This window comes from Oenanthe melanoleuca, chromosome Z (genome assembly GCF_029582105.1).
Source record: "Oenanthe melanoleuca isolate GR-GAL-2019-014 chromosome Z, OMel1.0, whole genome shotgun sequence".
NCBI classification, from domain to species: domain Eukaryota; kingdom Metazoa; phylum Chordata; class Aves; order Passeriformes; family Muscicapidae; genus Oenanthe; species Oenanthe melanoleuca.
In genome coordinates this window covers 24,058,223-24,202,401 of record NC_079362.1, presented here as the reverse complement: position 1 = coordinate 24,202,401, position 144,179 = coordinate 24,058,223, and the positions used below count along the sequence as shown (strand labels likewise).

Below are 144,179 nucleotides of genomic sequence, written 5' to 3'. Positions count from 1 at the left end.
GGTTTAGACCTGAGATACAAACTGAGAAAGTGTGACAAAATACTGAAATGGGCACTGGCACTGTGTTGGGAAGAACTACATGTGACAGCTGAGGGTGTCATAGCTGAAGCATTGAAGTTTTCTGCTGTTCATGTATCTTCAGCAGAGCAATAAAGAAAGATTAACATCTAAAAGCAAGTGATCCTCTTTCCCTTTCCACATAGTCTCCTTTCAGTTGAATCTACTTTGATTCTGTAGTCCCATCATACTCTTATGGATGACTCTTATCTTCCTCAGCAGAACTCTATGAGATAAAATAAGATTTACCCTGTGATTGTGATCCACAAGCTGCTATTGGACTTACTGGGAAACAAACCTAGAAGGTCTTTTCTCATGTTCTCTGCATAAAGTTAGTTATGAAGATAGATACTAAACTGATGTCAACTGAAATTGATTTGCAGTTTATGATATTCATGATAGAAATTGTTTGGTTGACCTATGATATCATTACTTTAGAGAAAAAATATTTTTTTTTCAATTTTCAAATGCTCAGAAAACAGATTGCTTATTGACCTTCAAAAAGTTACATAATAAAAAAACTATTTAAAATCTTAAGTGTTTGTGTTATCAGAACTAATTTAAAATTCACTTCTAAGCCCTTTATCCATTTTGAAATTTTTAATCATTGTGCTTGCTTTAAGTTGATAAGGGACCTATATTTTTCTGTTTTAGGATTGTTTTGTTCTTGGAAAATTTCTCCATCATACTTCTCCTTCCTAATGGGAATAGAAATATAACTAGCACATTCCTGTATGGATTAAAGTTTCACTGATCAGCTTAACTAGTCCAGTGAGAATCAAGTAAACAGCAGGCAGAGGCTGAGTAGAAAAACTCTTAGGTACCCTGATCCATTCTGAAGTGACTGGCACCAATGGAGAGACTATTAGAAATACTTAGAGGGTCACAATTTATGTTAGGAATGGTTGTAAGGAGGAAATATGAATAGTGTTGACCTCCTTAAAGAGAAGTCTGGATATTTATGCAGTCTGGATATTAACTCCTCAAAGCTCAGCACAAAAAATTCACATTCAATCCTGAACAGCAACATGCAATTTCATTAACTGGCATCCCTGCCCATGGCAAGGGGGATTGCCACTAGATGATTTTTAAGGTTCCTTAAAACCCAAATCATTGTATGATTCTATGATTTATCGTGTCTGATTGTTTGGCTTGCAGCTGAACTTCATTAACTAAACTGAAGGTTGGTATTCATGGGAAGGAAACAGGTTTTCAGATTGCACTGACCATTTAATAGGGTGATTTGAGATACCAAAGATCTGTTTATTAATATTCTCTCTACTTTTATTTTTTTCTGCTGAACTTACACTCAGATTAGAAACAGAGTTGCATCAGGTGACTTAGGCTCTGTGTCTTTGCAAGATCCATAATACCTTTACATGGTGCAGGAGTATAAGCCTGGGGTTGTATTCTTGAATGTCCTTCTTCTAGTGAAAAAACTGCTCAAGGGCACAAAAATAATATCTGCTGTAGAAAAAGGAGACAAACACATTTTTTATGCTTCACGGATGGTAGAAATACCTTCTGCTTTTAGAGCTGTAATTGCCTCCTGAAAAATTCTTTCCTTCACTTTTTTTTTTTTTTTTTGATAGAACTCACCTTTACTTTGCTTTCCAGTGCTGGATCAGCTGATTATGCAGAGCAATTAAAACAATTACTAATGCAGGATGTATCACTCCAGAATTTGTTTTATTAAAAAAAAAAAAAATAATTTTACTATTTTTTGGCGGGGGGAGGGGAATCAGAGATATTTGGAAGTGTAAACAAGTACATTAAGTGAAGAAATAGTAAAGGAGGAAGGACTACAATGTTTCTGGTTGATGTGAGACCCTAACACAAACTAGAGACACATATAACACAGGTTATAAGGAAAGGCATTATTTTCCTGGTAGCTATTTCATTGATAAAAAGGCATATTTGGTAGTCTCAAATTTGTGATGGAATTCTAATGGGAATATCCTTAACTCTAGGAACAGCAGAGAAAACTTAAAGCTCAATTGATGGTAGTGGGGCTTGAGCTTGAGGTGATCTTTAAGGTCCCTCATAACCCAAACAATTCTACAATTCTGTGTACATTAGGATGGTGACTTTACAGACTCATGACATGCTTAGAACCTGGGCTGGACTGGCAGTAAATAACTCAAAGCATGGAAAATGCTCTCAAGAGGGTCTTGTAATTCAGTGAAACCAAAGTCACAGCAAAGGTTTCCTTCAGGTCATAAATTTGGACCAATATTCAGAGATACTTTTCTTGCACTGCTGTCTGTCTAGAACACACTCATCAGCTCAAGAGCTGCAGGGTTTTCAGTCTGATGTCACAGCAGGTATTGGCTACTTGCTTTTTCAGTGAAAAGTAATCCATGACCTCCTAAAGTTATTTTTTTTCCTGTAAAAAATATTATCCATGATGCTGTTTCTTCAAGAAAGCAATTTAGGATCTACAGTGAAGTTACCAGAAACTTCATCTCGTATCAGTTATCAGCTCTCAGCTGGGAAAAAAATACATCAGGATATGATACCTGGAGACATGCAGGTGAAGGATGGGGAGGGGAAGGTGATGGAGTGTTGCTGATATCCAGGTCTGTTCCTGTTTTCCTTGGTTAACCTCTGGGCAGCAAGTAACACAAAAAGTGTTTGCTAAATGAATGTGAAAAATCCTGCCTGGTCGGCTTCTTTCTTGGCACAGTGCTTCAAGGCAGCAGTGCCTCAGCAGGGAGAAAGCCTGGGCTTTAAAACAGCTGAGCTTTTCTGTGCTGCTCTCTCCACCCATCCAGTATTGCTGGGGTTGAGATGGGATTCTGGATAAGAGTCAGAACTTTTCAGGCTCCTAATCTGTCCCACCTCTTGACAGTTTTCTGGCACTGTGTCTGACTTGTACTTTTTCTGTCCCTCAAATAAATTTCAGAAGGAAGAGATTGGCTACAAATATTTTTCTTTGTTTTTTCTGTCCTCTTTACTGCAGTGCAAAGGGATTGCATCTATGGAAATCTATGGCAAGTACCATTCACATCAGGGGGTAAAAAAACCTTTTTGGTGGAAAAAATAAGGGAGTGCTAGATAGATGGTGAGCTTGGCCAGGATCTATGTTTTGGGAACCTATAAGAACATATGACAAAGAATCTATAGATATATAGTAACTGCTTTGGACCTAAGGAAGTCACCCTGTTCTGGTACACACTTTTTTTGCCAAGAGCCAGCAGGAAGCAACAGACAAGGAGATTAGGACTGAAGCTCCTTTTCACAAAGCACTGACTAGAACCAGAATGGATATAGTCACTTTTGATATTAATTATGGGGAATGAAACCATATGCTCACACTTCATCTCTGCAGTTAAACACATACATGCACAGAAATTCATCATTTTCCATGTATTTTTGGATTTCATAGAATCATATAATTGTTTGAGTTGGAAGGAGCCTTAAAGACCATTTGGTCCCAAACCCCTTGTCATGGGCAGACACCTACTAAAGACCAACACTCTTTCCAGTGCAGACAAGGCACATATCAGAGGTGCTGAAGACTTGCCATCCTGACCCACCTTACAAATGAAATATATATTGACACAGGGAAACACCTTCAAAAAGGAATATCAATGATTACCTAAGCCACAAAAGTCTAGTGGTGAAACTATTCCTCCTCCAGGACAGGGTGGGTCACTGCGCAATCAGATGAATCAATGTGAAGGAACATCTGGAGTTAGTGGTGAAACTCACCAACAATTGCATCCTCTGATCTAATTTATTCTATTTTTGTCTGTTTTTTGAATTTTTATTTTCAGTTTTCTTTGGTTTTATCTGAGAAAAAACACTTACAGGTCAGGAAAAAAATGCAGATGCAGAAGAGTTTTAAGTTTTTTGTGACCAGAAAGAAGAAATCTCATTCACCTGATGCTACAACATATATCCATATACAGGCTTTTTAAATTTGTGTCTCTGCTTTCATGTTCTTTGTTTTGTTTTGTTGTGTTTTTTAAATTGCCAGCTTTAGTATGTACTCGTTTTAAGCAGTTTACCAGCTCTTGGTTGTTTGAATTTTTTTTTAGTTTTATTTTGTTGGTGTTTTTTTTTTTTTTTGTTTGTTTGTTTTTTGTTTTGTTTTGTTTTGTTTTGTTTTGTTTTGTTTTATTTTGTTTTGGTTTTTTTTGGTTTTTTTTTGGAAGATGCCTCAATACTAAATGAATTAAAAACAAAAAGGAAGCAATAAAAAAAGAACATTTGAGAGTGGCGATGTGCAGAAAAAAGACTGGAGTAGCATGCAACAAACAGCAACACAAATGAGATTACTCTTACAGTGGAATGCAATTGCTGTTCTGGACTAGATGAATAACTTATCTGGTCTAGTCTTTTTTTATTATATCTATGATCTACTGTCAGTGTTTTAAGGAAAATTGCCAGAGATTATTCAATGGGTAATTACTGGAATAATCATTTTCCTTGAAAAATAGGAGGTCAAATCTGACCCCATTAACTCTATGGATGCTCTCATCAGCTACATTGTAAAGCCTTTTTGGGTGTCAATAAGTGTAGGGGGTTTGGTTTTGATTTTTTCTTCATTTCTTTGATGTTTGTGTCTGTTTTGTGGCTTCTTGTCCCAAATGTCCACCAAGTTGTAAAAAAAATTATTATCTGTTTTGTTATATGCATGGCTTTTTCTTGTCCCAGTAATTCACTGCCTTTACTTGCATTCTTGCACCTTTCTTTATTTAAAAGTCTAAATTTATTTCAGTTATTATCACTATGTCTGTCTCTCAGTATGTTTTTGCCCTCACTTGGATGAAGGTAGTTTTACCTCCTTTGACCTGCAGCTTAACTGTCCTTTTCTCTCTTTGTATCTCCTTGCAGAGGTGTTACTATATTTGGACAGTCACATTAGATTGCTTCTTATCTGACTTTACAGGATTATATTTTCAGAATTTTACTTTTTTTTTTGTGGAGGGGAGGGGGGGATGAACGAGAGGTTTTCTCCTTGGCTTCATTTTTTTTTCTTAACTGAACAGAGGTATTTTCATTTGTCAATAAACCTTCACTCTTTTCCCTCATATGTAAATTTTAAACAAAGCAATATATTGAGAACTTGTTATATTCATCTAAAATCAATTTATTTCTGCATTGTCATAATCTGCTTTCTTGGATTTACTACAGGGTAAGGTTTTGAGTAGGCTGCTGCTGGCTTACTGTTTCCAAGAGCTTCCTAACCAGCCTGCTGGCCTTTAACACATTGACAGCTGTGGTGTTCTCCTTGTCCTGGGTTGGATGCTGCAGCTGGTAAAGCCAGAGGTAAACAGAGCAGCAGCCCAGAGCAGCACAGGGTCAGAGGTGATGATCCTTCTGTAACACTTATGCAGAAGGCATGAGATTTGTGCACTGTAACTTGCTGAGTAGAAGGTTGAAAAACATGGTTCATCAGTCTGGTCTCTGCTGTTTAGTGTGCTGTGTGTTTGTGTAGTTAAACATAAATTATGATGAGCTTATTTCTTCTGTTTCAGAGTCAAATATTCTTTCTAAGGTTTAATTGCTATGATAACTCAGATGCACAAACAATTCCATTGTATAATCATATAAATATATTATCTATCAACAGTAAAATGCCTACCACCAACCAAAACTGCAATCCTCCAGCATTTTTTTTTTCTGCTTATTAATGGCAAAAGAAGACCACTACCTGTGGAAGATCTATTCTTTTCTGTCATTGATTAGGTAACAAAGGATTAGTTACCTGATCAGTTTAGTGGAAACCATGACACGGCATTTGTCTTTTATGAAAGATGAACTAGAAAAGTGCTGGTTGATCAACCTAACTCTGATCCTGGGAAAGATCTGATAATAAAGATAATGCAATTCAGATTTAAATACAGATTTAAAATCTGGAGTGGAAATCTTTTGATAAATGAATTCAGTCAGCCAATCAAAAAAGTTAACAAGAGAATGAAACCAGAAGGAATATTTTTTAAGATCTGGTGTCAGTTCAATATTTTCTTCTTTGTCAAAGCAGCTGGCTCTACTGAGGAAGAAGGTGAAGTAAGATTTGACTTATGTTGACTTCCATATCAAGACTTAGAGTACTCTACAAGACACTCTTTATAGTTACCTAAAACATAATGAGTTAGAAATCAGTTATTCTATGAGTGATTATCATGTCTTGTGGTGCTTTCAGTGATCTGTTCCAGACACTGTGTAAACAGATATTGCCGTTGGGGATTTCAGTCACTGATCAGAAAATGTTTAAAAGGCAATCAAGCATCAAAAAATACCATGATGATAGCCTCAAACAAACACTCAGGTTTGGTACTTCTCTGGTGGGGTTATAAGGAATTAGGGGAAATAACAGTGGTGTTTTTTGAGGGGCTACCCATTCAGCTGGAGGATGTGCTCCTTTTTGGAGAAATAACAGTGCAGAGAATTGCAAGGAGAGCAACAGGGAGAATGTATTTGGACAATGCTGTTCCAAGCACAAAATGTGCCTTGTGAGGGAACAGTGATGATTTCTTAAGTTCTCCCCAGAGAAGGATGGAACAAGATCAACACATTCTGCAATGAATTAATTATGTTTTATAGCAGGAGACACTTTATAATTTTAGGTGGTTTTGACTTTCTGTCAACCTGACAGGAATAGGTTAGACAAGCTGCTCTCTGAAACTATCTGATAGCATAGATTTTGTGTGGAAAACCAAGTTGTTCTTGAATCTGTCTTTCTCTACCCATTTCTCAGTCCCTTTATTAATTTCCCTTTAGTACAGTAGCTATTCCTGAGAATTTACAACGTTTTTCATTTTCTTTTCATTTCTTCTACTTCTTTTCATCACTCACCATATAAAAAGAATAAACAGAATGGTACTTAATAATTATTTCAAAATTAAACTCTTGCCTAAAAAGAATTGTGAACTGAGAAGCATTTACAAGCAATGTGGCACATTATTTGGCAACATAATTTCAAGTGAAAATTGCATGTATTGCATTCTCTTTAAAATTATTTAGGATTCTTCTTTAGGTGCTTGTTAACTATATTTCTTATGTGGGTGTCCTGGTTTCAGCTGGGATAGAGTTAATTTTCTTCTTAGTAGCTGGCATAGAGCAGTGTTTGGGATTTAGTACGAGAATAACATTGCTTGCACAGTGATGTTTCAGTGGTTGCTGAGCAGTGCTTACATCAGGGACTTTACAGCTCCTCCTGCTCTGCCAGCAGGGAGCCAAGTCGTGCCCAAGAATCTGTGAGAGGAGCACAGCTGTGACAGCTGACCCCAGCTGGCCAAAGGGATATTCCACACCATATGACATAATGCTGGACAGTTTTACTTCCCCCCCTGCAGCCAATTCTCCCCCTGTGAACAAGCATTTATGTGGTGATTATCTCCTTGCTGGGTTTCACCAAAGTTTTGACTAACATTTTTATATCATACTACCTTCAGTCCTGTCAGAACTACAGGTCCTGCACTAAAATACCAAGCTGTTCTTTGTTAATATTTGTACCTGAAGTACTCTGTGCTCCTGATGTCTTTTCCAAAGTATCTTTGCAAAGTAATACATAGTGCTTTAAACTACACTTTAAGGCACAAACCACAATATTCATTCCCAATTTGCATGTGCAGATTCCATGGCCATCTGTGATGTTCATCTGTGATGTTCATCTCCCTTCAAATTATGTTCAGCATAACAGTGGCAGGCCATTGTCCCTCTTGATAACAAAGATGTGTGCTGGGACATGAAACTGAGTGTGTTCTGAATAAACTGTACTCCTTCAAAAGACAGTAACACCAGGCAAAAAAAAGCAAAGCTACATGAAAAGTTAGAAGGGACCAATCTTATAACATTGGTAGTTGTTTCTCATGCTGGAAAAACTGTATCCATAGTGATGAAACAAAATCTGCTTTTCTAAAAAATTACAGAAAATTGTCTGAAGTCACGGAGAAATGTATTGTAAATTACTTTGGCAAGTACAACCTACGATCATTAAGGGTAGGGTAAAAAAGTCCTGCGTGACTTGTTGAAATAGAGTCTTTAAGCATTGTTAGGTCAACAGATTTTCCATCATGAAGTTATCTGTTGTCCCTTCTGAAAGGTAATGGTGCTCCTCCTTGCTCAATACTGACAGGATTTGACTTCATGCCAGGTACGTTTAAGTGAAGAGTGAAATCACAAAACTCAGTGAAATCCAGAATTATATGAACAAAAAAGTTTACTTGTTGAGATAGCCAAGAACAAACAGAATTTTTTGAGACAAGAAAGGTAATTTGTTTCACTTGTCAATCTTGATTACTTTTTTTTGCTAAAGCTGATTAAGTGTTTCTGCTTGATCCAGTGAATTTGTGATGAATGGCAGACTGGACCTCAAACCAGCATTTAGCTTTACATAACTACTCACTACCAGACTCTGCATAGCTCACACTACCCACTACATGAATTCCTGTTGATTAAGAAGCCACATTAAAATCATTGAGGACACTTAATGTAAGAAGGGTGACAAAGAAGGGCAAAAACTGCCTCATACTAAATAGTGTTGATATTCAGTGTCACAACGCCTTTCTGACTGACCTTTCTTCAGTGAAAGGGACAGAATGGGACAGAATTACCAAAGGGTGGGTTAAAGTTTTATCCCAGAGAAAAAGGAAAAGTTTTGTAGTTAAATAATCTGTTCATTTTTAATCCTGAGATTATTAAAAGCTTTGTATGCTTTTGACATGCAAAATACAAGACTAATCCACAAATACAGAAAAAGGGAGCATAAAAATTTATTCCTGAAGGGCTTCTCTGTTGTAGCTGCATTAAAAGGCAAATAGACATCATTGCTTGGGGACATGAAGACAACTAGCTGTTCATTATTTTTCTATCCAGGTGCACAGAAGAAATAAAAGGAATCAAAAGGGAAATGGCTCTCCAGGCTTTCTGTCATGCAAATGTTTCTATATAGAGTCTGCTCCTCAATAAGCTGTTTTCCTATCAGATATCCTTCCTGTAGGCACAAAAGTTCCTCTCTGGCTTTTTTTTCCCCAGTTCCTCTTAGTAGCAAGAGCTGACTGATTCTAAAAGTGGTTGGTTTATGTCTTGGAAGATTGTATTAATATTCCTTTAATGCCCTCAGCCTTGCACACAGATGATTATTTTCCCCTCCATCTGCTTTGCTGACTTTAGATCTGCACAACTGGAAGGGACAGGACAGTGACTCATCTGGAAGTGGAGAGGGAGCGAGTGAGAGTGAAATGAACTCACAGGTCCTGTGCCTCTCGCTCTCCCTCCCACTCTTGCAGTGACACAAGCGCAGGGAAGCAGGCTGTGAGTGTACACAAGGTCACAGTCTGTGGTCAGCCACCATATCCCAGGAGCAGGAACGACCCTTCCAGGGCAGCCTTGCTGATCCCAACAGCTGAAAGAGAAGGCTCTAAAAAAGGACTTTGTGAGCTGATAAAGCATCACACTGCAGGTAAGCTGCGGAGTTACTTTGTGCTTAGGGAACTAGAGTTTGCCACTTCGATGCACTCAACAGCTAGAATAATTTTTTGAGGCAAAAGCTTGGAACAAGAGAGAGCCAGATTGTATATAATATAATTTTGTCTATTTCTTTACCATTTTTTAATATTGATCAATTGATTTTTTTTCAAGCTTCTCTAAATCTTCAAATAGCTGATGTTAATTTCATTTGAGCATGCTTTCATTGAGGACTCAAGACTTTCCTTTTCCAAATATGTGTTTCTACTCTACATTGAGGTGAGCAGGGCTAACTGGATTGTGGGAAGCTTTTCAACACAAATAAAACCACTGCTCTGTAGCTTTACTTTTTTAGCTTTCATCTGCATCTCTCAAGCCCTAGATAATGCTTAACTTTCAAATAATTACCAGAGGGCATTTATATTATATTTGGGGGTAGAGTCACATCCAAATTCACAGCATAATTTGATAGAACACAAGTGGCAGACTGAAAACCTTATCCTTTATTTTGTGTTCTCCATGTAATTTTTATTTTATTCCAAAGAAGAAAGAAACTTTGAAAGCTTTTTCCCCACCTCTCTTTTTCACCTGTGAAGAGCAAGGTGAAACCTCAACTTGTAGTAACTTCTATGAATTAAAAGAGCAACTTTTTTTTTCTGTGCTGGAGGTGTTTGGGCAACTGGTATTATTTGGGTTAAATTCAAAATCAGATAACTTTATCATAACTGGAGTACTCACAGAGTTCATTTCTTATTGGAGTTAATGAGTCGGGGGACTCTGATTTTTTCAGGGAGAAATCAGAGTGCAGGGATTGAATTAAAACCTTTGGATGGACTGAAGTATATTAATCCACTCACACATAAAGTAGAAGTTCAAGTATAAGTTTAAGTATAAGTTTTATTATGTTTTAGTTTGTTTTTTTTAGTAAGTTTTAGGATAAGTAAGTCAGTAAGTAAGTTTTCGTATGAGTTCTACTGCTTTTAGTAAGTAAAAGGTTTAGATACCAAAGTAAAAGTGTGAACTTTAGTCAAGGTTGACAAACATACTAATGTTTTCAATGGAAGTTCTAGGAATGTAGTTTTAGACAGTGCTTAAACATAATAGAGCTATAGCAAAAATATTGTTTACATTTTTCAGATAGAACAAAATAGGTCGTACTCATAGTTTATACGTAACCTAGTGTGCTACGAAACTGGAATTCTAATAAGGAGTGGTGATCTGAGTTTGTGTTTTAGCTTGTTGGGAAGATTCTGTATAAGAGCATGCATTGAGAAGAGTGGGGGCCTTCCTGCCTCTTTTGCCTTTCTGCCATTGCTTTTTATTTTGCTCGCTGCCATCTTCACCACTCGAGAAGAAGATAGGAGCTGCCACAGCAACAGTGGCCCCACCGGGAGTTCTGGGAGCAGCTTTTGCTTCTATCCAGGACTTTGTGCCAAAACTTAGCATGGACTCTGATGTTTATGACTGTGACTTGTGAAACTGATGTGCTTCTGCAACAAATAACTTTTTGGCAACTATTAGCTGCTTCACTCATTTAAGAAAATAACTCGACAAAGTAGGTGCCTAGAGCACCAGAGGTCTTATCCTCACAAGTTCTGATGCCTTTCCTTACAGTTTTACTGCAAAAACTTAATCACTATTTAATTTAGACCTTTTTCAACAAATTAACATATACTCCAATATTATTCTCTTGTCTAAGTCTTGGCTATGCATTCTCTTCTGTAAACTCAGCACAAGCTCATCATGGCCAAATTTTTTTTATTTTATTGTGACTTTCTATGGCCTCTTTTAATTCATAGCTCTTATGCAGAGCTACAATATCAAAGATTTTCTATAGCCTGAGGATTCTAACAAGATCAAAGCCTTAAGATTACATTTATGGTTCTTAATCTGCTGAGAATGTGACTTAAAATATTTAAATTGTGAGAGAGATTATGTGTCCTGATTGCATATCCCAGTATACGCTCACAGAAATACTCTATTATTTTTTAAGTTTCTGTTGGTGCTCCCTCACAGTGTGAGGGAGACCATGGCACATTACTCTTGTAAGAGTTCTAACTCTTGGTTAGAACCTTTACCTGCAGGTGCCTGTTATATAAGTACCTCTGTAAAAAGCTATGTGGCCATTTTAAACGTGCAAAATTTCTATTTTCTTCTAAAGTGTTACTTCCATTGCAACCCATATTGTTTATTGTAAACTGCCTGGAAAACCTTGAAATACAGCCGAAGTTGATCACTCTGGTTTTTTCTCATAAATGTGTCATTTAAGTAGAAAATGATATGTTTTTTAATATTATTGTCTGCCATGTGAAAAGTTGCTACTACTTGTCACCTTGAAAAGATGGTCAAACATTTGTGTCCTAACAGTAGGGCATAACCTGTGCTAAAACAATCAAATTCTGAAATTACGTGGCATTATAATAGGTGCCTGACAACTTCCTTAGCAGAATAACTGGCTTTGTCTCAGAAATATGAAAAAAAATCAGACAATTTATGTGGTCATTGACCATTTTGCAGTTGAGTAGATCCATGCTTGTTTTGTCCTTTGTGTCACATTTAGAGACCAAAAAAGCCAAAAAATTACTTTAGATTGGAAGATCTGTCCATGCCATTGTGATGCTTACAAGCTCCTTTGGAAGCCTTGTGTGAGTTGATATCCACAAGAGAGTATTTTGTGGAGGTTGTTGTCAATGTATTGAATCAGAAGGGGCACAGTTAGTGTGGCTAATGGCTAGAGAGGAGGAAAAAAAAAAAGCCATGTTTTCTTCCAGTGTGAGTGCAACGTTTTCCAGTATAAGTTGGAATAGTTCCAAAATCCACTACAAATATGAAGATTTTTTCCATAGAAATACTTGCTGTAGGTTTATTGGTGAAATTCCACTAGGGAAACCCTAAATATATCTATATACCTCTATAAAAATTTGTTTGTAAACATACAAATATATTTTGTGGTTAATTTTCTGTCCCTTCTAATTCAGACTGAAAATGCTTTTCAGCTTTCTGTCATAAAAATTGTAAATTTCTGTATCTTAAGCCAGAGAACAATAGTTTAGAAGGCATGTGAAAATTGTAATAGAAAAAAAAATATTTTTTCCCTACTGTGTTTTGTAAGGCTTGCTTTCTGCAACAGCTGGGTGTTTACAGCAAACTGCAGACAACAAATCCAAGTGTAAAAATAATGTAATATGATACTGACGTGCTCTGACACTCTGCAGATGCTATTTGTGTGAGATGTTACTGATGTGCCAAAGTGCTTACTGACATACCTGCAAGCCCTGGGGTAGTGTGCCAAGGCAACGCTTCCTTTGAAGCCAGGGGTCAGCCACAGCCTCAGTGCTCCTCTGGCTGCTCACTGTGCACCTTGCTGCTGTCTCCTGTGGAGCTCAGTACGGACAGAGCTGTTCTCCTGCAGTGAGAGGAGGCTGCAGACCTGGCTGGCAGTGGCACAAACCAGAGAGACAGTTGTTGTCTTGGCTTTGCTGGTGTGGGCTGTTGTGTGACCTTCAGTGAGTCAGTGTGGTGGGCTGGCCCCGAGTGCAGCTCCCACCACTGCTCTCTCAGGGCTCCACTGCCAGAAAACTCGGGGCCAGGCTGAAGGCAGAGACATCACCTTCCAACTACTGCCTCCATCCAAACACTTCCAGCTTCTGTAAATTAATTTAATTCGTTGCCACTTAAAAGCAGGGTAGGATGGGAGATACAAAGACAAAAATTAAAATGTCTTTCCCCAATCTCTTCACCTGGCTCAGCTTCACTCCTCTGCATCTTTTCCCCAAATGACAGTGCAGGGGAATGGGAATTAGGGTTGCACTCTAACAGAGCCACTGCTCTCTTCTCACATCATTTCCCTGCTCCAGGATGGGTTCTTCACACAGAATTCAATCCTTCATGAGCTGCTACAGCATGGGATCATCTCAGTGAGTGTACACCTGCTCTGACACGGGACACATCCTCCTGCCCCTGCATCTCTGAGCTCAGGGTCCATGATCCTGCTTTACATATCTTCTTCTCTTCCTTTTTCTCTCCCTCACCCCTTTCTGGTGTTCTTACCCTTTCTTAAACACCCTAACTGAAAATATTGGACACCTGTACCTGATACAGTCTTTTCCTCTCTCACTTATGATTCAGTTCTTTTCTAAAATGTTTTGAAAGTAAAGAAAATTCTGTACCAGTGTTATTTTATTCCAAATCTATTACAACTAAAATTAAAGGGCATTATTTTATTATTTTAATTTTAATTTTAATTTTAATTTTTATATTTTTATTTTTATTTTTATTTTTATTTTTATTTTTATTTTTATTTTTATTTTTATTTTTATTTTTATATTATTTTTTATTATTTATATTTTTTTAAAAATTTTTATTCTATTCTATTCTATTCTATTCTATTCTATTCTATTCTATTCTATTCTATTCTATTCTGTAGACAGCCACTGGTACTTCCATCTCTCTAAAATCAAAATCTTCTTATTTTGGACAGAAGTTGTTGAAATTTATAAACTTTCCTTCAATTAAAAATATGTCAGAGCTGGAGACTTTCAAAAACAAATTTACTGCAGGCTAGGTAGGTCTAGTGTACCAAACTCCTAAGCAAGATAACCTGGTTTAAATCTTTAAACCTCTAAGAAGTCTTAGGCACAATGGCCTCTTGATGCTGCTTGAATTTAAGCCATGGATAGGATAGGGTTTTATCTTGATAGAAAACCTTAAAACTAAAATAATCTGAGATAATATGAGTATACAAATACAATGAATTTAAATCACTACAATTAATCCAGAATTTGCAAATCATTATTTATTATGGCAACAACTTGGATGTTTCTCCCCATGTGGGGCAATCAGAACGTTTTGCAGCAGAAAAGGGGTGAGCAGGAATCTAATGAGCTTCCTCCTACTGCAGTCCTTGACAGCTCATTGCAGTCTTGAAAATGTCCTAACTGGCCCCAAACATGATGTGTGGGCTCACTGCTGGATATGGATAGCCATTGTGTGCCATGGATGATGTAAATAAAAATTATGGTGCAGTAAAGAGTAAACAACTGCCACTTAAGTGGACTTTATATTACATGACAGTATTATATTCACTAAAGTACTATTTCACTTTCACAGAGATGTTCTTGCTTCTGCTGGCTCAGAAAAATGCAATAGTCTGATTTCTGCTCTAACAAGGTAACTTCATTACTGTAAAAAGAGGCACTCTTGAGAGGAACTCCAGTCCTCCAGGAACTTCATATCCTTCTGATCTCTGTGTCAAAACTTTCACTAACATCAAGAAATCCCAGATTCTTTGGAGGAATTATTCCCTGTTCTTCTTGTCCAGTGAGTGATCATCATGCTCTGTTTATTTCTTATTTCCCAGCTCTCACATCTGGCAGCTGAATTCCAAACCTCTTATATGTCCTTCTTTTCCTCTGTTTCAATCAGTTAATAATTTTCCAGATCTCCTTCTGACAAAAGATTCTGCTTCTATTGTAAGCATGATTTCCTCTAACAATTTTTTTTGGTCAGTGTTGACAAAGCTTTCCCATAGGCTCAGAGTGTTAAAGTTGAAAAATTGCATTTAAAGTTGAGGTGTAGGTGAGGTGCAGTTGGAAGGGAAATAATCTGAAGTAATGCAAAATACAACATAGGAGAAAGTAACAAACTTGACTGAGGTGTTTGGCAGATTTTTGACTTTAAGTCTTGGCATGTATAGAGGGCACCACTGTCACAGCTAAAAAGCCTCAGCTCTGATAAAATATTTGTATTATTTTATTCTGCCATCTTTGAAAGAAACCTAAATAAAATTGTTCATTGTTACACTGATTAACATTTCATGAAGAAATCATTAATGTAGCTGACAAGCGCTTTTCAGAAGGCAGTATCAACAGCAATTTTCTGACTTCCCTCTGCCTCTCTATGGGGAGTTTTTTTAATATCAATTTTATTGTTCATCAGATCAACAGGCTATTGGTTTCAGTCTTCTGCAGCAGCTTCCATAACTCCAGCACACTAAGCCTAATATTTGTCATAGTAACTGAGCTTATTTCATAAAAGTGTCTTTAGCAGAATTAGAGGAAGGACAAAATCTCTCCCTCTGTCCTTAAGCTTGAAGTTTTCTTTGAAAGAATCCTATTGGAGATCTAACTAGTAACTCTGAATGGTTAAATTAAAGGTAAGTCTGAAATTATTGTTTATAGTCTCCTTAACAGTGATGAATCTAACTATGAAGTCTTATCTCTCCCTAAAACTATGTTCCTCAAACACCTGATGCCAAAAATGAAATGAAGTGTTTATGTATAGATTTCTGTTTATTTTGGGTATTGAGGGGTCTTCTCTGGATAAAGCTTTGTCTCTGTGGCAACTCCAAACAATGTGAGCCCCTCACAATAGAATCTGAGAGCATCCTGAAACTGAAGTCACTTGGTATTCTTCTGGACTTGTACGGAGAGATAAGATAAAATTTCCATTGATTTTTGGTTTGCATCTTATCTTCCCAGTTTATTTCCAGATGCAAATGATGAATATGGTCCCAGTCTGTAAGCTGGCTTCAATTAAATGGATAGTGTCATTAGCAGAATAAAGTGTTGGATTTGCTAAAGTCTGAAGAGACATATTTTCTTCTTTCTAAGCCATTTCTTGTTTTGTTTCCATTTGCCATGACTGTGTACGTTTGTCAGTAAGAAAGTTTCTGTTAAAGTGCTTGGTGTCTATATATGACCTCTGATAAGCATTTCTACAAATGAGTTTTTACTTATCATCACATTCATATAGTGCTAACAGGTTTTTAATCTATTTTTTTAAGAGTACTTCCCTTCTTGAAAAAAGAAAAGAGACATGAGTTTGATGCATTTTAAATAAAAGAACCTTGCACTTCAGGATGAATCCTTGAGGTACAAGCCACTTTCATGACTAGAGTTTACAGAACAAAAATGACAGAATGTACAAGATGATCTCAAACATATTTTGTTCAGGAGCCTCTGTCCTGCTGTGTCAAACCTTTTCCCAGTGGTGATAAATTTGCAGCCTTCTGTTTTTTGTCACTTAAAGATGGTTCACCTGCACGACTTGTCCTGCTTGACATGACCCAGAACTATTTCCTGTGGAGCACCAGCCAAGCTGAATGCCTGACATTGCTAAAGAAAGCCTGTGATAAAGGTTTGGTGGTAAGTAATAGGAGAGAGTATTAGATTAACTAAGAAATAATCAACTGCAGGGAAGTAAAGTATGTGGAAAGCTGTCTACTTGAGGATGACAGTGAGGTTTCTGGTGTCATCAATTTGTTTTATGACTTTGGACAGGACAGTGCTGGGCCTGGCTGTACCCCAGGGAAACCATACTCTCATCTCCAGGGTAGGATACAATTAATTCTGCAATAAGAGTGAAGGAGCATGATCCTCTCATTTGTCTCTACATTTTAAATAAGAAAAGAGTCCAGACTTCCTCTTTTGTGAAACATCTTTCAGCCCTTTGAATAAGGTGGGAAATTGTGAATTTCAAACAACTCCATCTATCTTTGTAAGCCTTCACTATAAAGCAGATAAACACATTCCTGGCTGTGTGCACAGCAGTGTTGCTTGCCACATTAACTAGAAGAATTTTTATGTAAAAATTAATATCTTATTATATTAAGTTTGATAACCATATAATCTTCTGTATATATATTCTAAAATACCATGATTTTTGTTGCCAATCTTCCATAAAAACTAGAAATGCTTTTAACATAATCATCTCCTGATGTATTGGCAGGTGGTGAAAAGAGCTACATGAGAAACAGTGGGTACCTATCAGTTTGCTTAGACTATCTTGTCTTTACTTTCCAGGCCTCAGAAGAGTCCTTGATGAGAAGGAACTGTGCTGACCCTCACCTGCAGAGGCAGTGATAACACAGGATCTAGGTGGGAACAAACCTTCCTCCTTCATAATATTCACACTAACCCATAGTGCATCTCTCCCAGGGAAGCTTAGGAGAAAACAAGAGTCAAAGACACTTACTGGAACACATAGTCCAGTTATTTCTGTAATCCCTTTAAGAACATGATCAAGCCCCACATTCGAACTGGCTAGAAATTGTGATAAGAGCAACTTCTGAGACACTTTCCGTTTTTGACTCCTTTTTGAGTTCCATATATTTTTCTTATTTACAATCTAAATGTATTCACAGTCAATTTTTCCTGCTCTTCCTCCCTCTCTCCTTGCCTTGTGGTTTAGGCAAAAGTAGTGTTCTTGAGTTGTTCACCGGTAATTTCCTGTACTCTTTCCATCTTTCATTGTTATTGCTAACTGTGTAACTGCAAGGAGAACTATTCCTTCTGTAAGGAAGCTCTGTTAATGAATTGGGTTTTAAAAGTTCTGGGTACTGCCCAGAGGAATGGAAAAACCTGTTGAGGTCAAGGCAAACATCCTCAGTGCTGCAGTTTGGCTACCCGAGTTGCAGGTGTGTGGGGTGGTGTTACTCAGCTCAGTCTGTGCTCTGAGCAGCGTGACTGAGGAGCTAACAAGGTTGTTGCCATGGTAGGGGAGCTGGCACGCTGACACTTTTTGGAGGCAGTGGTGAAGCTGTCTCAGAGAAGTGCTAGTCATCCTCTGACCTGAATGTCTGCTAGAGGTTGGAATGGACCAGGCCAGTCTGTGGAAAGCATTTGGCTTCCCAGCATCATCCAGAAGGAATATAGCTGTTCTGGTCTGAGCCTGCTCCTTGGCACGAGCCATTGTGTGTGAGGGCAGTTGGTAAATTCTTTTCAAAACCACACTCCCCATCTGGCCTACAATGCTAATGTATCTGCTCTCATTCCTCCTCGCTGTGGAAGACTGGCAGGGATGTTCCTAAGGCTGGAACTCCTGTGCTACAGGTTCGAGGTGATGGCACTGAATTTCTGCGGGTGAAACACACAGGAATGCAAGGTTTAAATATAATAAGTCTAGGGAAATATTAGATTTCTCTCAGCTTAAAACGGAACTGTAAACCTGTGCCTGCTGGTTTTTCCCTCAGCCTTGAGTTTGCATTCTATATTTTTAATGGGACTATTGATAAAATTGGTTCTCTGTGGATTTTTCCTTATTCATTTTGATTTTGATTGGGTTTTTGTTTGGTTTTTTTTCTTTTTGGGGGGGACGTGGGGGGGACATCCCCCTTGGGCTGTGTTGTGACCTACTGAGTTTATAATTAGAGGCAAACTGAAATAGCACCACCAGAGAGTGCAGCAATGATCTCATTAAAAAATCAACATTTGTTAATAGAGGAAAACTGATGTTGAAAATGCCTTTAGGTGAAAAGTCTTAACAAGCTGGGTTCGTTATAATGATCACTTACATACCTAATAAGGTTGCATTTATTTTTGAAAATTCATCAGTTTATTGTAGAAATGCTGAATAAAGATGCCATTTCTTTTCTAATGTGCCATTTAAAAGTGGACTGTGATGTCATTCTGCCATGGAAGAGCAAAAGAAACTCTTTCTAATGCCACATTAGTACTGCTGCAGTTTAACCATCAACCAAGATGCCATAATTTGTTACTGAAACAGAAAAGTGAAGGGCTTGTAAGTCATGAACTTTTCTTCATATTTCAACTAGTATTGCTGCAGATTAGCTGTCTCATATCTCTTTTGGTTGGTTACTGGACATCCTGTTTTATAAGCAGAAAAAAATAACTTTAAACAGGAAAAATTAGCTACCTGGGAAGTGAGAAGCTTTAATGAAGACTTACTGTACTTTGAGTATTTACAAAAAAGGAGAAAAGAGTTTGTCTTGGCTTTATGTTGGGCTGCAGATTTCAAGGCACCTGAAAGCCTTTCTGTGAGATGAAAAGCTGTGATATCCTCATTCCTCAGATAGCTGGTGCAAGGCATTGTTCTTAGCTACATTCAGTAGTGAGCAGAACGGTTGATGAAGTAACTTTAAGACCAACTCAGAGTTTCAGATTAGGTTTATTGAAAGTGAAGGAACTCCTCTGAGCTTCATGGGACTGGCTGTGGCTTCCAAACCCAGCAAGGCTTTTCACTCAGAGCCTAAAAGCAGTGTACATATTCATAGAGGCTGAACTGCACAGTAATTATCATGCCCCAAGCTGGATATCTGAATTGAGCATCTTGTGGGACAGAGATTTAATGGATCAGGGGAGAAGTATGGCACGTGTTCAAGGTTACCAGGAAAAGGCAGTGAACTAAGGGCTGGAATGAAATATCAGTAAAAAGACAGGATTGCAGAAAAGAAATAATATCTGAGACAGCCTTGCAATAAAAGGTCTTTGGAGGTGACACAAAAGGACTGGAAGCACCAGGGGAGAGGAGGTATGGGTTGCAGAGCAAAAGAATATGGAATGAGATACACAAACCTGGCTCCTACCTCTTTGATTCCTCATGCAGAGTGGTCTGTGTAGGAAAATCAAATCCTAATGTATGATTTAAATGTATCAGGAAGTTATAGAACCACAGGACAGTTTGGCTTGGAAGGGACCTCTAAAGGTCATCTGATCCAAGGGTTTCTTTTCCATTGTGTGTTAATTTTTGTTGCTGTTGCTTTTTTTCTTCATTTTTTTGCTTACTGTGGGTGATATATTGGGAATTGGGAGGTTACTGCACTACTTCCATCTTGCTTCCTGTAATCACTGACTAGCAGTAGCACCTTCCTCTAAGCAGAATCCAGAAGAGGACTCTCTTACATGTTAAACACTTGGTTACATATTCTTTTTGATCAAAGGAACCTTGAAGTGAACGCACGATGTGTACCAGAATTCCCTCACTTTAGGATGAAAATGAATCTGTTTCATCTGCTTTCTATGGATTCAAACTAGAGAGCTCAGCATTAGAAATACTCAATACAGTAGTCTGGGTAAGAAAATAAGGATTTTTTAGGAGGGTACTGCTGTAAATGTTCATCATGTCCCTTATATCTGTTGAGGTTCTGGACCACAGCAGGTTTCATTGAGAAATTTCCAAGTTGCAGAGTCTTGCAGTAATATGGTTTTAGAGTGGTTGTTTTAGCAGGCCAATAGAAATCGCTGAAGAGGCTATTTCTGTGCAATTTTCTGTCACCAAGGATCCTGTGTCTGTTGCAGCCCAAAGCTAGGACAAGGTAGTTCCCCTCTGTGAACTTTTCCTTCTCAGCCCCCATATCACCCTAACCAGTCCCCTCTCCATACCTTGAGATCCAGCTCTGAGAGAGCTTCTCTTCTCAGTGTCAGCTCCAGGACCATGATATGGGAGCCTGCTGTGCAGCTGATTCTCTCAGACCTCCTTTCTCACTTTATCATTGTTACAGAGTGCCCAATCCAGCTATTCCTCTGTCTGCTATTACTCCCACCAGACCTGACAAAAGGAAGTAGCTGGGGTCTGTTTATCATGTGTAGGCTCTTTCCTAAGGTATTAAGTAAGAAAACTAGTGTCAGCTTCAATGCCTCTGAAAAGTCCAAGCAACGCTGACTCTCAGTATTGCAAACCTCCAGCTTGTGGTCACTGTGAAGGCACAGAGAGGGTGCAACCCCAGAAACTTGGCTGGAGGACAACTCAGTTAACACTTGCTCCATAGGTTATTGAAAGATTCCTCTTTTCCTGCCAGTATATATTTCCGAGATAAAGCTCCTCCAAAGAGTACTGCAAGTGCTGATGTGATGAGAGAAAGGGACATCACCTGTGTCTTGACATCACCATGAATGAGCTGGGGCTCTCTGCTGGAGCTATTGTGACACCCACAGGGTGTTTGTGATGAGAAGCTGTGCTGGCTTGAGATACAGCAGGACACCTGAGCACCCTGGCTGGGGCAGTGGGATGGTCCTGGGTGGTCCCCAGGGACCCCCAGCGCTCCCACCAACCCTTCAGCCTGCACTGAGCTGTGATGCTATTGCTCTCAAACAGATCTGATTTTGTTGTAGCACTATTATAGAATTGCTCTGGAGTATTTGGAAGAACGTATCAAAATTTTCTAGGCAAACACCAAAAATGAGCATAATCCCAAACACAGAATAACAATGTGTGACTGAGCAATGCATATAAATAAAATGACAAACATCTAAAATTTTCAATTAACCGGAAATCAATACTGACTTTTGTTATTAGGATTTCATCTCTTGTTATCATTGCAAGATACTTTAATAACAAAATCAGGTCATACTAGTAATATTTTATATGAATAATGGTGGTATTGCAAAGCCAGAAATTTATCTGAAAAAAAAAAACAAGCCATTTCTTACAAGCCATTTCTTCCTTAATTTCCCACTTAACCCACTTTAATTTATTTCTGAAAGCCTGCAGTGCTAGCATAATCTGAAATCTCCAAAAATTTAGAAGAACTTTAGAAAGCTTGTTTTACTGCTTGAAGTGTTTACAAATCAAAGTCCAGAGAACAATGTTAGGTTTTTTTACTGTTTACTGCAGAAGCCATGCCTATCATCTACAAATTCTTTCAAAGTTGTTAATCTTTCATACTGAATAAATTACAAATCTTTGCATGCATGGACCTACTTGAAAAGTGAAGGGAAGACAAAATCTGTTGGACATGCTATAGAAATTAAAACCTATTTTAGAGGCTTGTGTGCATCAGCATTTCAAAAACCATTTCTATGATGCACCATCACACACTACAAATCAACAGTTTTCACTGATAATCTTTTATTAGGCAATTTACATTTCAAAGACTTGGTGTTAATTATTCATCTTCCTCTTATCCCACCCTCATATCCTTCACAGAAAAAAATTAAAGGACACTTATTTTGAAACAAAAGATAAAGTGACCCAGTTCTACTTTGAATAAGGCACTTCCATATACAAGTAGTCAGATGGGTGAAAATTTACTCTACAAATGAATAAAAAAATCTCTTCATCTTTTTTAAAAAAGTAATTCTATTTTCATACTGTTTAGAATTCTGGAAGCAGTTGAATGTTTTGCTCCAATGTGTTACATAATATGTCAAAGAACATTCAATCTCCATGAGTATTTCTGGTTGTGGGGCAGATTTTAGTCTCATTTATTTTTACACTAGTGCATTCTGCTCTTTTTTGTGGAGTTTTCTCTGGCTTAGATTTTGTACTACATACCAGAAGTAAACTCTAAAACCTTCACAAAATCTGATTAGATCCTATAGTGATGCCTTTTCTTCACAAGGAGGGCTATGTTTAAAGAAGGATTTATGTGGTTAGCTTTCTTTAGAAGTCATTAAGCCCAAAATTAGATATTCAAAAGCTTTCTGCTCACTTTCATCTTAGTCTTCAGCCTATATCATTCTTCTGCCACTGAACTTCCCTGCAGAGAGCATTCAGCAGCATGTATCCCTCCTTTGCTTAAACAGCTTTGGATAATTCTTACATCAGTCTCTTCAAAAACAATCAATCTCTTCAAAAACAATCATAAAGGAAGCTAGTAACCTTCTCTCATCAAGCAGCTCAGTGTGAATAGTCTTTCCTTTACCCATGCAGTGATTTGACCCCACACCTCCTACCACACTGCTTTGCCTCCTAAATTACCATGTGCTCTCTGGTAGGACTGTTGTGGCTCACCCCTACAAAGCTGCTCCCCTCAATCCCCAGCCTACAGCAGATGCCCCATTTGCTTTAGAGTATCTTGGAGTAAGTGTTGTGACAGCAATTTTGTGTATGTGAGTGCACAAGCACAGACTCATTGGGCTTTGAGAGGTGTCTGAGATCCTTCCAAAGGATGTGTTCAAATTTCAAGAAATTGCTGGTATTCCTGCTTGTACTCTAGTTGATATTCCTTCTGTTTAGATCATGGTTATTTCAGCCTTCCTTGCCTGAAGCTTCATTAATAACTTGTTCTATTTTAGTTCTATCTATAGAACTGTTCTATAGTTCTATTATTGTTCCATCCATGCTCTAGTTTGCACTTAGCAGAGTTACTTAGCAGTAAGAAGGTCCTTTCTTACTCTTCTTGCTGTCAGACCTATCTGTGAGAAACTTAAGGCTTTGTTATGCTACCTCTGAACAATAAAGAGTCAAAATAAAATGCCCCAAAAAGAGTGGGAAGAGAGACAGCTCACAAGCAGAGTTTTTGTGTTGGCTGCTGACATCTCAGGTAACTTTTGCTGTGGTTTCTCTTGGCTGGATTTGCCATCTGGCCTGTCTCTCCATTTTTCATCCTCTGAAGCACTGTGGGTGCTTGTGCACTTGTGTCAGGTGGCACCATCTAATCTTGGCTCTGGCTGGGTGGGAGACCTGTGGTGACAGTATCTGGCATACAGCTGTGACTGTCTGCTCCTCACAGGGCAGCTGCTGCTGCTTTAGCTGCTCTTACCATTTCTCACCCACCAGACTGTTGTGCTGCCACTGCAAAACATGGTAGACATTTCTCCTTGAACTCGTTCCTCATGAAGGGGAAATGCAGAAACACACTGCCAGGCTGGATATGCAGATGTGACAATCTCCAAGCTGCAGTGCCAGGCAAAGGAAGTATTTTACAGTGGAGTAGTATTGCCACAGCAAGTACCTCAGCGGACACAGGACAGCTCATTTCATCCAGCTCATTTCATTCAGCAGTTTCCAAAAAAGTTTACATTTTAAATAACACCTCTGAAGGATTCAATTTCTTTATTTAGAATGAACAAACGGAACAGCTGATCCCTATGACAGCAACTATCATGATGGTGTGATGTAGTTGATACACACAAAATACAGCAGAAAATTAGGACCTACAGATTAAGGTGTCCAGTGGGAGGGTATAGTGCAAATGTTGATTGAAGCTGATTTGTTAGGGGGATTCATTTGTTTGTTTGCTTGTTTATGAGCAAATGAGTTGCATTAAGACTAATCAAAAGGAAGCAGCTGTTCTGTGTCTGTGTACCAATTTTTAAATGATATTGGAAAGTAACAGAAAAAGACAACTGAATGATAAAACAGGGACATTTTAAAAAGTCATTATTTGGTTTCTCAGAAAAAAATCACTTAGGAAAAACTGTTTAAACCAGAAATTATGTACTAGTTTCTACAATTTGGAAGCTGAACCGTGGTGCTTGTACTCTCCCCTTATTTTCTGTGAGTGAGCCAGTTAAAATCACAACAGTCTCTATAGTCAAAGGCTTGAATTGCACCAGCATAGGTAGCTGGGATGAGTTTCTTCGTTCATTTGAATCTATTTTCAGAGCAAGTCACAGCATTTTCACTAGAACAATAGAGAGGCTAGAGAACAATAAGGCAAGAGGGCTTCTATTGTCTATTGGTTTACAGAGAATCAAACACTGAAGCACATGTATGTGGCCCTTCAGTACCACTTCCTTCTTCTTGAACCATTGAGAGAATGGTCAACAGTTTTCCTTGCTTTGCCCACGTCCTTTCACTTTTTCTTTCACAAAGAATATGTGGATCATCTTCCAGTCTATTCCTGCTGCTCCTTAGGCACCTTCTCCTGAAATCCACCAAGTGAAACTGGGTGTCTTAACTGGAAAAATATTACAGTGGCTAAAAGACTTGAAGCTACATCTCAAGTGACTGAAAACAGCACATGGCACCAGAAGATTGTTTAGTGTCTAAGTTCTCCCTGCACTAGGGGTGCAGCCACCCAGTGCTCGGCACCATCCACACATAATACAGAAATTTTCTCTGCCCTGGAAAATTACTACAGAATAGCCTCAGGAAATGGGCAGATGCAACAAGCAGGAGAAAGGATATAAATCAGCAGTGAAATAAAATTGGCTGGTAAAATAAGCAATGGTCAAAGCACACCATCTTGCTTTTTTTTTTTTTTTTTTTTTTTTTTTTTCCAGAGTCTACAAATCACCAAACAATGCCTGGAGTGAGTTTAAAAGCATTTGAGGGGAAAAAAATTATGTTGCTGTGGTTTCTGAGCATATGTGAAAGAATGGATTCCAATTGTATCTACATTTTTTCCAATAATTCAACAATTCAAGACTATCTTATCCAAAAGTATTTCTATTTCTGAACCAAATTACTGATGGCCAAAGCAGCAGCTATGTTTACAATTCAGAGGCACAGCTCTGCTGTCAAAGCTCCAGGAAAAGCATCTGTATTGGAAAACTTTCTATGAGCCAATGGCAATTTCTTTCTTTTCTGAAGGAGCATAACTCAAAACTGCTGTGACTTGTGATTTTGCTGTGTTTTCTCAAAACACATGGAAAAATTGCTACCTTAAAAAAGTTGGTCATATCTTAAATTGAAATGTTTGCTTAGAGTTGCATCTTTGAAAATTATCCCCACAGGAGTAATGTGCCTCTTCTTCTTCTGGCTGTTCCTCTGCAAGTAGACTTTGGACTGCATAAAGAACCAGTACTTCTCTTTGCAAAAGAAATATTACATTTTTTTCCTATGGCAATTGATTTGATAATACAAGAGGCACTACGAAGCATATCCCAAATATACTAATGGCCCAGGACTTGGGTGCAGAATACAACTCTCAGGTTCCACATCACATACTTCAGTGAAATTGTAATTCTTTTTATTGAGACCTGCCATATTATCAAGAGGATACCAAAATCTACTGCATACTCTATTTTATGTAATCTGCTCTCTCTGAACTGTAAGCCTTGGGGCAGATACAATCCCTCCTCCCAAACTCCAACCTTGCCTTCAAGTTTTATTCCTTAAACATCAGAAAATTGTAATCCTGCCAAGTTGTTATTGTCATTAAGGGCAAAACAACAGTATTTGTCTTATATTTTAAATTATCACTGGCTTGGATTACTAGTAAACTTTTTTTTTTTTCATCTATTGCACTAAATTACAAACAATAGAAACTAGAACCCAAATTAAAAGCATGATTTACTGCTGTTTCCCTGCTGACACTACAGGCACCTCAAAGATTAAAGGATTCTGTTCTTTGTCTCCACCACTTGTCTCATACCCTCTTTTGGGTGTATTTCACCAGTTGTGTGGGAGGCAAAAACCCACCTCATTTACTTACTTTCTAGGCTTTTCTAAATGTCAGATTGCAGTAGTCAAAATACTCGAAAGCTACTATGTATGCCATGGACAGCACTGGAACAAAGGGAAGCAGAAATGTGCAGGACTGCTGAAGAGTTAAGGCTTTCAGCCCCGAAGGCCAAGGTGTGTTATCTGAGATTTCCAAGCCCCAAATCTTCAGTCCAGATTATATTACCTATTGCAGCTGATAACCATCAAGGGACCAGTTCACATTCTGCCCCACCTGCTTTAGCAGAGTATGAACATATATTTGGGCATTCAGCAATATCCTGTGGGGTTTTTTCTTGTTTGGTATGTTTCATTGTTGAATTAGGTCTCAAGGGATCATCTTATCAGTTTCCAAGCACCTAGCAGGTGTACTCTGTGGATGACCTGCTATTATGCCATGAAGAGCCCCTTATTTTGTTGTTTCTGATGTGGTCTAATGAGACACAAGAGTCTTACTTTTCTGTTACAACTAGTCATCATTCATCATAGAGTGTGCAGTTAAAATAAATACATATTTTCTTACACTTGCCTTTGTGTAAGAATAAGAAAGGGCCCTCACAAGGGCCACATTCCCACACTTTTCTACCATGATTTATTGCAGCATACCTCAGATAATGATTTGAGACTTTCAGGGGGGGTAAAATTATAAGCAGATATTACAAAACAATTTTGAGGCCATAAAAGGTGAATAAAATATCCAGCGATTTTTTTTTTTTTTTTTTTTTTTTTTTTTTACTCTATGATTCCTAAAATCTAGGACATATATGAACTGTAAACATAGAAGATTTTCTTTATTTTCTTGCAGGGAGTCTGAAACACTGATTTATGTGTGTGTGTGTATATTTTTATATATATTATGTATGTATATATATTTTTTAAAATATTTTATACATATGTGTTTACCATATATTTAATTTTGCTAATTTTATGAGAGAGGAGAAAATGTTTGTGAAGGGGAATGGCTTCTTTGCAATATCTTTCTAAATGAATTGGAAGAATCAAGGAAAAATATGCTTGAGCCCTGACTTTCTTTTTTCTCCTGAAAATACATGGGATAATTTACCCTCTGAGCTCTTTGGTGAAAAAAATTTATTTGTAAGGAGGTGTGCACTTGGACTGGGAAGAAATCACACTCCCTTGCTTCCACTAGAGTTGTCTAGTGGAACCAACAGGGTAGGTAATGTGAGAGAAAGAAATTCATAATAATTAAGCACAGCCCTGACTCAAGTGCAGTCTCTACCAGCTACCATTGAGTTCTGGACAGTTTCCAACATTACAGACAAACACAAGGACTTCTTCAGATGAATGGATATGTAATATAAAATTAATCCAGGATTTATAGCAGTCTTCACTGTTGTCTGATGTAATCTGTGATGGGATTTTAATTTAATTTACTTGGGAAAGGAAACTGAGAGTTCTTGGTCAGTAAGAAGAGAAAAACTTTGTTCTTTCCATACGAAATAATTGCCGCTGTAAATTTTCAACATGTTGGCTTGTAAGGCACCAGTCTAAGCACTGCAATTCCTGCAGCCTTGCAGGGGCTGTCACAATTTGCCAGTTTAATTGCTCTACTACTGTTTAGGGTTGCTGGACTTACAAGTGCATTCATTTTTCTTCAGAAAATACTGAAATGTGATTTATTGTGATGATGAGGAGAGGAGAGGAGAGGAGAGGAGAGGAGAGGAGAGGAGAGGAGAGGAGAGGAGAGGAGAGGAGAGGAGAGGAGAGGAGAGGAGAGGAGAGGAGAGGAGAGGAGAGGAGAGGAGAGGAGAGGAGAGGAGAGGAGAGGAGAGGAGAGGAGAGGAGAGGAGAGGAGAGGAGAGGAGAGGAGAGGAGAGGAGAGGAGAGGAGAGGAGAGGAGAGGAGAGGAGAGGAGAGGAGAGGAGAGGAGAGGAGAGGAGAGGAGATTCCCCTCTAACTTTTGATAATTTTCTCCTTGGGGTTTTCAATAGAAACGGCAAGGTTCTTTCCTAAGGACAGCATAACTCGGAATTTTTGGCTTTGATTAGATGTTCGATTTTGTCACCAGTATTGCTGCAAAAACTTCAAACAGACATTTTTGAGATTTTTTTTTTGTATGTGCATTTATTTTCAATCTGACTGTTAATAAAACACAAAGTAAATTGAGGATTTAATGTACTTTTCCACTTGTGTGGCTGGTTCAGTTTTTACCTGCAGCTTTAAAAAGCATAATGTATTTCTCTCACCATTAAGAATCACCTCCATTTTTTCATTACCTTTATGTGATTAAATGCTAGTATTTCTCTATTGCCAAGGATGCAGTTATTAAACAAACTTGGCGTTCAATGGCCACTACTTAAGTTAAATTAGCCATGGTTTAGAGCTGTGATGTGACAATACAACAGCAGACAAGTTCCTCCACTTCCAGCTGGACATTTAGGTGCAAAACATGCCCAAAAGTGCTTCAGCAGGTGGTTGCAGCTCTAGAAAGACACCTGGGAAACACTTTATTTGCAGGGCCCATGTACACTCAGACACTGATACTGTGGTGTGTGTACATAGCAATATGTTTTTTTCCCTTTTTCCCAGTTTTTGTCCTGTCCTGTTAGGATTTTTATTCATGCTCTGTTCAATTAAGTCAGACACTTAGCAGTAATTATAAAAAAATATATCTTAGCATTGGCGTCAAATTAGGATTTAAGATTTGGTTTTCCTGTATACAGTGTAGTCTCCACAAACATTTGGAACTCCACAGGGTGCTGCTCAGGGCACTAAAGGAATTTGATATTTGTACACTGTTCTGCCATCTCACATAAATGCCATAAGTAAAGGGGGTGAAATCTCCCTGCTCCCATTCTCTGCTATACTGATGGAGAGCAGCATCTGAGAGGTGGGCTTGGCTCCCTGACTCTCCCGTTTTGTCATGTAGAGAAGCACTAGGCTTCTGGGTACTAGCTTAGAGTAAAATAAGTAATGGGATACAAGCTGTGCAGCTCATAGCTTTGTGGCCCTAGGAAATTTGAAACATCCTCTTTCTTTTCAGAGGCAGGAGAGCAACAACCACTCTATGGTTTATTAGCTCCAGGCTGGCATGGACTGCTGCTACTTGTTCAATTGATGTTCAAGTCCAGACCTCTGGTTATCTCAAACCCACTGTTTCATGTTCACTAAAGAAAGGATGGTGCAAAGTTTGGACCAGTAAATCTCATTTGTTGTTAGTGCAACATCTTTCAGCATTTGTGCTAAGTTAAGCTTTGGATGTGTGACCAAAGATAAAAGGAAGCCACAACCCTGTGTGGACCTGCATGGCTTCACAGCCATCTGTGGGAAAAAAAGGAAAAGCTAAAGGATTAGTCTGCAATGTTTCACGAGTATGGTGTCAAACTTCCTCTAAGTTGTTGTGTTTTCATGATTAAGGTGGTAGAATTAAAATGGTTAAAAATTCATCAAGTCTCACTTAGATGTTCACCTCAAAAACAGGGCGGATTAAAAAGCTATTTTCCTTGGATTGTTTGCTACAACTCTTTGCCAGAACTTAATACAAAGGGATGGAGAGGATCTTTCCAGTGTTCATTATTACCCTCAGGGCAATGAGAACCATATTGGCATGACCATGTTGTAGAGGTCACTCTGGAAAAAAGGCTTAGCATGGTTCCCAGTGGTCTGGATTAGGAACTGGACTCTCACTTTGGGCAATAGGGTTTTAATCATTGTACCAATTGACAAAGCATCTGTATCTCTTTATCATCTTGCTTTGATAGAAACATGAGAAAAAGCTGAAGGATATTTTCAACTTGCTATTCAGATATCCTTTCTCATAAATTGGTAAATGGTTTTAAGGTCTACAAGCTTCACTTTCTCTCTGAATGCAATAAGAGCAAACATAGAAACAAAAAACTAAATTTATTTTGCTTACACTTGGGCTATGCTAGCACTCTTTAAAAATTTGAATATTTCCTGTATTTCACCTCTGAAGTTTTAGACGAAACTTCCTCTTTGAGAGAAAGATCCATATTTTGTGATCTAATTTGGAACAGAAAATAATTTGGAAATGACAGTAAAATAGGGTGATTTCTTCCTTCTTCTCTTGATTGTAGACACATTATGAAATCATAGAATGGTTTGCTTGGAAAGATCATCTCATTCCAACCCCCCTGCCAAGGGCAGGGGCACCTTTCACCTAGACCAGGTTGCTCAAAGCTCCATCCAACCTAGCCTTGAATATGCTCAGGGATGGGGCATCCACAGCTTCTCTGAGCAATCTGTTCCAGTGCCTTGCCACCTTCAGAGAAAATAAATTCTTCCTAATAACTAAACTTTCCCCTGATGTTTTCTTCTCCATTCTTTTAACTTGTTTGAATTAGATGCAGTTGCAGAGGCAGGCCAGATTTGAAACAAAAATATGTGTGATATATAAGAAGATTCTTGCTCATAAGATTCAGTTATTGTTATTTGGCTTTGACGCAATAAGAAAATTTTCCTCTTTTAAAAACTGTCATAAGGAAAAAACAAAATAGAGTGCTTAAATACTTTTTCTATAGCTCCTAGAAATAAATTCCTGTCACCTGACTTTATTCCTCCTCTCATTTAGTTTTTTACAACCATCTTTTTTCGTATTGCTGTTACTGTCTTCAATTTGCACTGGCTCTCTTTTGAGCACCTGCAAAACACCATGCTCAGATTACATGTGACCATGACATGGTTTGAGGTTCATGTTTTATATTAAATTGCAAGATGATGGGAAGTATCATATGGCTGTTGCCAATACTAAAGAGATATTACTTTACAGACAATTGGATAGAAGGCTAAGCTGGGGCAAACCCTGACAAGGATCTGCTTAAATATTCTTCTTACAATGAGCCCCCATTCAAAGACTAAAAGACTTTTATCATCTAAAACATCCTGTTTTTCATTGAAACACCAGAAGGATCATTCTTTTGAAATAAAGAAAGCACCAACCAACAAATTAGGGCAGAACAGAGGTAAAAAGTGTCAGTATATGACTTGCATCCCACCTCAGCCAAAGGCTGCTGTTGCTGGCACAGCTTTCCCCTCAGATGACACACGAGGTTGAGAAGGGCCAGGTAGAAGAACAAAGCTCTCTCTTTTCCCACCTCCAGGGAGCTCTGTCTGCCTTAGTCTCCTTAAAAGAATATATACATCTAAGTCAAGAGCAAAACAGATACTCTCTGTGATGTGCAAAATGATCACACAGATTTCTTGGGCATGGCCTCCAATTTTTTGTATCAAGGGGGCCTGTGGATGGAGAAGTTTTTCCACAGCAGTAGGAAAAAATCAAGCACTTAGCTCTCGTACAGAAAAGCTGCAAATGCTATTTGTTTTTATATGGAATTCCTTTCATAAGATGTGAAGATATACTGGCATTTGAATTTCTACTTTCATTGCAGGCTGATGCAGGCAAATAATTAATTAAAATATTCTATTTACTGGAATGATAGACATATAGAATGGTTTGGGTCAGAAGACCCAGAGGTCTAGATGTCAAAGGACATCTAGTTCCAACCCTTCTGTTGTGGACAGGGAGACCTTTCACTAGAAACTTTCTCAAAGCTTTAACCAAACTGGCCTTGAGTACTTCCAGAGATGGACCATCTGCAGCTTTTCTGGGCTACCTGTTCCAGTGCCATAGTAAAGAATTTCTTCCTAGTATCTAACCTATACTACTCTCAGCTTTAAACCATTCCCCTTTCTCATATCACTATGTGCTCTTGTAAAAAGTCTCTGTCCAACTTTCCTGCCAGCTCCCTTCAGGCTCTAGAAGGCTAGTTTGGTAAAAAATAAAAAAAGAAAGAAAGAAAGGAATTATGATCCAAAAGAAGCAGTGTCTCCTGCTCATTACAAAGAGGAATTATTTACAAGGCAGCTAAAATGTCACTCAAGAGTGCAGAAAATTAAGGAAGAAAAGTTTTGGCAGAAAGATTTCAATTCTTGCTTTAAACTGCTCAAATGAGACATCAGTGTACAGAAACCCTAACTGTGAACAAAATTGTTGCTTTGCAACTATGCAAATTTTTAAAATGCATAGGAGGATAATAATATGATAGAATAGTAACTCTGCATTGTAATACTGCCAGTGGCTGTTGGATCAAAGACAATGAAAAAAATTGATGATGTGTATCACATTGTGATAAGCATCTATTAATTAGAACACACTTTTGCATGCCAATGTAGTCATAGATTATGCAGCTTGCAAGAGAGTAACAATGGGTCTGGAACAATGGTATATGTTGAGGAGTTGGTTTTGAATTACTGAATAAATGGTGGCCCAGAGTGTTTTATAAATTTTCAAAACAGTTCTCACCTAGGCAATACCCTGGCAAAGTGGCTTTACAAGCCAAGTATGTCTGGTGGATTGCAGGAAAAGTTAATGTTTTCTTCCACACTTGGTCAGAAGAACCTTCCTGAGGGAGAGAGTGCATAGCACATGTCTGTTTCTTTTCCTCTTATGTGGTTTTGGTCAGGAGAACTTCTACAGGAAAAATTCTGCAGGGTGGCAAGAATGAACTCACATCTTCTAGAAATGCAATCCATAAGGGCCTCAGAGAGAAGTACTTTTCTCTCTGCTTCTCACTTGCTTCTCTTGTGGGCTCTGCCTCACCCCAGAAGAATGCAGTGGTCTTGACACCAAAAATTGGTGAAGTAAAGTTCTTTAACATCAATGTAGCATTAAGAAGCAGACATTCTTTATTCAAACAGATTTACAAGGGGAGATATGCTCTGAAATTCTGTACACACTGAGTACAGAAAAGACTCCCATTTATATACTGTATTTCACATATATTTTCATTGGTTTTCCTGGAATGAGAATGCATATGATAATAATTTCTTCAAAATCATTAAAATACGTTCACTCCCCCTTGTACATGTGTTCTTCTGTCCTGAGCATCTCTTTGGTGGTGCCTGGTGGTTGGTAACTGCAAAGCCATACCTGACAGCATGATGAATTACTTCTTTCAAAGTTAGGAGAAAAGTTGGCTTTATGGGCTAGTTACTCTCTCATTCTTCTTCTCAGTTAATGTTTAACCTGATCCTACAAAATAAGCATTGTGTAGTCCCATGGGCCAGTGGTTTTTGAAGAATAAGCATTGTGTTGACCCAGTAAGTGTGCAAACAGTTCTTCATCTGGTAACAGTCTTAGAGGACTCCTGGAGGTGGATGTGCCTCTGGAGCATGAAAACCTGCAGTGAAAACAAAGTAAAGCCTCACAAGGACAAACTGAAACAGATTTTGCCATGTCACATGGTAACCAAACTACTTCTACATTTTTATTCATTCATAGATGCTTATGCTTTTCACATAAAAGATTCATCACAGTCCTGGATGAAGAGGATATGTAGCAAGATTGCTGCAGACAGGTTGCTCTTTGGGTAATTACAGTGTCCAGAGAGCTGGAGATATAAAGGGACAGTTGTCTTGATTTAGTGGTCTGTTCATTCATTTTTGGCAATGAAGATAATTTGAGATGCATATAAGATCATGGTCCACTAATTTTATTTTTTTTTTATGTAACTATGCTCTAATATCTATTATTTCAGTCTTGCCTGGCCTCTCCATGCTGAAGGCTGATTTGATATCTCAACTTAGTTTCCTTTAATTTTTAGTGCTTTGCTGAAGACGTAAAATTTTAGATTCAGCAGTAATTAGAGAAACTTCTCTTAATGAGTATTGCTATGAAAGTCAGAGAGAATGACAAGCCTGAAATTTGAAAGAAGTTTGTCAGCAGTGAATAGTGTCATTTCCTCAGCCAAACTATGGATTATTTCTGTAAATGTTATTGTTTCCAACAATGTTATGCAATTTCCAATGGAAGAGTGGGGGAAAATATTAACAAAGACAATTTTGTGATGATAGCAGGGAGGGAGGAGAATTTTAGTGGTTTTTACTCAGAAAGGCTACCTATAGCATATTTAAAGTATTTTCAAGTTAAAGCTTTTCTGCAGGAATAGAGAAGAAAGGGTGAACACAGAGCTTTGTTTACTGAGGGTATCAGTCCAAGTCTATTACCAGAACTAACTGTAGTTGAAATAAATAAAACCATTTGTTACTCTAAATTAGAAGCATCAAAGACAAAGAAATCCATTGTTCTGAGACATTGATGAATTTGTCTCAAGGGGTCATTGCCATCAGCAGACAAAAGCTGACACATGCTGCATTGTGCTGTACTGCACATTGTGCTCCAATAGGCATGCAAACACAATGTTGTTCTTTGCATCATATGCCTTTGGTAAGACACCATAGTCCTGAAATATTGACTACAGAGAACTGTCTGTCCTTGTGTGCCTGTAAATGGAATTTAAAATTATGTCACATGTGCCATTAAATGGAACTTTCAATTATGTCACCCCCACAGAGCAACAGATAAAAAAGACCAAGGCAGGAACAGTACTGGCTTGTGTTTTTTACAATAAATCTTAATTAAAAGTGAAACAACTATGAGTTTGGAAAACAAGTCTCCCCTCCAGTAATGTATCAGGGAGAAAAACACAAGGTAGGTCAGGAAACACAGGTTTTTCTAAAAAATCTGTGCTGTGGTGGAGAGGCAAGTGAGAGACAGCCATACTGGAGGTGCCAAGAATGACATGCATTGTGTAGATTAGGTCCACAACAGAAAATTAATGACTTAAACTCGTGAGCCACTATACACTCTGGGCCAAGAATACATCATGAACTTTCCTAAAACTAGTTCAGCACAGGAGATGAAAACTCAGCCCTCCTAGACCCAGCAACAGAGCATATGGCTAGAAGGGACCTCTTAAGAGTATCTAGTTCATTCCCAACCTCAAAAACTCTTCCAGAGATTTCCTGGCAAAACGGTTTTTCCTGGAAGATTCTTTATTCTTTCTTGCATAGTATGTTCTCTCTGTTAACACTCCATACCATCATAGACATCTTATCTATATGCAATTTGGGATTGTTGCTCTTGTCCTACACCGAGGACTCATAAGGAAATACTTATAAATTCTCTCACTGAAATATAGTTTCTCAACTAAATAAATATTCCCATCATTCCTGATTCCCCCAACACCCTGCAATTTTGTTACCCGTTGTTGTTTTCTCCTCTGAAATCTCTCCCTTAATATAATAATTCCTAAACTGTGGTGCTTAGAGCAGAGTATTTCCATTAGTAAGGCTTTTACTTGTGTTGGTCCTTAGTCAGTCTGACTGCTGTCTTGCTAATAACTCAGATGATGGCATATTGGAAAAGTATGAGTTGTTAAAGCCTCTTTGATCTATGAGTCATTCTATGCCCAGCTCCTTTCCTGCAAAGCTGCTTCACAGATGTTCTTCCAGTGGAACTTGCACAATTCATTATTCCCACAGAAACATAGCATTGTGCACAGATTATCTCCTTGACTTGTCAAGATAATTTTACATTACTTCTTTCTGCCAAAGTGGGTGCAATCTTTTCCACTTCACACACACACAAACATATTAAGTGCACAGTCTACTCAAGGGTTCAGAATCATTAATGTAAAAAACCATTTGAAAAATTTTTCCAGTTTGATGGTGAAGCAGTAAGGACTACTCTATTGTTTTTTAATAAATTCTATATTTGGTTCATGGTCGCTTCCACCTGAACTGTATTTCTGCAGTAAAATTATAGAAAGGTCATGAGAGATGGACAAAACTCTCCCTGAAATAAGAGATATTGCATCTAGTCTCTTTCACCTATCTACAAAGCTTTCAAAGACTTCTTTTGCCCTTCAGGAGATTTTCTTAGAGGGCAATGTGTTTTCCCTCTACTTGTAACTTTTAGGTTAGAGAAACTGGTGTCAGGAATGCCAGAAGGGAATTGCCTAAGAGAATTGAGTGTATGATATCTTGAGGTCTATTTCATCCCAATTTTCTGTGATAGAAAGACATTGCTGGCTAGATTGCTCTTTGGCACTCTGCTAGCTTTATATAAGCCTGATGAATACTGCCTCCAGAGACTTATCATATAAAACTCAATTATATATGCTCCAAGAAAGAGCTGGAACAAAGATATACTGAGTAGTTAGGGAAAAATGTATTTTGGGAAGTAGAGACAAGTTATGCAGGTATATATCTCATCCTTAATTAAGGATTGAGCCCACAGTAAAATCTTAGCAGAGTCTCTGCTTACATATCTTCTTGTTAGTTGCATATTTTGTTCTTCACCAATAAAAGTATCTTTTCAGTCTTCACTGGACTCCACTCTGCTCTGTTGCCATTTCCTACCTGCAAAGCCACCAAGTTTCAAGCACTTTGACTCTGAAGTTTTGAAAATAGTGCAGTTTAGAGCACAGCCCATGAGGCTGCCGGAGCCATTGGCACATTCTGGTCTCAGGATGTGTCTCCACCTGTCTCTTTGCAGGGCAGTGCTGTGACATAACTCTGCATCACTATTTCATAAGGAACAAAGGGTGGAAAGGGAGAATTGTGAATCATACTTTAAAAAGAAATTATTCAAAATGCTTTGAAAAGAGACACAGTAACTGCTTTTCTTTGTGACTGTCAGAGTAAGGACTACAGAAGGGATAAAAATATTTTATTTTCCATTTTAACTGCGTATGATTACTTTTTTGTTTATATCAGAGTTGTTTCCAGGTTAAATTATGATTTATAGCCACCTAGTCTTTTTGTCATTACTATCCTGGTAAGAGCTTAACACTATTTAATGCACAAAGTTTAGAACCTAGACTTTTGACTTCACCAAAACACATTTTTTGATTAAGTAGTCGTTATATAGCTGCATTTTTTGTTTTAATCCACCTCTTGCATTGTACAGGTAGTGAAGTTTGGCACCTTGTTTCCATGCCTTCCAGTGCACAAACACATTAAACAAGTGCACATAGAAACTACATGGCAGTTATATTAATACTCCCAAGAGCTTCAGACAGAGAGAGTGGATTGCACAGAAGATAGGCAGAGGAAGAAACTGTAGTGCAGGGTATGCCACTACTGAAAGCTGAGTATTTTCTAAACCATGTACCTGTCAACCCTGGTTTCTTCTTGTGGTAAGAAATACAATTTGACTGTTTTTTCTGGGGGCAAAATTGCAATTGTTATAGCTCAGTAAATGTGAATTGGACAATGTGCTATTTTCTGCTGAAACTAACAAATGACATATTAAGCCATCGTGTTTTGATTTAATGAGTACTTTGGCACTATTTTAAGAAGCTGAGTTTTTTCTGTTGTTTCCAATATTTCTTTATGGTCCAAATGGTTTGTTAATTTTTCCTAACTACCTCAGTGATTGGTCTTAAAAGAAAAGCTGTCTGTTGTACTAAAAGAGGTGGATATTTGATTTGTAAAACAATTTGTAAGCTCTCATCCCTTCTTCTCTACATGCGAACACATGTACCGAAAATATTTGGGCTACAGACGTGAGCAGTGGGATTATCAGCACAAGTACTGACAAGTAAGTGAAGTCATTGTGGATAACCTTATACTGATTTTTTATAAAAAGTTGTCCATTTCTGCTCTTTTCTCCTCTTTTTTTCTTCTCAAACAAAAGACTGAGCAAACTCACTCTTCCCAAATATAGAAATGTGTTAAATTATTTTGTAACTAAAAGAAAATGTTTGTTTATGATGTAAGCATACCATGATCTTATTATTAATTTTTCAATAAGTGAAAATGAGTCTTTTCACCCCTCTTGTGCACACAGTAATTTACTCAGGAGCCACATAGGCTTGTTGGACTGCTGGGAAGATATAAGGCAGTTTACCCTAAAAGTGCTACTATTGAGAGACATAGGCTGCTATGCTTCTAGTTTGACCTGTTACTAACAAGGAATGTAGTTGCAAAAGCAGCATAGCATGTTAAAAGTATAAAGAGATATACCCAGGTTATAAAAAGATTCAGGGCTACACCCAGGCCTGAATCTATTCTTACTTATGGCTGACTGAAACTCTTGCACACTGACGTATTTCCACTGTGTCCCGGACTTGAGCGAGACACAGACTTTTTTATATTAGAGAAAATAAAGGATATTATATCAGGTATTAGAGAATGCCACACCTTTTGTTCACTGTGTCAAGTAATTGTGAAAGCTAGGATCTGCTGTGAATTGTCACCTCTGGAAAAACTGCACTATCTGTATAAAATTACACCTTCAACTATGGGCAAAATGTCCCAGGAATTCGCTTTGTTTCTAAAACATTTGTCAGAATTTGGCAGAATTCTTAAAGCTGAATAAGAACCTTCAGGAATCTTGTTTGAAATGAGAAACTTTATCTGTCATTTACCTTGTATAAAGTAGACAATTTCATAGAATATGCAGAAACATTTGAGGTTAAACACAACACTGTAGACTCTTTAGCTTACAGTTTTGTGAATTTGGAGTCGTTCTAGGACTACATCAGATCCATTCTAAAAAATAATGCAGTCTAAGGATACCTGAACCAGCTTCATGTGTTAATCCCTCTCAAGCCTAGTGCCAACTGGAATTATCTTGTTAAAAATGAGCAGGAGAGTAAGGGTGTGTGGGTGTGGGTGTGGGGAGGGGGGGGGGTGCTGTGTAGACATAAATATTCAGTCTGGATCAATATTAAATAAAAACTCCAGTCCACTTCTGTAGTCCTAAGGTGGGAGACGTGAAAATTCCTCTGGAATCTTACAATAACAAGTGTGTAGTGTTTGTCATGTCTGGATGAGGGTCTCCAGTATGGTGCACTATGACAAACTTAACATATAATAGCTGTGTTTTGGGGGGCTTCTTCGTTTTTTTAATTTTTTTTTGTGTTTGTGTTTGTTTTGTTTTATTTTCTTTCTTCCTTTCTTTCTTTCTAGCAAAACAAAAAGATACATTATTTACTATATTTCTTAAAGTGCACCTACTTTCATAGTTCATAGTCCCATTCCAGGGTAAATACTTATCTCATTTATTTACCAACAAATACAAAGACATTCTTACCTTCCTTCATAAGTCCTGCATGAAATGCTTTACGTGTCTGAATAGAAGGCTAATGATTGTAGAGTAATAAATAATAAAATCTGAGACCTATGTAACATAAATGCAGAAGCATAAGACATCTGAGAAAGCAGAATGCTACTGCTAAAATTAATTGTAAAAATTGTAAAAAATGCATCAAGAAACTCAGGGATTATGTGAAAGCTTTGTATGAGTCTATCTATTTGCAGAAGTGAGCTTACTAAGTAAGAAAGTTCTGACATTTTTCTGCTGATCAGAGCCAGTCTGATTATGTTGGAATTATGGTGGTTGAGCCATGTGTTTATTGTTTATACAAATATTTATTCTTTACATTATGTTGTCAAATGAAATTCCAAACTATTTTACTTTATTTTTAGTTTAGAAAAAATAACTAACATTTTTATCATATTGTAATGGTTTAGGGAAATGGCAGAACACAATTACAATTCATACCTCTAAATATTTATCTATCTTGGGCTCTACAGTTTGGAGGATACTTAGTTTAATCTGTTTACATTTGACTTTATTTTTAGGTGCAAATATCTCAGGTCAAATCCAGCTTTATACATGAAAGGTACTGAACGCTATCATTTAAATCAATGAATACTATGAACACTGATTTTAACAAGATGTAATGAATCATCCTTTCAAGTATTCAGTCCATCTCAAGGTTTAGGGTTTAGCTTGTAATGTGATTAATCACATTGGAATGACAGGCAGGATTTGAACCATAGCATCCTTGCTAACATAGCAAAATATGCACTAATGGTAGTGAACAAAAAGAACCAAAAAAAAACCCCAAAAAACAAAACAGGATCTTTTCAGGTTGTAAAGTGTCTTTCTGACCTCCAACCAGTTTGTTTTTCTAGAGATCTCACTACAGATGAAGAAGAGGGAGTGGACTGTTCACATACTGGTGCAGCCAGGCTCTGTTTTCTCATGTGCAAAGATGGTATGTTGCACTAGGGACAAGCTGCCCCAATCTTGAGACAAGAACAATGTAATTGCACTGCTTTTGCAGTTTACAGACTGTAAACAATAATGTTACAAAAGGGTGAGATGGGACTGGCTCACAGGCAGAAAGTATCTGGCTATAATAATGCAGCTGAAGGAAAAATGGAAATTACCACAACCTTGCAGATGATGTCTACTTTCATGAATTGAGGGGCAACATGGCTTTGAAGAAAGTTTTATTTCTGTGTGAAATACCACATGAGGGTCAGTGGCTAGGGCACACCAAGCACACATCTTGTGTTCTGGTTGTGCTCTGAGGCAAGTTTCTCTAAGAGACTTGTCACAGAGAGAAGTGCTGAAATATCACAGGACAAAGAAGCATAAATTCACCTCATCAGTCTGTCCCAAAGTCCACCAAATTTCTCTAGCTGAATCACTTCAATGTTGTGTCTCTGCTGTAACAACCACTACCATGCACATTGAAAATGCCTTTGCTGCTCCAAAAATTAGTACTGCAACTTGCTTCTTCCATAGCACCACATAAATAAATTATTCAGATGAATGATGCTCTAATTTTTTACATACTTCTCTCTGTTCACAAAGTTTTGTTAAGTAAATATTTTCTTTGGCTTTCATATATTTATAGTTATTCTTATCTGCCTGTAGCAGAGTTACTAGCAGTGTTACCTGTTACTAAAAATCAGAAGACTCCAAATCTTTCTAAAAAAGAAAACAGGAAATGTACTTTATCAATTTGGTGATGATAATAAGGTTTAATTATTTTACCAAAATGAAAAAGCAGTTTATTGAGCTGATAACATAGTGTATATATACAGTCAATTTCAATAATTGCTAATATATGTATTCAAGCTAGTTTTTATTTATTTACTGAAAATTTAAAATACATTTGCTGTGATTGTCTACTAGAAAAAAGACAAAAAAACCCAATACCAACATTACCCCTTCCCTCCCCAAATTCTCAACTTGTTGTGGGTCCAGTGAATTTTGTTTTCTTTACATATTGTGGCGTAATTATTATGATTGGAAGACAGTGCTTGACTGAGACGGAAGTTTTGGAGAGCAGTGTGACTCTGGGCATTTTAGCACTAATGGGGTAAGACAGCCTTGGGCTCATTTTTTTCTGCCACTCACCTTGAGACCGTAAATACAAGAAAAAAGATCGCGGGACATTCCCAAACTGACTGGAAAAAAAAATTGTTTTTCCTAGGTCAAAGTAAGGTGCTCTCAATTATTTTACTTATTCAATTTGTATCTATCACATTAATAGATACACAACTCTAGTGAGAGGAAAAAAAAAGGCTGAATATACTCAAATACATATAATAATAAAAATTCAACCCAGAGAATATTACATGAACAAAGACCAATAATTTTTGCTATTAGCCATCTCACCTAAGTCAAATAAACACATTTTACAAGACCCTAAAGCTTTTCTTAATGAATTACAGATAAAAGACCTCAAATGAACCATGGATATTTTGCATTTTCTTTCTTATTAGGGACAGTCACAAGGCAGACGTAGGCAGAGTCTGAACACTAGAACAACGTGGGCACGCCAAACAATGGTAACACAAGGGAGCTCAAGATTGCAGCTGTGCTTTGCTGCTCTGTTGATACACAGGATACATAGGCACACAAGATGAGGGAGATTTTTATTCACCTTGTCCACCTAAAAGCAATAGTGAAAGTATGATAAGTATTCGCAAATATTCACCTTCATCTGGGAGGCCTCCTGGGATCTGTTCAATTCCAATCTACAGGACCCAAAGCACAATCACTTTAGCTTCTTCCTCTAAAAGTTTCCTGCACCAGAAAACACTGTTGTACCTTCCTTGTATAGTTGACACATAAAGTCACTTTGAGATTAGATGTTATCACATCAGCCTCTTTGAGGCAGTGATCTGGTGAGCTTTCCTACAGCACACATTATACAAAATCTAGAGGACTACAGTTTTTATTAAATTTAATAACCACAGGCATCGCTGTCTTCCAAGCACAACTGGAAGAGAAACTGCTCTGACTGGTATAGGACAAATATCAGAGTCTTGGACAGCAGGAATCCCTGTCCCACTGAATTCTGAATAGGCTGTACAATCCTGCTCCTTACCCTTTTCTTTCTCAAACACTCTATTCAATGCTTTGGCAGGAGAGACAGTAAAATATTATTCTGGGAGGGTTTCCAAAAGGTAGGAGATGAATTTCTAATTCCAAGACTATGATGCAGGAGGGAAGATGCTGTTTCTGTTTATGGCTGTCTTCTATACTGACATGCTCAGGAGCAGTTTTGGGTTCTTAAGTGGAGACAGAGATTTGCCTCTGCTCAGTAACCTGGGGAACAGGACACATATATTTTATACTTTTTACACTTGTGTTTACCTATTAGCTAGCTCTTACAGTTCCTCTTTGGGAAACAGTATCTGCTCAGGAAGCCTAAGTGCTTAGGGCTAATTCCCCTACCTCAAATCAAAGTTTTTTCAGTGCTCATGTGACACCAGAGTGGCCTCGTGATGTCACATGCTAAATGTGACAGAGAGAGTGGAGCAGCTGATACCACTCTACACGGAGGTTTAATTCAACAATTTAAATTAATATCCTTTTACTTACTCTAATAGGCATTTGATCCTACTGAATGTTTGATTTTCAGGTGAGGAATTTGTTTTACATACTTCAGAAAACAGATAACTGAAAAGAAGGCTCAAACACAGTTTGATTTTATACAGGAACTAGTATTTCTCCTCGCATCAGCACCAGTTACATAGAACAGGTGAAAGTCCAAGATTTTAAGAAGCCTGCAATGACTTTGGAAACACCGCTTTTGGTGATTTCAAATCTTTTCAATGTATGATACTTGGGACTGGATTTCCAGCAACTTCTGAAGACCAAGACACTGTTTAAAGTGTCAAGTATATGGGTCAAGAATTAAAAGAGTGAACTTTTATAATAATTTCTGAAAGAAATACAATAATTCTTTTCAGAAGATATAGAAAAAGCAAGTTCCTTAGCAAAGCGCTCATGAATTAAGCAAATGAACATAAGGTATGCAAATAATATGATGGGATGGACCACCCCCACCCACCATACTGTTTTATCCAGATCCCCATTTAATTTATGAAGAAGGGACCTAGAAGAATTATTCAGTTCTTTGGTGCCTCAGTATTTTTCAACCACTTTCCTCTAAGTTAAAATCAAATAGTTTGTAACTCATCAGCAAAGTACAAATATTGTGCGAAGCAATTTTGAAATAGAAAGACACCTTTTTCAAAATACTATACACTGCAAAAGCTGTAACTAAATCTAAAATGGATTTTTTTTCTCTCTTCAGCTTAGCCATGTGAGGAAGCACAAAAAAAACAAAGAGTACAAAACAATGTCCTATATATTTATAGATTGGCTATATATACTCCAGCTGTAAATGTTGAAGTTTCCACAGTATTTCTTTACTTTTCTTACATTGGGAAGGGTATGAGATAAGCAACATTATTTTTATGTAGATTGCTAATGCTATTCCAGTTAGATGAAAGACAGAGAATTCAAAGGAGAAATTAATATACAAAGGAGATTTTACTTATTCCATTAACAGAATATCTTCTCTACAGAGGTGCTTCTCTTTTTGTAAGATCAGCATTTCTCAATGCTGTTCTTTTTTTCTTTTTATTTCAATAATCCTTCTGTATCTCTTTACCCTCTATATACCTGAAATCAATATTGTCATCTAAAACTGCTTCCTAAATTCCATTCAATGAGGAGAAATGATAGAGTGCAATGGAATAGTAATTAAATCCTAAAATTTGAAATTTTTGTCTCCCCATGACAAACAAATGTTAGGCATAAGATTCCTTTTTGGAAAGGTGAAGAAAAATATTGCATAAAAATAATTGACCAGCTGTCAGTTAAAAAGTGACTCAAGGGCCCTAGCCACTCCAACCTTCATTGCCTTGGGTTTTTTTAAACATTAAATCAGTCTGCAATTGCATATAGTTAGGAATAAAACTCAAGCTACTATTATAGTTTGAGTAAAGTTATATAAAGAAGAGGTGAAACATTTATGTATCTCACCCTTGATGAAACTATCATTTTTTGATAAAAAGCTATATATGTTTCACTTTCAAATATAATTGCTCCATTATCCAACTAATTCAGTCATGTGAAAATTCTTCCTCTAAAATCCAAGTATAAAAAGCTTTTTCAGTATTTATTTACCTGAATGGTTTGCTGGAGGAGTCTCTCTGTGCACTGACTAGTGAACTAACCACCTTAGCAGGGGTATTCCTGCCACATGACTCACACCCTCAAAACAGGAAAAAGGAAAATATGCTGTCTTTTATTGCAATGTTTTTCATATTCAGCTGCCATTTTCCTTTGTTTTATTTATTTACAGTGGGGCCTTGATGGAACATCAGTAAGACTGTCGGGGTGCTACGCATCCTCTTAGAACTTACAGATAAAATCTGAAAATGTATATACAGAGTAAAAAAACTCCAACTGTTGAAATTGATGGGTTTAAAATGCTTTGATGAAATTATTTGGTATTTTGCTTCACTAAATGATTAAATAAATTTTAGTTGTGTTCACTTGCCACATGGAAGTCTATTTTAACATTTAAAAAAAAAATTATGATTGGGTAAAAATGGTAATGATTATTTACTGAAAGGACAACTTTATTTCAGAGTCCTCTACAGATTTTGAAATTCCAAAAATAATAATTGCCCCTTTTTAACACCATTGTGCTGACTTCATCAAGGAAATTAATTTTTAGACAGGACATCTACTGCAGGGAAGAAAAAAACATTTGAATCTTACCTAGACTTGCATCAATCCAAGCATGTATTACTACTATATTTTAATATAGTTCTTACTCATTTTGCAGTTCTAACATCAGGTGTACTGGTCTGTAGTGTCACTTATATTCCCAGGAACCTTCACACAGTATCAGCCATTTGCCAGCTGTCTGGTGTTGATGTAGTCTTCAGCAAGAGGTTATATAATCTGCAGTTAGCAATTTAGCTACTTCATCCTGAAATCCATTTAAAAACACTGGCTGATATTTACTTCTTTATTTGTTTTTACTATATCCTTTGTTACTGCAAAAACAATAGACGATAGGTATTCAAACTGTCCATCTTTTTTTTATAAAGTAATTGGTGAAAGATGTAAGATCAGGACTCAGGGCTTTTTGTGGTCTTTATCACATCTACTACTTGATTATACAGATGTTTTCACTTCTAGTAGCCAAATTCTCATGCCATTTGTTTTTGGAAATCCCCAGGACTAAAACCTTACATGTAATGATCAGCTAAGCACCAACTCATATCTGTATCTGACTAGAACTTATTTTAAGTATTTTTTCTACCTCTTTCTCACCATCATGGCCAACTCCATTGGACATTTTTGCAACTTGCTATATAAGTTCTCTCCTTCCCTCACTGCTCTCTTCAAAACAGAGGTGCTGCTACCTGTTTCCAAAAATTCACTTATTTAATAATCTTAGAAGATAGAAGTGTCCACTAGCATGTGAGAGACAATGCTATAGATCTCTTCTGTGTGATAAAATTTTAAATCCCACTGAGCAGGATTGCTAATTGCCAGAATATAGGGTAAAGTTTTTTCAATTACTTTTACTGTTGAACAGAATAATTAAATAGCCACTGCAAAGCTCTTTAGACTAATGGCTGAGGAAGTCATTTGGGACTTGGAAACCTGGATTCCAATCCCTGTATTAATGAGTGTTTAAAGTTCATTCTATTAAGCATTTTATTTCAGATCACCCTTTAGGTTAGTGAATAAAGCATAGAGCTAGGAGATGCACATTAAAACTCATCAAGCAGAAGGAGGTATTGACCCTCTTTTTTGCAACTTGTGCATGTGCTGAGTAGGTGAAACATTGCAGAGACACTCCTGTATCCTGTTTGTCCTTTCTTCATCTCCTCTCCATTTTTGCAGTGTGGTGAATTCTGTGCCCCAGGAAACAGTTTGGATGTGGGATCTATCATGGGTATTGTATGGTAGCATCTCACTTCCCTGAAGCACCATCATCCCTCAGCTGCCTAGCTTAGGTTCAGGTGTTGATTCTCTATTTTACAGTTAGGTGATTAATTCTTCAAGTATATTAGGTAAAGTTTCAAGTTGTAATCAGCAGGTAAAGGGTCCCTATTATTTTAGCAGCTAGATACCCAGCCACAGTTATAGTGCTGAGAAATACAGCATTTACAGCTGCTTCTGATGTGGAACACAGCTTTTGAATATCTGACTCAGGTCACAGAGGTCAAGTGATGCACTGTGGAGCAAGACCTGTATTCAAGAGTGAGGAGTTTCGCTGATTAACAGTTTTATGTATGTACCATTTATGTCCTAGAATAATAGAGCTCATAATTTTATGGAATTATTGTCAAGTTATACTCAGGTGAGAGACAGTGTAAACCATGATTGAGAGATCCATTTACAAGGAAATTTTCTGGAAGCAGAAATTACAGTATGCAAGGTACTAAGTTGTTATTCATAAGAAGCAAAGCCTGAAATGTGAAAGGTGTTCTATGATATGTAAACTTGCCTACTGTAAATGAGTAACTTTCCAAATTAAATTCTAAAATTGAGAAAATACAGTTACCAAGAGAAGATTGCAAACTAATCCTTATGTGGATTCTCTTATAATAGCTCCTTCTTTTGCCAGTGGTCTTGTGCACTTCATTGATCTTTTACCTTTTCTCAAGTATCTGGATTATTATTACATCTTTATCCCAGTTCAGTCATACATTAGTGCTCCTTTGGCTCATCGAAAAAAAACTAAGAGGAAAGAGGCAATTTAGTGGCTAAAAATCACTACTTAAACACTTCACTCTCAAGATATTCCAGGCATGCAGGGATTCAGAAAAAAATAAAGATAATGCAAAAGGATTTTTTAAATTATAAAAATGCTGATATTCTCCTTGCCAAACAAGAATAATGTTACTTATATTATTATAAAACGTGGATCTTTACACCCTTGACCAATTGAAAATGCTATTGCACTAAATATTATTCCTCCATGCAGGAGCTGTGAGGAAAAAGTGCAAACAGTTAATTAATTTTTATTTAGTAGCTACTTATTTAGAGTTAAATGCCTATTGTTGTTTTTCATCTTGTGATCTCATTTCTTCATATTCTGAGATTCACCAGTGATCTCATTTCTTCATATTTTTTCAGTTTGTCAAAACGAGCAGGATTGTCTTTAGTAAAATAGATCTAAAGGGATGACTTTAGCATAAGAAATATATATAGAATTACACCAAATTGTTATCAGGTAATTCTGTTACTGGAGATTCCTAGAAAGCTATATTGTGTTAAGCAACTATACAAATCAAAACTAAGGATTTGCTTCTTGTAAAAGTAGACATAGTTTTATGCTTTGAATCTCCTTGCCTGTTTCGTTCATTAACATGTTCATGCAATATAATTCTGTTCTTTACACAGAAACACATGAGTACTACAGCACCTAGACAAACTCAGTAATATTGTGCAGAGTTCTTCAAATTTCTCCTTGAAAATTTCTTCTCATCTAGCATGGCTTATTTGTGTCCACTGTGATATTGTTACTGAGCAAGTACTCTCCAGTTTCCCAGGGCATTTGATTTCATTACGTAAATGTCTGTTTTCATACATTTTCTTTCTTCCCAAATTAGACTAATTCCAATAATCTACTTTTAATGTTGATATTATTTTAGAAGAAGTCCTTAGACTCAAGGGAATCACCTGAACTTGCATTGGCACTGTGACACTATTTTCTTCAGGCCTGAAATATTTGTCTTCTGCCTTGTTTTGGAAAATAAAGTCTTTACCAGAAATAAGAAAGAATGCCAAATCTGTTAGCACAATAGTAATTGGCTTTGCTTTCAGAATTGCTAAGCACCTGATATAATGTCAGTTTGGCAAAATATATAAGTCAAAAAGCTCCAAAAAATCTGTCACACCACTCCCAAGAGCTTGACATAACTTGCAGAGTACCTGAGTCATATTCTTCACAGGAATAACAGAATCAAATCTGTTACCTTGACTGCAGTGCTCTGTTACAAGTACTTATAGAGAAATGTGAACATTCACAACCCCTCTGAAGAGTAAACTGGGTTAATCTTTGGTCATGCCTTAACAGGATAGAGGATGTTAAGAATGAGCTCATCATTACTAATCCTGTGTTCTTTGCATGGACTTCGGAGATAAGCTTGTTTTCAACAAATGACATAAAATTAGGAACCTTAGGAAACTACTGCTTTAATGTAGGAATAAAAGAAGAATTTTTAATTTTCTTTTACAAAGTCACCTGATACAGGATTATTAGACATCACTGTGGTTAACTCAATGAACAGTTTCAGTACGCTGTCACAGATAAAGATGTATATAAAAATAAGAGGATGAAGAATAACAAGAACAGCTTATTAACTTTGAAGACACTGCAGCAGTGTTCTGCTCTGAAATGCTGTCCTGGACATTTCTTCTCAAGAAGGATGTTTCAGTTTTAAAGGTGGCTACGAAATTGATAATTTCCATTGGCCAGGTATAGAAAACACTTTTGAAAGAAAAAAAACAACATGGACTTCTCACTTCTTAACTTTTTTTAGTGGCCTTCTCTTATAAAACTAGTTATAAAACTAGTGTTTTTTTAAATAAAAGGGCCTAAGAATAAAATGCAATAAGAAGAAAGGAAATAAGACCTGTGCCTTTTTCCTTTTATCAGGAAAGTTAGCAGCAAGTAAATGAAATATTAGAAATAAGTTTATTCAAAATTTATAATGGGATTATTTTTTCTTTTTTTTTTTTCTAAATTGCAAACCTTTACAAATTACTATCTTGGTGGGTGTTATCTCTGAAGTCAGAGAGATTAGAAGGTGGATGGGGTATCAATTTAGAATTATAACTAGTGTTTCAAATAAGACTTTGAAAGAGGGATCCAACCTCTTACCGTATAGCAATCATGGCCAGAATTGCTACAGGGCACGTCTGAGACCAGACAGGTCTGCACACCCTGTCAGCCTGCATACTGGAGATGCACTGGAAAGAGGCTCCCACCAGAACAGAGCTGCTTCCTTGCTCCACATAGACTGATCCAGCCACACCAATCACCAGGCTTCTGTCACCCACAGCTTTTAAAGTCAGGCTGAGCACTATCCAGACACCAAATCTCTGATTAGCTCCCATCAGGGATAGGATACTCTCCTAACCTTGAGGTCTGGGCACTGCCTTCTCCTCACAGATTACAAAGAGGGGCAGTCCAGGTGCTTACAGCCTTGTCTACTTTCTGTAGCTGAGAGGAAGGACATGTCAGCCATCTCCAGAATCTGCTGAGGATCTAGATCAAGCTTGTAAAAATGACAAGATATTTTCACAAGTAGGACTATTCTTAAAGGAGCAAGTATTTTACACCAGTAAGCCAGTTTTCACTGCTCAGAATTTAGGCTAAAATGGTATCTGTATTCTACATAGATAAAATGTGTTCCCAGAATTTAACACTAGCATTTAGTTACTGACATTCTTGCATTTCAAGAGATTCAGATATGGTGACACTCAAATTGAGACAATTTTTTTTTTTTTTGGTATATGTATTGTATTTCTGGCCAAAATATCAACTCTCCTTCTTCTATTTTTTTCAGACCCTGTGTCTCAGATATTTTTTTAAACATCTGCTGTCACATCTATTTAGGAATTACAGATTTTTTTTTAATCCTGATTGTCATTCTTTCCATCTCACATAATTCATCTCTATAATTCCACTATTCCTCCACAGTGACTGGCGTCTTCTTTTAATTTCTAGCTCTGCTGCCATGAGTCACTTTCATGCTACAGATCAGAGACCAGTAAGCAATACTGCTTTACTTGAATGGCTTTTACTTGCTCACAAAGAAATTGTTTATGAGCATACTAGGGGGCATTTTCATGCAAGTTCACACTTTGCATCATAATAAATAGAAATTACTCTTCCCTCCAGTGTGTGACTGTGCAATCCCTTCCAGTGCTTTAGCACCCAACTTCCCAGCCTGACTGCAGCCCTATTATTACATAAGTACACATGTAGGTATTAACAGATATTGGCAGACTATGTGCCTATCAAAAGCAGCCACCTTTCTGCAAATGTAAATCACTACATTTCATTAAAAAATAATTGTATGTCTTTTTATTAATGTCTCCTATATTTCACTTGCTGTAGATCTATCATCCTCACCTAGAATCTGCAATTAGATTTTCTACTGTTTTCTAGGACAGTTTGCAAAAGTAAGCATTTGGACTATGTCTACAAAATGCATGCTTACTTGTGCAGAGACACTTCTGTACAAAGATATGAGCAAATGTTAGCTGACATATACATTTGATCTGTGCAAATACTTGCCTATAAAAATGAAAGCATTACACTCAAAATAGTTGAATTAGACTAGGAATAAAACTGAAATAGTTCATTTTTTCATAGAGTAATTAGATAATTTGAGTTCATATCAACATAAATTTAGGAATTCTTTTTAATCCCTGGTGGAACCAGAAACTGAAAGAGGTTTTGTGGTTTCAAACAAAAGAAAACAGAAAAACATATAATTTCATAGTAGGTGTCATTATTCCCTTCTCTTCTATTACTGTATTCAGTAATCCTACTGGTAGACCAAGCCACCCAGGACCTCGCAAACTTTTTAATTTGTTTGGGATATCCAGCCCCACAGTGCAGCACAAAGTGGTATGAGCAAGGACATTCTTGTGTCCCTGCTCAGATCAATACTCTTTTGGTATTTTGTGCATTGGATAGGTAGCCATTCATCAGTACAGGAGCAGAAAGGATCATGTTCACCTGCCAGTCTTAGCTGCCAGGCCTCAAAGGCCTGAGTGCATTCTGTGATTTTTGCTGTTTAACATTAGATTTAACAGCCTCATAAAGGGGTATGCAAAACCTTCTGTTCTAATCCTCTCATGCACGGAAGGCAACATGAAAAGGGCATGACATGGAAGAACTGCTTAACAGCTGATTGCTTGAGAAAGCAGAGATGGGCTTTATTAATTTATTTTTGTGAATAAACATAGACAAACTTTTTATAATGTGGGTCTTTTCTCATTAATGCCACATTTCACATACAAAACAAAATCTGGGGATATTAGAGTCAAATATCCACAAAGTCAAAGTATTTTTGCCTTTTTCTGTTATGCAAAACATACTTATAAAGCACAATTCGTAAAAATCCTGGTGAAGTTGGAACAGAAATTGTCAAAGCTGAAATAGCTCTTCTGAGTAAGTAAAGAGCGCATACAGAAACTTAAAATTATTTTAAACTGGCAGCCATATAGTAGCTCCACTTTTCAGAAAAAACTGTCCTGTCAGCTATGTAGCATGTGCATGAGAAGGGCAGCAGGACAAAAATTCATCCAAATTGACATATGTATACTAGCTGAATGACAAATATTTGATGACATTAGCTTGTAGTGAATCCCCCTTTTCCCACATACCTAACAGGAGAGATGGAATGCTGAATTTAGCGTGCAAGAATAACAGTGACTACAGGGTGGCATGTTTTAAAGTACAAGAAATTCTTGAGTGTCAGATTAAACTCCCAGAGATTGCCAGAAATTTCTAGCAAATACTATACAAGCCTAAAAATTTTAGGGCAATTCTGAAAGTAACTTTAGGATCTGAGGTTCAGAGTGTTATGTGCTTCCCTGATAATTCAAATGCTGATAGCACACTGGAGCAGACATAGAAGCCTGATCATGAGAAAGTCTAGAAAAATCACAGCTGGCTGCTGTGGCACCACCACAGCACCAGATGTTGCTGCAGCTTTGTGAGTATATGCACACTGCTTTTGGAAAGGTGGCTGTTAAAGGGCCTCTCTGCATCTCCTGGGTGGGAGGTGGGGGGGACTCCTGCTCCTATTCTAATGTGAGTGACTGATTTTTGTCTAGACACGTGTCTTGCATACTTTCTTGCTCAGTGACTCAATGAATTGTCTCAAATTTCATGAGTAGACAATTGTATGAAAGAGATTGGTTGTTTCTTCCCTCAGCTACACTACAGCTTGATTTTAGGGCCTGCTTTCTGAAATGGAGTTGATCCAGGTTGGCAGAAAAGAAAATAACGTTTTCTTTCTTGTGTTTAAGAGAGGAACATCCAGATACATACATCTTACATTTGAGTGGCAAACACAATGGCTGATGGCATTTAAAGGAAAATGTTATGCTCCTACTCCATCTGGAGAGAGCTCTGAATAGAACCATTGGTTAAGTGCTGGGTTTGTGATCATGTCCCTGTCCTCTGTTCACATTTCTGACTAGCTGAAGCTCTGCGCACTGGGCTGCTAAACCCTGTAATCCTCATCCCTGAACTCCAGAGTGGGGATCAAGGGCCTAGAAATAAAGTACATGGAGGTTCATGTAGATGTTGCCTCTCCACCCGTCAGAGAACGTGACTTGCTGAATACTGGAATTCCATTCTTGTAAAGACTTTTCATGGCCAAGTGCTGTGTAACGTTTCGATGACTTGCTGCTCTCAAAACTGTCACTTGCACTGCTGTTTCCTGAGACAGTACAGGAAGATCTCTTATCTATGTGCCTTGATCGTTCTGCAGTAATGATCACAAAGGGGAAAGTAGATTCCTACTCTGAGGGGCTTTCTACTCCAGATAGACTTCTGTGAGACAGAAAAAGCTAGTTTTATTCAGGCCAGCTTGAACACTGATATATTTTCAATATTAGTAAAATTTTCTGAGAAATAACTTGAAGGTCATACTTTGTAACAGTAACAGCAGAGATTTCATAATTAAAACAGGAAGATCTTTTCTACTTTGAATTTGGTTTTGATCTTCTGGAAAGATAAAGAATCTAAAATACTGGTCAGAGTGAAGAAACATCACTGTCCATATATTTTGCATGTTTTCATCAGACTACTCTAATGTAGAATATACTTTGAATGTATGAAGATGCAAAGAATAATAATTTTTAAAAAGTAGTTTTTCTATTGAGAAATTGTGTGATTATTCAAACTTTTTAAAGCAGTCTACTGTGTTATACGTATTTTTAAATGTCACTTTGCTAATACAAGAGCTACTAATCTCATATATTGGATTGCAGAGATTTCTTTTACCCATCTGGAAGGAATTAATTTTAACTCTATAGAAATTCTATTTTCTGAATAGAGTAGGATTTCTTATGAAAAACTGTCATGGTTTAAACCAAGCAAGTCAACAAGCTCCAGGAGGTGCTTGCTCAGTTCTTCGCCAGAGAGATCAGGAACAGAATGGGAAGGGTAAAAGCTGGAAAACTCCTGGGTTGAGATTTAGACAGTTGAATAGGGAAAACAAAATCCATGCACTCAAACAAAGCAAAACAAGGAATTTATCCAGTGCTCTCCATGGGCAGGCAGGTGTTCAGCCATCTCCAGGAGAGCAGGATCCCATCCTGTGCAGTGCTCACTTGGACAGACAAACGCCATCACTGCAAATGTTCCCCCTTTTCTTTCTTCCCCTCAGCTTTGTGTACTGAGCATGATGTCCCATGTCTGGAATATCCCTGTGGTGGGTTGGAGTCACCTGTCCCAGCTGTGTCTGCTCCCAGCCTCTCATGCACCCCCAGCTTCCTCACCAGTGTGGCAGTACAGACAGCAGAAAAGGTCGTGGCTCTGTGCAAGCCCTGCTCAGCAATAGCAAAAACATCTCTGTACTGCCAACCCTGTGCTCAGCACAGGTTCAAAATACAGATGCTGTGAAGAAAATTAACTCTTCCCCAGATGAAACCAACACAAAAGTCTTAAGCCCTTTCACTTTAAAAATAGTTTTGATAACTAAAACTAAGTTTTTCCTCAAAAAGACAGTAAACTTTTGGTTGACTAATATTGAAATAAGGGACAAAATAGAAAAGTGAGAACAACTATACTTTAGGGAACGCAAATCTTACAAAACTTCCCATCTGTTTTGGAATATCACTTCCAATAGTTGTTGAGTTGTACAGCTTATCCAGCCAGAGCCAGCTTGAGGCAGAGGCTGTTCGAGTAACTCCCTACTTTGAGAAATGCTTCCCTGTCTTCTGCCACCTCACCCAAAAGCCTGCTTGAGTAACCTAAGTGTCCTGTTTCCTCTGCAGCAGGGAAGGGTGAGAAGGAGGGGTAATGTGAAAGGTACAGGATGGGAGAAAAGAAAATGCTGCAGACATAGCTAGGTAGGAGGGAAGAAGATGCTAAGAAAGGAGATCCCCTTCCCTCAGAAAATGCCCTACTCCTCTTCCCAAACCCATTTCTCATGCCAGCCATTTCATAAATTGGAAAAACAAGCACACAAATACAATCAAGTGCATATTGAGTAGGAAGTGTAACTGCAGGCAACATAAAATGGAACATTTCCTTTCATTTTTTCCCTGCTTCCATTTGTTCTGCAAGTGCATAAACTTTCCAGACTTGTTAAAGAGGTGATTTCTGCAAGCAGGACCACAATGTACATTGATAATTGTGTGTACTATGAGACCATCCAAGAAACTTCAGGTTTAAAGATGACAGCAATAAACAAACAGACTTCTGTCACAAGAGATTTGAATGTGCTGTGGAAATTGCAGTCTTTCAGGGTATCAGGATTGCAGAAATAAATAAAAAATCTCCCAGGAAACACCAATAGGCAATTACATTTTATATGTGTTTTGAATTGTGAGGGCTACTGGATGGAAAAATCTATCATTAAAGATTTGAAAGCATTCTTACAAGAATGCTTCTTATTCTGATAAAAGCAACGTCCATCTTTCACACTTTAAGCCTAATAAGGGAACTTGTTATTAACCTTGAAGGAACCTTCCAAATAGAACAAAGACAATGCAAATCTATAGCAATTCTGTTCTTAAAGCTAAACAGAGCACTGATGATGAAGTACCTATGAAGAAAAAAAACCAAAACAAGACAACCCACCACATTTTTAAAACACGGCAAATTTAATTATTTAGAACCAATTGCTCCATGAATTACAAATTACATACTCTATTGAGATAAAAACATGGCTAACATCCACCTCTGCAAGATATAATCTTATATTTAGATGTAAGTGCTGGGTTTGACAGGTCAAAATGCTACAAAAACTACATTCTGCACAGTTAAAAGTAAATTCTTACACTTGATAATCCCATGCATACTAAAAGTCACCCTGTGGTCTTGCATAGGCTAAAGTAGAGAAAACCGCATTAAGTTAGCATTTCAGTAATTGTACTGAGTTATCTGAGTTCTGCTACAAAACTGCAACAATTTGTGAGAATAATAAAAGGTAGTCTGATTAAACAAAATTTAAGAGTTATCCATTGAGCACCCATATCAGCTGGCTAAAAGAGTATTAATGTTGGTGCATTTATCTAGCTAAGACATTCTTTAAAGGTGGCAGTATCCCTTGATAATGACAAAAAAAGCACAGGCAAGAAAGGAAGTCATTAGGCTTGAGTGACCTTCAAGTACTATAAAAATATCCAGAAAAGATGGGAAAGTGAATTAAGGAAGAAATACTTTTACCAGGTATTTTTGGATGGCATTCAATATTTTCAATATGTAAAATAAAAATAAATAATGTTATTAGTAATAAAAATATAAACCCTTAGAGCCTCTTAGCAGGATGAATGGCAAACAGCAATTCTAGATATTTCTTAAGCTTCATCCTTATGAATGAAGACATCCCCACTCTTGAAAACTTTTGTTACTGTTTTAGAGCTGTTGTCAATCCAGTGTCCTTTTGTGCCACATGTTACATATCGCAGATTACAAGTGAAGGTTTTTAACTGGAGTGAACTTGCATTTTCATTGGTGGTGTTGCTGGAGAAGCAGAAGAAAGTGCAGATTAGTCAAATTGTAAAAAATCAAATGTAGAAACAGCAAAGTGTGCATCCCATTAACACATAATTGTAGTATCTGTATTTTCATTGTCCCATTATTGTGGGACATTATCAAAAGGTCTTTGAAATAAGCATAGGTACAGCAGAGGTATTTAGGGTATATAATTAGGATATATAATTACATGTCACCAGACATTGCTGGGGTGAATGTTAGAGGTGTCTGGTGGTAAAAGCCCTGACAGATGGTATGGAAAAGGTAATTTGCACACGCGGTTCATACGGGTAGTTTCCATGCCCATCATCTCAGCAGCTATACTGCAGTCATCTGCTATGGTCCCAAAAGCATTTTTACTGCTGTAAAGATACCCTTGAATGATCCTTTATTACCCTACTGCTGCTGGTGTTACCTCTGTTTGTTTTTTCTAATGTGACTCTACTTTCACTAAATGGCAACTTTCAGTGTAATACAGAGCTCTGCAACGCTTGTTTGTTGCTGTTTTTTTTTTTTTAATTGGACAATGTTTTTTCCGTTACTGCTTTCTAAAAAACCCTAGGTGCTGTGCAGAATATGCTTTGAGAATGGAATTTCCTAGGCTTTTTGTTTTTCTATATTTTGTTTCATTTTATTTACTGTTATTCTGTATTTTTGACCTTACAATGAGTGCAGAATACTCAGTTATTTTAACAGGAGTTTGTCATTATTACGGGCAAAAGGGTAACAGCCAAGGTAGCTTTCTAAAATCTTTTATTGTAGTCTGTAGGTGTTGTATCTCCATTGCATGTTGCTACGTGAGCTTTTCAAATGACCAGCCAATACATGTCATTTCAAATATTTCATAGTGGTTTTTATCCTCTCAAAAATCTAATTTTCCTTGTGTCTGTTGTGTTTCCCGTCCTGTTGTTAATATAGTTTTGCTCAATACTGCTCGGCAGTATTTATCTTGTTCTTGCAGTTAGAGAGGTTGGGGAAAAAAATTCTGGTTTTTGGGTATCTCCATTAATCATAATTATCAAGTGACATCTGCAGTAACTGTTTCTCTCTTACTTTATATTAAAGCACGCCTGACCATGCATGTATACACACTTGTGTAAAATCAAGCTTTTTAGCACAGCAGAAACAGGCCCTATGACAATTAGCAAGAGCAGTTCCACCCAGTATACAAAAGGTAGGAAAAAACCCGAAGCTTTATCTCAAACAGATCATGTTTCTTCCATAGGCAATCACTGTTACCATGTTAGCATGATTTAGCAGTTCTGAGATGCCACGTCAATTAATGTGTGGTATGAAAGAATGTAACAATTCAGTTTGCGTGAAGAATAGATTTTTTCTTTCCTGAAAACAAATACACTCATACTTGAAAATGAAAAGCTAATTTCTGTTCTTTCTCATTAATCATGCCACAGAAGGACAGGTTTACTATTTAGCTCTGAAAATGCAAGCCCTCCACAATTCTAAGTTAATGCCTTGAAAATGTAATAAAATATCCCAGACTGCACAATGAAACTAAAGGGAAACCCTGGCTGATCAGTTTCCTTACAAGCTGTGTGATGAGTATGACCTCTTGTGTTGGACAGGGGAATATTCAATTTTTTTATCCACAAAATGAAACAAGCAAGTAAGTAGACTAAATATCCAAAAGCTTGTAATAGCACTGTCCTTGCATTTCAACAAATAAACAGGATAGCAGGAGTAGAGGTATAACATTTGGGATTTGTGATTTCTATATATGAATTAGAAAAATAAATGTAATCATTTCCTCATAAAGAACAAAAGTATCAGATATTTTAGTATAGTAACACCTTAAAATGGTATTTTTTTCTTCTTCACAATTCTAATATAAGTTTCCATGATGAGAGTAGATGAAGTTACAGGACAGAGTCTTGGTGACTTCTAAATAAAACATGGAGATTTACAAATTTCTTAAAAGGCTTTTCAAGGTAAACTAGGTCATGAGAATTTATCTGCTGGTAAAATGAAAGCATAAAAGAAAGTACCCTTAAGCAAAATTAAGGACACAACATGAACAGAAAAGGGAAGATGAATCTTGCCCATTTAATCTTTAACTAGTTCACAAAACATGTATTTTAAAAGCATGCTTCAGCAAGACTTTTATTTATAGAACAGTAGAAGCCCAGGTTCCCTGGGATTTTAATTTTCAAAGGTTCCCAAGATTCAGGTGTGTTTCAAAACACAGGCAAAATGGAACGAGTAAGACAGAATTACAGCACCGTGTTTTTCAAAGAAATGGATTATCTGAAGCTGTGTTAAACAGACTGTTCATTCTTAAAATATAAGCACATTTATCTTGGCCCTTGGTGTTCAGGGAAATTAGTACAATATTGAGCATCCAGATACACTTTTGTGTAACTTAAAAACTAAAGTATTTTATCACTCATGCAAAGAAGTGCATGTGGATTTTTATTCAAAATTTGCTTGTAAGTCAAATTTTTATTAATCACAAGACAGCATGATTTTGTGTATTGTATATATTCCCACTTATAAGTGCTTTTTCAAAATAACATGCTATGTAAACATAATTGAATTTTGGTCTGTCTCTAAATCAATTATCTATATTGTAAACCCATTATATTTACGACATTAGTGAGGGTTGGTTCATAGTGTGGGTGATATGTGTGCTTGCTTTAAAAGCTACATCTTGATTAGGAATAAGCTATTTAAAATTTTATAACAGAGCATATTTTAAAACTTCTTTAATGACGCTGCCTCACTAATCTTTCTAACCTATAACTCATCTAAGGGTTTCAAAGGAAATTGAATGTCACAGGAGACACAGAAATTACAAGGATGAAGGCTTTTATCTTCCGAAAGGTGGATTTTGTCTTTAACATTGCTGAGAAATTAAAGATGTAAAGATGTAAGGAAATCTTCCACGCTATCAAGTACTGACTGGAGAAAAAAAAAGAAAAAAAAAAAAAAAAATAAACCTCCTCTTATAGTCTTGCCTAGTTGACAGGAATGATACGGCTGTAATAAGGTAAATCGCTTGTCATTTTCATCATTCTTTCCTTAAAGAATCTTCCCTAAAATAAATGCAGAAAGGACACTTTACCTGGTGCAGACATTGCTCTGCCTAATGGAGCTGCCAGAGCGGATCGCTCAGTGGGGGCTTGGCAGGCAAAGAAAGGGGAAAAGGCAAAACGGCAGCAGAGAACCAAGCTCAGCCCTGTGCCGGCAGTGCGGCCGGAGCCGGAGGGAGCTGCTCGGTGACACCGGTCCCGCCGCAGGCGCAGCTCCCGCCGAGCCGGCGGAGCGGGTCTCCAGCCCCCGAACCACCCCCGGCTGCCGCCGGCCGCACGCCCCGGCCGCGCCTCTCCCCCGAGGCTGAGGGGAGAAGCAGCAGCCGGCAGAAGCCGCGCGTCCCCCGCCCGTCCTTCGCGACGGGCCCGGGATGTGCCGCGGAGGGCTCCTCGCTCCGCGCCGCGGCCCCTTCCAGCCGCCCGCGGCCCGGGGCGGCGGGCGCGGAGCGAGCCCCACGCTGTGTTTTGCAGGACGGCGGCGGCGGCGGCGCTGCTGGACAGCTCCGGAGCGCGACGCGGCGCCCATGTTCCGGAGACGGCGCAGATGTGAGTGGGGAGCCGGGAGAGCCGCCGGGGAGAGCCGCGGCGGAGCCCCTTCGCCGACAGGCGGGGGCGATCCCGGGAGCGAGCGCGCTCCCCGCCCCCGGGAAGCCCCGGGTTTCCGCGGCGCGGGCGGGGCGGGCGGGGGGCGAGGGCAGCCCTCACCTGCGGGGGGCGGGAGGCGGGATCCCCGCGGGCGGGGGCCCCGCGCCCCCCGCTGACGGCGCGGCCGCTCCGCCCCCGCCAGGTGACGTGATGCCCGTTGTTTTGGTGCGCCCGACCAATCGGACGCGGCGGCTGGATTCTACGGGAGCCGGGATGGGCCCGTCGTGGCGGCAGCAGGACGCTCCCCTGCCGACCGTCACGCATTGCGCAGGGTGCACCACCGCCCGGTCCTCCTGCGGCTTTAACGGCCCCGGCATGGACCCGCCGCGCCACTTCCCGGCGGGCTTCGGCCCCGAGCAGCAGCAGCAGCAGCAGCCACAGCAGCAGCGCCCGCCGGCGCCGCCGCACTGCCAGCAGCACGGCCAGGACAAGCAGAGCCTCCTTCAGCAGCAGCAGCAGCAGCAGCAGAGCCCGTGCCTCCAGTGCAACAACTGCGCCTACTACGGGGCTGCTGCGGCAGCCGCCGGGGATAACCTGCCGCTGCTGCTCCGCGCCTCCTCGCCGCTTTCGGGCGCCTTTCGGACGCACTCCTCGCCGCTGTCTTCCGCCGCCTCCTCCCGGCACGGCAGCCAGCTGAACGTCAGCGAGTTCACCCCGTCCAGCCATGCTGGCGCGTCCAGACAGCCTCACCAATATTCCCAGTACCACCAGTGCCATAGCCTGCAGCAGCAGCAGGCAGCCAGCCCCAGCAGCAGTGTCAGCAGCAGCAGCACTCACCATCATCATCACCATCACCACCACCACCACCATCACCAGCAGCAGCAGCGCCGGGAGAGCAACCCCTTCACCGAAATAGCCATGAGCAGCTGCAGGTACAACGGCGGCGTCATGCGGCCGCTCAGCAACCTGAGCTCGTCCCGCAGGAACCTGCACGACCTGGACTCCGAGTCGCAGCCGCTCCAGGCGCCGCTCGCCAGCCCCGCCGCCGCCGCCGGCTCTGCCCCCGCCGCCGGCAGCCCCGCCGCCCCGGAGATCGTGGTCTCCAAGCCCGAACACAACAACTCCAACAACCTGGCGCTGTACAGCTCCGCCGGCCCCGGCCCCGGCACGGGCAGCACCAACAACGGCGGGGGCAAGTCCAGCAAGAAGAAGAACCAGAACATCGGCTACAAGCTGGGACACCGCCGGGCTCTCTTCGAGAAGCGCAAGCGCCTCAGCGACTACGCGCTCATCTTCGGCATGTTCGGCATCGTCGTCATGGTCATCGAGACCGAACTCTCCTGGGGCGCCTACACCAAGGTACCAGCTCGGACGGCGGCCGGTCCCAGCGCCCGCGGCCCCCGCCCGTCCCCGTCCCGCGGTGTCCCCGCGGTGTCCCCGCTGTCCGGCGGCGCCGTGCCGCCCGCGCCTCCTCGGGCCGGGGTGGCGGTGGGGCGGAGCGGACCCCGCGCGTGGGTCTCTGAGGAACGGCGGTGTCTTTCTCTTGCAGGAGTCTCTGTATTCCCTCGCTCTGAAATGCCTTATTAGCCTCTCCACGATTATCCTTCTCGGGCTCATCATCGTGTACCACGCAAGAGAAATCCAGGTAACGTTTCCCTGTGTGGGTCCGGGAGCGTGGCTTAGGTGGGGGGGTGCGAGGCGGTGTGTCCAGCGGAGCTGTGGTGGTAAGTACTGAGCACGTCCTGCCGCTTCAGAAAGCAAACGTGGACTCTGCAAGCCCGCCGAAGTTGGTGAATGGACCTCAGCCCCGAAGACGGGCGCCAAACGATGGGCAGAGAGGAGCCAGGAAGCTCTGCCTGCTAGGGAATTCTGCCTGCTAGGGACTGCAGTTGTGCTATAGGACTGCTTAGCCCTGAGGTTATAACATGCTTTCTAGGTGATGTGCCTGTCGTCTCCTGTAGCAGATGTACAGCAACAGTCTTATTTCCCAATGACTAAATTCCATGCTGTGCATTTTCTCTTGACGGCAAGGTTAATGGTCTTCACTGTGCGCAGTATGTAATCTTCAGTAAACTGTCTGAAATAGCAGTATACTCCAGGAGAGTGTTTAAAAGGAGGGGGGAGATTGACGTTTGACTTGTTTTATTTCATGCTGCAGTGTCTAGGAATGTGACTGGAGAAAAGTGTGAGGAAGGATAGGGCTAAAGGTGAGAGGAACATAATGGTCAAAGCTATAGAATAAGTCTCACAGATACTGTCACAGTTTCTGTCCAGGTGACTTAGTCCTAATTTCAGTAATTTTTTTGACCGAGAAATGGAAATGTACCATTTCAGCTCAAACTGAACGTTAGAACAGACAGAATTCAAAGTTTTGAAGGGAAAAATGCCTTACTCATAGATATAGTTCTTTTGCTTTTTGAGATTAGAGACTCCTTGAGCTGGAGACTGAAATGTCAGGTTTCAAGGGCAACGAAGACTTTTCCACTAGTACCAGTCAGTTAAATAGAAAATTAAGAAATAGGAATTGTACAGTACAATTCGTCTTCTGTGCAAATGAATGCTGTAATTTCAACATGAAATGGTAAATAGTCTCCTAGTTGGGATATTGTTTGAAAAGTATTAAGTCACTGAAGACTTTTTGCCGAATCGAATCCTGTTGTACGGTCTTTGCACATGCAAAACTTCTTTTCTTGGCTCAGAACCCAGTTTTTCTGCATTAATGTCAAAGATATTGAAAGCTGTTTAATGATATTGTATTGAATAAACAAGTGTTCTGGAGAGAGGCCAGATTTGTAAATTACAAGAGCACTGATGAGCAGGTTTCTTTATCAGTATAAAAATAATTAAGTAGCACTCCTGCAGTGTGGGAGCCTTCTCTGGTGTATCTTCCCACAAATGTTGCTTAAGGCATGAACAGCAAAGCTGAAAAAAAGCCCTCTCTAAATGTTTAAAATACTCTATGCATTTTTCAGAAATATTAAATGTAAAATTTTATTGAAGATATTGAAGTAACTATAGATCTATGCAGGTGCCCCAGCTTATACTGGTAGTTACACCAAGATTCAATTGTTTGTTGGGTCTTTTCAGGTAAAGACTTAAAAATTTTAATTGTCTTGGGAATCAGATCCCTTAGGGATCAGAAAAAAAAATTTTAAAATTGTCATTTCATTTTGATTGTTTCTTTAACTGATTGTTTTAAAGAACTTCCTCATGTATGCAACTACATGGAAGGAGTTGTGCAGTCATATGTCTTAATTGCAGTTAATGTGGTTTTCAGTGCTGCCAGACAGAGCACGTATACCTGCCGGTAAAACAGCAATACCCCATGTTTTACAGTGAGAGACACCAGAAACTGCAGTACTCGTGACAGTGCCTGAAGGATCTGCAGCTTCAAGGGGTTCTGTCATTCACATCAAGTGTGAAAAAAAAATTTCTGTTTCAAGGAGTTTGTTAGAAGGAAAGGGTGTAGTGCCCTCCGTATGTGTTAGATATCCGCTCACTTTTGAATTTAAGCATAGTATGTTGTTCTGCACACACTTCACTTAATAAGATCATGAGAATGCAGGGCAAATGCTATGTCAATTCTATGGTAATAAAATTTATGTTGCACTAGACACCTGGGGAAAAAAAAGTATCTTTAAAATCTGTTTGCTAACTACATAATGTACTCCAGGCAAAAGAAGATGCTGTGTAACCCCGATAATGTAATTTTTTTAAGTAACCTTTAAAGAAGACTGTTTTCTGAAGGCAAATGTGTCCTTAATTCAAGCAGACATTCTGCTCTGTGCAGAAGAATGAATAAGGTCTTGTAGAACAGAGCCCACAGATGGTTGGTTGTGTCCTGGAGGACTTTTTGCACTAGCTGCTTGTCAGTCCTGTTCCCGTTGGAACATTCTTTTCTGATTATTATCTGAAACACACTTTGTTATAGTCTAAATAAGCAGGAATTCATTGAGATAGGTACATTTGTTCCGTAGAACAGAAGAAGGTGTCCGTATTCGGATTGCAGCTGTGGTGTCTTTCATACTCTGGTTGGAGCAAACCAACCTAAGCATAAGTAGAATTTTCTACAAAGCATGAGGAACAAAAATTTCGGGAAATAAGGAACTGATTGCAGGATGAATACTGGCTGAGAAACTCCTGGTGACCTAAGATGCTGGCAAGTGGAAACCAGCTTTTTCGTTCTTTGCAGTTTTTGACCTTGATTTATTGCTAGGAAGATCAAACAGCCATGGATGCAAGGATGTCCATGGGACAGTGCCTAGCAGCAAAGCAGGTGCCTTTAGTCTTCTCTTGAAATGACATTGCTTGGACGATTTGTTTTGAGCACAGCCGGTTAAACCAGTCTCTAGAGTTTGCCTGCCCCAGACTTGCTGCTCTTTTTAAGGGAGTTGGAAGGGAAGTTTATAAAGGTCGGCCAAGATTCTTCCCAAGCCGGGAAGTGATACGGGAACATCAGGCAGCAGTTTTCTTTCCGTCCTGGGCCGCGGTCGGGCGGCGGTGGGTGCGCGCTGGGAGCTGCGGGGCGGTGCCGCGGCCGCCGGTTCAGCACCGCGGACAGCTCCGCGCGGAGCGCCCGGCTCCTCCCGGGCGGCGCATCCCGGGCGGCGCATCCCGGGCGGCGCATCCCGGGCGGCGCATCCCGGGCGGCGCATCCCGCCGCGCCGTCCAGCCCCGCACCTGCGCGGCTCTGGCCGGGGCTTCCCAGGAACCGGCACGTAGCTCTGCATCTGCCACAACCAAGTCTCCAGTAGCTGCAGTGTTCAGACAAGGCTAAACTGTAGGGATGCTTTGTTAAATAGTGGAGGTCTTTAAATATTTTTCCAGAAGTATGTTTTCAGTGATGGCATTGTATTTGTTATTCTGTATACTCTAGGAGTAAAAATGTGAGCTCTTATGAATTTTAATAAATGTGAGTTACTGTTAAGAATACAATGAGAGTCAGTTGAAAAGAGTTGGGTTCAAATGTTAATTCATAGCTGCTTTATAATTTCCAGAAAAGGGGATAAAAATTGTGAGCATGTTTGCTTCACATCCTTTCCCCTTGTAGAAAAAAATCCTAATGAATAGCAGTAACAGACTTGGAGTTGAGGCTAGTGATAACCCCAAAATGTGTGTTCACTTTTTGTTCCATTTTTATCATGCTTATAATGCTATTAAAAATATTACACTTGGGACATATGAAATATGCACTGCTCTCTCTCCAGGCCTGTGTGGTTGTTGATTCAGTTCTTCAGAACAACTGCTTTGTTGTGATCTTAGTGAAAGATCAACGGGAAAAATGTAATTCATTGTTATCCCAGCCTAGAACAGGTACTTCTCTGACTGCTACTCCAGTTAAGAGTTTGAAGAGGTGAAAGAGGGAAGAGCTAAAAAGACAGCATTATCCAATTATCATAATAATTTTTGATGTATTAATTATCCACTTCATGCATAAACAGTTTGTTACTTAATACTATTTTACATAATTAAAGCAGAGACAGTATGTAACATAATTAAAATTGTGTTCTTTAGAACTTACTGTTCCATTCCACGTTTCTCTAGTGGAATTCAATCCATAAATAAAATGGAATTTAAGTAAGTTTTGAGTGGCAGTTTATATGGTAAAGCTAGAGTTTTTCTTCTTTTGTTTAAAAATGGACCTCTGCCTATCTCTAGTATGGTTAGAGATAGAAATGTTTTTTAACTATGCACGCCTGAACTACTACTGATACTCTCTTGTATTGCTAAGAACAAAAGGATTAAAATCAAAAGTCTGTGAGACTGCCAGTCAGAGGTATTTAATGTCTTTTGTTGGGCATTCCACCACAACCTGGTGTTTCTTGAGAGATTCTGATCAGTGGAAGAATATATGCACTGGAACACTTCTTTAATGCTGGACTGCTTAGTGTATGCTTTCTGTAAATAAACATTCTGCCTTTCCTGAATAATAGTAACCTGAGTATTGCTAGCCTGTGCTGTCTCAGACAGCATCTGAGCCTCTTTCTCCCTCATACAGATGCTGTCACTCATGCAGAAACATGAAAGTTGCTGGTATTTGTTAAAGCAAATAGAATTTTTTTCTGTGTATGTATGTGTATCAGCTGACGTTTCTAACCACTTTTAAAATGTATTGCTAGTTCATATTTTGATAGAACACTTGTGGAAAGGCTTGCAAACTCTAAAGTTAAGGTTAAGCTATTGCTTACATAGCAGAGCCTCATGGGCTGTAGGAAAAAAGTACCAGTGGTTCTGAACTGGTGGGAAAATAATGTGCTACTGATGGATTTGGAGTGAAACATTTTTAGCCTTCATTACCCTTCTATAAAACTACCACAGCTGAGATTCCAAATGTCTTGCTGAAGAATCAAGAATCTTCTTTTCCATGGGCCTGAAAACTTGAAAAAATGAAACAAGCAGTATCAGGTAACAGGAAAGAATGGTAGTAAATACATAATACCTCTTTATTGTGCAAATATATTCCATAATGCACGATGGTAACAAACACAGTTTATGGGAGTTACCTTACTGGCATCAGTGGAAAGTAAAAATTGTGCACTTTTGAAAGTTAAGCTCCCTCACAGTTTCATGTCATAAGAAGTAATGCTTATTCTACAGACCAACTTATTTTTTTTTTTAATTTATCTGTTTTTTTATTTATCTGTTATTTATTTGTTTCTATCCATTGTTTTGCCTTCACTGGAGTGGTACATGTGCATTTCATTGTCTTGCTGGCAGTCTTTTGACTTTGTGTGGAGTTCAACTTGTCTTTGCTTAGGTATTGAAGCATCAGGGATTGCTCGCACAGGCTGTAAGTCTTCATCTTAAGAAATGCATCAGTTAGACTAAGAGCACAGATAGCAAGTCTGGTGACAAACTGCTGCAAATCAAGAAATAAACTTGGAGTGTTACTCAGCCTGGTTTGAAGTCTCTTAAGAATTAGTGATTTTTTCTTTTTCCTAATTATTCTAATAGATTTTGAGTCAAGCAACAAAAAAACTCATTGTGTGGCTGTTGATCAAGGATACGGTAACTTCATGTGCAGGTTCTAAAATTCCCCTCTACCAATTAAGTTTAATACACATTTCACTTCTGAAATGAATAGCAGAAAATCACACAGGAGTCCAAGGGCACCATATTTCAAAAATTAACAGCATATCTGTCAAGTTAACACTGTAGAGTATTTTTGTGGAAACAGTTTCAGTTCTGTTCAGTACATTTTTGATAGTTTGTTCATGCAGATCCTGTTTATGTAGGAAATACTGCAGGTGCCCATTGTCTCTGAAATGCAGCACTGCAATGCATATGGGCGTGGAAGGCAAGCTCAAAAATCCTTTAATGGTGATCAGCCTTGGAAGGAGCAATAAAGTTAAACATGTATTATGCTTCTGTTTCCAACAGGCTTCATTAGATCGAAGAAAGAGGTGGTACCTGGTGGTCAGTACACTGAGTGATTGGTCCTGCCATACCTAGAGTTACCTATTTATATCTGATGTTCTTCTGACCTTTTTTTAACGAGGGTGTTAGAAGTTTTTCAAGACATAGCAATGCATTTTGAGGTGTGAGAAGGTATGTCATTGCCCCTGTTGGAGGAGAGAGAGTATATACAATATTTGTAACCAGAAGTCAGATTCTGGATGAGTATAAATTGTGTATCTTACCTGAAATGAACAGATACTGTCTTCTGCAGTGTTAGAGGCATTCTACATGCCCATCTTAATGTAAAACTATTGTAAATGTCAGACTGTGGGACCTTCAGATTAGGAAATTCTATCAGATACTTGACTGCAGGTCTTTTTTTTGCCAGAACTGACGAGAATACATTAATGCTTTTTTGGTTTTGATTCTGGTTTGTATGTGATCTACTAAATGTAGTGTCTTGGGGTTTGAATTTGATTTCAGATGTATTTGACATCTGTTTTGGGTGAAGATCAGAACAGGAATGGCTTCTGTTTAGGACTTTGGAGAATTAAAAGGTTCTCTTTCAATCAGCTGTTTTCACAATTGATGATGAAACTTGTCACCTTCCCTTAGAAGAGGACAAAATATTGCTCTGAGCCTATGAAGCTCCTTTTAAGATGTAAATTACCACTAACAGAAAAGGCTGTAATTGGTCTTATAACTAGCCTTCAGGTAAGCTGGAAATATAGATCACTGTAAAAAATATCTTTTATGAACTGAGAATAAACTATAAAGTTTATCCTGGAATTATAAAGTAATTTTGTGAAGAAATTTTCACAGCTTTGTTCTATGGAAAAGAAAAATGTTGCATATCACTATAACATGCACACACAAAAATAGAATTTAATTTTTCTTAAGTCTTTTTTTAAAAATTTAATAATTTAAATTACATTACATTGAAAACCATGAATGGAAAACTTCTGTTCAATAAATGCGATGTGAGAAATACACAGTGAAATATTTGAGGATCAAATCCTTAACTCATAATGAGTGCTCTAAATTGGAATGCTCTGAAGATCCCGTTAATTTAGATATTCTCAAATACAGATCTGTTTGTGTGATTATTCTTCACAGAGGAATATTATGATGTAATCTTGATTCAGTTGTGTCAATTGACCATGTCCCATTAGATTTATGAAAGCTACATTAAGAAATTTCTTCATGTATCTGTCAAAAGATCAAAAGAAACTGTCATGAGAACATGCTTTACAGCTTAGAAAGAATTCTTTTGTAAAGGCAGCAGTCAAATGTGCACATTTTATACTTTCAACTGGTATGTCTGACTCAGGCTTTTGCAAAGAAAAGTGTTCAATTAATATCGTGCATAAATATCTTCATAGTTGCAGAGTTTCACATATTTGTAACTTACTGATTGATTCACTTCCCTCTTGAACAGTTCCTGCAATTATGCCCTTTATCTGTGTGAAAACATTAATTGATAAGCATAGTTTTACATTGACATTTTATAAAAGGACATTAATATTATATATTCCATGAAGGAGTGAGAGGAATGGGTTCTGAAGAGTAATGCATGTATCTTCTGAGGTGCTTCCTTATCTCTTTCATTTTGTTGGAAACAGACTGATCTTTTGTAATTAAATTCCTTTTAAGGAGATTCTAAACCTTTTCATGATGGATGGAAACACCCTTAGGTGTTCCGTATAAAGTAAAGCAAAAGGGTAAGCCTCAAATAATTTTATATTTTAAAGTCCTGCTCTTAATCTTTTTAAGAGTAATGTGCTCTGGGTTTATTTTTTCATTTCCCTACAGAAAAGTGGCAGCTTCTAAACTTTTATACATGCTAATACTACAGAGTTATCTCGATGTGTAGGGGAGAGCTGGGTTCTCTGTTATATGAACGTCTGACAGAACTGTTTATGGAATTCTAAGTGAAGACAATCACAAAGTTACTGATGGCTGCAGGAGCCATGAGGGTCAGAAACAGAGTTAAAAGGCTGTATAGGTGTAACTCTAAGTATAACTCCTCTTCAAAACCCCTGATTGTAAAAGGGTATATTTGAAATAAAAAATAGCTGAGAAGTAAATATATGTGGGCTCTTATCTATAGATTTTATTTTCACCTATGGATAAAAAGCTTTGTGACCTTTCTTACCTGTATTCTGCAAAAAATAGTGTAGCTGTGTGTCTTCCATGAGCGGTTACACATCTGTTCTGTGGTTCAATGAGTAGATGTAAAATAGTCAGAAAAAGAAGGAATAAATCTTATAACAAGTATTTATATTGTAGAAGTATTTAATTGTAAAAGGCAATTACCTGGACAATTCTTCACTTTTTTTTTTTTTTTGTCACATAAAGGATGATTTTACAAAAGGGAACACTGACACTGACTTCAAGTGCTGTGGAAGTAATCTGGGGTTAGCTTCATCGCTAGACTTGAAACTCTGCCTTGCCTACCTTGTAGTCTTCTACTCACATCAGTCATTTGTCATATAAATAAGACACTGCAATTGCCATCCATTGAAAACTCTTGAACAGTCACGGATTTATGAATATGCTAAAGTTCTCTTAACCCACTTCCCCATGGTCATTTCTCTGCAGTGGCAACAAAATTCAGTTTTAACCATGCAGCTACTACAGCCAGATTGTAGTGAGTTCTTTTTTTGTAAATTCCTTTGTAGTATACTAACCATGATTTTTTTTCCTGGGCTCTACATAAGAAGTGGGCTGATACAGCAGAAATTCTCGTGGATCCAAATTCAGGTATAACTAAAAAGGTACCCTATGGAAGCTGCTACAGAACATGATGCTTATTTGAATGGCATCATGGTAAATGAGTTCACTCTATGACCAGCCCATTCTTTTGCCCTTATTCAGGATTAGGTTTCATGGTCAAAGCCAATAGTTTGCATTCTGTTTTATTTTTTTGCAGTAGAATAGCTTAGAATAAGCAAAACTTTATGTGGTGTGATAGATGAGTGCTAGACCTGATGTTTTACCACTTCAGTTTCCGTATAGTTTTAAGACACTTTAATGGCCTAATGCTTTTAAAAGATGTTGAGATAAGACTACCCATGGCTAGTCTGATTTTTCAGATGCAGTAGTTAGATAGGAAAATGTTTGGTTCTCTTTATGAGCAGCCAGATGAATAGACATTTGACTATCTCCCAGCAGCAGAATGGGATGCAGCAGAGTCAAATGAGAAATTTAGCAATGTGGCTGTCAGCTGGCAAGCCATTCTTCTCCCCTGCCATTAGGAAGGAAAAGAAGGCACGGGGAAGAAAAAGAGGGGACAGGAATTTTTTTTTAATACACAACTTGTGATCAGAGATGTCAGCTAATCCAAAATAGTCCTTGCATTTCACCTATGCCTTTTGTATGTGTGTTGTGGCTGGGAACATCCTATGTTAAATGCTGGACATCAGAATTTTTGCTGCTCTACTATGTCTCATTGAGCATATGATTTGTGAAAATAAAGCTTTCTGAAACATTTTGAACAGCAATTTTATGTTTAAATTGTGGATGATAAGAAGGTTGACAGCAAAAATGTTTCAAGTCTTTGGTTTCCAGAGATATTAAAAAAACCAAGTTGCTTTGAGAACAGAGCATCTTTTACTCAAGAGCTGCTGTAAACCAGACAGATTTGATGAAGCTGTAACATTCGAACAATTATTGGGCAGCAAAAAGAGCTTTGTGTTCTAAGACAGGCTAAGACAATTTTTTCTGTTAGGAGGCAGGTGCACTGATAATTAGTAGTGATCAAGTAAAGCAGTATTATACCTTTTAAGAAATACAATACCTGTAAAGAAACTATGTTTATTTAACCTGATGTTGAAGACTTCGCCTGCCATATGGTTTAGCCAGAAGCCTCCTTTAGGCCTTCAAGAGGGAAAGATATTAAGTACATACGTTCTTTATTGCTGCCCCCTCAAAATGTAGCTTCCCAGGATGAATTTCAGAGACATTTGAGTAAGACCAAATGCCTCTCAATACTTGGATTTAGTGTGTAACTATGTTTATTAGGATTTTTAAGTATACAAGTACTTTTAACTCCATTCTGCTTTTCCTTCTACGCGATATACTTTCCCTTATTCTAGTAGTCATGCTTTAGGACAATTCTTGGATTTTTTATTTCTATATTTGTAGTTGTTTTTCACATATACTGAATGAAATTCTGGGTTAAACTGTGTTTCCAAGATAGCAGAAACACTTACAAGGACTTCATGATTCCTGTGGTGCTGATGTGTACTCACCCACTGTCATTTAAATGAAAATGCAATCAGTTTAAAAAAACCTCAGCATTCAAACTTTCTCACATACCTGAAGTATTTATGTAATAAATAGACACTAGAGGAGGAACTGAGGAGACAGATTCTTGTGTATATGATGTGTTGGTACCCATCATTTCCGAAAAACAATTTCTCATTTTAGAATCACTGTTGTGCTCCTTTGGCAGAATGAATGAGTTGGATCATCTTATTTAGCCCCAAATTCAGTGTTTTTCCCTTTAACTTCTGTCCACCCTGCAAAAATATTGCCAGTTTCTTCAGAAAGTATGTCCATTTTTTAAAATTGGTTCCAGTTTTTCTAATAGTAATGAAGCTGATCATCCCTGAGAGAAAGAGGCTTCTCTTGTAATGGGAAATGCAGTCATTTGGGAGATGATGTTTTCTTTGTGCAGTAATCCATAGAATAAATTCTTTTTTAGTACTGAAGAAAAATCCTAAATTAAAAATTGTAAAATAATTATTAAAAATTAATAACATAAATATATTGAAATGTAGATTTCTTCACAATGACTTCGGCATCTGCAAGAAGAAGGTACTCAAAATGGAGAAAACCATAGTACAGGCTGCTTTGTTTCTTGATATATACATTCTAAAAGTTAGTTCTGCAAAATAGACAGTTATTTTGTAGGAAGATGTGCTGTGTTCTTCATATACGAAGTTTTGGAAATGCTGCTCCAGTGCAGAGCTAAAATCATCCCTTACCTTGGTATCAATGTACTACATAGTACAATGTCCATCTTTGTACTGCCAAATTCAGTGTAGTAGTTGAAGCAGACCTAAAAGACCAGAAGAAATTCTTGAACAGTTTTCTTGTTGTTGGTGTTGTTTAAAGGTTATTTTATTAGCATGGTTGTTTGTTCAGTGTGGTCATTTTTCTAAATTTGTGAAAGTAGACGTAAGCAATCCATTTACTTTGCAACTTTTCCTTTTAGATGTAATTAAGCTGGGACAGTTTTTTGTGCACTCTTTTAGCAGGGAGAGTGTGCCAGAACAGGCCAGCAACAGCACAGGGCAGTGCAGTTGGCAGGTGATGGAAGAAGAACTCAGAACAAAATGTGGTGTGGCTAGCTGAGGTTGTTGGTAGTTTCTTAAGGGTTGGCTACATCCAAATAACCTTGTTCAATCCTTAGAGATGCTCCAGAGCCCTCAGCACTTTGTGGCCTCCTCTGGAGCTTCTCCAGTAGTAGCTGCTTGTCTCCATTGACTGAGGAGCCTAGAACTGACACAGCTCTCCAGAAGTGCCCTCCCTAGCACCCAGCAGAGGGGCAGGACCACCTCCCTGTGGACCTGCTGGCCAACTTCCCAATGCATCCCAGGACACCACGGGCCCCCCAGACCACAAGGGCCCTGCTGGCTCACAGCCAGCGTGTCATCCACCAAGTTCCCAGATCCTTCTCCCCAGAGCTGCTCTCCAGTGGGTCAGCCCCAGCCTGTGCTGGTAGCTGGGGTTGTTCCTCCCCAGGTGCAGCACCCCACACTTGCCTTGTTAGGTTTCTCCCAACTCTCTTGCCTATCAAGGTCTCACTGAATGGCAGCACAGCCCTCAGGTGTACAGGCCACTCCTCCAGTTTTGTTCCTTTCTCTGTTATCCTTCTTCCACATCAGTGATGTTCAGAGCTTTGTTAAATTGTGCTGCTTTCTGCTACCTGCCTGGAGGACATTATTGATTCTCAAAGCCAGGCACAACAGTTTTTGGAAACTTCTGGTGCTGGGTAAAAGCTTTCTACATGTGGTAACTTAGGGAGCTTATATTGATTGTTTTAAGCAGCACAGGGGTGGGATCTGAAACATTGGTATAGTGAAATAGCTATTAAATTAAGAATATTGTTAAAAGGAAGGGATGGTTTTCATAGACGTTGGCAAGTAGAACCTCCTGTTTCAGTCAATTCCATTGAGTCGCATATTGGTTATTCTGCTGAATATCTCAAATGAATATAGTCACCTTGAGGGGTGGACTTTTATTTATGGAGCTCTGATTTGTTCAAAGATTCATAAAAATTCATGTAACTAAATATCTCTCTGTTGATTAGAGATCTGAGGAAGCTCAGCTGTGATTGTTCAAGCAAGACTCCAAACAGAATTATGCTGGAAAATTTTCTTGTGAAATATCTGTTCAATAATGAAAGTGGAAAAAAAATTGCTTTTGTATTAATTTTGTTTACAATCTATTATTAATAGTAGCTCATTATCCAATTACTTTGATTTTTTAATATATTGAGAAGCTTTTGATGACTTCTTAGCTCAATCCATAATTATGCTTTTCTCAGAGGGTTCTTCTCTGTATCATTGGGAAAGAATCCCAATATCTTTTCTATTTTTTTTCCTTTGTAGTCCTTGGGTTTCAGTTCTTAATACTGTTACCTTCATAGAAAATGATGGCATTATCAGGAGTGTCTTACCTTCTTTGGGTGCCTAGAACATATATATGTGTATGGAGAGACCTATATGAAAAGAAATTATGTACATCCCAGCAGTTGCTAGTGCTATAATGGTCTTTTGGCATTGTAGGCTGTTGGGGGGGAGGAGGGGGTGTTAAGTACTTCATAGTTTGGGATGAAGAGTACAGCTGAAAATCTGTACAGTACCATTTAGGAATATTGAGGAATGCTTCTGTATATCTTTAGAGAGAGAAAGCTAAAAAGAATGCTGTCAGCATATGGATTAAACCAGAAGGGAAATATGGGTAGGTGGAATTTAACTTTGTGTGCTCATGCAGGATTTAACCCTATGTTATTAATTGATTCTAAATTCCTTTCTTTCTAAAAAAATCTCCATTAAAAAAAAAAAAAATTATCTGAGGGATTGATGCTAAAGAAAGGATACAGACGAATCTGGTAAGAGCATTGTTTAACACACATGTCTTTTTTAAAATGGTTGTGGTGACCTGTCAGAATAACCAGGATGTAGTGTTCAGATGTATTTTAATGTGAAATTTTGGTACTGCACTTCTGAAAATATAATTTATAAAGACTATAAATGATCTGAGCCTCTTTTCCACATCCCTTCCTTATTCTGAGATGATAATGTTTAACTGCTGTGTTTGAGAGAAGAGTTTTGGCCCTGTTTATCCACCAGGGCACATTAACATGAAATTTGATTTGCATACATGCAAAATATAATCATTATAAAAAACTAATTTTGCACAGAGATGTCAAGTTTAAATGTGCTATGCAAATAATATTTTCTTCTGAAACTAAATACCAGACTTTTAAAGTCTTCTGTTTAAACTGAGAGGTTTGTAGTTGAGAGGAGAGTAAGTGTGTGTATTCATGTGTACATGTGTAAGTGGTAGAGCAGTCTGGCTTCCTCATTTGAATGAACTAAGCATATTTCATTTGATAAACAGCTAGACCTTGTGGATCAATTTCTAGTGACCTTCTGGAAAGTTTGGTTTTAATTCTGGATGTGGGAAACATTCAGGCAAATATAAGATACCAATCCATCATGTCATGTTGTGAAAACATGTATTATTTGCCTTCTGTGCTTTGTATGTGCAGAAGGAGTTTGATGCCTCATGACTTTACAAATGTATGAAACCCACTAACATGTCTGATCTGGGGGGCTGTACGTAGGATGAGGAGTACAGCAGCTTCCAGGAACTCTCTGTAGGCTCTCCAAGGTCAGCAGGCATGTGGGTAACTTACAGACTATTTGATTACATCCCTTCTGATGATAGAAGAAAGTAATTTCCATCTCCTAGTTAGAGGCAACTGTGCTAAAGGCTTAAGGTGGCAATCTCCCATCATGACTTGAAAATGGTTTTACTTAATGAGCTGTGGGACAGTAACTTGGCTTTTTGGAGCAGTGAGACAAGAAGAGTACCTTTTTCATCTACCATAATGTTTTTCTTTTTTGATTGTGTAAATTATATTTTGTGTGGTACACACTATAGAAAAATATTTGGTCAAAAATTCTGGTAAGTCATCAATCCCAGAGGCTATATTTTGCTACTCTTAAATCATAGTTCTATCAATTCTTTTGCAAGATTTAAGTGACTCCAATATTTAACCATTTTTAATTTCGGTTCTTAGATTAAACAATTGCAGCAATTTGCTTGTAAGTAAAGTTGATTTCCTTTCTCCAAGGAATGCTTCCAGCACTACAGCTGATGCCACTTTACCACTGTTCATCACTTCCCTTTCACTCCTGTATTAATGTATCCCCACAGTATTACAGCATGGTAGTGATAATAGTTCTCTAATTTGTTCTTTTGACTGTAAAGGCATTTTTAAAACATGAATAGCTTCCTTTCTCTTTGCAGTCACCAACATTTAGAAAAATAACTTCACTCCTTTTGTTTCTCTCCTTCAGGGAGTCTCTGATCCAATTTGTCATTGCATGCAATCTGTTTAGAATGCCTTTCTGTTTTTTTATCTGGTGTTGTATGAATGTAACTGTGTAACACACAAGAGCTATGTAAATATACACATACCTACCTGTATAAATATCTGTCAAACTTATGTTTTTTAAGTGGGGCATTATAAATATCAAGTTTATTTGAAGTTAAAGATTGATTCTATGTTCTAATTCACATACAACATGCTAGAAATACATTACATAATTCCAGGTGAAAATAACTTCTGAATTTTTCACACAAAGTGGAGATGTAGTAAAAGTATGTGAGACTTCTGTATTTGGAGAATCTTGCAGTACACTAATGAAGTACTTGCATTGGATTTTAACTCTGAATGATTACAAAAAAATTGAAAACATTGAATAGGCATGGCATATGTGACCTTGATTGAAGTTTGTCCTTCTCTGTGAAGTGCAGGACTCAAATTTGCAGTAAGGTTTAACCAGTCTTTTATTACATTCTCTTTTTATTCCTAGTGTCATTCTCCATTTGGATGAGGAGTAGTATCTTGGAATTAATGCATGGTTGCTACAGCCAGATTGACTGAAATCAGCCAAAAGTGTGCATACATGCACTTTGAATTGTGCTGTTCAGCTGTCCTTTCTCTTCTCCATTTATGTTCCTCACTTTCTGGAGTGGAAATGTACATACCTGTGTATCTTCCAAATTAAAACTGAAGGTTGCATTAGCTAGACTGCGTTATTGCAAGTATAAAAAATGTACATGAAATCGTGTACTAATTTCTGTGTCTTTTTTTAATGTCCAAACTTAATTGTTACTCATTATGTGTTGTCAAGGTCTGTTCACGTTCTGGAGTGTTGATATCCATCATGGTTTGAACCTAGGCAAAGAACTGTAAAGAAGTCATCCTCATAAATATGATTTTGAAATGTTAACATTGTTATGAAATAGAAATGTTTTTACTGGATCTGTGTCTTTGTGACTTCCGGCGTTTTCTGCCTTTCATGTTTTTACATCCTTAATTTCATTATATGACAGCTTAAGATATCATTACTTTAAAATATTAGTTTTCTAAGAAGAAATTGCCACAGCTAAGTCTACGGTAGGTTGATAAGGATTTTCTATGTCCATAAGCATAACCCATTCCACTGAAACCTGCAGAGAAATTTCCCTCTGTCTTGCATGTTAGGATTTCTTCTGCTGACAGGTGACTATGTTATCAAGTGTATATTCCATAATGACATCTCCGTGTTTTTAAAAAATTCTGTCATAAAATAACATTATCAGCTATGAAAATGGTAAGATCAGATTTTAATGCTCTGTTTAACTCAACATTCTTCTATTGCCATCCTTTAAATTGAATCAGTACTGAAGGTATAATTTTTCTTGAATTGCCTTTCTGCATATAGAATTATTTTTGAAATCTATGAAAAGCATATATAAAAAGGGAGGGGAAAAGACTATTGCTTTTTTTCAGCAGATTTTGAAACTTCATAGCACTGCCACTTTGACATGTATTTGATAAGTATCTCACAGTTGAAATATTTAAATTGGTTGTAATTTATTCTTTTCTTTGTAAACCCATACAGCATTTGAGAGATCTGAGATTATCTATATTCTTTTTTTCAGTCATGCTGGTTAATATTAATCTGTATTCTGGGTGTTCTAAATATCTAGATTTCTTCATGACTGATGTAACACTTCTATGATCTAACTGTCATCGTTTCCAGGCTAATCACAAGAATTAAATGCACTGGAACTTTACAGTACTTTGAAAGTTTGGCCCTTCATACCAAATAGTGCATTTTCTAAGTGCAAACCTGGACTCTTTTGGTAAGACATACATACAGACAGACATAAATTGGCCTTTGAGTATCAGTTCACATATCTAGTATCTGTACCTTATAGAGTGACCTCAGATTAAAGAAATTGTATGTGCTCATGGTGCATACATTGAATTCATGGAGTGTTTCATTAGCTTAACTCAACAGATGTATGACACTGTCTTCAATAATATTGCAGTGGAGATAAGAACTATATGTAAATGTGGTGGATTGACCTTGGCCAGCTGCCAGACTCCCACCCAGCCATGCTTTTGCTTTCCCTTTTTGACAGCACAAGGAGAGAAAATAAGATAAAAAAATTTGTGAGTTGAAATAAAGATGGGGAGATTTTATGCAAGTTACTGGCACTGGCAAACAGGCACAACTTGGGGAAAATTAATTTACTTTATCAACAATAAAAGTAGAATAGGATGGCAAGAAGTATGCTGCCCCACCTCCCTGTCCTCAGGCTCAACATCTTCACTCCCAGCTCCTGTGTCTTCTCCATGAGTGGTGCAGAGGACATGGAGAATGGCAGTCTGTCCACAATTGTTCCTCCCTGCCACTCCTTTCTCCTCACACTTTTTCTGTGCAGTGTGGGTCCTCTCCACTGTCTGCAGCCCTTCAGGATAGATCTGCTCCAGCATGGGACTTAATGTGGGGATTAGCTCATCTAAGGAGAATCTCCCGCAGTGTGAGCTCTCCGAAAGTGAGCGTTCCTTCAACAAATATCCAGCTTGCTCTGGAGTGATCCCTCTCCATGGGCTTCAGGGAATTGCTTCCTTTATCATGGTCCTTCCTCTCCATGGGCTCCTCTCTGTTCCATGCCTGAAGCACCTCCTCCCTATTCTTCTTCTCTGACCTTAGAATTTCCAGTGATCTTTCTCACATTTTTTCCCTTTCCTAACTATGCTTTTACAGAAGCACCACCTGCCTCACTGGTGAGCTCAGCTGTGTCCTGCAGTGGGTACATTGCAGAGCAACCCTGACTGCTTCTTGCTGACACCATCCCTGCAGCCATCCCCAGAGCCAAAACCTTCTCACCAACAAATACCCAGTGTAATAAGATGGAAAGAAAATAAGAGATAAAAACCAGATTCACAAAGACAGAAATTTGTTTTGATTTGTTGTGTTCCTTACTGTAGCTAACTTCTTTATTTATTTTAGTTCAATTGCAATGAAGTTAATTTGTGATTATCACTTCTCTAAACAGTTTCAATACAGAATTTTTATAAAAGACAAATTGAAGGTATTGTGGGAAGGATGTAGAGTGGTTTTTTGATCACTAAAAAACTCATACACGGAAATCAAGCTTGTATTTTTAAACTTTTGAAAGAAGGAAGGGGGCAAAGAGCAGTGCAGATGAATGTTGTGCATATAGTGCTTAGTATGCCAAAAATACCTTTCTTACCTTAGAGATGTACTTTGGCTTCTGACCCACTGTTTTTGGATAATCTAATTTTAAAAATTCTATAAAAGTATTTTTTTCCTTTTACCTGTTTACTGAACAGCCTTGTTTAGTTTCAAACTGTAGTTGTAGTGGTGGGGAGGTCTTCTAGCTGGAATTGTATCTTCTTTGTACATATGGGTTATGTTCCTCTAAAAAAAGTCTATTTGCAAGGTCTTGCATATCTCTACTCTCAACTAGTGACAGGTACTGCATGATTAGCTATTTATTTATTAATCATCAGGCGCATAAGTTGCTGAACAGTGTGAAATGTTTTAGTACCTTTGTTCCTGGGTGACAAATTGAAGGCCTTGATTGTACAACAGCCAACATGTGCATTTAATTTTCAGCTACTAGTGGACATCACTTGGCTGCCTGGGCTACTCTGATATTTGGTGGCTATTATTTTTCATATTTTCACCATGAGATATCTTCCTAAGTTTTTATGCACTTTCTCATGTAGTTTTTTATCTTACATTGATCAGTACTGGTGCCTTGAAGAATGCCTGGATACCTCTACAGAGGCTATATTATCACCTTGCTTGAAGCTTAATAGGAATCTTAAGAAATATTTTTAATTTGTAATTTAATTATCTACTCAGAAACAGTGAATTATCTAGCTTAGAAATGGTTATATACTTCTCAATTTTATGAATTTAAACAATTTATTTTGAATGGACAAGGCTTAACGTGTCCAGAATTTTTTTTTAATAAAATATTATAATTTTAAAAAATATGAGGAATTCTTAGTTAATAATGAATGAAAATTCAGTTTCATATGCAGCTTTAAAAATACTATATTAAAAATTATTTTTGTCTCAACCAGAATTATGTTTCCTTTCATAGTGATGCAATAATGTAATTTTCTGAGATGGCTTTTTTTTGTTTTTTACTGGTCTTTGACAGCATAGAAAACTACGCTAATTTAAAATGGAATTATAACAATTTTTTAAATGATGTACTAAAATTAACCTTGTATTTTATTATTTCAGTTGTTCATGGTGGACAATGGAGCAGATGACTGGAGAATAGCCATGACTTATGAGCGTATTTTCTTTATCTGCTTGGAAATACTGGTGTGTGCTATACATCCCATACCTGGGAATTACACATTCACATGGACAGCCCGGCTCGCCTTTTCTTACGCTCCATCCACAACAACAGCTGATGTGGATATTATTTTATCTATACCAATGTTCTTAAGACTATATCTTATTGCCAGAGTTATGCTTTTGCATAGCAAACTTTTCACTGATGCCTCATCTAGAAGCATTGGAGCATTAAATAAGATAAACTTCAATACCCGTTTTGTTATGAAGACTCTAATGACAATATGTCCAGGAACTGTACTGTTGGTTTTTAGTATCTCCTTATGGATAATTGCTGCATGGACTGTCCGAGCTTGTGAAAGGTAAGGTTGTTTTTCTTGTTCAGTTCTTTCTGTTTGTGTTTCTGTTTTGCATGCCTGTTTTGTCTCTCAAATTTTGAATTCAGGAGACCTGAACATTTCTTAGAATGGAACTCCCTGGTAATTTTGAGTGTGGGTTGGGCTGTATTCTGTGATTTGCCTCTTAATCTGAAGGACTTCCGCAGAGATGTCTGTGCCCCACTGTTTACTGTAGCACTACAATTTTATTTCAGTGTGTTGATATATTTAACACAGTGGACAGATACTACAAAATGCCTTTAAGAGTAGTTGTTAATATTCTGCATTTATACCAGTTTTCATTTATTTTTTTTTTGTAAGATAAATGTGGTGAGGATAATGTATTAAAAAGAGCCAGTGAAAATGCTTGGGGGGGAATGTGTAATTTGAATTTTATTTTGCTTAAAAAAAAAAAAAAAAAAGCAAAATGCATTAAAGAGTAGGCAAGATCAGTAAAGGGGAACAGGCAGAACAGTTACAGTAATAAAACTCTTTCTTTCTTTCAATGAAAATCAAAAGTGCATTTGAGAGTCAGACTTCCAGCTAGTTTTCCAACCTCCCTTTACCACAGACTTCAGTGTAGGTGCAGAATAAATGGCTATCAGTGCTGACAACTTGAAATTGAATTTCTGAAACATAGCTTTAACAAAAAAAAAGAAATGGGTTTCTGATTGGCTAGGATTGCTCAGGAATATGAAATAGGTTAAGAAGACAATTAGAGTGATTCTCTATAAAGATCTAATGCCTCAGACAGCTCTTAGATCCTGGAATTGATTTCTCCTTCCTTATGCTGGAAAATCATCAACATATTTAAGGCATTTCTGCTGTTCTTTGTTGACTATTTTGTTTTTCCTATTCTTTTCCATGTCTGTCCATTTTAGAATCAGTTTAGGGGAGTTACTTGTGACAGCTAGATGATTAAAGTCAAGAGTTAAACACTCTTACGCTTTTTTAAGTTACTCCTTTCATTCCTTTTCAACTTGTTATAGGAAAAAATATCTGATCTTATAAAATGACTGTAGAAATCATGTTTTTGTAGTTTTATTATTAAAATTGCTTTGTATCAATATTGTTTCCTCATATTACAGCTAGACTAATAGTTTAAGAATATTCTGTAATTACTATGTTAAGAACGACATATTACAGTTTCAGTGTATTCCCCACAGTGGCAGTGGAGGAGTATCCTGGATTTTGACTCAATCTATAGTAGCTCTATTTTCATAAGCACATTCTCATTTCAGATATAAATGACTTCTGCTAAGTCTCTCCTCTTTATCTCATATTCTTCACTTCTCTTCCCACCGGTTTTCTTTCCATACACTTGTTGCTCAGGAATTCTTAAGTGTCTACTCAGGCATTTCCCAAACTGTTGATTGTGAGGTGGCTCTGAACAAGTTCAGCATCCATTTTTACATGTAATCCATCATTACATGTAACTGGTTGAGGATGATGATGGTGACGGTGACGATGATGATGAAATAACAATTTTTTATCAGCTATTTTTATACACATGCATTCAAAATAAGATGGTACGACTCAGTGAAAATTACTGAAAAATATTCGCTACATCTGATAAATGTCTTTAAAACATATTTGCGTGTTAGTATACACACTGCAGAACAAGAATGTATAAATAAAAATAAAAGAAACAATGACCATCTCTCTCATTTTCCAGTCAGGGGAGGTTAAGACAATGCTCTCATAAAGTTTTGATTTTCGTAGTTTGCTTGCCTGTATTTAGAAAGTGACACAATTCTGCATTATTGTTGTCCTGGGAAAAAGATTATTTATTTGGTTAGGTATACTGAAGTCAGGGTTGCAAAAAGCTGAATTTTCTTCACATCTCTGCAAAGTTAGTAATGGATTTTCTGCATTTTAATTTGCGGTTGCTGTCCTTGAATTAAGTGTAACAGTTTGGACAGTAGGCTAAATAGCCACAGACTTCTCTAAAACTGAAACACAACACAATGCAACTAGAAGCAAGTTAAATATAGAAGTGAGTACTAGGTTAATATATCTCTAGCATAATTGCCTTCTGTCACTGGATCCCAGTCCAAGATTCATATTTTTTAAAAGGAAAAAAATTAATTTTATTTTTCAGGAATATTAAATTAATATATTTTGGCTTTCAGAATTAGATATTTACGTCATTTATGCTAGTTGCGCAGCCAGTTTTGTGTGTTTTGCCTCCAGTTTTCTGTTAATGGGATATGAATTTTTTTTGCCAAGCAAATGATGCTGACTCTGGATTTCATTTACTAGTCAGCCCATAAAGCCATTTAGATCCACAGCCCATACAGAAGTGTGTGGTAAAAAAAAGTTCTTAGAAGAAAACCTCAAAACCCCACACATTGGAATCAACTTAATAATCTGCCATCTGAAATTAAACATCCCTTTTTTTGAATAGTTGGAGACGGATGCAATAGCCATTTATCATGAGAAAGGTAGAAATCACAGTCCTCAGAAGATGTCTCCCAAGGTCTTTATGGCTTTGAATTGCTTAGATATTAAAAATTTAGTTTACACAAATAAGGTATAATTTCTCCCAGCTGCTCTTGATTTTTTCTTTTAGTTTTAACTCAAGGAAACTTTTTTTTTTTAAAGTAGACTATTTTATGTACACAGAATTATCCTGAAAGTATTCTGCTTGACTCTATATATAAAAACATAATGAATTTTGATACATCTAACAGAAATTAGGAATTATGCAGCAGCCTGATAGCTTTGGTTTGATAAGGGCTGATTTATATTAATAAAATTTGATGATGATAACTGTTTCTTTGCATTGTGCTAGCACCGTGCTCTAATTTCTGTTACATAGTAGCATTATGTAAGATTTTTGCATTAGCAGTATTTCTTTGGTGTATTAAATTGTTTAACTGACCATCCAACTGAACAAGATAATGTTGGTAAGATATAATAGATTAAAATATGAAGATGGAGACGAAAGGTTCTCATTCTGTTCCATGTTCTCCGTGAGAAGGGAGGTCACAGTAGGCAGTGTCCTTTACTGTGGAGTTGTGTGTGCTCAGCAAAAGCTGTTGCTGCTGAATGACAGCCTGATATTCAGATTGTTCTTCTATTCAAGGTTAGGTTTTTATTATTGCATACAATCCCAGCAGTAGGAAGGGAGATTTGAAGCCCCATATTTCACAGTGAAAAGGTATCATTATCCATCTATTGAAAGATAACCTGTGGAGAAGGGTCATGGGTTGAACTGGGCAAGTTGACTATCTGAGTAAAGGCTTCTCTGCATTAATGATCATCTGACTGATCACTTGATATACACTGAACTAAGACAGGACATGTGTCTTTCTCAGTGCCTAAATGACTGTATAGTTAGCTCCAGGAATGCTAATTATAGCAAGTGACGCTTTGGGTTGGTGAGCAAGGTATTTTCCACTATTGCAGTGTAAAGTCATGTGTGAGGACAGAACATGGTACAGATAATGGTGGTGGACAGCCAGCTGATGTGGGTTGCTAGGGCAGAGTGATCTAGATGGGGGAGCTGGGAAGGTAAAGGTGGAGAAAGCATAAAGTGTTGCTGTATACACATTGTCTGTTTTGAGGGGAAGAGTGCATTGCATAGGTTTCAACATCTGCCTTCTCATTGCCAGTAGCAGTGTATTGCTGTTTGTCATGTGTAGGCTTCGTAATGAAAATCTAAAATTTTTATCAGGTCTAACTCAAAAGTTGTTTGTATTTGTAACATCCCTGAGACACATTATCTAGAACACTTATGAGTATGGTAGTTTCATATTTGATTTGAGCCCTACAAGCAGATTAATTTTTGCAGTTTCTTATACTTACGTTGTTACTGAAAATAGATGTGTGCATGGACATCAGTTGTTTTTATCAGTTAGAATAGAAAAGTTTGATTTTTCAAGAAAATGGAAATTAGTATGTTTGGCATTAAGTCATTGAAGAATCTGACAAGTTTGCTTCTACTCTTCTGTAGATTGAATGTCTCTCCTGTGAGAAGTGGGCAACTTTTCTAGGTTGTGTGAAAAGTAGCCACTCTTTATGATTTTTTTTTTTTTTTTTTTTTTTTTTTTTTTTTTTGTAATGGAAAGGAAGAAACAATACTGTCTTCTGAATACACATATGGGTGTAGTGTGCCCCAGTACCAGGCAGTATGAACCACAAATTCCCACATTACTGTATGTCCAGAAAAGATCATATCACGTGCCTGGCATTTCTGTGCATTTGCAGAGAACTGAGGACAGAACTGGGTTTTCTTCTGCAGAGAGCACACTTTTGGCACCATTTATTGTTCTATTTGTTTGTCTCTTTAACTTCTGGCAATGAAGTCAGTTCAGCTTGAGCAGTTTGTTTTAGTCAGCATTTCTCCCTCTTGTCAGTGTCTACTTTGTATTCTCTCCTTGTTTTATCGAAAACAAACTCAAATGAAAAACACACACAAACGCAAAGTGCCATCTGCATGTGATGGTGAAAACTTTTTCTGATTTCTGCTCGTTCTTGTTTTCTGCAAGTAAATGTCTGTCTTATTTCTTGGAAATATGATACCATTACAAAGTTTCCAGTAAGCAGCTTGCACATGACAACTGGGAGGCAAATGTTAAGGATTCATTTGATACAAGCTAGTGGATACACTGATACTTTCAGTTGTAATTCATGAAGGAAAAAATGTTTCTTAGCTATCTAATTTCCTCTCAGTATGTATTGCAGTTCTCTGCATCTCTTGAGGAACATATCTGACACTGTACATTGCATGCATATTCACAAGGCCACCTTCTAATAGGAATTGCTTTTTGCATTCTCTGCAGTGCCAGTGTGAAGATCCTTAGTTTTGAAAAAAAACAACCAAAAAACCCCATGAAAACCCCAAAAAACAAGCAAACAAAACCCACTACCAACAAATCAAGCCTGGTTATTTCATTTTAAGGCTATTTTTAGGCTCAGAAGGTCAGAGGCAATGAGATATTACTTTTATTTTTTTCGGTCTCATGACTGTCAACAGATCAAACAGTGTTTGTGTATGGACAGTGCTGGCTGTTTATCACAGTTCTTTACCTTCCCTTGGCTCACAGCTCACTGAAACTAGATTGCTACTGGCAGTCAGGTTTCTCCAGTGGTGGCAAACATTAAAAGTTAAATATTCCAAACAACAATAAGCAATGATGGCCTGTCATCATCCTGACTTGCACCTGTGCTGTGAATGAATGGTTCTCTGCCTAATAGTCTTAATTCCTGGTTTTGCACAGAGTGTAGCTTGTCTTTAAATGTTAGGTTACTGTTTTATAATATTTATATCTCAAAGCAATTAACAACTAAAACCACATGTAACCAATTGCATTTTTGTTGCAAAAGGCAGAAATAGACCGTCAGATCCATTATATTATCATACAGTGAAGGCAACAAGGCAATCTATTCCCTGAAGCACATTGGTGAATGTCTGACATGCATAACCCAGATCCAAAAAAAAAAAAAATCAACCAATCTAAATAAAATACTCCTTTTCTAGGTGTATCCAGGAGGATTAATAGCTAAATAATGTGGTTTTTTGCTGCTTGAAAACAAAACAGATATGTATATTTAAGGGAGGAAGCAGATGCACCTGTTCTAATGCATGTCAAGTTTGCTGTTGTTTTAAATTCATATTTTCCTTCCCTTTGAAAATGCTGTTTGTTTATTCTCAGCAAAAGAACTTTAGGAATATAAGTAAGAATACTCTTCAGGTTTTTTTAGGTTATTAGAATTATCCTTATAAATATGGAAAGTAGCAATAACTGATGAAGCATCACTGGATGTAGTCATTCCTTGACAAAAATTTATCAAGCTAGAGGAGATCAGTATTTTTGTAGTCCAAAACTAGCAGGCTCAGCTTTGAGGAAGGGAGTGCAACAGACAAAAATTTAAAAAACAAGCCAAAAAAATTTACATGCTTAATTAAAGAAAAAAATATCTATCTTTCAGATTAACTAGAGCAAAAAACCTTTTCTTAGGTTCAATTCACTTTTATTTACAAAGGACATATATGTATATCAGTTATAGAATAGAATGAAGTGCAAAAGCCCATGTATAGTTTAAAAATGGTGAGCAAAGTGAGAACTATTTCTCTAAACAGAAAAGTCTGAAAAGAATGAAAATACTTACAGGGCAGTGTTTACCTGCTTCCAAGGATGAAAAGATTTTCTTTTTTTTTTTTTTTTTTAATTAATCTTGAATCTGTAAAACATAATTAAGAGAACAGTCTTTGTTCTGGTCAGCAAGAATGGTTGCATGCTGTCCAAATTCTTTCAGATAAGAAAGCAATTTATGGAATTTTTTTATCATTATTTCATTACTGGATCCAGTGCTACCTATTCTGGTCTTCGTATTTTTAGATGTGATAATTGAATTTTTCCTCCCTCTTTTGGCCAGCATTTTAAACTATTCAGAATATTTTGCTTCAGAATTACTATTTGCCATAGTACACCAAAAGCAATCTTTATAAAATAGGGCCATACTGAAGCAAAAATCAATGTCTTGTCACTTCAAAACAGAATTTTTTGCTCCAGTAGTTTAACATCTCTGAAAAGTGCACCCTGAAGTGTGAATTTAAGCTTTTCTACTGGTTTTCTTTTGCTTCTTGGGCCAAGTGAGGAGTACAGACCATGGTCATCACTTCACTGTGAGTAAGTTCCCAATATGCTGAATGAACTCTAGCCTTAGATATTGAAGAGTGGCTCCTATTGGAAATTTGCAATTCAGTCCTCATTCAAACTTATGAGGTCAATATGAGGACATGGATAGTGTTGTGGAATTGTGCAATTCAAGGGAATTAGTGGTTTCATGGCAGGAAACATGAGGAGGTGCTTTTTCAATATTTTATATGTTCTTTATTTTCCTTTTCTGTGATTTTAACCTTTTAATTTGTTGTCTCAAGAGCAGATTTTTTCTTGCTTGGGTAGTATGTATTTTTTTGAAAAGTTCAAAATCAGCTGTACTTTTTAGTACAGCTGTTCTTGAGATAGGAAGTGATTTGCAATATCACTTGGAAGTAATAAGTATTGGTGTGTGTCATCATTTACACTTGTGTTCCCCAAAACAGTGATATTGTAGTAGTTCAGAGCTCAGACTGATCAGTCTAGAACATTTCTAATTGAGAAAATAGAACATGAGTTTACTTGCAGTTGTTTTTTCTCTAAACCGGATTGATATCCAATATTTCTTTCTGAGCTTTGTTCTGTGATAAATGAAATCCACTGACAAAATTCCTGTGGCTTTCCACAAGAGTGGTTAGCTGAAGTATATTAATTGAGTATTTTAGGCATCAGTGCAATGTGAATTGGAATGTATCTTGAATTATTTATGTTGCAAGCTTCTGGGTCAGAGGTTGTCTTTGAACTGCGCACACTTCTCAGCACAGTGGTGTCCAAGAATAACACTTATATATATGATACTGCAGTGTTAATAAATGCAGTAATTTCTAGCGAGGAAAAGAGGGAGCTAAACACTTTTGAAGGCTGGTGGTGCTCAGATGAAGATGATGCCTTCACGTGTTGATAGAGCAGTTTCAGCCGAACTGTTCAGTTCTGACGGATGCTGGCTGTGCTGACAGCTTGTGCTGAGAACACTGCCCAGGCAGGAATTACACCCTGCTAGCTGGCTTGTTTTCCCTGTGTGCTCCCTGCCTCAAGTGGAGAAGCCTGAGGCAAGAGCCTCTGTGGTCTCACTTGCAGAGGGGAGGATATATTCTTGTTGGTTTGGTGGTGGGGCCTCCAAGTGCCCAGTCTGGTGAGGTCAGTGCCGCTGTGCTGCTGCTGGTGTGTGCAGGCACCGTGCTCAGCACAGCTCTGCTGGTGTGTGCAGTCACCTCAGGCTGCTTGGAACAGCCTGGACTAAGCGTAAGTCTCTGTACTGTACTCTGTGTGCAGGGCTTGTGACACAGGGCTTAAGTGTATCTTCTGCTGCCAAGCCTGACAGCTGAAGAGACTAGTCCCTAATCACGGGGAAGGTGCAATGAAGGTAAAAAGTACTCCAAATGTTCCAGAGTAGCAGGTACCTGAGCAGAATAAGAGCACACAGAAATAAGAGGGTGTCGGTGCTGTGGGGCTGGTTTGGAGCCTGGTGCAGAATCTGTGGAAGCCAGGGGCCTTTATGTAACCTAAAATCCTTTGATGGTGAGGCTAAAATGATTGCAGCTGTCTGTGTAATCATGCAAATCATGCCAAGTTGTTGGCACAAGCCTTCAGTACAAACTTAAGTATCAGTATCATTAATTGTGTACAGGCCTGAAAATTGGTTTTGCAGTGTTTTGGGTTTTGTTTTTTGGGGGGGTTGTTTTTTAAAATTTTATTTGTTCCGTGGATTAACTAGATATTTAGAATGTTTGACTTGCAAACATCTACTTAAAATGTGAAAATAGTAGTAAAAACCAGTGTATGCTGTCTTTAAAACAATAAAACCTATTCTAATACATAAAAAAGAATTTTAAAATTTGTAACTGCAGAACAGAAGATTTTTATTAATATTAGTGTTAATGTAGTCTTCTACGACAAATATGGTCAGTTGAAAGTGTAAAAGAAGTATTCACTTAATGTGAAGTTTGTGGATGGGATTCATATTCAGGTATGCCAGACTTCAAGATTGTATAAAATGATAAGATGCAATGATACATTGTTCACCAGTGCTTATTTTGTTTGATGACATTATAAAGTAGGCCATTGGTCGTCTTAAAGAATATCTTAATATTTATAAACTTCAGAAGATACTAAAGTAGTTTCATAGCATTTGTTTTGCTATGGCTGCATTAAAAATACCTCAAGTTGTGGGCAGTTTTGGAGCATGAGGCAGAAAGATTTTAAAAACCTGGGACTTGAAAGTTATGTTTAGGATTGGATAAATGAACTTAATTTTTCAAAGATCAGGATTTTCTATAAGACTGGAATTCTAAAACTTGGCTTTTCCACAAGCAGGTGTGCAATCCAAGGGCTTTCAGTTACTATGCTTGGGCTTCAGTTTTCTTGTCTGTAGTGTTGTGATCTCTCTTTTGCAGCAGATTATTTGTGCATCTCATTCAGGTGCAAAGAGACCCTACAGGCAAGGCATACACAGCTTGAAAGTGCAAACCAATTTTTACTTAGTAGTGCGTAAAACGTGCGAAAGCTTAAGCTGGAATTTAGTGGACTGCTAGCCTCAACATTAGGACACTCACTAGCCCATTAAGACACCGAAAGAGCTTTTGCTGGCCATGCAGGAGTGAGCTAGGCAGTAAAGGTCTGCTCTCCACAGGTTCTGCTCCCCTTGTACTGCTGCATTCCCCCCTCTTGCCATGCTCTTTGTCCACATATGTGTTCTCCAGATAGGGATGGATGATCCTCCCAGCCTCCAGTGAGACCAGCTTGACTGGCCCTCTGGTTTTAATTTTTATTTTCTTTAGGACTTTACCTTTCCACACTGGGAATGACCTTGAATCCTTGAGCTATAGACCATACCTCTCATGAAGAGGGGATTCCTTTTAGTTAAAGCAAAAATTAGGGATTATTACCTAAGGCTACACATGCATATCCGTTTTAGAATATGAGGAAATACTTGAGTATCTTGCTGCTTGAGCATCTTGCTGCTTGAGCACAGCAGCAACTGAACTTTGATTTTATTTCTTTTATCTTTAAATCCTTTTATATTTGATTGGGTGTTTTTTCTGTTGGTAAACACCCAACAGCAGACTAGGAAAGATAGAAAAGAAAAAGTTTTAGAGTAGTGAGCTTCTGGTCATTGCACAGTAGAGTAAACAGTTAAACACAAATGTGACTAAAAATCTTTAAAACTTTGGGACTCAGCTCTCAATACTTATGTGGTTCAACCAGTAATCTGGTAATCTCATAAATTATCTTCTGCCATGAAAAATCCATGAAGGGGTGCTGATTGAATAACTCTTGATAAATTATTTAGGAGTTATGAGTCTGTGATATGAAGGTGTCATTTTTTTAAATAAGACTTTAGCCAGTGCCTAATTATTATCTGTAAAATCTATTATCTTTTTAGTAAACACAAAAAACACCTAGCAGGAGTACCTTGTCTTAGTTTACAGAAAGAGCTGTAAGCCAGTCTGAATTTTAGCAATCCCGTATGGTCTGGGTACTTTTTTACTGAAACAAAGCATCCAAGAGTCAAAATACATTAGATACTGTATAAAAGTTAAATCAAATAATTTTATGTGGAGTTAATGCTGCTTGAGGGAAGAAGAGGATTTTGGCTGAGCATATTTTCCTTTTTTTGGTTGTCACCTCTCTAGTACATACAGTGTGGATGTAGGACGTGAGTTCTAAAGGAGAGAAGCTGCTCCCTTGGTCAGCTCTGGCAAAAAGTGAGGCAGAGCGTGGGAGGTATTTTGGTTATGATCAGTTGTGCCAGCAGGGTCAGTTGCTTTGTTTTGAATTCAGTGGTTGTCTACAGTACACCTGAGGGAGAAACTTGGCTGTGGTTTGTAACACATGCCTCACCAGCTGCTGGGCTTGCAGTGGGGAGGAGAATGTGGAGGGTGCTCTGGTGCAGGTGCTGTTTGTAGGTGCAGCTGTAGAGCTCCAGACTTGCTTTTGGAAGCTTCAGAAGGATGACATTAATCTTTATTCCATGTTCTTCGGTCACTGCATTCTTTGTTGTTATTGAATAACCTGAATTTACCAGTTTGAAGACACTTTAATTGGCTTGGCCCAACAATTGTCCAGAATATATACATGACCTTGGTGTCAGTTCAGGAGCTGGACTATTTTGCATTTTTTGGGCAGGCACTAGTACATGTGGAAAACAACTTTGCAAAATATTTACATTAAGTAATACCCTTCTAATAAAAAAAAATATATATTTTCACTGCATTTCAGAAAGAAGATACTCGCTGTTCTAACTGCTTGAGTTAAAGGTCACCTCATATTATTTTGCACCAAAAAGAATGCAGAGGATGTAACTGGCAAAGCTTCTCACAGTCTGAAATCAGAGATACAGCAATCCTTAAAACTGAACAGAGATTTCAGATCAAGTATTCATGCCCAAATGTCTTTTCTTTTTAACTCTGTTTTTAATCATTCATCTTTTCAGAAAATCATGATACACCTTCAGACTAATGAGCTTCTAAAATGGTAACCGACTGTTTAAACTTTGATGTTAAATTGCAGTCTTTTGCAGTAGATTCTTTCCAAGGTGTTCAAAGGCAAATTATATGTTACATTTAGTTAATTGAACACCTTGATACTTGCCAGCTCTCAGTAATACCTTCTGCATCAATTTTCTTTCCCAAGCCTACAAGGATTTAACAAAAAATGTGCATGATAATTCTTAATAATACTGCTTTTTAGGGTTGTGTTTTCTCCTTGCAAGCAGATCACATCAGTTGCCTTCCTTGTTCCTTGTGTGCTGGGAGGCAGAAGAGCAGCTGACGCAGTCAGTTTACCTCAGCAGGACACCATTGTCCTTCAGTGATTGTATTTCTGATGTTGGGGAGTATGGTTTCTCTTGATTTTTAGAAAATCACATCTAGCACAGATAATAGGCCAAGGAGCAGATGCTGTGTCCTGATCTAGTATCTGCAGGACACACAGAAATCTGTACCAGGAATTACACATTCTATCAGCTTATTTTTATTTTTTTTCCCAAAGGAAAATAAACATTTAGGCTACAATAAGATTAGCATGCGTTTAGTAGGATCAACCCTAGCACTCTTCTGTTATTGAGATAAGTGGCAGTGGCATTTTTGGTAGTAGAACACTGGTATGAAGGTTTTAGTATACCAACAAAAGTATGCTAAATATATACAAATAATTTGTAAAGTCACAAAAACAATAAGCAGTGCATTTTTAGTGACAAACTGCATAATTTACTGACAAAATAGGTGTTCTGTTTGTTGAAAATAGCATAAGCTTGATAATCCAACCTACAATTCTGTTGTGACCTTGACCAAAGTCATTTAAGCTTTTTGTGTCTGTCATGCATAGAATTATGTTTATTTGCTATTGCTTGGTGTGATGTCCCTATTCTGAATGACAAAATTTATTTGATCTTAGTGAGCAAAGGATTCTACTAAAGTGTGATTGCAGTGCTGATGTTTTATGTTGTTTCAAATTATTGTACAAGTAGAGATGCAATCTAGATATACTCATTCTGAGAAACCCAGTGAGAGGTATGAAAATAGAGGGGATGTTATTAATTCTGCATGGTTACATTTTTCTTTCTCATGCTTTTGGGAAAGATATTCAGAATACATAAGCCATTCCCTGCTGAAGTCCTTGTGTACCTCAGCTCCACACATACTTCTCCAGTCAGGACTCCAGATTCTGGAGGACAAGTTGTCTGAAGCTGTACCTCATGGAAAAGAAAGGCTATAGATCCCATGTGTTTTCCAGGGATCTTTAATTCATATAGTTGGAATTATTTTCCTCTCCCCCTAAAAGGGAGTCACAACTGAGTTTTTGGAACTCAGATGCAATCTAGAGAAAATCAAGGGTTTTTTTTTATTTTAAACATGAAAGATGATTTTTCTTTTAGTCCCATCATTTTTTGAGTTCTCTAAAAGGTAACAGTCAAATGTAGTCGAATTCTTACAGGAAAATTCTTCTGTGTATACATCTGTCTATCTATCTGTCTATCTATCTGTCTATCTATCTGTCTATCTATCTGTCTATCTATCTATCTATCTATCTATCTATCTATCTATCTATCTAATCTCTCTATCATTAACATATGCCTGTTTATAATTTTTTAAAATGGAAGTTTTATAGCTTCAGAGATAGAGCTTAGGTATAACGTGGCCCATACTCTACTCAAATGAGACAAACATCTACAGTTCAGTGTCTAGTTTTTTTTTCCAAACCAAATACGATGAAATCTCAGACCTGTTTATTCTTTGTCATGAACTTTTGCTAATGGAATAAGGTGTCTTTGACCTGCAAGAAAGTTTTCGTTACTAATTCAAAATAAGGGGGGAAAAACCTCAAATAAATAGTCTCTTTTTGTTAGTTTTTGTGATTCTTTCGAGTTGTAATTTCAGATGCTTTTTATGAAGCAAACAGCTGAAACAGTTAAAATACCTGAAAAGTTGTAGCTCTCCAGTCACATATGGAGTTCTTAAAAATGCTTATGATTATGATTTTTTCTTTCAACTGGATTGAATTTTTCTTGTATTTGTAAAGTCTTGCAAGTCAAACAGGTGAATGGAGGAGGCTTAATAGCTCTTCACCTAAGGGCACCATTCTTGCTAGAGCTAGACCTGCTTGTGCATATTACACTTTCTCTGTTTTTGTCCCATCAGTGAACTTGTCTCTAGGGCTAAGAGAGATTAGATTTCAAGTTTGTTTAACATTTCATCCTCCAGCTTCTTGTTGCAATTTAATGCTAATTATGTTGACAGCCTTTATGAAGCATTCAACACTCTGAATAATGAATCATTAGTAACAGTTAAAATTAAATCTAGTTTTCCAAGCAAACCACTATAGTTACAGACAGCAGTCCCAAAGTTGAGTGTTCCCATTGTGTAAAACCTTAGTTAAGCATGACCTCTGATAATGTGCTTGCCTGTCTAAATCTTGACCAAGGAGCTTGAGTTGAAGCATGAAAGTCACATAGATTACTCACATGTCTGCTGTATTCACATACAATTTGCCAGCGGTGTTAACAATAAGCATTAGATAACTTCTGGTTTATTAAATGACTCTTCCAACATGTTCTACATATAGAGTCTTAGACACCTGCTTCAAGTATAGCTAGTGCAAAAGGTAAGTTCTGCTGCCACATCATCCAGAGTACTCCCTTCCATTAAAAATAGAGTAAAACTATGTGGGATTTTTTTCTAAAAATCTGCTCAAGTTCCTTCAGAACTAGAATTTCTTTCTTTCTTCAGTGCTTCACTGAAAGCAGTTAAAATGAAGTCAGAAAGTCTTGAATGAAGGCTGAGTTATCAGGCAACAAAATGGTTTTGGTAAAAAAAATTATCAGTAGAAAATATTGTGTCATGTTCATAGTCTTTTGAGAGATTAGTACAAAATTCTTTGGTTTTGGTAAATGTTTGTCATTAAAATCAGGATGATCCCTACAACAGTTATTCTGTCTTGAAAGCAAATAGCAAACAAGCTAAAAATGCAAGGGTTTTTTGCCTGACAAGCAAAAGGTCACATTTTACTCTTTTTACTGACAAAAATGGGGAGAAAAATACAAGGTTCAGGCTTCATATGATCTCACACTGACCATATAACAGACAACATTTCAAGGCCTAAAATAGAGCAAAGAAAACCATAATTGCATCTAGCATATTTAAAATATTATGGTGAAGGTCTCCTAAGCCTTTTCTTTTTGGTTGCATTTAGGTGGGCAACACATCTGTCTTCAAATGTGACACTGCAGAGGTCTGTATAAGCAAATGAGGATGATGTTCCTTTATTACCATCGCCAGAGTAAAGTACTACATGTAGCTCTCTTGCATTTTTTCCTAGCCTGTCTGAACTTATGGTGTTGCAGAAGTCCATCATGTAGCTGGTCCTGGTAAAAACTCACTGTGCTGTCAGACAGGTGGTAACGGAGTCACAAGAGTCTCTTCTGTGTAGATAACCTTTCTCAATCCCTGCAAACTGACTTCTCCAAAGTATTTTCATAACCTTCTGATCAGTTTGATAATGAGAACAAAATTTCAAAAGGGAGAACTCCAGGGCTTTTTTTCTTAAATATTGACAATCTCATGCTGAAGTTTCATATGTAAAAAGTAAGTGGAAAATATTTGTTAAAAGTGCTTTCTTTGTTTCATTTCCCATACAGCAATCCATAGTTATGTTTTTATACTTTATATTTCAGAACATTAAATGTAGTCCCCAGTATTTCACTAATGAACTGTTAGTGAGATCTGATACAACTTTCAACTGACTCTCAAAGTACACAGACTTTGGGTTCAGAAATATTCAGTAAAATCTGTTTAGCTTCAAGCAGTGACTTAGAGAAGCTAAAATGTAAATACTGTCATTCCTTTTTATAAAATAAATGAAAAAATAATCAAGAATAAGTTCAATTTGGCTGATTTAAGTTGAACATGTAGCTGCAGCAGCGTTCCTGATACAGAGTGTTAGGCTGGTCCCCAATTCTGAAGAACTCCGTGAAACTTGTACTGACTGCAGGCTTCTGTTCTGATCCAAATTAAGTAAATTCTATTTAGATGTTTTAGAATGTTTTCTTGTAAGGTGCTGTCCTATTTAAAACAATTTTATTCTCTAATTTATCAAGAAGATACATTTTGATGAATCCAGTATTCTGTTTTTCAGTTCTAAAGGAAAGGGAATTGGCATTTTATTTTATTTTATTTTATTTTATTTTATTTTATTTTATTTTATTTTATTTTATTTTATTTTAGTAATCTGTTCCCAATGTCCATTGTATTAGAGAACTTGCATATGTTGGCAAAATTGTTGATATCCTAGTTGATTTTGTACAAAAAAACCCAAACCAGTAGGCATTATGACCATGAGCTTGTAATTCATTCCTTTTTGTGGAAGGTAATACATCAGCTACAGAACTAGTAAATTTTGTGATGATAAATTAGTTCCATTAAAGAAAAATGCCTTTGGAATGCTCCGTTTGTCAGAAGGTCTTTTTGAAGAATTCAGCATAATCTTTGCTATATAATTTCCCCTCCTCCTGTTTTCTTCCCCCGTAAAAGGCTAACTTTTACTTAGTTCTGCTGGTTTATGCCAGAAAAAAAAAAAAAAAAAGAGGCATGTTTCATTTAAAGTCTGTAGTGATTATTTCTGTTTTCTAAAACTTCTATTTCTAAAGTTTTTCTTCAGCAAACTAATTCAGAATCTTTAGATATCAGTTGATTCTGATAATCTCAATTTTTAAACCAATCTTTCTTCCTTCTGAGAGAGGCTTAGGTATAAAATAGTAGCAGGGTATCTCCAGAGGAAATAGAAGGGTTAGAATTAGTGAATATAATGAATGATGCACAGTTGAGCTCATTAAGAAACACTTTGATTTTGTATGATTCATATTTCCATTGTAGCGTAGCTTTATCCAGTGCTTTTGCAGATCTTGAAAAATTCAAGCAAACTTTCAAAATTAAATTCCTTCTTATTGTATTGACAAATCTGAATGCATATATTTTAAAATAAGATTAAAAAGTACTGACAAATAGTTTTCCCTCAAGCTTACTTATGTCACTTCAGTTTCCTGCTTTCATTTTCATGTATTTTAATGTCACATTGACTGCATAATTACAGTAGCTTATTTAACAGAACAACTTCTGATAAAGTACAGAGCTGCAGAAGGAGAAGCTTTTGTATATTTCAGATTTTATTTCTTATAGTCAGCATGTTTGCAGTCACTGTCCTTTCTGGATTACTTGTTAAATTTTGTTTTCAAAGCAGAGTTAATCTTTGAGCAAAAATGTGGCTTGGCAAGGGTCTTAATGAACATATTCCTTTTTCCAGCTTCTGTCTTAAGCTTTTCAGACAGTACGTGTCTCCACAGGATTAAAGAATCATTTTTAATTTGATTTTTAATTTAAATAGCTTCAAAAACATATTCTTAGATACTTTGACATCCTGTATCCTAACAGGTAGAGCAGTGAGATGGAGATGCTGATGTAAATCAGCTTTGTGCTTGAGAAGAGCCTGACAACAAGTTCACTCCCCATGGTCAGTGTTCTCCTCACTAAGCTCTTAAAGTAACAATTTTTCCTGTGCTTTATGGAAAGCCTGATGCTTGTTCACTAAGAGTTTTTTCCATGTTGCTTCATGTGAGGACACTGATGCATTTAAAGGCTATTTTGCTTCTTTGGGATGTGCCACTATTTTTGGCAAAATTAAGAATTTCAGCGTTACGTAATTTTTTAATGTCTGATTTAAGAATTATTTTTAAACCTGTGTGTCATTCTAGAGAACCTTGAGTTCATTGGGTTTTAGTCAGAGCTTTGGGCAAACAGGCTAACCAAACTGTGAAGCTGAGAGCTCAGAAGGTGAAGGCCACCAAAATGATCATCAGCTGTAACAAAAATCTTAACTTCTTAGCTCCAAAGAGTCTGTCAGAGAGCTGTGAAGAATTAAAAATTGATACTTGATTTCCAAAAAAATGAGGCAAAAAGTGCTGTGCCAATAAGGTAGTTTTATGCTGTGGCCTGTTGTGCTTTGCAAGATACTAGTGTGTTGTTTGTGAAGACCAAAAAGCGACATATGATCATGGAAATCATGTGGAGCACATTGTAGTACGTGTGCCAAAGCCCATGAATAAGTCCATGAATACTTATTCATACCATGCCGTTTTGGTGCTGATTGCTGCTCCTGTTCCAGCAACTAATACCAACCATTAAAGCCTGATTTTGCCTGTTAAAGCTTGAGCTATATGAAGCATGCTTAGTTATTCTGCAGTCTGGGTGTGTATATAGGAACTGGAAAGGTTAGAGAGTTGAGTTTTTAAAATCTAAAGGCATTCCTTTGAAACATGCAAATTCTTTTTATTGGTGACAGAATATTGTCAAATATAATAAAGAAATGTCAAATATATAAAGAAATAGAGCTGAGAAAAGCTGAATTCCTGAGCCTGCTCTACAACATGAAGAAGACAGATCTTTCTGAAGGAAGATGGTCTGAACATAATAAAATGCGTTAGTCGAAATTCTTAAGATTAGACAGAATTTTGTACAAAGATCAATGAATGTAAAATTTTGAAGTCAGAGGAATCAGTTTATGGAACCTTTGTGACAGCTGCTACTGTTAGTCTCAGCTTTCACCTCTGAGAGACACAAAAGTATTCCTACATACCTTACTTTCTGTGCTGTTGTGCACATTTATGTTTATTAAATTGAGCCATGTTTAGACACAGTGAACCTGATTTTTTTTTTCAAAACAGATTATATGTTTAAAGACCACTTTTATAGGCAAATCTCATTCAGGTCTCTAGGAGTTAAGGGTTTGTTTAGGACTTTTTGTAGAGCTTTCCAAGAGCTTTAGGAATATTCATTATACTGCTGAGTCACAACAAGTCACAACTTCAGTTATGCCACTGCAGGAGCAAAATAGCTTGAAACTGCTGAAAAGAACATGGTGGGAGTAAGAATACGCCTGTACTGGGGGATAAGTACCAAAACTGGGACTTGAGGAGAGGTGGGTGTGTTTCTTAGCTGAGGCAAGGAAAAGTTCTCCTTAAACTCTCTGAAAACTTTGATAAGACACATAATTGTTTCCACATAGTCAAGATCTTCTGAAGCAGTAGTTACCACTTTATTTGCAGGATTAGTCTTTGATACATTGATACTCACCTCTCCTATCTTTACTTCTGTTCTTTTTAGTGGATTGCTGTCACAAATTTAAAGCTTTCCCAATTTCCCAATATGTACAGAATTGATTCAACAGATTCTCCTTTACATTCTTAACACAATTATTGGAAGCATGTAAAAAAAAAAAAGCAAAGTTAAGTACTTCTAAGGAGCTTCAACAGCTTTTTTGCTTGTAACTGAACGGCTTCTCTTGGAAAGATGGAAAATCTTCCCATCTACTGCAGTGCAGACCAGTATACTGATTTAGCATGGCATCATCTCTCTACAGCACCACTGAAGACAAGGCCTACACCAGTCAAGGACAAATAAAAGCTTGGCACCCTTAGTAAAAATTGCAATTAATCCTTATTTGTCTACTGGTGGGTTATCTATTGCTCAAACATTGATGCGTGGGTGTCTGACAGCAAGTAGGTGTAATTTTATGTCTTCACCCTTATATTTAAACCATAGTTTATATTAAAAAATAATGATAAAATTTCTTAAAACTTATTATCTCACCCATCTGATTTTATGTTGCTTTTTCTCTCCTATGTCCTTTGATTTTCTTTTTGATCATATTTTTCATTCATCTTAGCTAGCATAACTTAAGTTAATTACATAGAATACTTCACATTTCTTTGTGTTATGAGCTTTCAGTAGATAGCCTGAAAATGCTCTTAGCAGAAAAATCATGGACATTTTTGGCTGTGGTAGAAGCAATACAATCAGCTGACTCTTGCCCATTGCTTTTGATTGGGTTCACAACTGCTACTGCATGAGTCAGTCTGTTTGAAATGCAGGCATTTGTTGTGGTGTCTCATACTTCCATTAAGCAGTTGTTGTGACAGGAACATTTTTGCTGCTCTTCATAAATATTTGGGGGACATCAACAGATGTGTTAGAAAAAAGATAAGGGGCGGCATACATTTTTTCAAGCTGCCCTTCTCATCCTTAGCCCAAGGCAGGCAGCATTTCTTCTGCTGACTTAATCATATTTGGAGTCAACTCCACTGTTCCTTCCATGTGCCATTATGGATTTCTTTTTTCCTTTCTTTTAAGGGAGGAAGGGAGAAGGAATACAAAGACATCTCTGTTATCATCACAGGTAAAATGCTGCCAGAACTAGCCATCTAACTAAGACTGAAAAGGAAGGCAGCTAGTAACAGAATGGTCTGATGCTGTGGGGGAGCTTTAATAGGTGGTTAGATCAATCAATTTCTCAACAGAGCCTTGACAGATTTCTGATTTAATGGGATAAGACTGTTTCCAGCTGTTAACAGTCTTAAAGATTTTAAGGTTTGACAAGAAAAAACTCAGCCTGAATTGCTATTGCCAGGATTTTCTTCGTGATTATGGTAAAAGCAGGCCATTTTCTTCTACAGAAATGGTCATTTTTTCAATCATTTTTAGTTCTTTCCTTGACTTGTTCAAGAAGGCAAAACCTAAGATACCAAAGTTATCAGAGGTTGTTCAGGGAGGCATGAGTTACTGAATTGAAACTGCTGAGAGTGAATTAAGGCACCAGTGGTCAAGCTTACTGTTATGCTTAATTAATTCTTATTAATCTCTTTTTAAAGATGAATGTGTCTTAGATGTCCAGATGTGAATGTGTGATAATTACGTGCAGCTAAAAAGCAGATGTTCTACCAATTAAATGAAACTTCATCACATGCAAACAGAGAAGGGAAGCAGTAATGAAAATCATGATACCAACAGTGAAAGCAGAAGACAGAGACTGCTGCTTGATAAAGACTTTGAAATATTTCTTTGACAAACAAAGACACCGCAGTATTGTCGCCTGAGGAATATATTTATATTTTTCTGAGATGAGTTGTAAAACTCCCACTCAGTTTGGCTTGAGAAGGAATTGAGCCATGCTATTTTTTCACAAATATAATCATTCAGCTATTTTTGGTTTAAATTATAGTGGTGTCAAGACTTATATAGGCTGATTGGTGAGAACTGGATTGTGGTGTTTCACAGGATGGTGATTGCCTGGTGAATAGTGTGTTCCAGCTGCAGCACTGCCTGCCTGCTGACATATCCCTTATTAGAAAAGAAGTGTGATAAATAATTCCTAACGCCTGTGTGACTTCAGCCAATGATTTTTGTACACTTCAGGAATACCTAGCTTTTCTAAATGACCCTTTATTCTGTGGCTATGAGAGGCTGGATGTAATAAAGAAAATCAAACTGTATATAGATGCAGTTTTAATACAGTTAAATACTAGTTCTTATCTTCAAGTGAGTCACTGTCTTTCTTATGCAAGGTTTTATATTAAGAATAATGGGCTTTACGTATTTACATGAGTATATTTGTTGTGACTAATTAAAAATAATAAAAAAAATATTATTTAAAAAAAAAACCTTTTTATAAATAAGAATTAAGGACAACAAATCTTCCATTTTGGAATTTAGTTGGTAATGACAAGTTCTGCTTTGTGTGAAACTTGTCACTGAAAGGAAATCTCTGTTTTGTTTCCTTTAACTCTGAGCTTTCAGGTTTTCTACCTTTTCATGGCAAAGTGTTTTCCTGTTGGTTTTCAGAAGTCTCAGATATAGATTGAATGGTTACTTTAGGAAAACTACAGTTGATTGTTGGAATGTGTTACACCCAAGCTGTCTTTCCTGAATGAGGAAATGATGGTAGTGGCTTATGATGACTTACAGTGAGTGAGACAGCTCTGCTCCAGTCCTGGTGTGGTTGGCTTTTCTGCTTTCTATAATATCCACTGGAATTGGCTCTACTGGGGATAACCTCAATAATGAAGTGAAAGATACAGGTGTAGGAATGGCTTTTATGATGTCTTCTGGTGATTTCTGGTGCTACACATTAGCGCTGCACTTACAGAAAAACATGAGAAAGTTTCACTTCTGCTGTGTCCATTTCATTATTCCCTTAATAAATGGAGAAGTTCAGTTTTTGATAACTTTGAAAACAAGTCTAAAGGCAGTGGGTTGATTTCTTTCCCCCTTCTCAAAACAAAGCAATTTAATTGCCTTGAGTTTTAATTTTTAGCCATTTCCATGACTGTACAAATAAGATTCTGGAATACTACTTTCTTAAGATAATGTTTTTCCAGCTTTGATACAGATGTAATAGTTTTTTTGCCAGATTGTGCACATGAGGTAGCAGAAGACTGTCCCGGCATTGCTGGTTCAGGCTTGAGTCCCAAGTGATAGTGGTGCCTAGTGGCTGAGTAAAGTACTTGGAAATCTATGCTGACACAGCTGTAATCTTATGAAAATCCAAAGCATGTAAACATGTACCAGAACTGCTAACCACAGAGATTCAAAAATCTTAAGTGAGGTTGCAAAAAGTATTATACAAGATTAAACCACCTTCTTAAAAATATGGCAAAGAAATTATAGGATTATCATGAGTGTGATACCCTTTTATATTGTCTCAATTTTACTTACAGATTTTTAACTTGGGAAGTCAGCCCTTCGACTTTCTTTGTACAGTTGCAAGAGAAAAAGCTTTTTTTTTTTTAAATATTAAATTAGGCAAATTAGGTAATTTACATGCTTTACAGTGCTTGAGCAGTTGCAGCAATAGGGAGGACACAAAACAGCCTTTGTTTCTTAGTCACAGTAAATTCATTCATAAGTACTGGTGATGATTTTTAAATTAAGTGTGCAACATTTGGTTGCTGTACTATAGCCTTAAAATCATAACTAGATAAATTACTCTGAGTAGGAAATCCAGGAGGCCTGAGCTAACAAGATGGAAACATTTAAGCAGGTCCTTGAGTTGTGCTAACAAATAGTGATGTAGATGGCTTTAATGAATACTTCATCTAGGGAACTTTAATTGTCTCCATGTCTCCAATGAAACTTCAAAAACTTTTGATGTGCTTTTTAAAATTTATGTCACCTCTTTTAAAGAGTCTACCTGTAGGTTGGCTTGTATGTTTTCTGACATGGGTAAAGGAGGGTAAGTGGATAAAGACTCCCATTATCTATTCCCCATGTCATTCAAGGCTTAAGAAAGTAGTTTTGACATTCCTTATGGGCTATTTATTTCTGGACTTAGTGAGTTGTCTTTGAATGTTCTGTTTTCAGTCATATGAAGCATGGAAATGACCAGGTTCAAAATCCAAAGAGAGGCATTAAAGAAATGTATTATAAGTATTTATGTGAACATTGATTAATATTTATCTCAGTTGCTAACCTTAGAATGTACCTTTAGTACCCTTCTGTGAAGCTCATCCACACCCTGTGGATCATATTTCTTACTTGATACTCTGTAGGGATTAGCATGATAGTACACAGGCTTTCTTCTTGCCTTCTGGATGGGACAACACTGTTTCTCTCTCTGCATCCATGTATTTCACAGCTCTGTTTGTTAAGTGTAGACTAAAATCCATGACATTTAGTGCAGTCTAGGAAGAAAAAAATAATTCCAGATTGTGTTTTGCTATATGCAAACCACTCTGGTCATGAGTTAAGTCCACTGTTCTTTTTTTGAATTCCTTTTGCTGTGGTGGTTATGTCCTTAGGATCTCCAATTGTGGGCTTTTACTACATTCTTCTAAATTTTGTTCTGGGCAAAACAGAAAAATTGTATAAAGTATGTGAGGGAACAACACTGACTCCAGGAGAGAGGAAAATACAGGTGAAGTGTGGAACAGGCTTGACTGGAGTGATTGCTGCGGTCTCTGTCAGCCAAAGAGCTTTTATGTTGTTGTAATCATGACAGCATAGGTGGGACTTTGAAGATAGCATTTTGCAGACATTTATGGTGAATATCTCACAAGTGTGAGAACAGGGAGTTTCCTGAGAGTGCCTGTGTGCTTGCTCTGCATTCTTGGTCCGTCACGGAGACTGCGGTCCGGAAAGGAAGGAAACAGAAGGAGTTATTTCAGTTGTGGGAAGCGGGTTGTTTACGGATTTGTGAACTAATTAAATGAATGGCCCTCTGTGACCCCCTGTGAGACACAGATTTAGGGACTGGCTAAAATAGAACTCTTGGGGAATCTAACAGCATTTAGTTAACCTGAGGCTTCACAGCAGCTGCAGGGGTGATTGCAACCTTGAGTCTGCAGTGGCTGCTGCAGATAGTCTCTGTGGCAGAGCTGCTCTGTCCAGGGAGAAAAATTCCACCCACTTTAGGCTATTAGGCATTTTTTTTCCCACCACAGAGTGAGTGGTGACAACATGTAAAATGTATCTTCACCCTCTATAAGGTATATATGTCATGTGAAGACAAGATTATTAATCTGAACTCTGTGGTTTTTGGAAGGCAAAAATGAACATATTCTACTATAATATTGAAACTAAGCCAAGAAATGGCACATCATGAAATTTCATGTAATAGCTGACTTACACTAAAGGGAGTTTTTGCTATATTTGAGGTAAACATGATGAGAAATGATTGATGATGAGAAATAAAATACATTTTAATTTACCTTGAACTTGTGGAAGGAGAGGCAAGACCATAGGTTGTCTAATTCAGCATTTATGTGTTAGCTCAGGATTAGATTTCTCATCATAGACTTGCATTTAGGCCAAGGAGATGAAGATACACTTTGCTGTCTGGTTGTGCACACAACCTTTTCTGACTCTCACATTTGCCTCAGGCTGCAGCAACTATGGTGGACAGGTGTCTTATGCTACTGCAGAGTATTACCAGCACTTGACCCCTGGTGAAGAGATTCTGTTGAAAAGACAGAGATTTCTGCTAATTGACAATAATAACCAAATACTGAATTATAAATAATTTCTACTACTGGTGCTATTTTTATACCTTCTGATTCATTACTGCTGATGTAACTGAGTTATATTTAATTCCTTACAGCTGCTTTTAAAATGAGATTGTATACAAAAATGATTGTATGACAGGTTAATGCAATTTTTTCTGAGAGCACAAATGTTTTCCTAACAAAGAAATTTTCTTCTTCTTTTCAGATACCATGACCAACAGGATGTTACTAGCAATTTCCTTGGAGCAATGTGGTTGATTTCAATAACTTTTCTATCCATTGGATATGGGGATATGGTACCAAATACATACTGTGGAAAAGGGGTCTGTTTACTTACTGGAATCATGGTGAGTGAATTTTTTAACTGGATATGAGATTACATTTGTTGTTAATTAGTTTGAAATTAAGCCCATAACTTTTGGTAGTCATAAAGAAATATTTATCTGCTGTCTTGTAGAGCATATACTTAATCAGTTCATTCCCATAGTCCTTCATTCCTGGTAATGAAATGAAGTTTTCTTCTTCTATAGGCAAAAATTTAGTAGCAGTGTAATGAAATAGAGAGAAATAAATTGCACCCTGACATAATTCATGGCTTCAGAAATCTCAGTAAAGCCTTTCATTGAATGTTAAGGTGTCATATCATCTTGATCACTTTTGGGCATGTGTAGTTGGACCAGTATTAATAATGGATTTTTGGTTCTGACTTTTGTTTCTTAAGATTGATCACAAAGAGACATAGTGGTGCCTAAACTCTTAAAAGTCTTTTGTTTGCACATAGTTTTCTAGTCTATTTCTTATGAGTCTAATAAATATTATTCATAGCAGACAGTTGCTTAAAGTGGAATTATGTTGTGCAATTTGTACAGTAAGAGCTTTTGATACCTTTTATACCATGCAGTAGTTGTTAGGTCATGCATGCTCAATATATATTTATTAAGTGTATTTCATGTCTGGTTTTAATTTTTTGCACTGCACTATTTGGTCAAAGTCAGGCAGGGAATAAAGCAATGTATTGTAATGCTGGAAAAATTTACACATATCTTCAGTAAATTAAATGTAAACAAGTTCTGGACTCTGCCACTCTTATTTTTATCAACTTCTGTGTAAATGTCCCTGTGAAGAGAAAGGCTGAATGACTGCCATATATATACTGTATACAGCAATAAGATACATACTTGCTTCTGAATTTTTGCCATTTATTGTGAGTAATACAGTTCCAATACCTGCCTCTGTTAAAACAGCTATATTGGGATTATGGCTGAAAGAAAACAGTATCAAAGTGTTGTCCCTTTTGAGCAGATAGGTTGATAGAATATTAGTTTATAATAAGTATATATTTTATGTCCAGAGAGTAAAAAAGGCTTTTTTTACAAATGTTTCAATATTTTTTTAAAATCCTGATAAATTTCAGTTTATTGACCTTTATTGATAAAAGTTTATAAAGACTTCCAGTATATTTTGCAAAAACGTGGTAAATGCATATCTCCTTAAATACAGTTAGCAGTGGAGTTGAAGGGTAAAGTCTAAAAGCAGAGGAATGGCTCAGAGGGCTTTTCAAAGGCTGTTGGCTGAGCTCAAATCTTCTGCGGTATGTGGCTTTACTCCTTTCTGTGTTGGATATTGATGCCAGAGAGAATGAAATGTGGTCATAAATTCACTAGGAAAAGGGGTGGAGAAGCAGTGTTTGTTGCCACCTTGCAGTGCAGGGATTTCAGAGTAAGGACAGAACACCAGATAAAGTCACTTCCACTGCTTCCATGAAAAACTCAAGTACAGATTTATACATACCATTTTCACATATTGATATCTCTTTTTCACAACTGGTATATTGTAAAATATATGGATGGTACCTTCATGTCTCTGATTGGGTTTTTTTTAGTGATTATAAGTAATTTGGGATAAACACCTTCAGAGACAGAAAGTGTTCTTAACAGAAAAAACGAACCCTGTGTTATGATAGGTAAAACAGTAATGAAAGCGTCACCACTAATTACATTAAAGTAATCTTTGAGCTAAAAAAAACATGGAGCAATGGGAAAAAAGTCAGATGCTGGAATTAGTCTGGGTTTTGGGGCCTTGCATTTTGGTTTGTTTTTTGTTGGTTTTTTTCTATGAAAGACATGAGGAGTATGAAGTATGGCACAGTAGATATAAAAATGAACTCTCTTCTAGCATAACCTGCAATCCCAAAAAGCTTACAGGTCTTGAATATAACTCTTTAAAATCAATTATTCTTCTGAAACTTGTACAGTAACTAATTAATGTTTTTTGTGGAAAGTGTAAAACCCTGTAAGAACAGAGCTAATGATTTTTATTTCAATAGAAGCAATTGATGATTTAATTAAAAGACGCACAAGGGTAATTGTTGAATGGAGGTAGAAAAATATAAGTGTATATTTGATGTTAAGAGATAAAGTGTAATTGCCTAGCATCTGAAACAGCAAATGCATTGAATTGGTGTGATCACTGAATGTTTGATTTTGGGTAAGGTCCTTATTAAAAAGGATGGAAGGGGGAATACGTAGAAACACTTGTGAATACAGGAGTAGTTACACAGAGCACTGAAGAGTTGGCTTTGTGGAACTGGTGGCCCAAGGAAGTCTTCTTTGGTATCTTGATCCCTATGAAGAAAGAGCCCTGGTGCCTTGTCTATCCTCCCACTTCTGCCTCTGGAATTTCTTTCTGGGCAATGGAAATGGAAGTGCACAGGCTGAACTCTGCCTTGATCTCCAGCCTGGGAAGTGGACTTTGTGCAGTCTGCTGGTGGCACCAATTTGTTTTGGCATTGAAATTGTAGCTGCTGCTCTCTTGGGTTGCTGGTGTGAAGTGACATCTTTTAAACTCTACCACTGCTGGAAACAGGAAATTCTTTACACATATTCAGGTTATATCAAAAGGAAAAAATGCCTTGATAACTGTTGAGGGTAAGATAGTAAAGAAGTTCAATTAATGTATTAGTGAAATTGGGGGGAAAAAAACAAAAACAAAAAAGCAAAATACCCTGTGATCAAAAAAGGCAAACAGTAAAAAAATATGGACAGTTTACATTTTGGTCTTGTGAAGCACTTAAATATATGAAACTTACATAAAAATACTGACACATTGTGTTACAAAGAGGGGTCAATGCAGAGGTGTTTTACAGTGAAGCAAGTGAAACTGAACTGGATGCCTCAACTCAATTACCAATCCATGGTTTTCCACTGAGACTTTACTAGAGAGCAGCAGTAGGCTATGGGCCATAGCAGCTTTATCTTCTGCCCCCTGTATACATTAGGTAGGTCTGCAAGAGTGAGATGGATGGATACATGTACAGCTGCTGTCACTGTTCTCAGAACAGAGGAGGAAACAGGGACACCTGTGCCATCTTTGCCACACTGTGCAGCTTGCTGGTGTGCTGTACTTGCATGTGTTTTATGCCTGCTGAAGGTGCCATGCCTGGTTGTCAGTACACACCCAGGCAGATCTCTTGGATGCTCCTCAGCAGGGTGATCTCAGCTGCAGGTGGAACACTTTCCTTGTGTGGTTTCTAAGCAGAGCTACAGCACTTCCACTTTCTTAATGGCTTTTTGCAGCTAGGGCCTTGGAGTGGTTTGCAAAATTTTTCTTGCTTTATAAGTGTCAAGGTTTGACTTGGGTTTGCCAATTTTAGTATATTTAATTTCTTTTAGAGATAGGATTTAGGAGCAAAGACAAGGCAGGCCTAAAACTGAAAAGGGTATAAGAATAAGATTTATTAATAACACAAAAACAAAAGAAATTCAGTATAAGATTTCCAGATTATTCCCTCCTCCCCCTTCCCTCATCTTACACATTTCTTAACAACAACATACAGAGAACACTTCAGTCAGTTATCTACTTAAATAATTATTTCAGTTCACTCTCGAGAGAAAAGTTCCTTTTTTGGTTAAGGCTTAGGAGATGTCTTCGTTTTCACAGTCTGCATCCGCCCGGACCTACAAACCATGAATTTCCTCTCATTTCCACAGTCCCTCCAGAGCTGTGCTATGGGTTATGCTGCACACTTGGGATATTACTTTTAAAGGCAGGCTGCTAAAAAACAAAATTCTCTTAATCTCTTTTTCTATTAAATGTCTCTGTCCATATTTCCAGTCCCAAAACAGAGAGCCCCATTTCTTGGAGGCAAAAAGGTCTTTTCAAGCACTTAAACCTCCCCAAGTATATTTTACAGTTTAAAGGAATTTTAGTGTAGTCACAGTCCCCTTATAACCCACAAAAAAAACTGTTTTCAGCTACTTAACAGTGGCATCTTTCCACTCTCTTTCCATCTGGAAAACTCAACTTTCATTCACTGACTTTACTAGACTTCTACTTCATTCCTCTCATTCCGGGGGAGCTCAGGAAATCTAGAGTCTCATTCAGGCACTAGAAGGGTTAAACTTGGATCCACAAAGTGAAGAAGCTGACCCAAGCCACGCTGTGAAAAACGTGGCCGCCGTGGAAAAGGCTGGACTTCTTTCCGCTGCGTGGTCAGCCTTCGGTGGCTCCCCCATCCCCTGAGGGGCCGGGCCGCGGGGAGAAGGAAACCGGCCGAGCCGGGCTGAGCCCGGGAGCCGGGCTGAGCCTGGGAGCCGGGCTGAGCCTGGAGCTGGGGCCCCGCCGAGCCAAGCCAGGGCCGGGGTGCCGAGCCGGGGTCCCCCTGCCAAGCCGGGGCTGGGGCCGGAGCCGGGGTCTGGCCAAGCCGGGGCCGGGACCCCGAGCTGAGCCAGGCCTAAGCCAGGGCCGAGCCCAGAGTCGGGCCAGAGCCGACCTCACCTCCAGAGGCCAGAAGTCAAAAGAGAGCGGACCAACCCCCTCCAATGTGATTTATGAAAATGAAACAACTCTCTCATTGGCCACCTGGGATGCCAACCACTAAATCAGCCCTCCGAGTGGTCCCCATCCCAAGGGGAAGCTCCCGGAGAGGGGACAGCCCTCTTGTTTCCAGGCTCTGTGCTCCTCCCTCAGGCAGCTCCACCCCCCTGACCCCTCCATGTGAAACCAGCACAATAAGGAGAATAATGAAGTTAGCAAAAACTTAAAGCAGGTCAGTAGGAATTGGTGTATGAGAAGGAGTATGAGAAGGTATGGAAAGATGTGTGATTGTGGACTGTGAGATGGATAACTTTTGCAGACTTTGTAAGCTTTTACAATTTCACAAGATAAAACAATGGCAATCAATTCTTCTGACTTCAAATACCTGTTACATCTGTTAAGAAGGACATTTTTCCTTTTAGATCCAGCATTATGTGGTGAGGTAATGCATTTATTGCATGATGCAGAGTTTATCATGCAGAATCTTCCTGCAAAGCCAGTCACCAGCAGTTAGAGGCAGATGTGTAGACCAAACCAATGTTGCTACAAATAAAATAGATGAATTTCAATTGTCCTGTCACAGGATGTAGTTGGTTTGGTATAGCTTGATGAAGTTTGCTTTAAATGAAATAAATGTTATTTCAAAGTGTCTGCTTTGCTAATGAGGAAATTACGCTTTAATTGCTTCTCTTGTTGAAATGAACTTCAAAGAGATTGTTAGGCCTGTGAAACAATCAAATAAATAAGAAAAGTTTCTTAATTGTATACAATAACTGTGGACAAGGTTAGAGGTTTTCTTGCAAAAATTGTATGTGGCATCTTTTAGTTACAGTATTTGAAGACTGCTCATGTAGCTAAAGTATTCTTATTAGAGTAGTTGCAATGCAGTTGTTGTGTACATTGGGGCTCTATGGACAATAGTTTTCATTAGTTCCAAATGGTGAATCAAAAATCAATAAGCTTTCATTTTAAATCTTCTCATGCTGAATGTTTTAATGTCCTTTGGTAGTCTGCATTTATTTCGTAACGATCATGGTTTCTTTCCTATGAATCATGAAAAAAAGGGATGAGGATGAGGTGTTTCTGCTGTAAGAATAGAAGACTCTTTGTCTAAGGCTTAATTTTGATGTTTGTGCAAATAATAATTGTAGACAGTGTGGTTTTACCAACAAAAATAGAGAGCTATCTAAAAGAGGAGCACGGTACTAAAAACTAGCAGTTTCTGTCATATCTTTTGTTGGTAGCAAAATCTGAACTCTGTAATTTTTGAAATTTATTAGTTGCTAGATTGTAAGAAAAAAGAGGCAAAAAGCAAGTAGATTCTAACTGCATAGTTAACATTGTCTGCATATCTTCTGGGATGAGTCCTGAAAAAGAGAAAAATAAGGTAAACATGCAATTTGAAAAAATATGAAAATTATTTTAAGGAACTTTATGGTTAATGTACAAAAAGGTCATAAATTGTTGTGCATAATAATGTCTGAAATGTGTGGTTTTATGAAAACTTTTGTTCACATTAATTTTCTGGTGTGTCAGAGAAACATAATGGTTTATAAAACACAGAAATGTATTTTGAATCACACTGTAAAAGCTGAAAAGGTATGATCAATACTAGTTAGAGCACTGTGGTGAATACTTCTGTGGATAAGAGGATATTTCAAACATCTAGAACTCTTCTCAGTTTTTAGCTCTCTGAGAGTACAGAAAATATGAAAAGCTTTTTGTGTAAATTGATAATATCTTGGGTCCATGTCTCAGATGTATGCTAGAATATAATTCATTTGATTCTGATAATTCAGTAATAAATATAAGTGACATCAGGATTTAGAACAGATTGTGTTTGTTCCTTCTACAACCTAAGTAGACAATGCATTGAGCAGAAATTTTATATGGGGAAGACAGTTAATGATGCCTGCATTCTTAGGGCTAAAGCTATTAAAAGTTGGGCTGGTGAGAAGTTTGTCAGCTCCTCTACTGTTGTTGTTCCAGCACACCAGATTGCAAAAATGGAAACTTTTGTAGAGAATAAAGATATTTTGGGGTTATTTTATGTCTGTGGCTTGTTAGAATGAAATTCCTAGCTGAAGTAAGAATCATAAATTATCAAAATCAAGTTGAGAACCTTCAAAACATGATACCTGAAGTAGTGGTTGAGAGAGCAGTAATCTGAAAAGTGAGAGAATGGCAGAGGTTCTACACCATTTGAGTAAACATCTCTTGTGAGGTTTCACCATCTTTCAAAATTAGAAAAATTGAGGGGAAAAAGCTTCTTCGGAAAGTCTTTAGTTTGTACCACTAGAGCAGGGAGGTTAGTGTCAGAGGGCACAGGAACTGTTTCCCACTTAGGTCTAGTTATGCATGCATTTCAGTAAATTCAAAGGCAATTAGTTCTGGCTGGAAAGAGAAGCAGTTGTCTCATGCTGTCGTTATTTATGTAGGTATGACTGGAGCTGATGCCTGTTACAGCAAAACTTCTTTGTTCTAAGAAAATCTAATTTCATTTGGAATAACCTTAAATTTAATACAGAAGTTTTTGTATACTTTTACACATACTCTCATGAAACTTTTGTATTTGCAACACTGGTGAAGAACAAGAACATCACTCGTAGCTTTCATCCTGAATTATTAAAGTGATATTTCCTATCAGCCTTATAGGCTGTTAGGCCTGCTCATTTAATGAAATTGGACTTCAGCCCTTGCTCAGCAAAGTTTTCTATGTGTTTTGGGGTAAACTATCCAGTGAAGTTTTATCTGTGCTGACCACTGACGGTTTACCAGAAGCCCAGTCACCAGAGCGTATTCAACTGTCAGACTTCTCTGAGTTAACACTGCAGTCATTTATAGGTTCCCCTGTAGAAGAGATATTGTCTTCATGTTATAAATCATTATGTCCTGTGCTGTCCCAGATGTCTCTCCTAGTATCCAGCTTTCATTTCTCAAGAAGTTTACTTCACCCTCACTTATGACTCCCCATTCTTACATGTGACAGTATTTAATCAATTTCACATTCATACGTAACATTTAATGGTCTTCATTATTTTTATTTTATTTTTGCAACATTGCTAAAATCCTTATGGACTAATTAGAAGTAAACAGATCTGCTCATCTGTTCTTATATAGATAAAAAGTTTAAATGTTGAGATAAAATTCTAGATGTAGTGCAGACAAACTCCACTGAAGACAATAGTAGCCAGGCAAATATTGTATACATAGAAGTATAAATAATGTAAAGGTATTTTAGCCCTTTTGGCTGAGATAGCATAGTTGATGTCCTATTACTCATTTTATTTCAGTCTTGCAAGGTTACACATCTCTCCCAGTAAACAGTGACAAATTCCAGCCCACATTTATACGGCACCATTTCCCTAGCCTCTGTCTGTCTTGTTTTGGAGAGGTTTTTTTTTACTTCAAGCAACATTTTTTAAAATTTTTTTCCACTTCGCTGGTGGTCATGTATGTCCACCTTTGAGAGAGCCAAATGAACAAAATGCCTGTTTAAATTCTTACAGGATTTTCATTTTATGCAGAGCAGCAGGAGGAATGTTGTGCCTTTTCTGGTGCAGAGCTAAATTTCCCACCAGACCCATATGTCTGCAAAGCGCACCTTCTCTCTCCCTCAGTGGATCCCAAGGGAAGTGAGCAAGAAATGTGGCAACTGCCTTCTTTCAGCTACAGGCAAGTATAGCAGGACATTTTTGTGACACCTACACCACTAAAGATTGCACTTCACTTCCAGTACAATAAACCAAAGATGCCAGGTGACTTTCAACAGAGACACGGATACACAGTGTTGCTTCCCTTCTCACCAGCAGCACCCTCCAGGTTGCAGGAGTGACTCAATTCACTTTTGTCTTGTAAAGGTATTTCAAAACCTTATCAAAAAAAGAACCACTTGACAATGCCAGAGGCATTTACTAAGAGGACTACAGGGTTTCTCTACTGGCCAAATGCTGCTTTCAGTTCTAACTGAGAATGCAGCCAGTGCTAAGCTTTATTTGCCTTAGAAAAACCTTTGTTTGAGGAGCTGAAAGCAGTTCTCTGGCTATCAGTAACACTGAGCCTTGATGAGAATGTTAGATGTACATGCTAGACTACAGTTGAAGTCTGAGCTCTGCAGTTTTGTAATCACTGTCTTGCAGCAGTGTGAACCCTCAGTCTAAGCACTTGTGAGTGGTAGTAAAGGCTTGTTCTTGATCCAGATTTCATAGCCACATTTTCATTGTGTGCTGTGGGAAACACCAGCCTTTTCCCTCCAGCTGCCATGGCTGTGTCAGCTGTGGTTTACTGTAATGTACAATTCTCTGTAGTAACTTTAATTAGTCAGCTTTGGTATGGTGATTCTAGTGGTATTAGCAGAAAGCTCAGGGTGGGTTGTATAACTGAAGAGGACAGAGGATTGTGATTGGACTACAAAGGGCATCTCAGCTGGTATGTAGTAAGTATATTGATGAATAATTTTGACAAGGAAGAAAAAGGCAAAGTCAGGTCTAGTATGATGTGCACACTATAATCGGGTAATACAGACCTACCACCTTTATTAATTCTTATTTATATTCCTGTAGCCCTTCAGGACTCCTGATCCTATTGATACTGTACTGTATAAATAGAATAGAAATGCATATTCCAAATTTCTGAAGAGTTTACCATTCCCATAGAGCAAATAGAACAGGAAAGAAGGAGGAATTATTTAGAATCAGGTGAAGTCATATTGGCATACCAGCATCTAATGTACCTTCACTGGTTTTGCTAGGCTTTGTAGTAAGTAAAATCCTAAACAGAAAAGGGGGAAGTTTTAAAAGAAAACAATATATTAGATTTATATGTGTCTAGGGAGCTTTTATGAAGTAAATAGGTGATGCAGAGGATCTTGTCTGAAAGAGCTTATTAGAGCTGAAATCCACAAGGAGTCATAAAATACTGCAACTGAGGGCAAATGTTCTGAGTACAATGCCATAGAGAAGGGACTACATCAACAGAGAGCAGAGTAACATTGCAGGAATGACAGGCAAAGAAAATAAACATTGCAGCAATCTCTGATGTGTCTACGACATAGTTTGCTTTGTTAAAGCAGTTGAAAGGAGGCTTGCAATAATTCATAACTTAGTGCCAAGAGGAGAGACTGTTGAGGATAGGGAAAGTTGCAATTTATGATACCTGAAAGTAAAGTGAAAGACAGCACCAAGTAATATTCATGCTTTTTTCTGAGGGTCATGTTTAAGCATTTTTTTCAGTTGCTAAATTTAAAGTATAACTTAAAATACAATTAATTTCACCTTTCTTCTCTTTTCCTTTTCAAATAACACAGGCTTGACATCAATGCCTGATGACATTATTTTTCCCCCCTCAGTTTAATCCATCCTTGCATTCATTCTTTTAAGGAGTATCAGTCATCATTTAGGCTTACATAACAGAGAAAATTATTATCCTACCAGTGTCTAACACTGCCTAACTGTATAATGCCTTCATACAGTTCACTTACGTTTCTGTCAGAGGAAAATGGCTTTCACAGACTGCTCTGCCTGCATGAGCATTTGAACTTTAGGTGTCATTCTTTGTCCTTAAGAGGAACAGCATAGTTAGAATTAAAGATACAAAGAATGCCCTCAAGTTGTTTGCAGTCACATCAGATTGTTCTCATAAGGGACAACAGCTAAGTATATTGACAATCAAGGCAAGTTCTGTCCTGTATAAATGGTTGTGAACCTTATGCTAAAGGTTGTACTGCTCATAAAAGCAAATTCTACATCCCCATCAGAGATCTGATGCCAGTGTGAAGTCCAGAGTTTGTTGATATGCTCAGCTGGAACACTGTGGGTGTGTTTATTTTCAGAGTTCTTGCTTTTACTGTAGACTAATATGCTACACTTCATATCAAGCAGGAAATACTGTGTGTTCAGGATGAAATTCATGTGCTTCATCTTCTGATCCTTGCAAACAGGAAACAGGCTTTGGTTGGCTCATCAGCAGTGTCCTAATCTTGCCTGTTCTTAAATCTGTGGTCTTTAAGGGTTTCTCATCCTTGAGTAGGTAATTTCATTTAGCTTGTACACACTTTCTGGAAAGTAGAAGAATTCAGGTACATCAGCTTTTAAAACAGGTTGCTGGCCAATGCTTGATCATAGAGTTCTTCAATACCATCAAATTAATGGATGGTTCATTCTGTTGTTACCTGTTTCCACTAAGTGAAGCAAATGAACAATGTGGTCAAACCTTAGCCTTGGCTTGATCAATTTGCTTACACTGCATGTGTTGTAATAATTTCTGTCCTAAGTGCCCTTAAAATCAGGCTTCTTACCAAGCCAAAATACACTGCAATAACTCTGTAATGCAGCAAGGAGATGGTCAGGCAGCTTATTATGGAGTGTGCATTACAGATAGAATTGATTAGAGCTTTGATACCTGAGCACATATGCATTCCTGCCTTTTCATTTTCTTTATCTTACACATAATTCTCCTGAACTTGAACAAGAGCTTGAAGCAATTATTTATTGTATCATTTGCTTGAAAACTGGATAAAAATAATGATTTTGAAAGTTAAAAAATGCAGTAATCAAATATAAGACTTTGTAGAATTTTATTCTCCAGAAAACCCTTCCTGCGGTTGAAATAATTATTAGTGCTTTTACTTAATTTGTGTAATTTTAATAAATAAGTATCTCATGCATTACAGAGTACTGGTATAACAAACTGGTCATATAAGCTGACCTACTGATCTTTCTGTGAATCAGCATATTCGAAAAACATCACAAGTATCATGCACACAGTGCATTTTTAAAAGTAACCATATTGCCTCCATTTAATTTCTGCAATTTTGAATCATTCTCCCTTTATTAGTATTTCAAGGATGTTGAGCTCTTTAGGGGAGCCGTGTAATACTGCATATTGTTGTAAAATATTAATTAGCATCATGTAGTTTAAGTGGAATTTTAGTCATTGTTGTAAGCTGCTATGAGTGATTCTTTTTTTCGCTTCACATTACTGTGAACTGTAAACATGCAGGTAGTATAATACTTCCTGCTTCTGGAGAAGTACTAAAAGAGCTCATGTTCTTGTCCTGAGATCCCATCATATACCACAAAACCAAGAGCTTTAAACTGAATCTAGAATACGTTGCCCTCACAGCAAGCTGTTCTGGAGATGAGGAACATAGCAGTGCAAGTTGTCACAGCTTGCCAGTGACAGTATTGTGACTCTGCAGGCAGTATATTTTATGTGAGACATAAAATTCCTACTTTTGACAGCATTTGGCCCTTGCAGCTGCTGTGCCACTTTGAAAAAGCATGGGAATTAGTCTCGAAAGCTGGAATGATTTTGCCTCAAACCAAATTCTATTGCCTGCCACCATTCCTCTAGCCTTTTTGAGAGGTATTTCCAAAGAGCTGTCTAGTATTTCTCTCCTCCAGTAAATTGGCTTAAACAGGTGTTTCGTGCCAGTGGGGTGTGCATTAATAAGCTCATTTCCATTCTAACTTTCTTGCTGTGGTCCAGGCAGAGCTCTGGTTATGTCATTAAATCAACATCTGGCCCTGGTTTTCCTGACATACTGAACCAAAAGATGTCTGCTTTTATCTTCATTTCCTTGCTATTATATGGGGTCATTCATTAATTTATTTGCCTACAGAGAACTCTTCTGCATATTAGCATTTCTGGTGACAGGAAGAAGACCTAAAGAGCACTTTCTGTTTTCTGGGGAGGTAGGATGTGTTAGAGCATCTTCTGGCTTGTCCTCTTTTCAGAAGGCTCAGTGGGCTTCTGAAGTGCTTAGCCTTAAGCTTTGTGGGCTGTGTTCTTCCTTTTTAACTGTTAATGTGGTCTGGAGAAGAAAAAGAACTTTTAGCACCGTTTTGACTCATGGAGAGAGAAAAACTTCAAGTAAATTCCCATGAACTTCCATCATCACAAGACTGGACAACAGAGGGAGAACAGCAAAGTCTTAGCATTGAGGACAGGAAAGAAGCAGGAAATGCATTAAAATTATGAGGGACTCATTTGAAGGAATGCTGAGAGCTGCTGAGGGTGAAAGATGAGAACTAATTGCAAAAAATAAGGTGCTTGGATGGATTGTTGGGACAATCTATCAAGGAAATGGAGTAATTATTAATTGAAGGCTTTCACATTGTGCACCTAAGTAAGTACTCAGAGAGACAAGATCCAGTTTTCTAAGGACACTGTATGGAAAAAGGGTTTCCAATGGGTTAATTTATTTTGCAGTCTCTATGTATTTATTAATGGATTGTGTATTTTGAAAGCTAAATTCTGAGATTTCTTCTGGATTTTCTGGGGAGGTTAAGGCATTTATAGATGTGGGGGATAGAGAAAAAATTTATGTGAGAAGTACAGAATGACTAGAAGAAAGCTCTATGAATGAAAATGTGTTAAGATTCAATGAGAAGCAACGAGAGATTGTTTTATATTGGAGAGTAACTGACCCAGGTGCAATAAGAACTAGATTGAAATGAATCTGCAAGTTTAATGCAACCCATATATTTAATAAGATACTTCTACTTTTTTTTTTTTAAGAGCCTGTTTCTTTTGTTTCTTTTAATAAAATATTAAGACAGCAGAATTTATAGATAATGTAAAGTCAATGATACTTCTAGATGTTCATAACTGACACGGCTTATTACCTGGCTCATTTTAGCCTTCTTTTTGTTTCACCTGCCCCATAAAGAAGCTTTTAAATTTGTGATGCTAGTAAAGGCACTGCCATTCCAAAGAGACAGGCACCTTAGCCTGTTGTGCATATAGCACAAACTGGAAAATCGGTACTTTCACTGTCCAAGTTTTGGAGACATGGTCCTGTGTATGTGTTCTATTTTATATGGTAATAAGATAAGCAGAAGTAATATAGGAAAAGATCACTGAAGGACTCAGAACAACAGGAAAATATACTGAAGTGAGTAAATGCTAATTTTACTATTATTTTTAGGCCTTACAGAAAATCATAAGAAACTTTTGTTTTGTGTGTGTGTGCTAAATACTAATCTAATCTTATTTTCTCTTTAGCAGTTGCTATAACCTTGAGAAAATTTTTAAGAACAGGGTACTCTTTTACTAACATTATGGGTTTAAAAGTTGTTTTTTCACCCCCTTTGTTTATTCATTAGAAATGGGATATGTTCAGATTTTCAACCCCTGCCAGGTAAAAAAGAAAAAAATAAGCAGAACTTTTAAATTATGCCACTCAGTAATTATTTTGGTGCCTTGATAGTTTACCAGCCTGTACATACTGACTTTTCATAGTATTCTGAAATGAAATAGCTGTAGCATGTTCACTGTATTTACCTGGGATGAATCACCTGATGCCTGCCATACTTCTACAGGAAAGGAAAAACTTCCTTTAAAAACTCTGCAAAATGCAGTAGTAACATCTTGGGGGTTTGTTTTATTGTTTTCAGGGTGCTGGGTGCACTGCACTGGTGGTAGCTGTGGTGGCAAGGAAGTTAGAACTTACCAAAGCTGAAAAACATGTGCATAATTTCATGATGGACACCCAGCTAACTAAAAGAGTAAGTCACACTTTATATTCACAACTGAAAAGGGATACTGTGTATTAATTTATTTCTGCATTTGTTTTTAAGTAGTCTCCTGCTTGGTACCCTTGCTGAACTTCATCATGGGTGTTATTTTGAAAGATTAGAAATTGAATGTTTTTTGAATTTAATGAGTTTTTCACTAAATTGAGGGCAACTGAAAGTTGTCAGCAAATTTTAAGGATTTGAATATTGCATAGAGGGTCCTTGTAGCTGGAAGGTATTTGGTGCTAATTAGTTAATAGTCTAATTTAACAGCAGTTAAGTGCTATGAAACTAGACTATTGTATTAAACCAGAAGCTTTTGCATGGCATATGAAAATGTATTTTTTTGTAGCTAAAACAAGTGAGATGACAGATAAAACCAAGAACTTCAAGCTATGAGATATATTCTTAAGAAAACAACATATTCAGGGTTTGCAAGGGTGACAGTCTTTCCAACTGCTTTTAGTACACAACACATGGTTTATTTAGTGGCACACAGTACTGAAGGACCTTGAAAGATGTTTGTATATATTATTTCTGGAAGAGACTGTTTTTTGCAAAATAAAAATCCTTGGTATTTATAGAAATACTTTAAATTAAAGAAAATGCAGCAAACAAGGCAATAAATTGTTTAGTCTGCATTACTGAGAAGAGCCACTGTGGAGACAAAGGTCCTTATAGTCACAATGGGAACTCAGAGATTGGCCATATTTTGAGACTGGTGTTTATTTATGCCTTTTGAAGTTTATTTTGTTCATCATATTAATCTCAATGTTAGTCTAATACTTTATCCAAGTGGTGCTTTCATAGCTTCAAGCTCATGAAACTTAAAGCACGTGAAAAGTGAACCAAGCAAACAAATCCGGGATGCACATTGGATCACAAGTCATGCAGATGCTGGAGAGCTCTCCTTACAGCCTGGAGATAGCCATACCTTGTGGAAGTGCAAGGGCTGCTTTGGGGTGATGAGGAGGTCTGGAAACCATGGTTGTGCTTTCAGCAAGGACAGGACAAGGTTCTCCAACATTCAGAGGTGCAAGGTGGGGTGCCCTGCTGCTGGGCCAAGCTATTGCATGACATTCCTGCAGTGTCTTAGCCATTGACTTAGCTCTGACACTGCAGTTACTGGCATGATGTAAAGCTGGCAGGAGAGAAAGATGAATAATTAGGACAGTTTTTCTTTGCAAGTAACTTAGTCTTTCAGCCATCAATCAACATTGCTTTCAAAGTATTTGTATGTTTTTAAGCATTTTTGAAAATTTTGGATAGCCTAAAAAAAGAACTGAAGGTACCCTTAACATTTTATGGAAAGACGCATTAAAAAAAAAGTCAAAGCACTTTTTAAATAGAACAGTTTAAAAACTAAATGCCACCCAAAAAAAAAAAAAAAAAAAAAAAAAAAGGGGAAAAGAGAAAAAGTGCTCAAACTGCTCTGGAAATTTAAAAGACTGTTAAATTGCTAAGAGAATTAAGAACTGCTAACCATAGAACAAGAAAGAGAGAAATGTTATGGCTCTATTGAATGCACTTAATTAACCTGCAGATAATGCATTAGTATTTCCTCACTGTAATTTATATTGCCATAAACACCAAGCAGTTACAACTCTTTGAAGAGGGAAAATTATTCCTGGATGCAAAAAGATTTGATCTGAACATCACATCTATATAAAAAGGAAACTGCTCATCCATCCCCTTAATCCAGTTATTGTTTTTTTCCCTCAGGGCTGCAGCTTCTTGAGGGACCCACTTCTCACATCTAAGACAGCATTTCAAAAGCTTTAGGAAGAGTTAATAACAGAAAAGTGAAAACATAACATAATATTACTTTTGTCAGTCTGGTGTTTTTCTTTCATTAAACAGGTGAAAAATGCAGCGGCCAATGTACTCAGGGAAACATGGTTAATTTATAAAAACACAAAGCTGGTTAAAAAAATAGACCATGCAAAAGTAAGGAAACATCAACGCAAATTCTTGCAAGCTATTCATCAGTAAGTATTATTTTGCTTTGTTTTTCCTTTCAAGGTGTTTTATCTGTCAATTTCCTTGTCTCTCAGCCACTCTTAGTCCCATCCTGCCCCCTCCCTCCTCTCCCCACCCCATTCCCTTCCCTTCATAGAAGATTGTACTGGATGTTGATTTTCTTCCACAGTAAGAGAAAGACAAGATTTTACTGTATTACCTGTTTGCAATAAAATAGAAAGGTACACTGGAAGTTTATGTCCATATAAAATGGTTAATGTTTTTTTAGAAGTTTCCCATAGTTCTTGAAGTATCTAAGACTTTTCTTGTTTTTTGCCACTAAGGTTATCCTTTGTTCTTATGCATTTGCTTCTGGGTAGAAGATGCAAGCTACAGTAGACAAAAGGAAAATTAAAATAAAATAAAAAAAATTTTAAAAAATTAAAAAAAAAAACCCAAAAAAACCAAAAAAACACATTTTCTTTATAATAGATGTTTTAATATATTAAAATCAGAATGATGTGGTAGAAGAGAGTTTAATGAAAAGAATATTCATCAAGTATCATTTTATGGCCCACCAGCATTTGGTTGCCTCTCTCCACTGCATATTCTCAGTGCATAAGATGAACTGTTGGTATTTCAGCTATGACCCCTGCCATCTGTTCTAGAAAATGGGGTGTGTGCCAGTAGTTGAGACCATTAAAAACCTCTGGCATTATTCAAATGAGTTCTTCCCTTCTACTTGAGGGTCTGAAAACAAGCCTTAGACTTTTTTGTTAAAACTAGTAGTAGGATTAAGCTGTACCACAGTATTGCCAAACTGCAAGGATTTATCTAAAATTTGCAGTATGTATTTGTCATAAAGCACATCCAGATGAGAAGAATTGCATAATGGTCACTATTCCTTAAACTACATGTGAGGAAAAAACCCCGGAGTTTTGTCCTCAGGAACCAGAATTCTTTTGAGAAATGGTCAGGATCTGTTTATCTGTTCTATTTGTTATCCCCATCCAGCCTGAGGCAGCCATTTGTACAGCTGATGAAGATAGTTCCCATGAGTTACAGAGAAGAAGTAGATAAATTAAGTTTAATTTCAAACTGATGATTTCATTACTTTTGAGTGTAGGTCTGTGACTGAGACAGCCAGTGTACAGATGTCAAGGAAGTATCTATGGTGAAAAGAATATCTGTGTAGCATCTTGCAGGAAAGACAGGAAGGAAAGGTCAGGTTTACTCATTTCCTGTTAGTAAATTTAGACTAACAATCATTCTCTCTTTCACAGTAATGTTTTAAAGCAGTAGATAGCTAAGATTAAGTTATTAAGTATTCTGTAAACTTTGATTACTGTATTACATTTAGCAAACTTGCAGGATTAAATGTTACTGTGCCATTGTGGAAATACTTTGAGGAATTAAAAGACAACAGAAGTTGAGGCAGTTTTGTGTGAATATAAAAAGTAGATTTTTATATAGTAGTTTGGCCATCCTGCTTAGCTTAAAGGATTGGGGGGTGGAGGGGAGTGGCAGAGGTTTTGGGGAGAGGATGGCATGTCATGTGCATCCTTGCTGGACTTGAATCCTTGATTGCAAAGGTTGTTCCTTAACATTTTAACTTTGCTATTTATTTTGTGTGTGTGTTTGTGTGTCTGCGTGTGTATGAGCACATATGTTCAGAAAAGTCTAAAAAGCACAGCAGGCTCGATCTCCAGCTCTTGATATCACTCAGGCTCAGAAGAACTTTACAGAATATAAAGTGGGTTCTGCACCTTCCTTAAAAATTAATTAATCAGGTGGGGTGAAGAAGGTGGCATCAGTAACTTTTTCATAGCTCTGACAGCTAGATTGCACAGCTATCTTAATCATTTCTCTCTGTCTTTTACCACTTCACCCACTTTGGGGCGCATTACTGCCCCAGAACTTTTGTATTCAGGAAGACAAACAAAAGATAATTTTTTCAGTATGCTGAAGAATGCACCATGGATGAGCACATTGCAGTAGCAGTTTGCTTTCTTCCAGTAGCTGAGTAGATGGATACAAATTAATTTTTCATCCCTTTTCATCTTTGCACTTTTTCTCAAGTGACTTACAGTTTTCCATCTTTCCGGAGTCTTAAGTTTTTTTTGATCCCCCTTCTTCACCTTCCAACCATTTCTCTGGAGACAAAAATCAAAGGAGTGGCATTTCAGGGCAAATTTCATAAAAGGAACCAGACTAGATCATGATAACAGTCATGGTCACAGCTCTGAAATGCATTCAGCTGGTCTGGGTGTTCTGCTTCTCATGCACACTAGATAAGATGAAGGTGAAATAATAAAAAGGTATGTTATGTATTGTATGAATAAGAAAAGCTACAGATGATAGTTAATGGGAAGGCTTGAAGATATTGCAGATTCCTTCATCATGAATGCACGTGAGTTAGATTCCTCCTCAGGCAGCTACTGATCAAAAGTAGCAACTCCCTAGGACTTTCCACCTGCTGAATCGAGCCCACTGTGCTCATTTGGTTGTTTTAGTATATTTTACACTTTGTTTTCTTTTGTTTTGTCTTTTTTTCAACAAAATGAAAATAGAGCTCGGAAGTAAGTTGTATAAGCTGTTCCTTTCTAAACTTGCAGAATTTACCACTGTCTGCATGCAAAAAATAGAGTTTTTATTTGTGAACTTCAGTGGTCTGATTGCTGCCATGGAAACGCAATGCAGAGTCATGATCTTTTTCTGTGATAAGTGAAGTTCATAAAATCAAAATTTTATCTTAATGAATTACTCTATGAAAGTCTGTTGGTTTTCTTTAAATCCGGCTGCTGCAGCTAAAGACTTGCCATACCTATACATTCTTACAGCCTGTGGTAGGTCTTGGGTTGGTTACCACGAAGAATTATCATGTTGGTGTCTAACTGGTACTTGTACTACTACAATGATAATGAACTTCCTGGAACTTTAAAATTAAAATACTGATTGTCAAACAGATGAGTCAATGAATCTTAAGAAAAGCAGAAAACACATATTCTGCAAATTATCAGAGAATGGTCACCAAAACACTGGGGTTGTCATTCTCCAGTGAAATAATTTCCTTTTAATAATTATTCTCTTCTGACACTGTGATGATATAATTCTGTACCTTGGAGACTCCTTCATATTTTTTTGTTTTAGAAAAACTCCACCTTGCAGCCTCTGAAAACCCCACTACTACAATCTGCCTTTATGTTGTGCTCTGAAAGAAGCTTCCAGGGAGGAAGAGCATATGACATTCCAGTAACAAGCTCCTGGAGTGCCAGTCTTATGTGATTAGTTCATTTCTACCTTAACAGAGTTATTTCCATTTTTATTTTGTCGATACTTTTAAATATTTCGCTCTCCCCAACTTACTTTCTCATACCAGTTAGCCAAGATGTGAAAGGAAATGCTTGTAAACTGAAGAGATGAAAGAAACATTCTGGTTTTCTTTAAACTAGTTTTCTGAGTAATGCCATCACTGAGAAATGGGCAGAGGATGCATTAGCAACCCACCTGTCACAAAATGCTGCCAAACTTACTTCCGTTTGACAGCTAACCAGATTGTTATTTTGGTCAGCCCTTGACACACTGGTGGACTGAAGTGGTATCTTATGACATATTGTTTATAAATTGATACCTAGGTTTTGCAAAACCCTATTTCCAGCTCTAGAACTGCCAGAAAAGTCATTGAAAGTCCAAGTATGGATCTATTATGAAATGTTGAACAAATGAATCATATTTAAGTCTAAAACACTCCTCTAGTAATCTGGAAAATGTGGGTTTCATATCAGAGAATGTATAAGAAGGGTCGTCTATATCTTGCAGAAAACGTGCATTACCAACAATAATGCAGATAGGTACGCATCAAATTAAAAAAAAAAATGTACCCTTGTTGCTTCTTTCATAGTTTTTCAATGCTACAGTTTAAATAGTGCTTTGAAAAAGAATGATGTAAATTTAAAATATAATCATATTTAGATTCACAAATTATTTAAGAAAACCAAATGTATTGGCAAGCATGTTGGTTATTTAGCTGCTGGTCAGATGGAAGTTCTGTTTAAAGTAAGGAGAAACTCACTTATCACTGTATGTTCATCAGGTTCCAACACCTGCTAACCCAATCCATTTCCGACAGAACAGGGCTAATACCTGTATCTAGTCATGTAGGCATGGGAAGATTCTTGTTTACTACAACAATAATGACAAAAAACTGTTGTTCTATGTTTCTTCCTATATCTACTTGTCACGATACTGAGGCTTTCAGGAATGTTTTGGCTTTCTTTCATGTAGTCTGGATAAGTCGTTATCTTCCTTTTTGAATTCAACTTTGACCATGGCCAATGGTATTCTCAAGGACATCACATTTCCTTGCTCTTTCCTTTTTTGCGGTGTTGAAGAAGCATGCTTCTCATTGTAGCAGGCACATGACCGATTCTGACTCTACACAAAGTAGTCAAGGCATTGTCCATGCAGTTATTTGCTCTTGTAAGTTTTGTGCATGCTCTGTAGAAATCCTAGTATGACCTCATACCAAAAAAAAAAAAATCTGACTTAAAATTTCACTTTTTAGATTAAGAAGTGTAAAAATGGAACAAAGGAAACTGAATGATCAAGCCAACACTTTGGTGGACCTGGCAAAGGTTAGTAGGCAGTTACTGTTGTTTCAATATTCATCCTTTCAAAATGAAGAGTTTTTAAGTGTAAATGTTATGCATTGTATGTGCAAATATTGTTATTAACAAGGTTGTTATTTGTAGCAAACAAAAATATATGTGTGTTTTGTGATAGCACCTACTGAAAGAAACAACCTGATGAAAGTTTGAATGTACCATATTTATTTATTTTTTTGTACATTTGAAAAAGACTTCACAATTGAGAGGCTGATCCTGAGAACTCCTGAGGTGACTGCAGTGCTCATGGTAAATGCTGAACTGTGAGTGGGCTGTAGTGGTGTAGTGCTGTGTAGTAAGAAGATTTGCCATGTGGTGATAGTGACTGTGCCATGACAGACAGATTTACTATTTATGTAGTAAATAGCCTCTGGACTGGAGTTAGAGGTTCAGGTTTCCTGTTCCTATTGTCTTATGCAGCAGGAACTTTGGACAAGTAAATTTAGATCTGAATTTACTTAAGTTTTTATAATGAATAATAGCTGTCTACTTTGCCAAAATATCATAAGGCTTTTTAAATTTTCTTTAAATTTGAGTTGATGTAAAAAAGGCTATTCAGTTGCGAGCTGCTTTATTGTTGCTAGAATTTTTCATAAATATATAATAACTAGAAAGCTAGAGGTCTGAGCTGATAGTATTTTGAATTTGTCATTAGATCTTAATATTTAACAGTTACTGTGAGCTTAATTTGAGGCTACATTAAAAGCATTTATGGGCTCTTCCTAAGGGTTTCTTGTACACTGCTTCATTTACCTCAAAATCCTCCTCAATTTCAAGTGCATCAAATGAAAGATTAAACTCTTCAGTGTTCCTTTACCTCTTGCTTTATAGAATCACCTGACAACTTCAGGTGAAAGTACAGCTCAATCTAATACTTCTGGCAACTAACAAGGACTTTTGATACACTATTTTGTGTAGACCACTTTTCAAGGGTTATGCTAGCATCCTAAAAGAGGAGGCAGAACAATGGGTTATAACACACCTGATACTGAAGTGGTTTACACTTCAGGCAGTCATTCAATTAATTTTCCTTTCCTTTGGATGGTTCATAAATTTCAACCAGGTTTTCTACTGAATCACATCCAGTTTTGACTCTAGTTTAAATAATCTGAAACCTCAGTCCATAAGAGCAGACATTCAGCCATTATTTATAACCAAATCTCTATGAATCTCATTTCAGATTACATTTTTACTGACCATTGTGTCATCTTAAAGTACACTCTATCTGTTTGCTCTATTCAAGCAGTGTTTTGTAGAGATAGATTGGAGAGTGCAAAATTAGAAAAGCACACAAATGAGTTTTTACTCCTTGCACTGCTTTTAAAAAAAATCCACTCAACCCCTCTTACTGCCAATTCAAGAAAATCTGCTCAGTTTAAGGAGCAAGCCATGAACATTTGTGCTCTGCTTAGAAGAATGAAGGTATTTAAAATCAGAATCAAGAACAGTTAAGGATGGAGCACATCAGTGGAGCGTTCAGTCCCTTGGTGGCTTACACTGTCTGTTCAAAAAGCTTAGCCTGGTGCACTCCCAAACACTAGAATTTCTGAAAATGGTCTGGTCTTTAATTGATTTTGACTTCAACATCTAAAGTGGCACTAAAAGGCATTACATTTCTGCTTAAGAAATCTAGTAGAAAGTTTAGTTTAGAGTAGTTTAATCTACAAGGGAAATTATTTCAGGAGACTAGATATTGTTATAGTACTCATACCCTCTTTTACAAACCTTTGTAGAGTTGTGCTACTTGTTACAATACATGTAAGGTCTCTCTAAACCTTTACTTACATCCTTCTACTTTCAGACTCAAAACATCATGTATGACATGATTTCTGACTTAAATGAAAGAAGTGAAGATTTTGAGAAGAGAATTGTTACTCTGGAAACTAAACTGGAAACTTTAATTGGTAGCATTCAAGCCCTTCCTGGACTGATTAGCCAGACAATCAGCCAGCAACAGAGGGAATTCCTCGAGGCTCAGATACAAAATTACGATAAGCATGTTGCCTACAGTGCTGAACGATCACGATCTTTGTCAAGAAGAAGGAGATCATCCTCCACAGCACCACCAACTTCATCAGAGAGTAGCTAGAAGAGAATAAGTTAACTGCAAAATAAAGACTTTTTGCCATCATATGGTCAATATTTTAGCTTTTATTGTAAAGCCCTATGGTTCTAGCCAGCGTTATCTGGGTTCTGATGTCAGAATCCTGGAAACCTGAACACATTTTAGGCCAAAATGAGTGAAAACTCTCTTTTTTTCCCCCCTCCTCCTCTCAGATGCACAGTGAATGCACCTAGTATTGCTATATTAGATTGTTCTTCCTGTAATTTCACTTTTTATTCATGCACTTCAAACAAGCTTTACTACTACAATACATAATCTAATATAATGAAAATGTTAATTTCTGCACATAGTTAATTGATTTCTTTGACCTAACAACCAAAAAAAAGAAAAAAATCACAATCAAAAGACCTAATTATGAACTCTTAAGAAACTAAATTTAAGCTTAATAATTATTTCTAAGTATGAAAGCTAACTGTCTAAACTTTGCTTGCAGTGGAGGGGGAAAAAAACCAATATTAATCTAACAGTGTGCTGTGTATGTATAGTCATTTTAAAAGGTCATGGTGAATTTGATTTCTGAAGTGATTAATTAAAAATATAGTTTATCGTAGAAAAGTCTTGAAGTAAGCTATGGGTTTTTAAAATATTGTTAGGGCTTTTTTTTAACATTCATTAGTACACACACACATTGACAATATATATACATATGTATTTATGTATATAAAATTATTTATGCAATGCCCATAGCAATGATCTTTTAAATTGACTATTCATAAAGCTACTGGCATGCAAAAAGCACAGGCAGAGTCCTGTTTACTTATTCAGAGTCTCACAACAATGCCAGGTTTGTCCAGATCAAAAGCACCACTTTCACCCAGAAGTCTCCTAATAATGCTATTTGGGTTTTGAAAGTATTAGGTTGCTACTTTCTCCACTCCTTTATTTGTGTTTCTGGAGTGAATGACTGACACAAGACTTACAGTATACACAGTTGTGTGATAGCAGCACAGTGTTCTGTATACATTATGTGTGGGCAATCCCCATGGTTCCTGCTATGCAGTCAAGCTTAGCAAAACACTTCTAGCAATATTTCCAAAATCTCCTGTAAAAAGCCAGCTGTAGACTGGAGTTACAACAGTAGGGTATCTATAATACTTTATTTTCAGGCATAAAAATAAGGTCTCCTACTTTATTAAAGAAAAAAACAAAAAGAAAAAAAAAAAAAACAAAAACAAATCACAAAGCATAGTCACCAGTAGGCACTGGTGAAAAGGTTTTGACTGACATTTCTCCTGGTTTATGCTCTAGAGGAGCAAAACTAGGTAAGTTTAAATGCTCAGTACATACAAGTTGCATTCACAATTCCTAGCTATAAACAGGAAATTATTTGACTTTATGAGACATTTTTTAGAACTTACTATTTACAAAATATGCCAGTTCAGTCTGCCTGTCCCCTGGTTTACAGACAAGGGTGACATCTGTAGCTAAACAAGTTAGACGTGGCTGACTGTTTCTAAGTGATACTATGTCTGCCTAGAGGTAACCAGTTTGCTCCTTGAAAGAAAGGACATTGCTCCATGAAACACTGTGATTTCTGGTCATCAAGGACAGGCAGGAAAGAGTAATGCAGGAAGTGAGGGCAGACCCTTCTGGGCAAGACAGAAGAGCAACCAGAATTCCCCAAACCAAATACATAATCTGAAAAACAGCAGATAATTTAGGCCTATTCAAATTAAAGGATCTTCCTTTTCTGGTGTTACGAATGTATAAATTATGAATGTATAAGTGACATCCAGAGGTATTGCATGCTTATTAAAAGGTCAAGAATTTCTCCAGCTTTTAATGTCCTTGAGAAAGATGATGACTTTGCAGTATTTTTCCCCCTAGAGCAGGACAGTTGCATGCCTTTGGCGTGCCTTATTTACAGGCTGTGGTATTTTGTGACTGGAAATAACAAGCAGTATTGCATAGTATTTGCAGTTCTGCTTTTGTTTTTATGGAGTTCATTTTTAAAGGAAAAGGTGGATATTATATAGTCCTAATACTTTTCTAGTGCAGTCCTTAACTAGATGAGATTGTGAGTGGTCATAAGGCCAGTAGTGATTAATAATATTGGAATTTAATAGTCAAGTTTTAGAATTCTTTTTTCTCCTTTTTTGCATTTAGTTTAGATTACTTTTCTTGACATTGAATGTGAAATACACTTTCTGTAGCTTGAATACATTCCTTTTTCTCCTGTCAGCTTGAACTAGCTCTTTCATTGTTTACATCTTTTCAATATATGTATAACATCCATTTTTTGCACAACTGGGTTCTTAAAGAACTATAGCTCCACTTCAAAAATTCTTGTCAATCTGTCAATTTTAATTAAGATCCAGCTGTAAGTATTGAGCTGGCTATTTCTGTTGTGAAAGAGCAGCTGTCAATCTTTGACCTCTCCATTTCTTTTACTCACTAGGACTCAGAAGCCTGAACTTAATATTATTGCCACAGCTTTATGCAATGGTGAGATGCATCAGGATTATTTCCATCAGTAGCATTCTGTAACAACCTGCCAAATTATTTTGGATTCCTTCCTTTCTTTGTAAAGCAAAAAACAAATGTTATAATGTAATACTCCAGTTCTATGTCTTAATGCACCTTCAAGCTCACTACAGATATTTTATCTGCATTTTCAGCACATATGACTTTATTCTTGTAATACCTGATTTCAGCACTAAGGTGCTGCATGGGGATATACTACATGAAAGGACAGATATAAACTTTTATTCAGGAGAGCACAAAGCACTCTTGGTTTGATTTTCTTACTCCTGACACTAAACTCCTTTTAGTCTTCCCTTGTCTGACTTTTGTAGTACCACAAATTCCATTACCGACTTTTTAGTTTGAAAACTTTAGCTCTATCGTTGTCAACATATATGATCATCAAAAGGAAAACATATGATAGATCGTGGAAACTGTATATTTAAATGTAGACTTTTCTTAGAAAGATTGTTTACAAATGACAAGGAGTCTTTCTCAATTCATATGGCATATTTACCATATTACAATTGTAAAGCTTCATGCACCTCTTGCCTTAGTTTCACCAGTAGGAAAATTCTGCTTTCAGTTGCTATTATACTCTTTCTTTTCACTACATTCCAGACACTGATTCCATCTTTAAGTTTCTTGGGAGTCTTGTTGCTAGTCTGCTTTTTTAAAGATACCGAGCAAAGATATCTTGCTCGGCAGGACTGAAATGTAAGATCACAAATAGACCTGTTCACTATGCTTACAATTAAATGCATTGATTTAAATAGTACTTTTTACTTACATTTAGGTTTTTTGCAGAATCAGAATAATACATTCATATGTTTTATGCTTGCAAATGCTCTGCAATTCTTGATTCTGTAAATCATAATATATTTTAAGCTTGCAGATCTTTCCAGACAGACTTGTGCAACTCAGCTTTTCTTTACCTCCTGCTGCTCCATGGGGATGTATCTATTATGGAAAAAGATTTGCCATCTAAAATTTGGCATCCAGCTTAGGAGCTCTCAATGCCTTCTGGAGGTCCATACCTTGTGAGCTATTTCAAAACCATGGCTCCCCAGACTGAGTTGGAATCACTGTCATCATTAGAGCAAAGATAAATGATAAACATACTGTTTTTATGAATTGTAAGACTCTTTCCATGTCAGATCATATGTAAACATTCGAGTTGATATGCCACGCATTAAGAGCATATCTAAGCATAAAAGAATAAAAGGTGTTCAATGTGTCTAAAATTCAGAATAAAATCTGTAACCCTTATCAATACTGAAAATTAAAATTGTTTGAAAACTCCTTTCCCCTAACTAAAAGTTATGAAAATTCTTACTGAGCTTTATCCACAGAAGGTTTTCCGATTAATAAGTGTTCTCACCATCTGCCAAACTTTTTGTTCATATTCATTCTTTTTTAAAATCAAAGTCCTTAAAGTCTTTTTACCCTTTTATTAATAATTATTAAGGGGCGAGAAAATAGTTATTAAGGGGTGACAAGCAATGTAATTGAGGGGAAGGTAGGAATGAGGTAACACTTACTTATGTGTGTCATTTTCAGAGCTCCACCTCTGCATCAGCATATCTAAATGCACAGGTAGAAATGAACACAAATTTTAGCCAGTACTCCTGGCTACCCAGGTCTGAGCCAGTCCTAGCCTGGGAAGAGCACTGCCATATCTGAACAGTTCTGAGGTGGAGCTTACACACACTCAAAGCCAACTATTTATGTGTGTGGAAGTTTATGTGCACAGAACCTTATATGTGCGTAATAAAATTACCCTACATCTGTCAATTAGGGCTTATGAATGTGATCCTATATCTGTTGGCACAAATTCAGAGAAAACTAGGCTATCGTGTATATTAGCCTTTTTATTCTGAACCTTTTTTAAGGGGTAGCTGTAAGATCTTACCTCTCTCCATGACTGAGAGAATAAAGAAAAAGAAATGCTTAGAAGATGCTTTTCAGTCAGCTGTGCCTAGGGTTAGCTCTGGCTTGCCTGAGTGCCTCACTGCACATCAGCTTTGGTCCAGAAGCCACAGGGGTTTATTCACTCCAGAAAGACCAGGGTTTTCTCACTATAGAGGGTGTTAGCACAGCACTGAGCAAATAGGTCCCATCTCTCAAGAGCAGCCTGGTGTGCAAGATGACCAGATAAATAGGAGAGGAGGATTGTGTTAATTTATGCAACTCTGCTCAAGACTTCTGGCTCAGCACAGCATCAAGTCCAACACAGACACTTGATTCCCTGCCAAGAATTGCTTGCAGCTGGACAGAATAGCACGTGGTGGGAGCAGGTGCAGCGTGGTGTGGACTAGGGTATGTAGACATCCTAAACTGGAGGCGGTTACCAGAATTAGCATCACCACACTGCCATATATTAGACTTTGTTACAGTGATATAGCTGAAGATCTATTAGATAAATAATTTTCAGGCCTTTATATGAAGAAGGTTCCCCTGCAGAGGATTGCAAAGCTTTTCTGCATATTGAAGGGTGTGCAACACAGTGTCAGTGAAAGACAAAACATAAGCCACAATCTTGAACCTGTTGCGAGCTAGCATGGCAAGTAACAAAATCAGATGGAGAACTGAAGCTTTGTGCTGACTTCCCTTTCATTCAGATTCCCTTAAACCCATTAGTATCTTCAAATATTTAGGAGAATCTATACTGTTTTCAATTATACATGAAGCGAGCTACAAGCTTTTAGTTAGATTAAAAGGTTCTACTTTAAGGCTGTGCCTATTCTGACCTGCTGTTCCCATTCTAACCTGAATTTCAAAGTACCTTGAGTCTAAAGAGGGCATGCATATTCTATGTGGATTACAGCAAAGTAGGTCTCTGAACAAAAAGGCATATCCAGTCCAGGCAAATGACCAACCATCATATAGCACCAGGAATAATAATGGAATTAAAACATTTGAGTAGACAAATTGACTAGCTACGGGCTTCAGAGCTTAGAAAAGGTATAAGTGAAGCCTCACTCTAGATATGAGGGGATCAATGAAATGTAACAGACTGTGCAATTATATTTCCTGACAATGAATTACAGGGACACACTGTAAATGTTTAATACTAGCTTATCAGTTTATATGGAGAAGCTCTCAAAATGTGAGTAATATGAAGGCTGATAATCAGACAGAAAAAAACCAGGATTTTTTTAACAAAGGACTCCAAACTGTAATAGAAATGTGGAGAAGATCTGAAAGAGATTGTCCTAGACTATTCTCTCAAAAGACAGGTACCTAGCCTCCATAGGCTAATATAAATTGCAAAAGATAAAGTTTCAAGTGGCTTCAAGCAAAAATCAAACAAAACATATGTCTCACTCAGGAATAGTTTGCAACTTACTAAACATCACTGTGTTTGTGCTCAGTACCACAAATCTGCACAAAATGAAATGTGGCAAATTAGTTTTCCTGATGGAGGAGTTGGAATGATAGGCACATGAACATGACATGCATGTAGGACAAAAGAAATCTATCCTGCAACCACTCTTTAAATTAATGTGCAGTTTCAAACAGCTTTTCACCCTAGGTAATATAATAGTAACAATCAGAGCCCCAAATTATTTTTTTTAATTTTGCAAACACTTCTTAGCACAAATGAATGCACTTTGGGTAAGAGGCCTCTGAAGTGTGCATGCCACTCCCTCCGTTGTTCCAGCACACCTGCAGCCTTTTGCTCTGGGTTTATTCCTCCAGCAGCTGCTGAGCACTGGGAGCTGTGGTTGAATCTGTCACATTGCTGGTATGATCTGAAAGGGGGTGGCCCTGGGGCACTTGAGAGGCCACTGGGCAGTGCCTGTTACTGGAGAGAGCAGATGGCAACATCCAACCTGAAGGTGGCCGTGGCCCCTCCGTGGGACAGCAGTGTGGAGCCTCTGTTCTTCCTTCCACACCACTATATCACTACATTCTTCTGTTTTTTAAATGGTCTAATAGAATGAAAAATGCTTTTTTTATCACATCTGAAGCATGATAAGATGTCATACTTTGTGACAGACTGGCTACCACTGTGAAGAAAGCACAGTCTGCTTCTCCACTGTAGGCAAGGACAATGCTGTGCCACTCTTTCAGACAATGACCTGCTTTCAAGATAGAAACCAACAATCCACCAGCACCAGTCACCAGAATTCAAGGGAAGTAAACCTTAGAAAAGTGTTTTGGCTTGGCCATGAGATTTGAGATCTTGGCTTCTTGATAGTTAAACATTAAATCTACTTTTTAAAAAAAAATTAAAATAGGGAAAAAATGGCACAAGAAGAGAGATCAATTAGCCTGGTTTGTTGGCTGGAGTTCCATCTCATTTGTGCTGCATGACTAGGAGACAAAAGATATGTAGATTGACTCCTAACCACTCAAGTTCAGAAAACAGGATGAAATGTGCTAGCAAACCACCTAGCTTCGCTGGCTTTCTTTGAAACAGAGCTGTCAGTCAGTGTGGCTAGGAATGGTGGATTAAACACATCACAGTTCTGGTGGGTTCAACATGTTTTGAGAGTGCTTCTTGCTGCAGAGCTCAGTGCCTGTGCACTGACTTGAGGCTGCTCAGCTGGCACTGCCCAGCCAGTTCCACAGACATGACAGAAAACATCTGTGCCCATTGAATTCACCTGGTCAGCCATGCTGTAACATCTTCCACTGAGCTCAGGACATCACCCCCAGCCAGGTCTGCAGAGAAGAAGCTGTTTCATGATTTCTCAAGCTACTTTGGAAAATAATGGAAGAACAGCTGGAAGAGTTTCTTTCCTTTCAGACTTTTTGGTTGCAATCTACACACAGAGGAAGCTGTTCAGTTATTGAAAGCACAGTGGTAGGAATTTAGGTCATATTTTTTTCAGTTATCAAGTGCATAAAAATGAACACAAAAATTGAGCATAAGAAATAGATTGCTTTTCCAGAACTTATATATTCAGGGTGACATTTCCTGCCTTTCTACCCTATTTTATCCAGCCTTTAAAATGCATTTAGTAATTCAGCTGTACTTATTTTCAATTTGAAGCAATTACTGTAATACAGCAGCATGAATATATGCATTTCCAGAATTGCAGATACTCTTTTCAGTTGAAGGGAAACAGAAGAAAGATGGGCAAAAAGCAGGTATGCTTTTCAAATAATTTTTGCAATGAATTTTGGAGAGGCAAAAATAGGACAGAGAGAGTTTGATCCTCAGCGTCTCTATTAGTGGACCATGGATACATCTTAGCTGTCCCTTGAAGGCTGTGCCCACATCTGCCATGGAGAGGAAATAGGCCATATCTGCAGACAGAGAAACAGAGCCTGGTGTCTGCTAGGAGCACAAGGGCATCTCTTTGCTGCCCACACTTCACTCGTGTGAGCCCCTACTTCCCCATCAGCTTTCTCCTCAAAGATCTGCAGTGTTGTATACAATATTCAAAAATGACTACACACCAGGAAAAAAAAAAATATCATGGGAGAAAATACCTTGTGTGTGTATGAAAAGGCCAGAGACTCGCTGGTGGCACTTGAATGCGCAATTCAGGATACAGAGTTCCACCCCCTGTGACTCATGTAGTTTGCCCTTCAAGGAGCTGCCGAGTGGCACACCTCACACTTCTCAAGTTTCAGTTTTTTGAACAGTTCTGGCTCAGTTCAGCTGAGGGCATGACAAATGCTAAAGGCTGAGCAACACGGCTGGGTACGAAGCAGCTGCACAAATGAGCCCAGTGAAGAGTGGGGTGATTTGATTTTGTGAATCGAGAAACATTTTCCCACAACTCTGTTTAATTCACTTAAACAGAGCCAGAAGCTTCCCTGAATGTGTATTATTGTTCCAAATAGACTTCCAAGATGACTGTCAGATAATCTTGATAGAAATAAATTGTTTATGTTGTAAGCCCTGGCATTTCTGCTAGATAGCTCTCATACAGAATGGAAGTCTCTGAGAACAATGAAGTTATTTATCCAAAGTAATTATAGGAAATACCACTCTTTTCACTGAGAGTTGATTTCTTACCCACCAGGGATGGATGTACATCACCCACACCTGTAAATAGACATTTCCTTTTATTTTCAGGCAGGTGAAGGGGGAGGAACATTTGAATTAACCCCAAAACAGGATAGGAATGACATTTGTAGGAAAAAGATACTTTTCATTTCTGGAAGGCTTAGCTGCCTAATTTTCTCTGTGTCCTCAGAGGATTGAAATATAAAGATACTTAGAGCAAGCACCAGCAAGCAGATTTCTTCCCCTGCTCCTTTCCAGGTACATGCTGTAATAGCTACCCATTTATCAACTTCATTCTTTCAGTGGCAGGATGCTCTCCCTGAGAAAGAAGGAAAACTGTAGATCCCTGTAGAAAGCAGTACATATATACTTTCCTACAGCCTCTTTCTTGCCTTATTGTTTGGGAAGAACCCTGGATAGCTTGGTGCTGAGCTTCTTCCTCTGTGAGTCAGAGACAGTCTGAACTTCTGCAGTCAGGCAGCACTGTACAAGTGTAACATTTCCAAAAAACATGAAGCTGTTTCTGGTGGGCTTTGAAAGCAAACCAGACAGTGAGCAGGTCAATGATGCAAGTGCCAGACACAGTTTGAGAACTAATGCCACTGTTAAATACCTCATGTGAAGTTAGTCTGGACTCTTCCTGTCCCCAGTCTGGTTTTGTGGAAAAGAAAGAGGTGCTCTGGAAATAATGGAATCATTCTGCACTTTGGAGATTAATCCTATAAGGAGACAAAATTTAAGATGAGCAGTTTCACCAGTTGCCCTGTGAAGTTCTGTGCTTTTGTTTTCTGGTATTTAGGTACAACTTACTTTTTTCCCATAATGTATTTTTTTTCCTATACTTAATGTAAGGTATTTATACATTATTAATTATTTTCCTTTATTTCAGTAAGAGAAAAGTACTTCTCTGCATTTTTTTGCACACACACGTTCATCTTTGCAGTTACCTTGGTCTCTCTGCTTCAAACTATGTGACATCTGCCAAAGAATAGAATAGAAAGCAGCAAAACAAAGAAACAGGCTCTTGAAATCAATAGGTGCACTACACTCCTCTCTGATTTCTTTTCTTTCTGTGGGTGATCTGTAAGGACAATAAGGCAAAATAAGTATAATCTGTTTAGAAAAGATTGGGGTTGGCTTGTGTTTAGAGTGCCACTGACCACAGTGAAACAAGTCCTACTCTCTCTCAAATGCATTTCAGTCTATACAAGTTTAAAAGCATGGGGGAAACTCATGCATCAAGTTTGTCATGTGAAACTATCATGGAATTTCAAGGTTTCAGTCTAGGCTGGACCCCTAAGCTCGTAGGCCACCTGCTACTCTACCAGTATTTCTACCAGCAATTTCTTGGCAGCTCTCTCCTAAGCATGTGGAATCTGCATCTCATATTTCAAAAAGACATAACCTTTCAGATACATTGCCTGCAAATCCTTGCCACATAACCTTGGCAGTCGGGGTCACACAGGATAAACAAGGAAGTGCACAACTCTCACATAACCAAAGCTTTTGTCATGACAGTTCCTGCCTTCCTTTCTATCTTGTTTGCTTTTTAGGAGGGTTTTCTTTTTTTTCCATGAGGGGTTGGGTTGTGTTGAGTTTATTTATTAAAAAAGATCAATATGTCAGTGTATTGATTTCATTAGTACAGTTTTTACACTATATTGATATAGTGCCTTTGGCCCAAGATATTATTTGCCCAAAGTAACCTCTTCAACTCTATCAAGTTATAGTACAAAAAATCTGAAAATAATTATTAAGACTTTGGATTTCTGTGCTCCTCTTTATGTAGTTTTCCTTTCACTTTCCTTATTATGTTGGTTTCAAGGTTTGAGGTGTCTCTGTACATCCACTGTAACTTCCTTGGCCACAGCAGCAGACCTGGATGGATACCAAATACCATAGAAGGTTGAAGGCTGCTCTCTATCTAGCATAAAGAAAGCTAAATAAAAAGCTAATCCTATAGACAACTTGTTTGCAAGATTTAAGGTGAAAAAAATGTACTTCTAAAATGAATTTACCTGAATATTTAGCTTTTTTCTATTTTTCTTCTGTTCCTAAATTCCTGAGAGTTTTTTGCAATTTCTCTATTTGCTTTGGAAATTTGCTCTCACCCAAGAACTTCAGTCATTACAATCTTGCACAGTTATTTCCCCCTGACAGAAGGAACCAGAGACCAAACAAGTGGCAAATTTCCCTGGAGAGTTCCACAGAGGCAAATACAAAAATGCTTGTAGCAAGAGATAAAGCTAGAAAAGGAAAGAGACGAGTCCATGTTGATTAAAAGTATGTTACCAGTTAGACAAGAATAATATTGGGAAATCCTTTTGTGATGTCTGGACCTTCCCTACAAATGCATGCAAGTTTTAGTACAGCTGTGAGACAAAAAAGAGGGGATTTCTGGCCATAGCTTGGTCTTGTGGATGAATAGATGCTGAAAGTCAGCTTCATCCAATGGGAGCTCTCACTGATGTCTCTAAAACTGAGCACTCTTTCAGCTCATGCAGGGCTGGATCTGCACAGCTGGGAACTTTACCAAGCTTCAGAGAGTTGGTTTAACTTGGTTGTAACAAACTGGTCTAAAAGAGTAAAATTTGTCTTCTGTTGCAAGAAAGTTGGTGTAATATTCCAAAACAGTCAGGATGATCCCACCGCCTTCTTAAAGACAAAATTAAAAAAAAAAAACAACAAAAAACCCCAAACAAAACAAAAAACCAGCAACAACAACAAAAACAAACAAACAAACAAAAAAACCAACAAGAACAAAAAAAACAAAACCAAAAAACAAAAGCAAACAAAAAACAAAACAAAACAAAACAATCACAATGCTGACAGGTAAACATTTCACTGAATGGAAGAACCAAATAATTCAAAATTGATTGCCCAACAGAAACTCTCTGAGGATCCAGCTCATGCAAGAGGGTTGCCACTGCAACTGTTCCTCCACAAACAATGTAGTAATGGATCCTCTCTTTCTCCAGCTGCTAAGATCCTATAAGTTTTTTAAAAATATTTGCTTTTACTTTCCTACTATAATGTTAGGGTTTTTTTCTGAAATTAGAGAACACTTGAAAGAAAGAAAGAGAGAGAAAAAGAGAAGAAAGAGAGAAAGAAAGAGAGAAAGAAAGAGAGAAAGAGAGAAAGAGAGAAAGAGAGAAAGAGAGAAAGAGAGAAAGAAAGAAAGAAAGAAAGAAAGAAAGAAAGAAAGAAAGAAAGAAAGAAAGAAAGAAAGAAAGAAAACTGATTAATTTTATAACCTTTCAAGTCTCCCTGCTTTAGGAACCAAGGTCAAAGCACTTTGTATACTGTACACAGTACATAAGAGCTTTGGTAAAGATTGATATCAAACTCTACCAAAACTAGCTAGCTAGTTTGCTGTTGCAGGTTCTGGTAGCTGTCTGAGTAACAAAATCTGGTTTCTCTAGAATCTTCAGATGGATGTCTCCATAAGGCTCCTTCCATACAAAGGCATCTGCTAATTAAATCTTCTGGCTGTGGTGAAGATGTGCATGCTCACCTTTAAGAGGCAGCTGGTGGGTTCAGGTGAAGGAATAAAAACAGGAAAATTTTTGCCTGTAGCTTTCTAACATATGCTTTTTAACTACAGGACTGCTTAGAAAGTACTGTCAGTTCCTTGGGAGCTCACAGTAGCTGGAAGACTTCAGACCCTGACTACCTTACAATACAGCTTTTCAGGCCACATAAATTCAGAAGCAAACCAACATTTGTTCATGTACACATAGAGAAGCAGACGTTTTCCTCTCAGCCCACATTTACCATTGATGCTTTGATTTCTTCTCCATATAATGTGGTGTTAGCTATCCATTCTGGTTTTTAGTGTGTACTACACCTCAACCCACCTTTCCTAGAGATCCAAGAATCACAGAAGACATGGAGAATAGTTACTGAAAGGGAGATAAATTGTGCAGTTGTCTTTAGCCTGACAACAACAAAGTCAAAGATTTTTATTTCTTCCTCCCTCATCTCCACTTTACCAGATACCCCAAATTTCATAGGAGAAGAGAGTCCATATCATACTAGTTCCCTCCTAGACACTTATATTCAACAAACGTGTCTTCAATAACTATGTACTCAGATATTTTATTGCACACACATAACTGAAAAAAAATGTATTACTACAAATTCTCAACCCTTTGTGCACATCTTGGCAGTCATGCCCATGGGTTACTATTTTGCAGAGTAAGTCCACAGTTCTTGGTCACTAATCATGTGTTACTCCAATCCACAGGATGTACATTGCATTCACACATGCAAGAACTTAAATAGACCAAAATTATTCTCCTCAAAACCAGTTAGCATTATTTCTTCTTTTCTTATTCTGGAAATAAAAGTCTTGTAAATATTACTTTGGCATATCAGTTATTAAGTTTCCTCTTTAGGACTTTCTTTCTGCAATAGCTTTCACTAAAGAGCCCATTTCATTAAACCTGAACACCTGTCCAGTTTTTATTTGCCATGGATTGAAAAAAAAAAAAAAAAGACTGGATGATGCTATGTGAGAAATAATTGTAGAGAGATTCCAATACATAAACCAAATTTTTGGTGAATATATAGTACACATTGGTTTTCCTAAACACAGTAAATCAACTTCAAAGTTTCTATGATGTTAGCAGGACTTTGTATTAGTCTTTGTATACAGTTATGTGGTCACACATTTCTTGGTGTAAGTTTGAGGAGAAATATTGGCCTCTATGTTGGCCTTAAAAGACTCCAGATATAGCTCCTGAATCCATATGCCAGTACAGAAACAGCCAGCTTAGTATTAGAGCTTGGAGAATGCATTAGCCTCTACCAAATTTCCTGATTCTTCACATATTGTAATATTTGTAAAGTACTTTGCTTCCCTAAACAACAGCACACCTCCATGAATTCTGAACATAGTCTCTTTAATTATTATATGTGTTTTCTGAAACTGCTGGCTGTGCTGTAAACAAAAACACCATTGTCCAATTTGATCAGCTTCAACTTCAACATAATTGACTGCACCCTCCAAAAATTAAAACTGAACTTTAATTGCATCATCTGCTACTATTTTTGCAGATACTGAGTCTCCACTCTCTTAATTATGTTACATTTTACTTGAGGCACTGTATGCATCTCATTTCTTAGAGATGCATTAAAGAAAATAGGAAGAGATAGTGGATGGTGGTTTGTTATTATTTTTTTTCTCCAAAACAAATCCAGAACATCCAACACTGCAAGAGGCAGGGTTGCTTAGTACTATAACTCATAAGGAAGAGAGACATCCTCTCTTGATGATGCATGATCTCTTGAAATGGGAGCTTTCTTCTGTCTGCTATCAAGATTAGTTGCAGAAAATGGAAAAATCAGTTATCCTTCCAGTCACTCACTGAATCTTGGAGGTAAACCTCTGAGAAAATAAAAGGAAAAAATCAGACCTTAGTGATAAGGTGAAATTAGGCATGAAAATAAATAGTTCTGAAGTAATTATTGTATTCTCTGACAGCAAAATGAAGTCTCTCAAATGTGGTTGAAAGCCAAGACAATACAATTGAATCCACTTGCGTTGCATAATTGGTTTGGTTTTTTTTTAATACATTAATGCTAAAAGGAAAATATGTGGTTCATATTAAGTACATACTAAGTAAAAATGTTAAGCATCCTATTGCAAAGGAAATTCAAGTATCATACTGCAAAATAAATATCAACAGCAGTCTCCCTTGCAGGGAGCAGCCCTCTGCTTGTCATAGGAAGCATTACTTTGGCAGCTGGAGAGAAAAATGCAAGGCTGACTACAACCAAGAATTAATGTGAAGGTGCAGTGATGGCAGACAAAACATGGAACAACTGTGCTTGTTTCTCTTGTGGCCCCGTATTCCCTGGTGCACTGGTGTCACAGGCAGCTTCAGCCAGTATCACACATCTCTAGAGACACTCAGCCTGTGCTCTTTAGTGCCTGACACTAGTATAGAATATGGTATCCTAGATTTATTTCTTTCAAAATTGTGTGAATTCAACCAAAAACTTCTTTTATATTTAAGCAAATGCCATTTAAAATTAAAAGCAATGTATTTTTAGTTCCTAAAGTCTTTGCTTCAAGAAGAGATATGGACCAAAATCTTTAAGGAGGTGTTCCTTTTCCTTTGTACTTCCTATATGAGATAATGAAGAAAAGGTAACTGGGTGCTTTCAGACATGAGACTTGGAGAAGGAGGAGGCAGGGGAAAAGAAGGGGAGCAAAACCAAAGGAGATTCATCTTAGAACTGCAATTCTGAAATTGCACCTCAAAAAGTATGGGTCAGAAATATTATATTTGTTACACAGGTGCAAAGATCACATATTTTAAAATATATACATATTAGTGAATGCTATTCTATCTTCCTGAACAAATAACTACCTTTGTCAAAATTTTTTGAGCAATGATATTTCTCACCATGATGACACTGGAATAAAAATTCATTTCTGGCTCCACTGGCACTGAGTTCCTTTGGGAGCTGTTTTCTGGCATAAACTAGACTTTTTTCCCCCCTCCCAGTGTCACTAAATAGTGGAGGATCCTTGTGTTAAGTGTTAAGCCTTCCACAGCTTCACAGCAGGCAGCTAGAATAGGAAGAACATACTGAATCTATTCTTTCTTAGCACAAAGCAGAAATATAGTCTCAGCCCTTTGAAATTCTATCTTGCTGCTTTAAAGATCTGATCAGAGGCTGATGCAAGTAAGGGCTTTGTCTTAGACTTATTGCTGTCATAAAGAAAACCTTTAGCAAGCAGTCTGCAGGGATCCTGTGTGCCCCTTACAGATGTGCCTAACAGCTGGATGTGTGGGAGGAACAAATGAAGAATGTAACTGGATTTTGTTATCTTGGATGATAGCAGTATTTCTGTCATGATCTGCATCTTCACAGGAGATGCAGCAGTTCTCCACTGCTGTGGGATTTCAGTGGATACCCCTGTTGAGCAATGCAATTCTGGTGCTGGGGTTACCTAATGAACACGGCTCCACACGGGTGAGCTGCCTTGTGCTGATATAAGCCAACTAAAAAACAGACCTCAGGAGCTCAGAGTTCATATGTCTTGATCCTTGACCTCTGGCCAAGTCATGATGCTGAGACAAAATCTTCAGGTTTTGTTTTGGCTACAGCTCTCAGCATCCTTTCCCTCAAAACCTACAGAAGTAGAATGAAGGACCATCTGGCTGGACAGTTAGTGAAAATTTTCTAGAGTATCAAGATTTTGCTGGCTACCATTAAACCACTGACAGCAGCCATTTGACTCTGTAAATGTGGAAGCACTCAAGAAAATGGAATAAAATAGCATGACTGCTGCTTTCAGTCAGAAAACTGAGGAGTTGAAAAGATATAATTTTTAAAATAAAATTATTTCTTTTTGCACACAAAATTATTATGGAATTATTTTGTTTTACCATCTAATAGGTCTTTTCTAGGTTTGTGAAGAGTCCATGAAAATCTCCTGTCTTATGATTGAGGTAATGAAATGTCAACATGATTTCTTTTTCTGAAAGTATGGTCACAGCTGGAAGGTAAAGGGCTGTTGAAAAGATAAGGGAGATGAAGAGGCTCATTAACAAAATGATGGCATTGTGACTATCTTCTGAACTGTCTTCAATCTATGACAGGAAATCCTGTTGACCAAGTATTGGTTTATATTTTCATTTACTTGCAGGCAAGTTTTGTGTTGTGTACAATGTAATACTTGAGAATACCAACATGGAATCTGCAAACATCTATACCAAGGAAGCCTAACTCTTTTTTAATGAATTTTGTGGAGGGCAGAGGTGGACATGAATAGTGAGGGGATGTTCATGATCATAAAGTGCAAGAACTATCCCTGCTACTCAGAGAACAGCCATGAGAAACACCTAAAAATAACTTTTAACTTCACAAATCCACAGTCCTGCAGCACACATTAATTTCTGCCAATAGACTGAAATTCCATGAGTAGTTGAACATGAGCAAACTTATTATTGAGACCAAAAAGTTGTCTTCCAGCAGCTTCCTGAAAACCACTTACCACAGTCTTCTAGACTAGAAAACTGAGCCTGGTGGGATATCCAAGTATTTCTTCATACTTAGCATTAACAGCATATCCATTTGGGGAAGGGAAAACTTAAATTAGGTTGCTATAAATACTGTCAATCCCAGTGTCATATGAGGAAGTTCAATTATCTTAGACTGGTCCCAAATTCATATTCTGAAAATGAAATGATGAAACACCATGTTGTGTTTTTTTTATTTTTAATTAGCCATTCTGTCAGTGGCTCTGAGGGAAAGCTCAGCAGCATAAGAAAGCAGGAGTCTTCTGTTAAAATGCAGCAGCTGTTTGTAAGGGCTTGTTGAAATCACCATGAAACTTGAACTGTATTGGAGGCAAGACTGTGAAACAAAATAGCCTGTAATGAGCAGCTGTGCCTGAGGAGTTCAGCTTCAGTGTTTTTAAACTGCCAGCTC

The 144,179-nt window shown here is 37.7% G+C and overlaps 1 protein-coding gene across 1 annotated transcript; it reads left to right on the top strand.

Annotated features, from left to right (window-relative positions):
- Positions 1-59,800: 59,800 nt before the first annotated feature.
- KCNN2 (potassium calcium-activated channel subfamily N member 2) lies at positions 59,801-131,032 on the top strand. The gene is made up of 8 exons (XM_056514423.1): positions 59,801-60,949; positions 61,140-61,235; positions 79,855-80,273; positions 104,425-104,566; positions 118,433-118,543; positions 120,413-120,540; positions 125,076-125,145; positions 126,977-131,032. The coding sequence occupies exons 1-8, from the start codon at positions 59,801-59,803 to the stop codon at positions 127,262-127,264; spliced, it is 2,403 nt and encodes an 800-aa protein (XP_056370398.1). The 3' UTR covers positions 127,265-131,032.
- The last annotated feature ends 13,147 nt before the right edge of the window (positions 131,033-144,179 follow it).

What these genes read in the sequence shown, in the direction of transcription:
- KCNN2 (XM_056514423.1), top strand. Translation starts at nt 59,801, where the DNA reads ATGCCCGTTGTTTTGGTGCGCCCGACCAATCGGACGCGGCGGCTGGAT. An exon ending in CCTGGGGCGCCTACACCAAG is followed by an intron (nt 60,950 to 61,139) that starts GTACCAGCTCGG and finishes TTTCTCTTGCAG; the next exon opens with GAGTCTCTGTATTCCCTCGC. An exon ending in CTTTGGTGGACCTGGCAAAG is followed by an intron (nt 125,146 to 126,976) that starts GTTAGTAGGCAG and finishes TTCTACTTTCAG; the next exon opens with ACTCAAAACATCATGTATGA.